The following is a 144,179-nucleotide window of genomic DNA, read 5'->3' as shown; positions in this document are numbered from 1 at the left end:
AAGATATAACGTTAGCCATTGAGAACTACAAAAGTTGCTGCTTTTTTCAACATTGACGCCCTGAACTTAGCATGCGCTATCAACAGACCAGTTGGAAAGTGATGGGCTACTTTCTGCACACGCCACGGTCAGTATGAACTGGATTGACTTGACAACGCTGGCCAAACAAGACAAACAAAATGGAGTTAAATGGTTCCAGTCTGCCGTAAAGCATTCGTCCATGTATACATACGGGTAAGGGTCTAGCTACATTTACAGATGAGTTCATATTTTTCAGAAAGTTGTTTTTGTTGCTAGTTAAAGCATACTGTTAGTTAGCTAGCAAACGTTAGCTTGTTTGCTCGCTAGCTAACGTTACAGGTATGATCTGTGTAGTAATATATGAATCAGAACTATTTGCATTGCTAGTTATAGCCTAATGTTAGCTAGCTAACATTAAATCTAGTTGGTTAGCTTTAGCTACCTGCAGATTCCTACTACTGGAATGACAATGTTTGTATTGGTAGTAGTATGACTTGGGATTATGCCGGTTCCTTGTCCAAAAATACATAAATAAAATTTTAAAAACTCAAGACTCCATTTCGGCCGGATATTTACATAACCTATAAAATTAGCCAGGTGTGTCTGCGGGTGATTACGGCCATCTATTGTGTGTACATGTCTCGACAACAGTGACCCATCCTCTTAGCTATATGTGGCTGGTTATAGCATTTCTTTCACATGACCCATCAATTTGGACAAGTGTGTCGGGTAAGCATCACCTAATAATGATAAAATATTTTTTCTGTACACTTGTTTTTGGTACCACTTCACTGTACCATTTACACGTTCTGTATCCTGTGCATGAGAAAATATCCTGTGTTTTATTAAGCTACCGTCAATTGTATTGTTCATACTATAAAATAAAGAATTAAGCCAATAGTCTGCTAAATGAACTAGTGTAGCCCACAGCCATGTGGCATATTTCTTCATATTATGTTTCTTTAGACTTATCTAAAACAAATCATGGATTTATTGTGATGGTGTATGCTATATTACATGGATTTAGACTTTTTAAAATGTCAAATGTTTGTTCCAAAAGGTCTGTATCAGTGACTTGTAGGCTATGCGTGGAAGCCAGGAGATGCTAAACGTGTTTATGCTAATTAACGCTCAATTACCCTGAGACCGGCAGTTATTTTCTTGACAATCACCGGCTGACAAAATGGACACCGCTCTAAAGAAGATGAGAGAAACATCTAAGCCATATGTCTGTTTAGCCCCGAGTTGATACTGCAGACATTCACTCACCAGTGAGAAAGAGAGAATCAATTATAGAAAGAAAACAAAATAACGAGAGCAGAGAATCTCTCACTGCTAGTCTCTGAAACTGAGTGCCGAGTCACTGGCCTGCAGGCTTCCAGCCACGTTTGTTTCTTCTGTCCACGAGAGACTACAGATGGACAAACACTGATTTAGTGTGGAAATGATATTTTCCAGCCCTGAAAAGGTATTTCCCAATAGAAAAGAGAGGACTGGATCCCTTGCCCCTTTCCTGTCTCAAACAGCACATAAATAATAGGAACATGTTCTGCCTTTAAGCAGTACAGGATTCTGCTGGAGGCAAGACTGAAATGACCAGGGATGGATGATTACCAGGCTGGAAACAGAATGAGAGAACAGCAGAGAAAGAGAAAAGCAAGAAAAGGAGTGTCGTGAGAGTGACCAAGGGAAAAATCTGTAAGGGAGCTGCAATCAGCAGAGCCACAACCAACAGCAGTTCGTCACTCTGGACTGATTGGTCCTGCAGCCTGCTCCTCCCTTCCCCTCATTTAAATCATGACCAGACCTCTTTACAGATAGAAAGAGCGAAAGGAAGAGGCTGTGTAATGGAAAGCGCGCAAGAGTGGGAGAAAGTACGAGGGTGTGTGTCTGAATGCATGCGAGAGAGAGAAAGACATGGGCCTAAACACTACAGCACAACACACTTCAAGGCCCCGGCCATACCTGATAAGACAAGTGTTCTCTTTGGGGAAAACAAACTAACGCTCTCCTCTTCTTCTCTGAGAGAGGGGGAACTAGGGAGTAACGTAGGACAAAAACACACACAGGAGTTCCCCTAGCCATTTTGGTACACAGTGAAAAGTCTCTCAAACTTCACACTACCAGTCACCTTCCACCCAAATCCGATTACAACATGGATAGGTTTTAATAGATATTACATGTACTGTACTCTGATTTTCACATTTGTGTATAGGGCTATAGTGTTTTCAGATCCCCTTTCAATCAATGAGTATCCACATCCAAAACTAGCCTTCACCATTCACAAATACTATGGCTTCAGATGGGACAGTGGAGAATTATGTTTATAATATCTCACAGTGACACCATACTAGGATTGTGGTGATCATGAAATTGTCAGCCGGTGATTGTCAAGCAAATAAACTGTTGGCCTGACAGTAATTGACCGTTAATGAACATGAACACATTTAGCATCTCCAGTCTTCCACACACAGCCTACAAGCCACTGATGCAGACGTTTGGAACACCTACATCTTAAAAGGTCTAATAACGCCATGTAATATAGCCTACAAATTCACAACAAATCCATTATTTTAGACAGGTCTAAAGAAGCATCATATGAAGAAAATGTAGTCTATTTCAGAAGAACAGAACAGCCTACTCTGCGTTGTTCTTATGCCGATGACAACAGTGGTAGGCCTGATCACCGACAATGACAAGACAGCCTATAGGGAGGAGGTCAGACCTGGCCGTGTGGTGTCAGGACAACCTCCTCTCCCTCAACGTGATGAAGACAAAAGGAGATGATTGTGGACTACAGGAAAAAGAAGACCCAGCACGCCCCGATTCACATCGACGAGACTGCAGTGGAGCAGGTTGAGAGCTTCAAGTTCCTTGGTGTCCACATCACCAACAAACTAACATTGTCCAAGCACACCAAGACCATCGTGAAGAGGGCACGACCAAACCTATTCCCCTCAGGAGACTGAAAAGATTTGGCATGGGTCCTCAAAAGGTTCTACAGCTGCACCATCGAGAGCATCCCGATTGGTTGCATCACTGCCTGGTATGGCAACTGCTCGGCCTCCGACCGCAAGGCACTAGAGGGTAGGGCTGGGCGATACGGCCAAATTCTCATATCCCAATATAGGTAATTTCATATCCCAATAGCGATACATATCACGAAATAGCACATTCTGTAAATTCAATTAATAAATCATTTATAAAAAGTGACCATATGTAAAGGCCTATTTCTTATTACATTGAATTATACTCAAATAAAAAAGATACTTAATCAAATATGAGTATTTCTCCTTTTATTTAGAACCTTTGTGCACATTTTCAATTAAGCAATGAATGTATAAAATAAAATAAAAGGTAAATAGAAAACACTTCAACTAGTTGCAAACAAAATAAATGTAGGCGTAAAATATAGATTTGTAGGGGCTTGCCCGTTTTGCATGTTATTTTGGCATTAATGCGTGTCACATATCTATTTGCATTTGTTACCTTGGGTCAAGTGTTAGCGCCAACTCACGAAACCCCCGTTTCTCGACTGTGTAAATTGGGGCCATGTCTTTGCAAATCTAAGTTGTAACAGCAGCTGTTCTCCTTCCGTCTTCGTGATTGTTTGCCATATGGTGTGCCGCGGGCAAAAGCCTCTTGCAACATTTGAGTCGGGGGTTTGTTTTGAGCACTGTACCTTTCTGGGTCTCATCCGTAGACTCTCTCCGTACTGTTTCACATGATTCTTGCGTAAGTGGTAAGAGGTTAGTGGTGTTTGAGCCGGTTGTCGGGACCGGCCTGCGGCATATTTAGCAGAGGACGGTTTCCTGGTCCGTGTCAGACTTTTCATACCCAAACCACGTCCATGCGACCGAAGTAGCACCTCTTTTAGGTACGACCTCCGTGTCTCCATGCTCTGCATCACATTAACTCTCCTCCATATTGGTTTGTGTTGCAAATGTTGTAAGAACGCAAGGCATCGACCAATTGACTAAATATATTGCCGTAAAGAGCGATTTGCGACAACGAAATAAACGATAGAAAACAGTCTATCGTCACACGACATATATCACCCAGCCCTACTAGAGGCTAGTGCGAACGGCCCAGTACGTCACTGGGGCCAAGCTTCCTGCCATCCAGGACCTCTATACCAGGCTGTGTCAGAGGAAGGCCCTAACAATTGTCAAAGACTCCAGTCACCCTAGTTATAGATTGTTCTCTCTGCTACCGCACGGAAAGCGGTACCGGAGTCTAGGTCCAAGAGGCTTCTAAACAGCTTCTACCCCCAAGCAATAAGACTCCTGAACATTTAATCAAATATGGCTACCCAGACTATTTTCAAATATGGCTACCCAGACTATTTTCAAATATGGCTACCCAGACTATTTTCAAATATGGCTACCCAGACTATTTTCAAATATGGCTACCCAGACTATTTTCAAATGGCTACCCAGACTATTTTTATTACTTTGTCAGCTAACAAGATGAGTAGGCCTAACAAACAGCAAAAGGACTAGCCTATGTCAATTTACTATCCCCCATAGTACAAAAGTTGACCTATTCTATTCTTTGCAAGAAATTAAGCAGAGAATCTCTCACTGCTAGTCTCTGAAACTGAGTGCCGAGTCACTGGCCTGCAGGCTTCCAGCCACGTTTGTTTCTTCTGTCCACGAGAGACTACAGATTGACAGACATTCTGGGACAGTTGTGGGATGCGATAGATCCCAAATTATTACCACCACTAGCATCAAAAAAACTTTTAGCTTAAAATGTTGATCAACTATTAGGCTATTTCTTCACATTATAAGCTCATAAATGAGCACATGGCAGTAGGCGCGAATGTTCCATTAGAGGAAAACACCATTATCAAAAGTCACCGCAAACGCAATTATAAAAATGTGCATTTGAATGGTGAAAATGATCTTCCCCAAACTTTAAACTCACGTGCTGCTTATGTACGCAGGTTAGGCTCTACACCAATTATAAAGCGGATTAATTTGTTTCATTTTACATATACATGTGAAATGAGTTGATTTAGAATGGACCATTATCATGCACCTGTCTCGAAACAGGGGCAGCGGGGGAACAAAATGTCATCTATGCACTTAAATAACGAAGACGCTTTTCCTGTGGTTCATTTTCATGCCAGCCAGGTAGACTATTCTCCTGTTGAAAAGATGAACAATGTGCTTAATATTAGGAAGGTTGAGAAATATAGTAGACCTAGCCTATTGACAACTGATGGGATCCTCTGTTTAGAGGCCTTCACTCTGTTCTCACGCAAAGGCATAGCCTATAGAAATGTTGCGCAACATGAGCTCTCATTAAGTGTTTGATTAGATTTGCATTGATGACAGAATGATTAGAGGGACAATAGTGTGCCGAGTACCAGGCAGTTAGCAAGTTTGGTAGGCTACTAATGACCATCAGCAGCATCAGAGCTTGGCGAAGCCTAATTATCGTGATTAAACAGTCACGTGGAAATTGAGTGCCTTTATGACCGCCGGTGTGGCGGTAATACAGTCACCACAACAGCCCTACAGACTGCACCAAGCAGGGGTCTCAGGAAGTCTTATGTTCTGTGTGGTTTCATATGGTGCCCATTCATTTAGTCTGTTCCTCAATGAAACATTGTGTGTCCTACAGGTCAACCAGTGAATTTGGAAATTAGAGTTGGTAATAAATAAATACAACTCCTGCAGGGACAGTGCCTCTGCATTTCTGGCCTGGGCATTCCGTGTATATCCTGACAGCCTATCATTTTCATCTGCCAAGGTAAGGTTTACCTCCTGTAGAGTAATGTACTTAGGGCAAGGAGTTTTTCCTGACCATGGGAAACTGGGCACGCACGCACGCACACACACAACCTCAAACATTTCCACTGCTTTACGGAGCAGAGCTGAAAACCTTGATAGGGGCCGAAGGAAGAAATACTTCCCATTTGTTTGTGTCTAAACCTCTTTAGGCCATTACCACAGCAGCCATTAACATATTTCATCTCTTCTTTCCTCCATCCCAACCCTCTCTTTAATACAATAGCTCTAAGGTAATAGAATCACGCCCACTAAGCTACAGCTCTCTCTCCTCCTTATCCATCATTGGTGCAGTAAGGGAAAGTCCTCCCTGTTATCTCCTGTGGTTAACATGGTATTATCCCTAAATCACATCAAAATATCATGTGTTGCTCCCAGCTTTGTACCGGTACCACGACAGCAAATATTAACACATTTTCCTAGATCGTATTGAATGTTTGATTATATGTCTGAGCTGGCACAGAGCTCAGATACTACTAATGACATAGATGGCCTCCGCTCTTAAGACAGGCTCTGGGGACTGGGGTCTAGGATCAGGTTTCGAAACAAACCAAGGTTCTCTACCAAAGCATCGTGAGACAGAACTTTACCCAGATCTGCTCCACGTGCCATATTTTCTCAATGTAATGAGGGCAACAACCATATGCGCACTATGCAGCTGTAACATTAACAATGGATATTAGAAATTATAAACTAGGTGGTCTGAGCCCTGAATGCCGATTGGCTCAAAGCTGTGGTATATCAGACCGTATACCACGGATATGACAACAAAAAACACACTTGTTACTGTTCTAATTACGTTGGTAACCAGTTTATAATAGCAATAAGGCACCTCAGGGGTTTGTGGATAATGGCAAATATACCACGGCTAAGGGCTGTATCCAGGCACTCTGCGTTGCGTCCTGCAAAAGAACAGCCCTTTGCCATGGTATAATGGCCATATACCACATCCTCCTCGAGCCTTATTGCTTAATTATATTGCGCATCTGCAGCATTTGAAATAAGTGCTACTTCAAGTGCGGCTTTTCTGCCTTATACATGTTAACCTGAGACTCAAGACAGATTCAGCAGCTGTCCCCATGCCCTTCTTATTGTCATGTAGTTAAATCACATTACAACAGGATAATGTGTTTGTAGAGGTTTTGTTGGATTTCTTTACTTTATTTAATGTTCTGCACCGGCAGTTCTGTTCATGGGCCATCTCTTTCATTCACAGAGAGGGTAACTGGCTGCTTCACAAACAAAAGCTGCATCAGCAGCACCCAGTTAAATACCCAGTCAAACAGGTCTTCCACCAACACAGCGTTTTGTAAGGATTCCGTTGGTACTAAAGTAAACAGCACACAGGGTGTAATGCTGGTGATAACAATGCTGAGAAGTGGACCCTGCCATCCAAGGCAATTGCTGAGACAGTCACACACACAAAAACCATGGGTCCCCTTACACTACCGTTACTATCAAATTACACACAGAAAGATACAGTACTTGAATGAGCACATTCAGTGCAGTGACTGGAAAAATACTATTCAGCAATTGTGACAGAATAGTCAGACAGGTTCTTTAATGAATGGAGGTATCTGGAGAAACTGCCATTTGGGGACAATCCTTCAGTTTAGCCAGGAAACACCAGGGTTAGAAGAGAGCAGACCAATCAGAGATCTTTATAGTTTTCCATTATGCCTAAATTGTCCCCTCAGTCAGATCAGATGAAGGTTTGCAAGGCCTCCCTCCTGACACTGTCCATGACACATGCAACTCTGTAGTTAACGTATGTGTGTGTCTCCCACGCTGATAGCAAATTGACTACACAGAGGTAAACAAAGAATTAACCCTTGAATCCAAGTGCTCCATGTCAGGCCATTAAAGTTGAGATATGATAAAATTATAGTTCTATTGCTGTGTTGCACTGTGTGGTGCTTATGGTCTGACCTTCTACAGTATGTCCACACTGACTGGGAGTAACCTTCCTGAACTCAAATGTATAGTTGTACTATAAAGACATGACCGTGTGTGTTTGGTCGGGTTTGAGGGATTTGACCTTCACGAGTTAGTGCCTTGCTATATTTATGGGAGAATAATACATAGCATGAATTATTTTTCATTAATTAGTCTGAATTAATTGACTTGCATGCAAAAGCCAATTAGGCCTAAATGTACCTTTACCTTAAATCTCTTTTTTCCTCTTACATTTCCTTAAAACAGATCGTTAACTTCAGCTGCCAAGTTGCGGTCTACTAAAAAAGACAGAAATGCCCATGAATCAAGAGGACACTCACTGATTTATACACCAAAATGACCTTACCCGAGCTCAACCTTTAAAATGAAAAACCCAAACAGTATTTTGGGAATCAGAACTGCTTAAGCAGTGGTTAGCAAGCAAACAGCAAGAGCAGGGAGATCATTTCAGAGTTATTCAAAATGGCTGACTTCACCCATCAACACGAGTTATCCCAGCACTGTGCTGCTCTGCAGACTGCTATTGGCTTCTGGGAAGTAGCATCTCCTCTTAAGAACTGATACAGTTCTGAGAACTGCTCTGGGAACAGCAGAGACACTGGACTTGTTTATAAGAACTTCAGAAAAAGCGTGAGAGAATAATTGTGAGATGATAGTATGGGTACTTGGAGAATACTGCAAGATGATATTGCGAGGTAATCTGGTAATTTAGGGGCACAAAAAGTCAGGAGCGGTGTGTGTGTGTGTGTTCGTTCAGGATCGTACTTTCTCAGGTGTTCATGCTCCTTCAGAAACAGTTCTGTTCTTCTGTTGTTCACTCCTGAGCCACTCTTGTATGTCCTGTTGGACAGAAAGAGAGAGAATGGGTTTAATTCATAGAATACTGTGCATATAAATTAGTCAGACAAACAACTCAAGATGACGTCACTGCTATGACCATCTGAAATATTTACTGACAAATTGATCCTGATTCATCTAAGGCAGGGGTGTCAAAGTCAAATGGACGGAGGGCCAAATAAAAAAATCAGCTACAAGACGAGGGCCGGACTGTTCGAATGTTCATTGAAAATTTTTTAAATGACGCATATAGTCTAGTGAACCTAATTGAACCTACTGAAAACCTAACAAATATATTACAATATGATCAGATAAATAAAGCAATATTTTCTTATGGCTCTGTCAGTAATCTTTAATTTTCAACAGACACAAAAGACAAATTTCCTTTATATAAATATCCCCATAACATGAACATTAAATGAAAGAAACCGGTATTCAAGGCACCATCAGTAGACTATATTTTCTATTTTAGCAAAAGTGGGCTAAATTTACTTCAAAGAAAAAACAATAATAGCAATTTTCTATCATCCACTCAACTGAAATATTTTTAAAATATAATTGGATTGAAATACAAAAAAATAAAGTGCAAAAATCTATTAATCAAAAACAACACTTTGTTTAAGGAGAAGTAACATGCAGTGAAAACAAATATTAAATTTTAACTTTTAAACTTGAACTGAGTAAAAACTCTAAATATGTGATTGCACAGTAATGTTCACTTGTTTGAGGTTGAGGGTGATACTTGGTGGTGTCCCATCTTTTCCACAAGTTCATCAATGTTCGGGGTAAGGCTCTGAGCTGAAGAAATCCTCAGAATTGAGTGGAGGTGTTCAGCAGTAAGTCGACTTCTGTGTGATGTTTTGTTCAGGTTCATCAAAGAAAACAGTTGTTCACACAGGTATGTGCTGCCAAACATAGACAATGTTTGAGCAGCCTGGATGCGCAGCTGGGGCATTGTGCCGGGGAGGAAACGGGCGAACTCCGCAGCACCCACTGCCGCATATTTTGCCCTCAGTGCATCATTGCATTGGAGGTCAATCAACTCCATTTGGAGGTTTGGTGGTGAGCTTTCCACGTCAACAGCAAATGGGTTACCGAGCAGTTCCAACCTGCTTTTTTGTGCTTCAAAGTCAGCAAATCGGCGTCGAAAGTCAGCGGCAAGCATACCTATTTTATCAGCCAACTGTGTGCTCGGGAACGCACTGGTAGAGAGCTTCTCTTTCATGGTCTGGCAGCTGGGAAAGTGGCTCAAATTTTCTTTCCGCATCTGCGTCTCCCACAGAGTCAGTTTGGTTTTAAATGCCTTCACTGTACTGTACATATCAGAGATGACACGATCCCGACCCTGCAGCTGCAAGTTTATTGCATTCAGATGACTCGTAATGTCACACAGAAAAGCCATTTCACACAGAAACATTTCGTCTCGGAGTTGTGTTGTGTCTTTCCCTTTGCTGTCCAAGAACAGACAAATCTCCTCACGAAGCTCGAAACATCTTTGAAGCACCTTTCCCTGGCTTAGCCATCGCACCTCTGTGTGATAAGGCAAATCACCATGCTCCGTTTCTAACTCCGTCAGAAATGCCTTGAACTGGCGGTGATTCAAACCTTTGGCTCTGATAAAGTTAACTGTGCGCGTGATGATGCTCATTACATGCTCCATTTTCAAGGCTTTACCGCACAACGCTTCCTGGTGTATGATACAATGATAAGCTGTCAGCTCACCTGTCGCGTTTTCCTCTTGCATCTTTTCCCGTATCTTCGCCACCAGTCCGCTCCTGTGTCCACACATCGCAGGTGCTCCGTCGGTTGTCAAACCCACGAGTTTTTCCCAAGGCAGCTCCATCTCATTTACACATCTTGACACCTCTTCATACAAATCATGCCCCGTAGTTGTGCCATGCATAGGACGTAAAGCCAAAAACTCCTCTGTCACGCTTAGGTTGGAGTCCACTCCGCGGATGAAAATTGACAACTGGGCAATGTCAGAAATGTCGGTGCTCTCATCCACAGCCAAGGAATATGCAATAAAATCTTTTCCCTTTTTCACAAGCTGCTCTTTTAGATTGATGGACAACTGGTCTACTCTCTCGGCAATGGTGTTTCTGCTCAGACTCACATTTAAAAAGAGTTGCCTTTTTCTGGGCAAACTTCGTCACAAACTTTAATCATGCAGTTTTTGATGAAATCCCCTCCGTAAATGGCCGGGCTGATTTAGCGATCTCTTCTGCCAAAATAAAACTGGCCTTGACAGCAGCCTGGCCTTGTGATTTGGCTTTTTTGAACAGAGCCTGTCGAGATTTGAGGCCTCGTTTTAATTCCTCTGCCTTTTGTAGCCTTTGTTCCATGTCCATATTCTTGTTTTTGTCCGCGTGTTTCGTTTCATAATGTCGTCTCAGATTATACTCTTTCAGTACCGCCACACTTTCTCCACACAGAAGACACACAGGTTTTCCAGCTACCTTCGTGAACATATACTCCGACTCCCACCTTGTTTGAAACCCCCGGTTCTCAGTATCCACCTTCCGTTTTGCCATTTTTGATGGGTATCTGAAAGTTAATTTTACTGTGATGCTGACGACTGCTGTGCCAATAAATATTGAAATGAAGCAGCCTACTGCTCGGTGCGTCACCTTTGCATTGTGGGAAATGTAGTATTGGTGCGTGTAAAAGATCTGCGGGCTGCCGGCTTGCTGCGGGCCGGTTCTAATAATAAATCAAGATCATCCCAGGGGCCGTAAAAAACCTTCTTGCGGGCCGGATGTGGCCCGCGGGCCTTGACTCTGACATATGTGATCTAAGGTATTAACCAAATTCAGCCACAATTGTATTAAACACTTCATCGATGGATTCATCATTGTGACCATTTGAAACAATCTGAATCAACCATCTGAATCAAGGTTAGTCTATGCAGACAGGCACAGTGTGGTAAAAAGGACTACTTCATGTATAATAGGAGTACAGCAATGCTGAGGTGGTTGTTTAAAGAGCCAGCCTGGCCTGAATGGAAAACACTGAGGGTTTCCCCTGTTGTCAACATCACCAATGGGTAGGGTCATGCAGCTTGCCCTCTCTCCCTACCACTACTGCTGGGGGGGGGGGGGGCAAAAGAGAGTAATTAGAGCGAAAAACAGCATGGGAGAAGTACAATGGAAATAGATGTGAAAAGATGGTAATGGAATGGTCCACATCTCAGAGGGATTGGCTCGTCATTGCTACAGTAACAACCTTAGTGGTCCTGCTGGTCATTACGCGAACACTTGCTAGCATTGGCTCGCGAAACTACCTCTAACTTCCTCCATACTAGACACAAATGCTTAAAATGAGATCCAAAAGTACAACTGACTCTTTGGAATTAGATACCATTGCCAAAACCCTGAAGTATCCCTTTAAGATGTCTGGAGCCATGTGTGCGTGTGTGGTATTGTTAACAGACAGAGAGCCCTCGTCTCCTGACCACTTAACCAGCCACATACACCCAGTCAGGTCTGCAAATGCAGATGGTCTACTGCCACCTAGTGGGTAACAGGGGAATGTGCGCTGTATTTCCATACGCTTACATAACAATGTTTATAGTTACAAGACAGACACCACTCAGCCCCACATGTCAGGTTTTCTAGAACCATTTCAATGATAGTTAATTAAGTTTGAGCTGAACGGTAAAACATCACAAAATATGCAAAGACGCTATCAAAATCCCATCAGTTTTACAGGATTGGCTTTCGCAAACCACACACTGCTATAAACTGGGTGGTTCGAGCCCTGAATGCTGATTGGCTGATAGCTGTGGTATAGCAGACAGTATACCATGGGTAAGACAACATTTTTTTACTGCTCTAATTACGTTGGCAACCAGTTTATAATAGCAATAAGACACCTTGGGGGTTTGTGGTATACGGCCAATATACCATGACTAAGGGCTGTATCCAGGCCCTCTGCATTGCGCATAAGAACAGCCCTTAGCCGTGGTATATTGGCCATATACCTCACCCCCTCGGGCCTTATTGCTTAAAAATAAACTAGGGGGTCTTAACACGGAATGCTGATAGGCTGAGTGCCCTATACCATAGGGTTGAAAAAAATACATTTTTACTGTTCTAATTATGTTGGTAACAAGTTTACGCTAGCAATAAGGCACCTCAGGGTTTTGTGGTATATGGCAATATATTACGGCTAATGCATTGTCATCACATAGCGTCATGCCTAAGAGCCCTTAGCCGTGATATACTGGAAATATACCACACCTCCTCGTGCCTTATTGCTTAAGTCTACACTGTTCGCCAAGTAGCCTATACAACGGCAGACTGTTGTTTAGGCCACTCACAGAGTGGATATGAGCACCCAGCAAACCATGCCGAAAGCTCCTTAAGCACTACTCTCAAATCCCACTGCAGTGGCTGCTATAGGAAATGGATGCTGGACTAGCTATAGGCTGTAAGCCCATAAGCACTTTAGTGATGCTCTCCTTCCTCTCCACTGACCTAGGGAAAGGAGAGGCAGCCATTGTTTCAATTCTTGATCCAGGAGGGGATGAATGCATAGAATTAGGAGTTAGAATAACAAATGTAATTTAAATAGATCAAATGTCTCTGCTGTAACCAAGAAGCTTGATCTTGACATCTAGCCACTTTTGCTAGCAAGTTAGCAAACCAAATGCATAGCTGGAGCCCTGAGCTGGATATAATTTAAATTTGACACATCTTATATGTCTTATTAGTTATAATTAACTTCTAGTTAAAAGCAGCGACGCATCCCCCATTTTTTTTTTTTATAGTATTGAAAATCCTACCGTTTGTATTTCAAAATATACTGTTTATACCATATATCGGGGTAACATCCATGGTGTATAATGTGTTATTAAACAATGGGTGGGTCTAATCCTGAATGCTGATTGGTTAAAAGCGCATTTCAGCCGGTGTCCATTCCACAAGTTACCACTGGCTAAATCTATGCCGTTAAAATGCCTATTTACTCTGTTCCATCTGACTGTGCAATCCACTGTCTCATCAGCCCAGGCAGGGAAGTAAACTTGATCACTTTAAAAAAAGCATTGAGACATGATCTCACATTTCTTTTAGACTAACATTTAGTTTAACAGTGGAGATTTGTATAAACCTTGCTGTCGGTCTCGCTGACATTTGCAACATAGAATTTGAGTATTGAAATAGAAACCATCTCCAACTGTCCCATAGTAATGAATGTGGCCGAAGTTGGGACAAGACAGACAAGCAGCATTTCTCAGCCTGCCAGTCAAAATCATGAATTTGCTGGCATAATTTTTATGGATATATACAAAGAAATATATATTTTTAAAGTCTAACAAAATGAAGTGCAACTAGTTTGCAGTGTTTCCAGCTTCAGTTTGAAGTTATTGTGTTAGCTGTGTTGTTGGCTAGCTCCTCTGAACAACAAGTGTCCTGACAAGTGAGCACATTATCCATGTCAGGCGAAATCATGGCTCATTAGCTCATTGTTATGGATGTATCCAAATAAATGTCACTAGAAAACAGCTTAAACAAATGCACCTACTGTTATTCTGTCTGCACCGTTTGACGTGACTAAGTTAGCCATAGTTGCCTAGCTAGCATTGTACAATAAATGGGTAGAAAGAACAAGAGAATACAACAGTTCTTTAACTAGAAGACATGCTGAATTCTCCTTTATAGCAAGGTCGGCAAAAGTAGCAGAGTGAAGACAAAATCACTATAAGTTTATTTCATACTATCGTATCATGTATAGCTGTATGAGAGAAACTGAACTTGTGGACCTTGACAAAATGGACAACTTAAAGAATAGTGGTGAAGCATCCCAGTGGTGCCCTAAAAGACTACCACCTCCCCCTGTCTCTCCATATCTGTCCCTCTTCCTTCCCTCACTGTCTCAATTCCCCCATCTCTCAGGGTTTCCTGGAAATGGAAGCTCAGAGTCTCCGTATCTGCATGACTGCCTGAATCTCTTCTCCAGTGGTGCTGTGTGGGACCATGACTGCAGCTAGAACCACGAGCTGTCAGCCCAGCCTAATGTCATCACTCCAGTCTAGTGCGCATGGCTCACTGCAGCGCTCTAGCCTCCAGACATCCATCCACCTCACTGCCCTCCCCACTCCCAGGAGGAGTTCCACTATGATGCCAACTCAATGCCTGATAGTATACAATACAATAGGGGATGTTGTTAGCCTAGTGTTGTAGTGATTATTAGCACTGCTGTTAGCGTCAGTAGCTTGGCTATTAGTGTGTGTTAGTTCAGCGTTCGCACGCCACAACACTCAAGCATGCGGGCTTTGAAAGAGTTACAACACCAGTCTAAATCCTTGAGGAACAGCATGTATGTATTTTGTCATTTCTCAATGTGTACATTAATGCTGACAGTACATCATACACCATGTAGGCTACATGGATCAGAATGCACACAATAATTAAAAACAAAATGGTCCTTTGGGGACTTTAGTTTTTTTGAAAACCATGACTCAGACAGGACTACCACTAAAATAAAGCTCACATTTCCCATCACATTGTGTGGGTGGGCAGTAATGTCATCTTCCCAAGCTGAACAATTATAAATTCAGTCCACAGCCAACAGAACAGTGAAAGGTTCATTCCCAGGAACTATGATGTATGGTTAATGTGGAGCACATGGAAAACAGACATGAGTGCATGGAACAGTGACCACTGATGAATAAGGCTATCTGCATATAAAAGGAGGGTAGTTTGCCGTGTGTGTGTTTGCTCAATAGGAATCCTGCAGTGGTCTCGAGGTGCGGCCTGCTGCATCTTAGATAGATCAATAAGCCATTAAAACACAGACAAGAGTCATAGTCTGGTTGCCCAGCCCTCATTTACTACCAAGCCAATCAGTGGAGCACCTTCTCTCGCTCTCATTACAGAGGCCAATGGAGGTAGGGCGGGGCAGTAAACCATAAAAACGATATCGGTATCAGTGGCGGTCAGTGCCATTTGTGATGACGGAAGACCTTATTTTTTAAAATCATGAGCATGGCCTTATTACTATTACAGCATGTTGGATGACTTTCACTCACATTCCATTCACCCAGTTCAATGTAACATAACTAATTTACCCTATACCCATCATGAGGTTGCTACAATCTAGCCTACGAATGAAAGTGTACAAAGTAGGTGCACACAGGTCGATAGAAACATTTGAGATGCTAGACAACAACACATTCAATACAGCCTTGCACACTCTTGCCTGCATCTAGCTTATCTAGGGTAGAATCATTAGTCCAACAGTTGCAAACGAGTTTCGCGTCACCATTTTTGAAAAAGATTTGTTGAAAACTGTTCAACTATTGTATCTCTTTGAGTCCACTACTCACCACATTTTATGCACTGCTAGCTAACTGTAGCTTATGCTTTCAGTACTAGATTCATTCTCTGATCCTTTGATTGGGTGGACGACGCTCGTCGGATGTGGCAGGGCTTGCAAACTATTAGACTACAAAGGGAAGCACAGCTGCGAGCTGCCCAGTGACACGAGCCTAACAGACGAGCTAAATTACCTCCATGCTCACGTCAGGGCAAGCAACTCTGAAGCATGCGTTAGAGCATCGGCTGTTCCGGACAACTGTGTGATCACGCTCTCCGCAGCCGATGTGAGTAAGATCTTTAAACAGGTCAACATCCACAAGGCCAGACGGATTACCAGGACGTGGACACCGAGCATGTGCTGGCCAACTGGCAAGTGTCTTCAATGACATTTTCAACCTGTTCCTGACTGAGTCTGTAATACAAACATGTTTCAAGCAGACCACCATAGTCCCTATGCCCAAGAACACTAAGGTAACCTGCCTAAATGACTATCGACCCATAGCACTCACATCTGTAGCCATGAAGTGCTTTGAAAGGCTGGCCATGGCTCACATCAACAACATTACCCCAGAAACCCTAGACCCACTCCAATTTGCACAACTCCCCAACATATCCACAGATGATGCAATCTCTACTGCACTCCAACCTGCCCTTTCTCACCTGGACAAAAGGAACACCTACGCGAGAACGCTATTCATTGACTACAGCTTATTCACTACAGCATTCAACACCATTGTGCCCTCAAAGCTGATCACTAAGCTGAGGACCCTGTGACTAAACACCTCCCTCTGCAACTGGATCCTGGACTTCCTGACGGGCCAGGGTAGGTAACAACACATCTGCCACGCTGATCCTCAACACGTGGGCCCCTTAGGGTTGCGTGCTCAGTCCCCTCCTGCACTCCCTGTTCAACCTCCCCCTCAGGAGACTGAAAAGATTTGGCATGGGTCGTCAGATCCTCAAAAGGTTCTACAGCATAGCAACTGCTCGGCCTCCCGACCGCAAGGCACTACAGAGGGTAGTGCATATGGCCCAGTACAACACTTGGCCCCAAGCTTCCTGCCATCCAGGACCTCTATACCAGGCAGTGTCAGAGGAAGGCCCTAAAAATGGTCAAAGACTCCAGTCACCCTAGTCATAGACCGTTCTCTCTGCTACCGCATGGTATGCTGTACCGGAGCGCCATGTCTAGGTCCAAAAGGCTTCTTAACAGCTTCTACCCCCAAGCCATAAGACTCCTGAACAGATGATCAAATGGCTACCCAGACTATTTGCATTGTACCCCCCCTCTTTTACACTGCTGCTACTCTTATCTATGCATAGTCACTAACTCTACCTATATATTACCTCAACTAACCTGTGCCCACGCACATTGACTCTGCACTGGTACCCCCTGTATATAGCCTCGCTACTGTTATTTTACTGCTGCTCTTTAATTATTTGCTATTTACATATTTTACTTAACACTTAATTTTCTTAAAAGTGCATTGTTGGTTAAGGGCTTGTATGTAAGCGTTTCACTGTAAGGTCTACACCTGTTGTATTCAGCGCATGTGACAAATACAATTTGATTTGCAGCAAGAGCTCTGATAGGTTGGAGGACGTTCTACAGACGTTGTCATAATTACTGTGTAAGTCTATGGAAGGGGGGTGAGAACCAAGAGCCTCTTAGGTTTTGTATGTAAGCCAACGTACCAAGAGGAGGACGGAAACTAGCTGCTCTCCGTCTACACCATGGTGCTACCCTACACAGTGCTGTTGAGGCTACTGTAGACATTCATTGCAAAACACAGTTTTAATCAATTATTTGGAATATATTTATTATAGTTTTCTGGGGAATTCACTGAGGATGGTCCACCGCTACCTCCTCTGAGGAGCCTCCACTGATTGGTATTCATTCACAAACCCGTATGGATTTTTACTTTACTATCAAAAAAAGGTATTTTAAGCATTTGATTTTTTAAATATTAAATAATGACTAAAAATGATAGCAATCACCAGTTTTTAATCGCCAGTAAGCATATTTAGAACTTGTATTATTCATAAATATCAAATACTGTAAAATAATTGAAAAACTACAGTGATATGATCATTTTGGCCATGTCGCCCAGTCCAACACGGAGGACATGATTCCTGAAGGTTTCACAGGTCTGAATAACATGGCTATATACAGGGAGTACCAGTACCGTGTCGACGTGCAGGGGTACGATGTAATTGAGGTAGCTATGTACATATAGGTTGGGGTAAAGTTACTAAGCAACAGCATAGATAATAGGCAGTAGCAGCAAATGTGGTGAGTATGAAAGTGCCTATAAAGAAAGGTTCAATGTATATATGCTTGTGTCATCCCACCCAAAGTGGGTGAAATGTCACTAAAACCTTTATTTTTTTAATTTTATATAAACTTCAGCATCTAAATAGTATACAGGACTGGTATTCTATTATTTTGTTTTTACTGACATCGATTTGGAATTTGAGACAAATGAGGGAGTGTTCTTACATACAGAACCATAATAAATCAATATAATCATATGCTTTATCAATCACCCTTTTCAGTTTAAATAAAATCAACAACCTGTTGTTTCAAGTCAGTAAAACATTTTATGGTAAGAAAGGATCTATGGATGGCTGGAGGGAGAGATACTCACTCAATGTCTTTGCGGACGGACCCCAGCAAATCTTCTCTCTCCCGGATGGCAAGGAAGTTGGCTTTGGTTTTGTGGAATTCGTGAGTGTAGTCCTTGGGTACAGCAACAAACAACAGGAGTTAAGGGGATGCAAAACTATTAACCCCATGGGAGTTAAGTGAACATGTAAATGATGCATGCAGATCTCAAGTTAAGACTAAGAGATGAGAGACAAGGGGAGAGAAACAAAGAAAGAGGGAGGGAGAGAGAGAAAAAGGTAGAAAGAGTAAGAGACAGGCACAGACTTGCAAGATGTCTCTGTGTCTCTGGAGCGTGTGCATCAGGGCTGCGTTAAGGGACGTCACCCCCGGGGTGCTGGTGTACTCAGCCATCTTGTCATTTACACCTGTGAGCTGAGAGACACAGCACCATCAGTACACATATACACAATGCAAGATTCAACCATGTTGACATGCCTATGATAGTGAAGCTGAATAAAATTATTTGGTGTTTAGTCTTACTTTGGCCAGAAGCTGTTCAATCTCCCCAGACATGGTCTCAAACATTCTGTCCTGCGTTGAGTTGTTGAGGAGGGGAGCAGTATCTGAGTTGCTATAGCACGGAGAGGAAGACAAGGAGGCCATTAGGACTCTCAACATGTGGGCTTGGTGGAGGTACTGTATCACCATATTTGTAACACCTATCAGTCCAATCAGATCCATGAACACCAAGAAAAAGAGAATCTCCATTGAAAGTGCTTTATAGTCCAGGAAAAGGCTTAATCTCTGTTTGGGAAACTGGCCCCGAAGGTGTAGGCTAGGATCTAGAGGAAGGGGCTAGAAACTTGAATGGGACTGGGCACTCGTCTAAATGGAACTGGTTTTAGTCTTACCTGTCTCCTCGACGGCCATCTCTGGAGCTGCTGTAGCTTGTACACAGTTTACTGAAAGACACCAGCTTCAGGTCCAACTCATTCTCCAGTTGCCTGGCCTGCTTTCGCAAATCTGGAATGTGCAACACACACACAGTTTGGAATTGAGAAACAGGGTTGGCATCAACAGTAATCTAAGCCTACAGAAAGACTAATCCACATAGCTAATGAGTCATATTAATAATATGTTGTCTTTTTCATATAAACGTTAGTTAAATATCCAACTTTTTCTGAACATAAGTACCTTATTCAATTAGCCATTATACAATAGTGGTAGGTAGTTAACGTCAGCTAAGTGGAGACAGCACTTCTCTAATCATCCTGCTGCTGTTGACAAAATAACTTGGCTGGCTAACCAACTAACGTTAGCACACAGACATCATTTGGCTGGCTAACCAACTAACGTTAGCACACAGACATCATTTGGCTGGCTAACCAACTAACGTTAGCACACAGACATCATTTGGCTGGCTAACCAACTAACGTTAGCACACAGACATCATTTGGCTGGCTAACCAACTAACGTTAGCACACAGACATCATTTGGCTAACGTTGGCTGCACATATTGATAACTAACTAGCTAGGTGAAATTGAAATCACAATTTAGCTACCTACATTTTTATTTCGTTAGCTAGCGAACTATACAACGAATCTAAAACAGCTAGCTAGCTACAAGATATTTGACGGTAACTCGCTAGGCTAATCAACATTAGCTAGCTGAGTTCGTGGACAGGCCACCCGACCCAACGGCGTGTAGATTTGCTCCAAATTTGACAACACTTTTGGCATGTAAACCCCGTTAAAATTTACCAAACATCGTTGCAAATGTATCAAATAGCTGTCTGATCGCACCCTAGTTGTGCCAGTTTGCCACCTCACCTTCCCAGTAGTTGCTGCTTCCTCCTGCCATTTTTGTTGTCCAACGTCATCAGCTGACGCACCGCCCACCTACAGGACATGGAACTTGAAAACTCCTACCACACTATAAATGCGCCTCCCGGTGCGGTTATCGAGTCATGTGCGGCATCCATTGACAAACTGGTCAGCATCTTGGGAACAAAAAACGGTGTATATATAGCCTCGTAGACAGTAATTGATAGCGGAATGATTGTGTGAGAAAGACAGCTACAGACCACACCTGCCAGTAGAAGATATGTTGCCTTGAATGCCTTCTTTCAGATAAACTGTGTCCACAGAAGCAATGAGGAATGCTGTGAAACTGGTCCGATTCTCTCAACATTCCACTTCCCCTTCCCATAAAAATAAAATGGCAAATGCTTAGTAGTCTGCACACAAACAACAGCATTTTGACATCTCAAAATCCAGTCTATTAAATTGGCTAAACCTAATCTGCAGTAACACATTTTTCACCTCACAGCAGCCACCATGCAAATTGTCTTCAAACAAAACATTAATTCATTGGTTGTCCCCTAGTGGCAATGGTGGGTCAATAGAAAATGCTACAATTCAGCTTTAACATTTTGCTGCCATGTTGCTGCTGAATGACATATACATTATAATCTGGTTGATAAAAGATGAGAGCAGTGTCAAAGCAACAAATTAGGACATAATTCATTTTCTTTCCATATTGTTTAATTCGTCAATGTCTTGAAGTGTTCATGTTAGCATGTCTGTCATATCACCACATACAACATAACAGGTTGGTTTGTTATGAAATGTGTGTTGTAGTCAGGGTTAACATGAATTGCACTTATTTTTCCTCATTCAAATAAATTTGGCAACAGTTCATTATCTACAATCAATTCAGTTTCATATAAAAAGAAACAAAAATAACCATTTACATCAAAACCCCAACATCCATTCAGATAACACTCTCCATCCCTCTCAAACACACAATGTAAAACAAATAGAAAAATAACTTACTTTCTCCCCCTAAGATTACCTGGCGTTGCTACAATATTGATGATGTGCAACTGAGATGATAGGAGTCAGACACCCCTGTAAACTAGTGGTCCTTCACCCTGGTCCTGGAAAACTACATAGCGTACAGGGTTTTGTTCCAGCCCAGCACTAACATAACTGATTCGACTAACCAGCTACTCAAAAAGACCTTGATGAGAGTAGAATTGGGAGGGTTAGTGTTGGACTGGAACAAAAGTCTGCACACCTTATACTCCTCATAACCAGGGTTGGTGACCACTATTGTAGAGGAAGATGCCCTCCTCTCTAAACACTCTCCCACAACTGCTGGATGGTTCTAGAGCAGACGTTCTGCACCTATTCAGTAATGTAGGGTTGACATCTAGCACAAGGATTTGATAGAATTATGATTTGTACAAATAAATCATGAATGCATGAAAAAAAAAATACATCTATATGTTGCGGCTGATGATTAAAGCTGATGATTAAAGCTGATGATTAAAGCTGATGATTAAAGCTGATGATTAAAGCTGATTATTAAAGCTGATTATTAAAGCTGATGATTAAAGCTGATGATTAAAGCTGATGATTAAAGCTGATGATTAAAGCTGATGATTAAAGCTGATGATTAAAGCTGATTATTAAAGCTGATTATTAAAGCTGATGATTAAAGCTGATGATTAAAGCTGATGATTAAAGCTGATGATTAAAGCTGATGATTAAAGCTGATTATTAAAGCTGATGATTAAAGCTGATGATTAAAGCTGATTATTAAAGCTGATGATTAAAGCTGATGATTAAAGCTGATGATTAAAGCTGATGATTAAAGCATGGCTAAGTCATTTGCCATCTTAAGGGTCATTTTGAGATATGAAACGTGTGTAGAAAGAAAAAGCATAGATTCTCTTTCAAATGGAAAAACATTAAGAAAACCATCCATTTGTGATTTACAGTATATGCATCCATTTCAAACTGCTTTCCCTGAACAATTAAATGGGGAATCTTGTATTTGTATTTAACATACAGTGCTTGTAGTAAAATGCAGAGGGCCTTGTGCTGTATGTCCAAGAGGGCACATGAATAAGCAGAGGGCAATAGAAGTGAAAACATATGCAGCCTGTGAACCCAGCCCATTGTAAGTCTTCTGCTCTGAAAGAGTGCATCTCTTAAAATACTCCAGACCCCTGGATGAATCCTGGAAGACTAATGTCTTCCATATCACCTGAGTATATGATGGATCACAGATCATAATCTGTACTAGACCATAATCTGGACAAGATTCTAGTATATCTAGTACCCACACCACCACGCTTCTGTACTGTAGCCCTAAAAGAGAGTGGCGTGTCTAACTCTACATCAGCCAAGGCACTGTGTTTGATGCTCCCTCTGAAAGACTGGCTAACTGGACTGTGACAACACGTACAAAAACCTTGAGAAACAGACATTTCTTTAATAATTTCAAATGACTGCAATTGGTATATTAATTGGTACTAGTTCCACGTTTAGGTATCAAATAAATATATGGACAGGTTGATGAGTGGCTAACTGCAAAAGTGTGCATGTGTGTGTTGCGTGCATGAAGAAATAAAAAGGTTGCCCAGCTCCACTAGACCTTTAGTGTGCATCTGTAAACAGAGCAAAGCAGGTGTTAATTTGGACGATTCGGCTTGGACACCAGCCATAGAGGACTGTTGTGGTCTCTGAAACAGCGCTCTCTGGTGGGCGGGAGGAGGACAGGCAAATGGAGAATCTTATAGGGACGGACAAGAACAAGCCCTCCCTGCTCCACCTCGTCCTCTCCAGTAGAGCATAGCCACAGAGCACAACAACGGCCAACTCAACAGTCACAGGGAGGGGCAGTAGTAGTAGCGCAATTCCACAGTAACAGGGTGAGACTCAGATTTTTCACTTTAAAATGTATTTCAAACAAAAACTATACAACTCTATGCACTCTAACTCTACTATAATTTCCACAGAACATAATAAAAAAATGGAAACAGAATGATGGCCCCAACAGCACAAACTGTAATTCTGCTACTAAACTTTGTATCTGCACTGCTCTTCAAGTAAATGTGTTATTGTAAAATGTTCTATGGAAATGGTTAAAAGTAGTCCTTGTGCATCGAGTTTTACAGTGTGTTCAACTTTGCAATCATTGGTTTTTGTTTTAAAGTGTTAAATCGGAGTCTCAGCATCACTCTGTTAATGTGGAATTGCCCAGTACTAACAACAGGGTCATATTCATTTGGGCACACTGTAGCAAAATGTTTTCGAACAACAAAGTAAAAACAAGCGTTTCTGTTTCCGTCTGTTTTAATCTGTTTGGTGCCTAATGAATAGGACCCAGGTTGGCCATGTATGTATGTCTATAGTATATATGTATGTGGGATATCAGAGTTTGTTGGCGTTGGCGTAGAGCGTGTCCTCATCGCTTTCGCTCTCATCCTGGAACTCGTTGGAGAGCAGGGACTTCTTGGAGCCCATGGAGGTAAGGCGAATCTCGTCCTCGTAATCGTCACGGTGCTGCCGCAGCCGGTGGAAACCATCCTTCTGCTGGTTGGATTTAGCAGAGCACACACACCAGATGATACAGGCTGTCACCACCAGGGCCGTCATGGAGGCCGCTGCAGGGAAGGAGATAAGAGAGACAAGCATATATAAACATGAGGCAGAGGCACAAAACAAACATATGTCCTAAAAACCTACAAAATGTAACTTATTCACCTTGTTTTACTCCCTACAATAATCCCCGGGCCGACTACATGAAAAATCTCTCGATATGCCCTTGAGCAAGACACTTAACCCTAATTGCTCTAGATAAGGGCATCTGCTAAATTTATATATATATATTTTTTTTAATATATATATTTTTTTACTTAAAAAATTCGATCTAGCAACCTTTTGATTACTGGCCAACGCTCTAAACTCTAGGCTACCTGCCGGATCCAATGACTAAAATGTAATAAAAAAAATAAAAAATAAAAAAACAATTCTCTGCAATCATCTGGCAACATTACACAAAAGGTAAAATCTCCAAAAAAAACAGCTCTCCTCATGCTTACCTGCAGTAGCCACAACAAACTCTCGAGGCAGACCAAAAATGCGGTTGTCCATGTCAAACTCTATGATGATGGAGCTGGCAGCTTCATATGACGACACAACCACCTCCTGCCGTTGTTGCTGGTAGCCATCAGCCACAGCCTCTATGTTGTGGTTTCCTGGTGCCAGAAGAGCATGGAAGTAGCCTCCCTCTGCAGTGAACACCCTCACACCTCCGTTCAACACTATCATGGCCCCCACGATGGGCTTCCCACTCTTATCCTTCACCATGCCACGCACACCTTTATGGACCTGAGGGAGAGACAGAAACACAGATTGAATGTAAAGTACACAGAACAAAAATTAAGTAGCCTTGTCCAAGCCAGAACGGCCAATAGGGCAGGAGCCTATATCCTGTTACTGTAGCGTAAGGCAGCTTGATGTACAGAACAAGTATACCCCCTAAACAGGATGCTAGTCTATCGCAGGAAGATAATGTAATATTGTAATAATGTAATAGACTAAGTAATATTATGTTAATTTCATCTTCTGTGGCAATACCTGCACATGTATGCCATAAATGCATTCAATAATGTATCAAACAAACGCGTTTGATTAGTAACCAATTGGAGCCCCGAAATGCATTAATTATTATTATCAAACACACTCAATAACTCATCAAAGCATTTGTAAACTTAATGAATGCATTTGTATTACATGACCCCAGGTCAGAGGTCAAGGGTATTACTGACCTCCACCAGCATGCTGAGCAGTGCCTTCCTATTCTCAGCCCACAGCGTGGCCAGCTGTTTGGCCGGGGGAAACAGACAGCAGCCTGTATACACCGTGATCTCTGGACAGTGGCCAAAGTCCACACTGAAGTCCTAAAAAGACAGGATAGGACAGGACAGACACAACAGAATAGCCATATTGACGACCAGTAAAGCTTAGTCCAGAATGGCTACTGTACTTTAAAATCAAACAATTGATCAGGCTCTTACACAGTTAGTTGAAGTTAAATACAGACTTAGCAGTGGAAGTCGTGTTGTTCCAGGACTCAACAAGCAGATTCCTCTTTGGGCCGGGTGACAGAACAACCTTTCTCTTGTGAGAGATATAGCATTAGGAAGTAGGGTATGAAACATACCTTCATACTGCCCATGTGACTTTGTCTCTCTGCTGCTCTGAGTACTCCATCTGGGATGTTACCCACTGGGGAGAGAGGAGAAGAGAAGGATGAAACATAGGAGTCAATAGATGTATATAAGCCATCTTTTCCAATTCACCACTTGGAATGCAGTCTATAGGTCACAGTGGTCTATTTGTGGTGCTGTTGGTACATACTCTGGCCATTGCTTGGACATCCCGTATCCCCCAGGTGCATCTTGGGATGGTTGCTGGCATACACATTGGCCAAGTACTTCAGCGTTTCCTCATTTTCAACTGAAAGAAAGTACACTATTAGTTAACTATTTATTTGATAGATTTCTAGTATTCTATATTTGGAGCCCCATGTTCCTACCTGGCTGTACAGGCTTGTCGTAGGGGTAAGTAGCCAACAGGGAGCCTCCATCCAGGGCTACAGAGAGTGTGAAGCCCCTCTCTAAGATCAGGTCCATCACTGCCCTGGTTTCTGGCTGAGCCTCCACCACCCGCTGGGAGGCATTACCTACAACAGCAGCACACACAGACAGGACACCATCAAACATGTAAGGGCATGTAAGTACACACACAACACAAACATCTCTGTCTATACACCAACCACAGCAGGTACTGACCAAAGAAGTCAGTGTCCAGATCTTTCCCGTGTGTGTTGGTCATGCCCACAGTAGAGGTGCACTGTTTCTCTCTGGCCAGCTCTCGTCCATCTGGGTTGATGGAGGGAAGGATGACGATCCGCGTCTCGTTAATCAACTGTGGAGAGAAGAGGGAGAAGGATAAAGAGGAATGAGGGGTAGAACAACAGGACATCAGTTATATTTAAAGGGAGCTTTTTTATTTTAGAACATTAAACTTTTTTGCAAGTTCTTTCCTTTTTAAAGTGTGGTCGATAAAAATATCAAAATTGTATGAATATTTAGTAATTTTAAGGCAACACAACTGTGCAAGGGTGTGAATAATTTCACTAGGCACTATAGTTATGACTGGTGTAGTAAAAACATCAGTAAATCATCTCACCCTGGTGATGGTGGGGTTCTTGTCGTAGTTGATGCAGAGGAAGGCAGCGAACTCCAGCAGGAGCTCTGTGCCAACGGGGGCATTGCCATGGATACCTCCCACCAAGCGTATCTTGGGCTTGGCCGTTTCAGGCTCGTCTGGTTTGTTGGAAATCTCCAAGGCCCAGATGGTCCTGTACTCCACACTCTGGCCCAAACTAGACAGAAGAATGCATGTTATTATCAATTCTACTGTAGATTATTACCTAGCAGACTCTTCTGCAATGACACGTAGACTGTAATTCCAACCATTTGGAGGAGAGGTTTTGAGGTTAGCCATTAGGGGTACAGGTGGGCAGGTAGCCTACCGGTTAGAGTGTTGGGCCAGTAACCGAAAGGTCGCTGGTTCGAATACCCATGCAGACAAGGTGAATCTGTCGATGTGCCCTTGAGCAAGGCACTTAACCCTAATTTGTTCCTTGGGCACCTTACAACCATGGCAGACCTTGTAAAGCAACACATTTCACTACACCTATCTGGTGTATGTGATAATACATATACACATATTTTTTTGCATGACAAGCTAAATTATTTTGATTAAGAGCAGTTACACTAGGGGTTAGAGGTCAGGGTTAACCTGGGCAGAGAGGTGACATTTGATGAGGAGGTCAGAGGTCATAACTCAGGCCAGCCTACCTTTGCAGGGAGGTCCTCTTAGGGAAATTAAGGTCTAGATGTTAGACATCAGGTTAGGGTTTAGAGGTCATAACTCAGGCCTACCTATGCAGGGAGGTGATCTTGGGGAAGTTGAGCGTCAAACCCCTCAGGAACTCTGACAGCTCTTTGTAGCGTCTGTATCTGAAGCTGCTCTCTGTGATGGTACTCTGAACCAGCTGCTCCAGCCCCTGGCCCAGAGACAGGTCCTTAATGAAGCTCTGGAACACCACCTCTGCAGGGTCCTGGGTGGCTCCAGGATCCTTGGGGGCCTGGCCATTGGGCTCCGAACGCACCCGCGTCAGCCGGAAGTCTACCAGCTCCAGCCCCTCCTCTGGCACTGTCGCGTAGATCTTTACTGAGTTGTACCTGAGAAGAAGGGGAGGGATGGTTAGGGCATAGAAGGTTGTTCATTCTAGTTCTGTTTCTATGGGTTAGGGTGGGGTTAACCCTCTAATTTATCTCAGTTACTTCTACGGTTCTGTCTCTCACCCCCGTGCAGAGGCGGTGAGGTGATACGTCCCAGGGACCAGAAGTCTCCAGTAGTCTCCAGCTAGGTTGGTTGTGATTGGATGATCGATCTCCTCCACCATGATGGTGGCATTAGGGATGCCTGTACCATCTTTAATATCTATCACCATGCCCTTTACTCCTCTGTGGACCTGCAGAGGGACACACACACACACAGAGGATGAATACCTCAAATTCAAGTTGGTGCATTTGAGAAAGTAAATGGGCAAAGGGAAAGAGAGAAATTATACGTTTACATTTCTTTTTTTTTGAGAGAGAGAGATGAATGAATGAGCGAATGATAGCATAGTGAAGGGCAGTATGTAAATATGCTGACCTGGTGGATGTACTGCAGTAAGGCTCTGTGGTTCTGGTCCCAGTACAAAGGCAGGTGTTGGGCCTTAGGGTACTTCACACAGCCCAACTCTATGGTCACCTCAAAACAGTTAGTGTTCAGGTAGTTCCAGTCCTGCATCCCACCTGGCGAGAGAACACAAAGAGAAGTCAGATACACACATTGTTCCTCTTAGTGTGTGTATTGGCATGGGAAGGCACGTACCGGCAACATTGTACCAGTTGGCGCCGTTGGTGATGCCGTCCTCAAAGAACTCCGAAGGGTAAAGGTCCTCACAAGGGTGCCCTTTGTGCATCAGAGCATTTTCCTACACACACACAAAAGGGAAAAGGTGACAACGCAATACAAACAGCAGAATTGAAACAGTAAACTTATCAAAAACTGTCCAATGTTTTTATTAACTTAATAAACAACTTCACAACTGCTTGAATATATTTAGTAAATGGGGTGATATAAGGACCCAAATTGTGTGTTGAAGTCCACTGACCTGAGAGTAGGATCTGGCCACCTGTTTAAAGACCTTGTCATCAGGACACTTGCTGTACTCCGTACGTCCCTGCTTGTCGTCATCATATGGGTAATTGACCACCAATGACCCTGTAGTGGGCAGAGAGGAATTACCCAATGAGAATACAATATAATTTTTTTTATAAACATTGAAAAATGGGGGAGCTTAGGGCTTACCTCCATGTAGGTTGGCTGAGAGTACAAAGGGATAACTCTTGAGCCAGTTCATCACAGCGATGGTCTCTGGCTGCCTGGGTTCAGTGATGGTAGTAAACTGGTCAGGGAAGTTACGGTTCAGGTCAAAGTTGTTACTGTTGTTGCGTCCCGTGTACCCTCTGACATCACCTGCGAGAGCAAAAGAACAAAATCTTAGCTAGCAAGCTAGACAAGCAGTCATCATCGTGAATCAAGTCGACAATCTACTGGCAAATTCTTTTCAATCCTTATGAAGAGAAATTATAGACTAAATATATCGGTGCTCAATTGAACATCAACATTACACGACAAGTTGGAAATCGCAAATTCAACAATGACTGGTTTGGAATGAATCAGTGGCTAACTGCAAGAGTTGCAAAGCAATCACTAGCCTGCTAGTCAGTGGCGTGGGTGTGTGGTCCAAGTCTGGGTTTAAGGGTATTTTTTCCAAGCTTAAAAGGATAAACATTCACATGCAACACCATGGGCCAGAAAAGGTTGAAAACATTGGCCATGCTGTCAATCCAGCATGACTTCTGCCGCGTTCAAGACAACTGGGAACTCTGGAAAAAAAAAACAAGCGCCGACTGCAAAAATACCTTTTGGTCATCCAACTCAGAATTCCAAGTTGTGAACTCGGGCCTCTTAATAATTAATAATTTGGTCCCTTTCCCCCTCGTAACTTAGCCTACTGTTCTGACTTGGTGGTGTACATGTAGTTTATAACCTGTGTTAGAGAAATGTAGTCATCGAATATTGTAAGAGCTTTCATTGTCTGCTTATATGCCCCCTTTATTTATCCTATGGTTCTGACTTGTTGTACAGGGAGAGCGCTGTAAGAATGGCCCATGTTCTAAATTCTGTCATTGTATATTTCAAAAGTGCTGAACAAATGGTTAGATTGACTATGTCCATCCTAGCTCACTCATTAATGTCATAATTGAAATTACAGATTGCCTCTTATCCACTCGTTGTCCCCTTATGTCATAGCTTGTACATATCAATTGTCAGTAGAAACAGCATTTGTTTAAGCAAGTCAGCCATAGGTTTTTTCAAAAGTCAGTAAATTAGGCTGAATGAACTGTTTTGCTGCCAGACAAGGCTCCGCTGTAGCAGTGGTAAGGATTCACTCCAAGGTGCTGAAAAGAAAGCTCTGCTGTTGGGACAGCTTTACGTCTGACACTTGTTTTTATTTACAGCCAGACAGTAACTTAGGCCAGGTGTTCCCAAACATTTTCACTCAGGCCCCCTTTCCAGCACTTGGGAACATCCTGCCTATACATTTTGCCTTGTCTAATGTGTATTCCTGTGATATTTGAGTGACTCAAGCATTACAACTGTTGGGTTCGACATTTTGAACATTGAGATATTAAATAAATGATCGAGAAAGAAGCATAGAATCAAAGGAGAAAGTGAAGGGTTCTCTGTGGAATGTGTTGGGGGATGGGAGCAGAGCACCGTGTTGGTATAGGGAAGACAAATGGATATCTGTGGATCAGGAGGTGAGGGGTGAGGTCAGTTCCCCTTAGGGGAGTAATCAGGGTTAGTATCTGGTTACCTTCTTTCTCTTGGGCATAAACTAAGGATTGGAGAGAAGGGGTGTCTTATGTAGGATGTATATAACCAATGGAGAGAAATGTTTTGCTGTCTGATTACAGCTGTACAGAACCTTTGGGAAGAATTAAACTTGGTTAAAGCTTCTCTAGTGTCCGTGGGTTTTTTACTCTGAAAAATAAAACCCTAACACAACAAATCTATGGGCTAAAAAAACCTAGCTAAAAAAACTGACATGGGCTAGTTGATCAACTGGACATTTCTTCCAAATGATAAATAGCTCTCTAAGGTATGCAATGACTGACATGAGAAGAGACAAACTGATGATGCACTTCCCAATTTCTAAATTGCTCCTTGTGCGGATACTATTACAACTTTCAAGAGTACGTTGAAAGCCGGACTGAGATCCTTCAAAAATAAAATAAAACAAATATATATATTATTTTTTTTTTTTTGGGGGGGCACTGACTTTATGCTACTGGTAATCATGTTTAATGTCTTAATTTAGGGGTACACTGTATTTTTATTGTGGACAGGCAACATCTTTCACAAATAGACCCCACACACACATTCCTCTCTTACCCTCCCTGGCGATCTCATAACCATCTGGGTTCATGGAAGGCATGATGTGTATCCGGGTCGTGTTGACCAGCTGGGTGACCTCAGGGTCGCTGCCATAGTTATGGCACAGGTACTCAATGAGGTTGAGGAGCAGCTCGCGTCCCACCACCTCGTTTCCATGCATGTTAGCTATATACTTGAACTCTGGTTCACCTAAAGGGGAGAAAATAGTGGGAAAATACATTTGTTAAAGTGTTAGTGCTATTAAAAGAGAAGTAGGGCAGAGTCGGCTGGGAGAGAATGAGGGCGGAAGTCTCCTGAACAAATTCACACTCAATTAAACTAAAGCACACTATTCATTTGAAAACCCTCCTTATCCTTGCACTGTAATTTCTAGGCCACCCACTATTGAAAAAATACATTGCTGTAATGGGCCTGCAGATAAGAGTGAGTACCCCCACATTCAAAAGGATATGAAGCTACGAGATCATTGAGCTGAAGCAATAATATCAGGATCTTTTACAGGAAAAACTGCTATTTGTTTTACACTATGAATTTCTGTGTATGAACACAATCCAGTTACTGTAAGAAGTTAGATCAACATAAACCACAGCCGTAGATTGAAGGCATTGCTTTAGAGTTAATAGTCTCTTCTGGAGCTCCAGTGTCACCAAAACACATCCATACCTGGCTCGTGGACGGTGGGGTTGTCTGATATCACCATGACGTAGAGCTCACGGTCCTCTGCTGACTTCCCAATGGAGTAGAGATGAGCGATGGAATGGAACCTGTTGCTGTACCTGTTGTGTTAAAAGAACAAGGCTTTTTCACATTTTATTAAAAGCTCTCACATCCTAACATTACTTGCTAGCATAACATTTGAAATGCTTAATTACAAAGGCAAGCCTATAAAGCAAACATAACAGTACATGCGCAGGAACAGCTCCATGTCATTGTAATGGTGGTGGCGGAAGTCCTGTGGTTGGATGGGCTGGTGTTCAGGCTGGGCTTGGGGCCAAGCCTCCTGGGGAGTGGAGCTCTCGTTGGCCCCAGAGGTCCCCATCTCAGAGGTGGTGCTGGAGGTTTCGATGGTGGTGGAGTCAGGGTCAGAGGTTGTGGTAGGGACAGAGGTTGTGGTAGAGACAGTGGTAGCGGTAAAGGGTACGGTTATGCCACCTGTGGGTTCATTTCCCAGGGGTGCCAGGGTGAAGTTGAGCTCAGTGGCCTTGCCCTCCACCACTTGAACCCCAACTACTGTCATGGGCATGTACCTATGAAGACAGAAATATTGAATATGTTAATTTTGTTGCAGTTAAAATAAAACATATTATAAATGCAAAAAAACGAAGTAAAAACCCTGTGCACAGCAGTGTGTCTAAATCCAGGTGATATCTTTTAAATGTATTTCACCAGGAAGTTTCAGGTATAATGGGAAAGTACCAGAACAGGGAAATATCTTAGAGGAAATGAAGCTCTAAGATGTGCATTTACTTCATGTAAGAAAACACCATGCACTAATCAGTTCAAAGGAAAACAGACAGGAACTAAAAATCAGGAGTAGAGTATGCTTCTTTTGTTAAAGACTTTATTTTCTGTACCCTGTGCCTGCAAGTTAGTATAGCGGCAGGAGAGGAGTTCATTCCTCCAGCAGTACTCACCCTGTGGCTATAGCTGAGACATTGTATGTCCCAGGAAGCAGCAGGCGGTAGAAGTCACCAAACTTGGCCGTGGTCAGGTTATGGTTGATGCCTGCCACCACGATGCTGACATCAGGCAGAGCTGTCCCATTGGTAGCCTCATTCACATAGCCTCGAACTCCAATGTGAACCTGGGAGATCAACAGGATAACGTCAGAAGAGATCTCAAACACTGTTTCTATTACCTCAGTAGCTGGGAACAAATGAAGCTCAAATAACTGAAGTGCTGCCTAGAAGTAAGTAACTACTGCAAATGGATGTCAAGATGGAACAATCTCTTCAATTCAAATAAATAAATAGATTGAGTACAGTAGTAAGAACCAGAGAGTAGTTAGGAAAACTACAGCTAGTCAAATGTGCAATGAAAGTGTGTGTGTGATAGTTTAAAAGTTTGAGTGTGACACTGTGTCTTGTGAAAGCCAACCTGCTCCAGGTAGGCAATGAGTGACTCCCTGTTATAGTCCCACTCTTTCTTTAACTCGGAGGCCGGTGGAAATTTACAGCAGCTCAGTTCCATGGTGATCTCCAGGCAGTTTCCATTCAGGTAGTTATAGTCCTGCATGCCTCCTGAACAGGGATGACAAATTGTACCTTATGTCAAAATGTTTTCCTGCAAACATTTCAAGATCTCTCTGCTTGAAAACCACTCACGAGGACATCAGTATTAATTTTAGAGGCACAACCTAAAGAAAGTGGACAAGCATACAAAATAAACTGTCAAAAGAAAGTGTGTTGACTTCTGCTGAGGTCATGAAAGCAACAGCATGAACACAGGCCTAATGCTTTGAGTCAGGAACATCCTTAAATCTACACCAAACCCAGGATGTAGGCTAAAGGTGTTATCAATGCAAAGTGCCTCTGGCAGAGCAGAGTAGGCTGTGGCCAGCACCAGCCTTTCCTCCAGTCCAGGGCTGCCTGGTGGAGGAATGTGTTTGCTGTGGCCTGGTGCCACCTGCCACTCAGGCAGCATTCCCAGGTTGTTTTCAGCACAAAGCCTGACAGCAGGCAGGCAGGCAGTAGGCCTCGAGAAGGTTGCCATGACTGGGTTTGATCGGCAGCATTTTAATTTATCAGACCCATATGCATTGGGCGCCTAATCTGACTAGGGCGTCCATCCATGGTGCTCAGAAAGACAGAAATCAACCAGTGTAATCCATGTTGAAAGAACATGCAAGACGAGGATGCAACGATGTGTGGTCCTTATTGAAATAGAATGTCCACTTTGAAGATGTTAGAATAAACTGTCCACATGTACTTTTCCTCTGCCAACAAGCCGAGCAAGGAACAGCTAGACACTAGCCTGTCAATATACCATAGTCCCCATAGAAGAAACGTTTACCCAGGCCTATTCTATTGGTCAGCTTGTCAATAAAAAAAATTGCCTATTCCAAACAGACTCTGGGACAATAGATGCCAAATTCATACAACCAGTAGGCATAAACAACAATTAACAATTAAAAAGTTAAAAAGTAATGAGTCTGATGCAACAGATCAGAACGTTTAGCTTAAAATATTGATAAACTATTATTTCTTCAGATTATAAACGCAGCAACGTGCACAAGACAGTAGGCTAAGTGTAAATATTTGTTCCATAACGCAATTAGCAGGAAAATTGTCAAAAGCACAGCGCACATGCGAGCAGTTTCATGTGACAGAGATTAAAATATTATTTAGAAATTTAGAAAGAGGGGAGATCTAATATGCCACAACTAGCATGGGTCGCTAATATGACTAGGATTGTGCATTTAACTACTGCACAATGAAAGAAAGTTGATATAAAATCATTTCCTTCAAGGATATGGTCAGATTTTGGCTAGGAGACTTTGAAGCAAGGTTAGACATGCCTCATAACACGTAGTAACACTTTCAGGTTACAAACATTTGAGTATGATTTCAAAATGCATACTGCTCATTGCAAAGTGGTGTGTGACGCGCTGTTTGAGACGCTGTAGTAGCAGCTAGTGCTGTCTGACAGATTTTACACTCAAAGGTTTTGTATCTCTCTATGCTTTACACGTGTGATAAAGGAGATGCATAACAAACGCACACGCCAATGTTATTCCACTAAATGATGCAAAGTAACCTATAGAGTATAGACCGATAAGCATGACCAATCAAATCTATTTCCATCAAATGGTACTTCAATCAACGAAAAGTCTAAAAAAGCATTATTTCTCAATTAGATGTTTTTCTTCTCCCGGACAATTGGCCTGCATCAATTTTATTTAATTGGCTTTTCTATTTTTGTAAATGTTATTAAAATCATCCAAAAGCTGGTTATTACCAGCTAACGGAAATCCTGAACCCAATAGAAGTAGGATACTCAACCCTCTTCCTCATTCACACAAACAAGGCCAACTCACTCTGTCATCCTTAAACAGACACAATCCAGGGTACAAATGCACGCACCCACACACTAATTCACAGGAGACAAACAGCACAAACAAGGCCAACTCACTCTGTCATCCTTAAACAGACACAATCCAGGGTACAAATGCACGCACCCACACACTAATTCACAGGAGACAAACAGCACAAACAAGGCCAACTCACTCTGTCATCCTTAAACAGACACAATCCAGGGTACAAATGCACGCACCCACACACTAATTCACAGGAGACAAACAGCACAAACAAGGCCAACTCACTCTGTCATCCTTAAACAGACACAATCCAGGGTACAAATGCACGCACCCACACACTAATTCACAGGAGACAAACAGCACAAACAAGGCCAGCTCTTTCATCTGAATGTGTGAGGCCTACCAGCCTCAGGTTAGAAATGCTGCTGTGTGCATATGATATTAGACAGCATGATGTGGGCAAGATACAACACAGCAGATTCAGCATTTACATAATCAAATGACACACACAACAGAGACAGCTAACGTGACTGCTTGTGATTTAGCCAACTACAGGATGTGGCCCAAATACAGGAATCTTCAGAAGGTATTTGACACAGAGAGGGAAAGGAAGGGAACAGGAGGAGGAGAAACAGAGGGGAGAGGAAGTGAGTGTCCATCCAGCCATCATTAGTTTGTGACTAATAATTTACCAGGGACCAGTTAATAAAAAAGTAATATCCAGAATGGCGGCTGTTTAATCCACACACATCAGGGTTGAATGTGTGTGTGTTAGGCAACTTCTCACTGAGAGAGGAAAGGTATCAGAAAGCACAGAGTAAGCCCTTACTAACACAATACTGAGTCAGCCCAGGACAAGCTAGAATACAAGCCAGAGTGGTACACAGAGTGGTACAGCTGTTGAACATCCTCTCAAATGGCTGCATCACTGTGACTGCCTGGCCTGCAGATTCATTCTGGGTACTGTGGTTTTGGTTGACTGGTAAAGACTGTTGTAAAATGGCACAGTAAGAAATGGCAGCAGTTTTACGGGCGCCCAACCAATTGTGCTATCCAGAGCTTCTGGATATCAGGACAGCGATCACTCACCTCGAATTAGACAAAGATGTTTTCTACAACAAGGATGACGCACAAGATATTCTCCAAACACCCCACAGGGCCGACATCCCCGTTATTTGCAAGAGGAAGCAACGCAGGTACAGAGGACAAAGAGCCGGATGCCTGGTCAGGACCCGGCGAGGGCGACTGGGAAAGCTGCCGTTACCGTCAATACTACTCGCCAACGTAGCGGGATATACGCTGCATATTTGTAAACATCAGCTGGTGCAGGAAATCTAAGGAAGTCTCTAGAATTTGCTCACCTGAAGTAGAGTATATTGTGATAAATTGCAGGTCACACTATTTGCCTAGAGAGTTTTCAGCCATACTTTTCGTGGCTGTTTATTTACCACCACAGACAGATACTGGCACTAAGACCACACTCAGTCAGCTGTATAAGGAAATAAGCAAACAGGAAACCACTCACCCAGAGGTGGCCTCTGTTTGCTTATTTCCTTATACAGCTGACCGAGTGCAGTCTTAGTGGAAGTATCGGTCTGTGGTGGTAAATAAACAGCCACAAAAAGTACGTCCCCACAGTGACTGTACGTACATACCCAAACCATAAGCCATGGATTACAGGCAAAATTTGCACTGAGCTAAAGGGTAGAGCTGCCGCTTTCAAGGTGCGGGACTCTAACCCGGAAGCTTACAAGAAATCCTGCGATGCCCTGCGACGAACCATCAAACAGGCAAAGCGTCAATACAGGGCTAAGATTGAATGATACTACACCGGCTCCGACGCTCGTCTTGTGTGGCTGGGCTTGCAAACTATTACAGACTGCAAAGGGAAGCACAGCCACGAGCTGCCCAGTGACACGAGCCTACCAGACGAGCTATATCACTTCTATGTTCGCTTCGAGGCAAGCAACACTGAGGCATGGGATGAGAGCATCAGCTGTTCCGGACGACTGTGTGATCACGCTCTCCGTAACCAACGTGAGTAAGACCTTTAAACAGGTCAACATACACAAGGCTGCGGGGCCAGACGGATTACCAGGACTTGTGCTCCGGGCATGTGCTGACCAACTGGCAGGTGTCTTCACTAACATTTTCAACATGTCCCTGATTGAGTATGTAATACCAACATGTCTCAAGCAGACCATCATAGTCCCTGTGCCCAAGAACACAAAGGCAACCTGCCTAAATGACTACAGACCTATAGATCTCACGTCTGTAGCCATGAAGTGCTTTGAAAGGTTGGTAATGGCTCACATCAACACCATTATCCCAGAAACCATAGACCCACTCCGATTTGCATACCGCTCAAACAGATCCACAGATGATGCAATCTCTATTGCACTCCACACTGCCCTTTCCCACCTGGACAAAAGGAACACTTATGTGAGAATGCTATTCATTGACTACAGCTCAGCATTCAACACCATAGTACCCTCAATGCTCATCACTAGGCTAAGGATCCTGGGACTAAACACCTCCCTCTACAACTGGATCCTGGACTTCCTGACGGGTCACCCCCAGGTGGTGAGGGTAGGTAGCAACACAAATAATCGGTTCCCTCTGCCACGCTGATCCTCAACACTGGAGCTCCACAGGGGTGCGTGCTCAGTCCCCTCCTGTACTCCCTGTTAACCCACAACTGCATGGCCAGGTATGACTCCAACACCATCATTATGTTTGCAGACGACACAGTAGTGGTAGGCTTGATCACCGACAATGACGAGACAGCCTATAGGGAGGAGGTCAGAGACCTGGCCGGGTGGTGCCAGAATAACAACCTATCCCTCAACGTAACCAAGACTAAGGAGATGATTGTGGACTACAGGAAGAGGAGGACTGAGCACACCCCCATTCTCATCAACGGGGCTGTAGTGGAGCAGGTTGAGAGCTTCAAGTTCCTTGCTGTCCACATCAACAACAAACTAGAATGGTCCAAACACACCAAGACAGTCGTGAAGAGGGCACGACAAAGCCTATTCCCCCTCAGGAAACTAAAAAGATTTGACATGGGTCCTGAGATCCTCAAAAGGTTATACAGCTGCAACATCGAAAGCATCCTGAGTGGTTGCATCACTGCCTGGTACAGCAATTACTCAGCCTCCGACCGACCACAAGGCACTACAGAGGGTAGTGCGTACGGCTCAGTACATCACTGGGGCTAAGCTGCCTGCCATCCATGACCTCTACACCAGGTGGTGTCTGAGGAAGGCCCTAAAAATTGTCAAAGACACCAGCCACCCCAGTCATAGACTGTTGTCTCTATACCGCATGGCAAGCGGTACCGGAGTGCCAAGTCTAGGACAAAAAGGCTTCTCAACAGTTTTTACTCCCAAGCCATAAGACTCCTGAACAGATAATCAAATGGCTACCTGGACTATTTGCATTGTGTGCCTCCCCCAACCCCTCTTTTTACGCTGCTGCTACTCTTTGTTTATCATATATGCATAGTAATTTTATTTATGTACATACTACCTCAATTGGGCCGACCAACCAGTGCCCCCGCACAGTGGCTAACTGGGCTATCTGCATTGTGTCCCGCCACCCACCAACCCCTCTTTTAAGCTACTGCTACTCTCTGTTCATCATATATGCATAGTCTCTTTAACCATAACTACATGTACATACTACCTCAATCAGCCTGACTAACCGGTGTCTGTATGTAGCCTCGCTACTTTTATTGCCTCGCTACTGTATATAGCCTGTCTTTTTACTGTTGTTTTATTTCTTTACTTACCCATTTTTGAACTATTGGTTAGAGCCTGTAAGTAAATATTTCACTTTAAGGTCCACACCTGTTGTATTCGGCGCACATGACAAATAAACTTTGATTTGATTTGAAGAGTTTAGATATAAAACCACAAGACAGTTGTTTGGTGGGTTATTATAAATCTATTTGATGCCAGGCCTTATGGCGGAGGCATAGCACAAAGTATTTTTCTACAGTTTTCATAATATTTCATGGTAGAGGAAACATTGCAACACTTGTTGGACTGCCTTGCATGACTGTTAAATGTCAGGGTGTGTGCAAGCCCCAGTCTAGTTATGCTAAGCCGACAGCTGTGGTGAAACAGATCAACAGGGCAGTGCCCCATGTGAGCCTGTTAGAGAGTACTTTAGAGATATTAGTTAGAATAGTTCCCAAGGGCTTAGTCCCCTATGGTGACACCAGCAGGGTGCAACAGGCCTAGGCTATGTCTCTGACAGTGCCTCTATGGACACTGGCTAATAACCTTAGCATGAAAAAGACTGTACAGTGTGCATTGCAACAATAATAATAATAGTAATCTTATAGTGACTTTTTCGTGTTTAACGATTTGCCTGGCGGAACCTGTAATGTGAGAATCATATGACACGTCATAGTAGACAATATCTGAGAGCAAACATCCTCCAGACATAGCCTAGAGGTCCTGTCATGAGCGCTATCAGCCCCAACCTCTACATCCTCCCACCCGGCAGGATACACCAATGACTGTATGTGGACACCCCTTCAAAATGTGTGGATTCGGCTATGTCAGCCAAAACAGTTGCTGACAGCTGTATACAGTCATGCAATCTACACAGACAAACATTGGCAGTCGAATGGCCTAACTGATGAGCTCAGTGACTTTCAGCGTGGCACCGTCATAGGATGCCACCTTTCCAACATGTCAGATCATCACATTTTTGCCCTGCTAGAGGGTCAACTGTAAGTGCTGTTATTTTGAAGTGGAAACGTCGAGGAGCAACAATGGCTCAACCTTGAAGTGGTTAGCCACACAATATTGTATTTACTTTGCCACCATGGCCTTTTTCTGCCTTTACCTCCCTTATCTCACCGCATTTGCTCACATCGTATATAGACTTGTTTATACTGTATGTTTGTTTTACTCCATGTGTAACTCTGTGTCGTTGTATGTGTCGAACTGCTTTGCTTTATCTTGGCCAGGTCGCAATTGTAAATGAGAACTTGTTCTCAACTTGCCTACCTGGTTAAATAAAGGTAAAATAAAATAAACAAGCTCCCAGAACGGGACCGCCGAAATGGTGGCGCGTAAAACTCTGTCCTCAGTTGCAACACTCACTACTGACTTCCAAACAGCCTCTGGAAGCAACATCGGCACAAGAGCACTAATGCTCTTGAGGCTGAAGGGAGGCAAGTCCCCGCAGCAATGTTCCAACATCTAGTGGAAAGCCTTCCCAGAAGAGAAGAGGTTGTTATAGCAGCAAAGGGAGAGACCAACTCCATATTAATGCTAATGATTTTTTGAATGAGATGTTCGACGAGCAGATGTCCACATACTTTTGGTCATGTACTGTATGAATGGACAAAGCCATCAATCATGTGACACCATTCATTCCTATATGAATACTCTATAGTACATTAAAGCCAAATGAAGTCGGTTAAGATGACGTCTCATGCTGTTTGAGCTACTCCAGGAAGTGACATTGCAGTCTGTCCCCTCCTCATTGAGTTGAAGGCCGACCGGGTATTTGTACTGTAGCAACTAAAAATTATCCTTATAATTTATTTGGTGTGCTATTTTAAAAATAATCGGTGCAATGACATACATCTGGTGTATTAGAAGCAATTATTGATGCCATGATTGTCTTAGATGTTTTTTCAATTTACATAAAGTTTGCCATTTTTCCATTCACTTGAATGGGGATCCTGTTTTCTGCTAACAATACCTGCAGTACCGTGGTCGGCCTTGAATTTCTGTGGCTTCAATGAGAGAGGGAAGTCATTCTCTCCTGGAATAGGCTAAACACACCCTCATCCAGTGTTTTCCCTAAGTACATGGAGAAGCCAGCCAAATAGGGAAAAAGTAGCCAGCCAGGGAGTTCCGGCTGGCTACTTTGCAGAACGAGCTCTATTTTGGTAGCCTCTGGTACATTCTAATGGCTTGACTCCATCCCAAATACACTGCACTAAATGATTTAATACTTTAAAGATTTTACTTCCCAGATTGATCAAAAGAGTTGTGGTCTTGAGTAAAAATGAATTCAGTGTGTTCTTCGGATATCGTCTAGAACTAGCCCTATATGATCAGGACAATTTAAGTAAGATAACCTTTTAACATTAAACCTGTCCTCTTGAGAATAAAGTCATATGTACAGACTGAGAAACAATATAGAATTGCAGGAAAATAGTTTTAAAAATGCAAACATTTTCAGTGGTAAGACCACCCGACATAGTGTAAATATATATATCGGATGCCCATGAATAGACCTACAGGTTTTGAAGAATGAAGCAGGTGTTAAAAATGGGCTTTGCTACACAGAAAGCAGCAGTTGACTACTACATGTTTGACACCTTAATGAAATCAGTAGGCCTATATCAATATCTTTAATAATTACCATAGAAGTATCATTATCTTTTATAACCTTCAATCGGTTATCATATTTTGGACCAGAATGAGGCTCTCTTAACACTACCTACTGTTCCTGCAGTGAGGATTCAACATCTTCATTGAATGTTTTCAAAATGTAGCCGCAGATAATCGCTAGTACCGGGTGAGACCCCACTTTGCCTCCCAAACAGCCTGAATTCTTTGGGGCATGGAAACGTTGCTCAATTGGTATCAAGGGACCCAACATGCAAGGAAAACATTCCCCATGCCATTACACCACTGCCACCAGCCTGTACCATTGACACCTGGCAGGATGAAGCCATGGACTCATGCTGCTTACTCCAAATCCTGACTGCCATCAGCATGACGCAACCGGGATTATTTTTCCTCTCCTCAATTGTCCAGTGTTGGTGATTGCGTGCCCACTGGAGTGGCCTGCTGCAATAGCCCATCCGTGACAAGGACTGACGAGTTGTACGTTCCGAGATGCCGTTCTGCACACCACTATTGTATGGAGCCATTATTAGTCTGTTTTTTTGCCCACCTGTTAGCTTGCACGATTCTTGCCATTTTACTTCAACCTCTCATCAACAAGCATTTTTTTTTTCGCCCACAGGACTGCCGCTGACTAGATGTTTTTGTTTGTCGCACCATTCTTGGTAAACCCTAGACACTGTCGTGCGTGAAAAGCCCAGGAGCTAGGCCATTTGAGATACTGGAACAGGCGCGCCCTGTACCGACGAGTATACCACGCTCAAAGTCACTAAGGTCACTCATTTTGCCCATTATAACGTTCATTCGAACAGTAACTGAATGCCTCGATGACCTGTTTTATTTATCAAGCCACAGTCACGTGACTCATTGGCTGTAGGAGCGAACCATTTGTGAACAGGGTGGTGTACCTAATAAACTGGCCAAAAACGTGTCCCAATGCGATACCATGGACATAACCATATTGTATGATTTAAAAATAGCGAAGGGATATAAGGAGATTTACTTTATTTAGTCAGTTCGACACCTTTTATAAACTAGTCAACATTTGCTGTTCGGTCGCCAATCAAAGGAAAGTAAATAGCCTATGTACCCGACTCCGTGGCTGGCTATATGAAAGTTGAAACACTCAACATAAAATAAATGAATGTGCCAAAAAACAGTAATTAAGTGGATTTCAACTCATTGTTACCATTTACATTAAATGGGACGTGTAAATTCACTCACAGTAGATGAAGAAGCATCATGCTCTCCCTCCTCTGAAATGAAATTTGACTGCAGCCAACCACAGATAACAAAAACAACACAGGTACCAAGCAGCGGGACAGACAGCCGACTGACAAACCAGCAGTGTTTCCAGTTCATCGCTCGCTTTGCACCTGTCGTATCAATAGATCACTAGAAGATGCATATCGTTCATTCTAGCGGGAGAAGGCTATACAGACTTTTCTGACTAGCAAACTTGAAACTTTTAAATGAGCAGAAGCCTGAAGTGAAGTGGAAGAAGTGAAGTGGAAAAAGTAGCCGGCCGACAATGAGTCTGTTATCGGCTGTTTAGACGGCGGCTGGCAATTAGGGAAAACACTGCTCATCATCTCACTGTGAGGTAACCATTGGGTCTATATCTATCACCTGACCCATGCCCTGGCCAAAGCCCCCAGCTTTCACAGATGACAACGATACATAATATAAGGAATGGCGTTGAAGAGGCTACGTGGGGTTACATGTAAATACACTAGGCCTGTTAGTTACTCCCTCTTTACTTTACTCTGAAGTGGTAAAGGACAAAGAGAAAGGTGAACAGGAATGAATGTAACATTACACTGTAAAACAAAAATCCTGTTGTTTTTTTGGTAACTTGCTGGCAGCCAGTTAGCTGTAAGTTACTGTAACAAAAAACAACAAGTATGGTATTTTACTGTAAATTGGTTTAACACTACATATTAATGTAAGCTCCCAGGAAGTTTTTGTTCAGGTAACTTCCATGTAAAAGAACCCATAAATACCAACATGTGAAGATCATAGGAGCATGTCAAAGCTAAGGGTCCATCTTTTTTTGAGGGGAATTATGGCGTATAGCCATTTTCAACCATTTCTTATTAAAACAATATTGGAATAAGCACAGGCTTTGGTTTCATGTCAAACAGACGGAAAAGGGGTCTTAGAAAAAGTATTACAAATGATTAGAAATAGAGTTTGGACACACGTACTCATTCTAGAGTTTGAAGACTCTAGAAGACATCAAAACTATGAAATAACACATATGGAATCATGTAGTAACCAAAAAAGTGTTAAAACAAATATATTTTATATTTGAGATTCTTCAAAGTAGTCACCCTTTGCCTTGATGACAGCTTTGGACACTTGGCATTCTCTCAACCAGCTTCATGAGGTAGTAACCTTGAATGCATTTCAATTAACAGATGTGCCTTGTTAAGTTAATTAGTGGAATTTCTTGTGTTTGAGCCAATCAGTTGTGTGTGACAAGGTAGGGGTGGTATACAGAAAATGGTCTTTTACCAAAATAAGGCTAAGTTTATATTATGGCAAGAACAGCTCAAATAAGCAAAGAGAAATGACAGTCCATCATTACTTTAAAACACGAAGGACAGTCAATCCAGAAAATGTATAGAACTGTCAAAGTTTCTTCAAGTGCAGTCGCAAAAACCCTCACGCACTATGATGACACTGGCTCTCATGAGTTCCGCCACAGGAAAGGAAGATCCAGAGTTACCTCTGCTGCAGAGGACAAGTTCATTAGAGTTAACTGTACCTCAGATTGCAGCCCAAATTAATGCTTCAGACTTCAAGTAACAGACACATCTCAACATCAACTGTTCAGAGGAGACTCTGTGAATCAGGCCTTCGTGGTCTAATTGCTGCAAAGAAACCACTACTAAAGGACATCAATGAGAAGAAGAGACTTGCTTGGGCCAAGAAACACGAGCAATGGACATTAGACCGGTGGAAATCTGTTTTTTGGTCTGATTTTAGATTTTTGGTTCCAACCGCCATGTCTTTGTGAGACGCCGAGTAGGTGAATGGATGATCTCCGCATGTGTGGTTCCCACAGTGAAGAATGGAAGAGGTGGTGTGATGGTGCTTTGCTGGTGACATGGTCTGTGATTTATTTAGAATTCAAGGCACACTTAACCAGCATGGCTACCACAGCATTCTGCAGCGATACCATCTGGTTTGCACTTAGTGGGACTATCATTTGTTTTTCAACAGTACAATGACCCAAAACACACCTCCAGGCTGTGTAAGGGCGATTTGACCAAGAAGGAGAGTGATGGAGTGCTGCATCAGATGACCTGGCCTCTACAATCACCCGACCTCAACCCAATTGAATGAAGGAGAAGCAGCCAAGTGCTCAGTATATGTGGGAACTCCTTCAAGACTGTTGGAAAAGCATTCCTCATGAAACTGGTTGAGAGAATGCCAAGTGTGTGCAAAGCTGTCATCAAGGCAAAGGATGGCTACTTTGAAGAACCTAAAATATATTTTGATTTGTTTAACACTTTTTTGGTTACTACATGATTCCATATGTGTTATTTCACATTTTTGATGTCTTCACTATTATTCTACAATGTAGAAAAAAAAAAATTTAAATAAAGAAAACCCCTTGAATGAGTAGGTGTGTCCAAACTTTTGACTGGCACTGTACATCAAAATAAAACATTGGCTTGTGTCTTGGAATTCCGTTACCAAAAATCCACATATCTTTACAATATGTTCTAAATGTTCTCCCATATAAGGAGGGAGGATAATTAAGAAGTAACAAGGTAGACCTATCAATTAGTTGATGTTTTTACTGATAATAATTCATAAAAATAATTGATAAGTGACTAAAACAGGAAATTATTTTACCAAATAAGTAACAGAAGTTCAGAAAAAAAAATTGTAACAGAATTTCTGCAGTCCTTCCCTTTACCAACCTCCCTCTCCCGGCTCTTACACCGACCAATGAGCCCCCTCTCTTTCCATTTACTGTAACCAGCATCCTCATCCACTGAGCACCGACCAACACGGAAGGCCATGGACATTGAAATGTAGTTGAAATTTAGTCAGTCCGCCCTGGCCTTGATTTCAACGTCCACAGACATCGTTTTTTGGTCTGGTCCGAACCAGCCTTGATTTAAAATGTCCACAGACATCGTTTTTTGGTCTGGTCCCAACCAGCCTTGATTTAAAATGTCCACAGACATCGTTTTTTGGTCTGGTCCCAACCAGCCTTGATTTAAAATGTCCACAGACATCGTTTTTTTGGTCTGGTCCCAACCAGCCTTGATTTCAACGTCCACAGAAATCGTTTTTTGGTCTGGTCCCAACCAGCCTAGATTTAAAATGTCCACAGACGTCTAGACCAGCCTTAATTTGGCCCAAACATATAATTCCATTTGGTCCGGACCAAATCTGAACTTATCATAGATGTCCATGTTTCACAAGTTTGGACGGAACAGTACAGTACAGTGGAGCACAGTACAGTAAAGAGCAGTCGAGTATAGTTCAGTACATTCCTGTACTGTACAGTAGAGGAGTACAGTACACAGTTGAGCACACTAGAGTTGAGTACACTATAATGTACTGAAGTATACTCTACTATACTGAACTCTACTGCACTGTGCTGTACTTTGATGTTTGTTTCACAGGTTTGGACATCTATGATTGATTCAGATGTGGTCCAGTCCGGACCAACCAAATTAGGTCTTGTTTGGTGGCGGAGCTCATTAAAATAATAAAATCAAATAAAAATATTATTTGTCACATGAATACAACAAGTGTAGACCTTACAGTGAAATGCTTACTTAATAGCCAGTGTATAGAATAATACCCAAATATGCAATCTACCAATGAATATGTTTTTCTAAAATGTTCTGTTTAAATTGTTAAGAGTAGTCCTTATGCATAGAGCTTGAAATCAATGCTTTTTGTTTGGCATCTCAGCACAATTCCATTAGAGTGGAATTGCCCTACATTAACCTCACATCCCAAGACAAGTAGATAATTGACTGACTTAGATAATCATAAGAGGACAGACCATTGACAAGACAAGTGGGAGTCTTATGGCAATTGACTTCTAAAAGAGAGATATTCCCCAGAACTAACTTTGTCATCACTACAAACACCATACGTCTGTTCTGTTTGCAGTGATGAATGTTTGTAGCATTAGGCTACCAACCCTGCAATACTGTTTGTATTGGCTTCCTACCCAAACCGCAGTGGCCTACTACCTTGCTCAACCAGCCCTGTTCTCAATCGCCAGTAAAGAAATGATTCATTCCAGAAACCAGACAAAAGCTACAGACACATAAAGCTGCAAAGCCTATGAATACAGGGTACCTAATCCAGCTAGTAGGGAAACAACCTTGTTTGAATAACATTCAGCGCAGAGCTGGAGCAAATCGGCTTTCAGTATTGTAACCGTAAATGAGGCCACATATGTTCTTCAATATAGTTCTCTACTACAGCATAAGGATTTGTCCCGATGGCTGTTAACAGGTTAGCTGTGATGTCAGTGAGCTAGAAAACAACAGCCCATCTATGAGACAACTATCAGTTATGAAAAACAAATAGCAGACCTATAGGGCCCCTGAGTGACACAGCGGTCTAAGGCACCGCATCTCAGTGCGAGAGGTGTGACTACAATTGGCCAAGCGTCACCCTGGTTAGGGTTTGGTCGTCATTGGCCAAGCGTCGCCCGGGTTAGGGTTTGGTCGTCATTGGCCAAGCGTCGCCCGGGTTAGGGTTTGGTCGTCATTGGCCAAGCGTCGCCCGGGTTAGGGTTTGGTCGTCATTGGCCAAGCGTCGCCCGGGTTAGGGTTTGGTCGTCATTGGCCAAGCGTCGCCCGGGTTAGGGTTTGGTCGTCATTGGCCAAGCGTCGCCCGGGTTAGGGTTTGGTCGTCATTGGCCAAGCGTCGCCCGGGTTAGGGTTTGGTCGTCATTGGCCAAGCGTCGCCCGGGTTAGGGTTTGGTCGTCATTGGCCAAGCGTCGCCCGGGTTAGGGTTAGGTCGTCATTGGCCAAGCGTCGCCCGGGTTAGGTCGTCATTGGCCAAGCGTCGCCCGGGTTAGGGTTAGGTCGTCATTGGCCAAGCGTCGCCCGGGTTAGGGTTTGGTCGTCATTGGCCAAGCGTCGCCCGGGTTAGGGTTAGGTCGTCATTGGCCAAGCGTCGCCCGGGTTAGGGTTTGGTCGTCATTGGCCAAGCGTCGCCCGAGTTAGGGTTTGGTCGTCATTGGCCAAGCGTCGCCCGGGTTAGGGTTTGGTCGTCATTGTAAATAAGAATTTGTTCTTAACTGACTTGCCTAGTTAAATAAAGGTTGAATAGTAGGTAGGGATGTGCATCTTTCAAGACAATTCGTACATATCATGGAACCGATACAATGCAGGAACAATACGCTCTATTTTGAAATGATTTGAAGCGATGTGGTATGATTAGGCAAACAAATCAATGAGATTCGGTTCAATGTATTAACATTTGGTGAATAAACATTAATTTACCATACTAAATTAAAATCTGCTTCTGATGGAGCTCATAAGCGTGATCTGTTTGAGCTGACGTCTGTCTGCCTGTGGTAGTGGGCATCTACCACCCCACTATTAGATTAGGGGGAGGCAATGAATGCTTTAAACCATCACCCACTTAAAAGTGAGCTAGTAATGTATCAATATGTATCTTTACAAATTAGCCATGACATAGCCAATGAATATATAGCACAATTTTGGATTTCACCCAGTCTCAAAATGAAATGGTTTTGACCGTTTGGAAGATTCTATGGAGTGAGCGCCTCCCGTTTCGACAATGCAGTGCCGCTTCCCTCGCAAAAGTGATGATGGCTGTCATTATTATGAAATGATCAACTTTACCCTGTATATCTAAAGATGACCATATACACTGATTGCATAAAGCAAAACTACCAAAACTATTACTGATGGTGAACCTGATTCAAATCAAATCTGATGTAAACCCTGTTCAGCATTTGGGCTACTGGCCAGATGAGTTGTGTCTCTGGTACCTTACTTATATTCCGGTAAAACACCACTTTCAACAGCGCATTTGATATCAATAACCTATCAAATCAATTGGCCGTCACTCAATAATAAAGCCTAATATTGCACAATCCATTTAACAAGCATTTGAATGCTGAAGGTGCCGCGCAGATGTGCAAGATCAGGAATAAAGCAGAGCACAGTGCGCAGTGTGACTAGGCTGCTGATATTGAGGTTGTCACAAAATATGAGTTATTTTTAGAAGGTAGAAAAAAAAAGTAATATGAGCAAAAACAAATTGGGAACCAACGATTCGTGACGTTTTTCTGACAGAGTATATAGATTTGGATCGGTTCCACGGACCGATGCATCTTAAAAGGTCCTTAACTGTTGTTCTGGGATTGATTTGCACTTTTCGCACCAAAGTACATTCATCTCTAGGAGACAGAACGCGTCTCCTTCCTGAGCGGTATGACCGCTGCGTGGTCCTATGGTGTTTATACTTGCATACTATTGTTTGTACAGATGAACGTGGTACCTTCAGGCATGTGGAAATTGCTCCCAAGGATGAACCAGACTTGTGGAGGTCTACAATTTGTTTTCTGAGGTCTTGGCTGATTTCTTTTGATTTTCCCATGATGTCAAGTAAAGAGGCACTGAGTTTGAAGGTAGGCCTTGAAATACATCCATAGGTACACCTCCAATTGACTCAAGTTATGTCAATTAGCCTATCAGAAGCGTCTAAAGCCATGACATAATTTTCTGGAATTTTCCAAGCTGTTTAAAGGCACATTCAACTTCTGATCCACTGGAATTGTGATAGAGTGAATTATAAGTGAAATAATCTGTCTGTAAACAATTGTAGGAGAAATGACTTGTCATGCAGAAAGTAGATGTCCTAACTGACTTGCCAAAACTATAGTTTGTTAACAAGAAATGTATGGAGTGGTTGAAAAACAAGTTACTGACTCCAACCGAAGTGTATGTAAACTTCAGACTTCAACTGTATATGTATGCAGCCTCCTCTGTCTTACAGAGACTGAACTCTGTTTATCATGCATCCTTGCACTTTATTTATTTTATTTTTTCAATTTTACCCCCTTTTTCTCCCCAATTTCGTGGTATCCAATTGTTAGTAGTTACTATCTTGTCTCATCGCTATGACTCCCGTACGGGCTCGGGAGAGACGAAGGACGAAAGCCATGCATCCTCCGAAACACAACCCAGCCAAGCCACACTGCTTGTTAAACCTCTTATGGCTGCAGGGGCAGTATTGAGTAGCTTGGATAAAAGGTGCCCAGAGTAGAGGTCGACCGATTATGATTTTTTTTTAACGCCGATAACGATACCGATTATTGGAGGACCAAAAACCTCGATACCGATTATTGGAGGACCAAAAAAGCCGATACCGATAAAATCGGACAATTTTAATTTTAATAATGACAATTACAACAATACTGAATGAACACTTATTTTAACTTAATATAACACATCAATAAAATCAATTTAGCCTCAAATAAATCATGTTCAATATGGTTTAAATAATGCTAAAACAAAGTGTTGGAAAAGAAAGTAAAAGCTAACGTTTGAGTTCCTTGCTCAGAACATGAGAACATATGAAAGCTGGTGGTTCCTTTTAACATGAGTCTTCAATATTCCCAGGTAAGAAGTTTTAGGTTGTAGTTATTATAGGAATTATAGGACTATTTCTCTCTATACCATTTGTATTTCATATACCTTTGACTATTGGATGTTCTTATAGGCACTTTAGTATTGCCAGTGTAACAGTATAGCTTCCGCCCCTCTCCTCGCCGCTACCTGGGCTCGAACCAGGAACACATCGACAACAGCCACCCTCGAAGCAGCGTTACCCATGCAGAGCAAGGGGAACAACTACTCCAAGTCTCAGAGCGAGTGACGTTTAAAACACTATTAGCGCACACCCCGCTAACTAGCTAGCCATTTCACATCGGTTACACCAGCCTAATCTCGGGAGTTGATAGGGTTGAAGTCATAAACAGCTTGAAGCACAGCGAAGAACTGTTGGCAAAACGCACGAATGTGCTGTTTGAATGAATGCTTACGAGCCTGCTGGTGCTTACCATCGCTCAGTCAGACTGCTCTATCAAATCATAGACTTAATTATAACAGAATAACACACAGAAATATGAGCCTTAGGTCATTAATATGGTCGAATACGGAAACTATCATTTCGAAAACAAAACCTTTATTCTTTCAGTGAAATACGGAACTGTTCTGTATTTAATCTAACGGATGGCATCCCTAAGTCTAACTAGGCAAGTCAGTTAAGAACACATTCTTATTTTCAATGACGGCCTAGGAACGGTGGGTTAACTGCCTTGTTCAGGGGCAGAACGACAGATTTTCACCTTGTCAGCTCGGGGGACACTATATAAAGGTAAAATAAATAATAATAATATGAACGTTCAGAAAGAGAGCAGTGGGTATTGCTGGTTAGTAAAAGGACTAGGCTACTTAAAATTATTTAGGCTATAGGCCCAAGTAGTTTATAAACTGTTCATTAATTAATATTGAGTTGAAAGGAAAAAGAAGGAGACGAGGCCAGGGTTTCCTAAACTCGGTCCTTAGGACCAATAGGGGTTCACGTTTTGGTATTTGCCCTAGCACTGCACAGCTGATTCAAATAATCAACTAATTATCAAGCTTTGATAATCGGAATCAGTTGTGTAGTGTTCGGGAAAAAACAAAAACATGCACCCTTGGGGTCCCGGGGACCGAGTTTGGGAGATGCTGCACTAGGCTCTCCATGGAATGAGTTTGACACCCTTGACATACAGGAAAGAGATAAACTAGCTATAAAATGGGTCTACAAAAAAAGCTTGTCAAAAGGTTATCGGACACCTATTGCAATTATCAAAGTCAACCTACACCGCCAAGTACCTAAACTTCCCTCCCTCCCTCCCTCTCTCTCTCTCTCTCTCTCTCTCCTTTTACTATTTCTCAACAGTCACCTCCCGGAAGGTCATAATGACAATTATCTAGATTCTAAACTCACATTGGTAATGCTCTAATAAGATCCTACGATATCATTGGATACATTTCAGTCCTGTCATTTCCTCATTGAGCATTGTGTAAGTCTATTCTCAAAATTCATCAGAGAATGGATTCATATTTCATTAGACAACACCATCCTGTATACATCTGGCCCTTCTTTGGACACTGTGCGTACACACCTCCAAACGAGCTTCAACGCCATACAACACTCCTTCCGTGGCCTCCAACTGCTTTTAAATGCTAGTAAAACTAAGTGAATGCTCTTCAAACGATTACAGCCCTGTCTGAGCAGCTTACTGATCACTGTACCTGTACACTGCCCATCTGTAAATAGCACACCCAACTACCTCATCCCCATATTATTACTCACCCTCTTGCTCTTTTGCACACCAGTATCTCTACTTGCACATCATCATCTGTACATCTATCACTCCAGTATTAATGCTAAATTGTAATTATTTTTGCCTCTATGGTCTATTTATTGCCTCCCCACATTTGCACACACTGTACATAGATTTTCTATTTTTCGTTTCCTTTGTGTTATTGACTGTACGTTTGTTTATGTGTAACTCTGTGTTGTTGTTTTTGTCGCATTGCTTTGCTTTATCTTGGCCAGGTCGCAGTTGTAAAATGAGAACTTGTTCGCAACTGGTTTACCTGGTTAAATAAAGATGAAATAAATCAAATAAATAGAAGCTTGTTAAAACACCTAATCCTTACACCTCCTAGTTCCAACTTTAAATGACCCCTCTGCTGTTCCTTTAACAGTGCTTATAGAAGACAGAGATCTATGCATCAGATTAAATATCTCCTGCAGTCTCCATTAACCACATAGGCAGTCAATTTAGATTCAGGTGAGTAATGATGATGAAGAAACCAGAATTAGTCTTCTGCCGAGTCATAATTTACAACTGAAGCAGAGGCAGTCTGTTAGAGCAGATTCAGGGATTATTGAAGAATGTCTGAGAATATACATGGAACTCACAACTCCCTATTGGACTCACACAGACACATGATAAACAGTCTCACTGTAAATACACACGCGCACACACACACACACAGTGATGACCGCACGTCTTTACAGGAAAAGCCATGAAGGTCACCTTACACCTTCAGACTCAGATTACAGTATCATCTCATCGTCCCTCGTCTGGCTCTCTTCCCAACCCCCTGACCTGACAGCAGCCACACAGAGACTGGGGGTCCGGTTACTGCCTGTGGACCACAGACACTGGTATTCCTGAACATGAAGGGGGGAAGTGGTGGGACAGCAAGCTGCATGGACAGGTCGTGTCTCTCTCACTCACACACACACACACACACACACACACACACACACACACACACACACACACACACACACACACACACACACACACACACACACACACACACACACACACCGTAAGACAGATAGGATAACCTGAGACCAGTCAGGCTTTCTGTGAGGAGAGAACAGAGAGCAGGTCTGTCCTGCAGGGGTGAATAAAACAATACTAGCTAGCTGGGTCTGTTGTCCTCTGCCACAGCTGCTCTGACTTTGTGAAGTCAGTGCAATGGAACACCTGTAATGAATAAATTCATGACATTATGAATTAAATCAATTTTATTTTGGTGTCAAATCGCCAGTTGGCAACCCATCCCTTATGGCATTAATTGACACAAACAAACATTACAATAAATCACTGTGAAAATTCAGTGCTAATTCTTCTGTAATGGTCAAAGCCATACTCTGATTAAATTGCCTAATTAGTGGGGTTTTAAATTAATACTAGACAGACAATCCCAGCTGTGGATCTGCTGGATTGGTTCTCAAATAGACCAAAAATGAGTGGGGGGGGATATTCTGTGAAAATTTGGCCATGGAAAATGACAGAGGAAACCATCACACCCCTTTTCATGGCAACACATAGCCTATACATCACACATCAGGCTTTGTCCCAATGACAAAAAGTAGGCCTGTACCATGGTAGTGAAAGCCCACACTATACATGTTATCAAATACCCTTTATTATCCTACTATAAGTCTACAGTACATGTCATTCGATATTCATTTCAAGGTGTCGCCATGAACTCATACAACACTGAGCTGAGTAAAACCTGATCTCCAACTGATTATGAACGCCTGAAAAGTAAAATTACCACATAATTTTGTCAGTCCCTGAGAAGAGACAAAGTCAAAAGACACCAATCTATGACTTAATCTATGACTTAATCTATGACTTAATCGTCATGGCAACCCAGCACTCAGCTCTCTGTCTCAACAATGTGCGATTATTCTGAGAGTGATGAGGGATAATGAGTTAAACAATAAAAAATAGCAACTGAAGAAGCTTTTCTCAAGAAATGGAAAGCCAAGGAAACAACTTACGAAGAAGAGAAGAAAATATATTAGAAATCAATAAAGGAAGATATTGGAGCTGGTCTAGGCTACTTTGTGTGTGAACCATCACCTCTTTTCAACAAATGAAGGAAAAAGAACATGACCTGCCTAAAAAGAGCATCATCAGTGGTCTGACAGTTAAGAAGGAAGAAGTCTTACCGGGTACATCGTACCACTTTGCCCCGTTGACGATGCCATCCTCAAAAGTTTCATCGGGGGTATCTGGGCACTTGGGTTCCCCGGTCCTCATGACGGGGTGGTTCTTGGCGTAGGTCAGCGCCAGGTGTTTAAACAGGTTGTCGTCCACAGAGCTGCTGTAGTAACCCTGCATCTTGTGGGAGGCCGAGTCATCAAAGGGGTAGCTGGCCACCACAGTGCCACCATGCAGGTTCCCTGACAGGACAAACCTGGAGGGACATAACAACAACACAATGTTATCAGGAGGTAGGGGATATATAGTAAGCCTGGTATCTACTGTCTGCAGTCTACATACTATTGTCAAGGCCAAGGGGGGAAACCTTTCACTATCCAAGGCTGATCTGAAGTACACATACGGGCACGCCCCCATTCACATCGATGGGGCTGTAGTGGAGCCGGTCGAGAGCTTCAAGTTCCTTGGTGTCCACATCACTAAGGACCTATCAAGGTCCAAACACACCAACACAGTCGTGAGGAGGGCACGACAACACCAATTCCCCCTCAGGAGGCTGAAAAGATCTGGCATGGGACCTCAGATGCTCAAAAAGTTCTACAGCTGCACCATCGAGAGCATGACTGGTTGCGTTACCGCTTGGTATGGCAACTGCTCAGCATCCGACCGCAAGGCGCTACAGAGGATAGTGCGTACGGCCCAGTAAATCACCAGGGTCGAGCTCCCTGCCATCCAGGACCTCTATACTAGGCGGTGTCAGAGAAAGGCCCTTGAAATTGGCAAAGACTCCAGCCAACATCATTAGATGTTTTTCAACAGCTGTTTGTTTAGTGACAGCTGGAAGGTATAGTGCTTGTTTTGACAGCTCTTTAGACAAAGGTGGCCGGCCTAAAGTTGTATGGCAGGCTACTTATGTTGGCCTATTGGAGTCTGTTGATCAAGGGCATTCCCAACAGTTAGCTGGCAACAGTGGGCCCTTAGGTAAATGGAGAGATCCTTCGTGGGGGAGGTGGTATTTGGGGTCCATGAGGAGGTGCGTAAGAACAATAGGAACAACGACAGATGCAGGCTGCCAGTAAATTCCTTGGGTGCAGCAGTTACCATTTGCAGTAAGCGATGTCTGTGGAGCCCAGGGTCCTGGAGTTCCGCAGTCACTTCATATTTTTTACTTAACCGACCTGGAAGAACAGGTGTGTGATGTGTTGAATTTAGGCAATCAATCACCTCAGTTTGTCAGGTGTGGTGCCTATGTCGGAACAAAACTCTGCTGTACCTGCGCCACTCCAGGAAAAGGGTTGCCTACCCTTGGTGTAGCCCATACATTTGAGCCATCTGAATTAGGTTATAAACAGTGTGAGCTAAACAAACACAAAGCATGTTGTATGTAGGTCTATGTAAATAGAGGAGAGAAATAAATAAATACATACTTTTTCTCCAGGATCCATTTAATGACAGCTGTAACCTCTGGAACATCGTCTTGCTGGACGTTGATTTTGTCAAACTGGTCAGGAAAACTTCTATTGAGGTCCATGTTCTTGGCGTTGGAACGACCCCCAGCGTCGCCACTACAGTCCCCCTCTCTGGACCTTTCGAACCCGTCTGGGTTCATACTGGGCATAATGTAAATATCCGTGCTCGTCAACAACTCCGTGATACGCGGATCCTCTCCATACCTCGTCAGTAGGTAATTCACAAGGTACACCAACACCTGCCTCGAGATAGTTTCGTCCCCGTGCATGTTCCCCACGTATTTACATTTGGGTTTCCCCGGTACGTCAGCGTTGGGGTCCTTTGTGATTCGCATAACCCACAACTCCCTGCCCTGCACCGACTGGCCTATACTGGACAGGTTGGAGATATAAGGGTATTTCATGGCCATGAACTTCAGTAGCCGGGTCATTTCGACATAATTGTAGTATTTTGTATAGTCTTCTACCTCCACTTCCGCGAAGGTGTTGCTTCTGACAAGCCTCGCCTCGCCGACGCTGAGAGCCGTGATGGGGCCAACAACAAAAAGGAGGAAGACGAAAAGTAAGACGCATAGTTTCGGCGCTGTATGTCGATGCTCAAGCAAATATGTTGCCATGTTTCCTACTCTCCTACCTCTTGAATATCCAGTCTTGAGAAATAAAAAGGTCAACGATTAGAACATTGCTATCTAGCTAACCTAGAGTATTGTCTCTCCGGTCAGCCTGCCTGTATGCATTCAACTTCCCGTTAAGCTTTCATAGGGGCGGGGCTTTGGTTTGATGTCACTCTTCTTTTATTTTTAAATAATATATGTATTACAATAAAAAATCAAATAAAAAAGACAGCAATACTAACGATGACATTCATTGTACTCTTGAATGGGATGGCCAATTTAGAGGACAAAACAAAACTTAACTCACACATACACAAAATAAAACAAAATCCTATTAGGTGGTACATGTATAAGAAGACAGCATATAGTCATTACAAGCAGTGTAGTTAAGCCAAAAATAAATATTGAGTGGAGTACAGCACAGAGTAGCAGCAGATCGTCAACCCAGTTATGAAGCGGGACTAGACCATTTATCCAGCATCGGCTGTCATATTTTGTAAAACATTGAACTTCTATTGGAGGTATTGTATCGAATATTTTCCATATGTATTACATTCCCTAAATTCCGTAACCACATTTCAAAGGTAGGTACAGTCTCCAGTTTCCAAAATTGCAATATGAGCCTTTTGGCTAATAGAGTACAGAGACAGCTTTCCCTTTGTGGTTATTCCCATCAACTGTACCAAACAGAGCGGTCAATGGGTCTGGGGCTAGAACTCTATCAAAGGCTCTAGATAAGTAATCAAAAATGAGAGCCCAGTAAGCATGTAACTTAGGACATGTCCAGAATAAGTGGGTCAACGTCCCCTCATCCTGCTTGCACCTCTCACACAGTGGTGAGGTGTCCGGGAATATTTTATGCAGTTTCACTTTTGAGTAATGCAACCTGTGTATCACCTTAAACTGTACAAGGTTGTGTCTGGCATTCACTGAACTGTGGTTTATATTCCTGAGAGCTTCTACCCAGTCCTCATCTGAGATTTCTGACCCAAGTTCTTGTTCACAAGCCCTTTTAATGGTGTCTGTGGATACCTCTATGTGGGCCTGTAGCACATCATACAGTCTAGAGACCGACCCTTTTGAATGGGGTTTGACAAGGATCAAGCTATCTAATGTAGGACTATTTGGCTTCATGCCATACTGTGGGATATGTGTCCTTACGAAATTCCTGATTTGGAGGTATCTGAAAAAATGTGTTGTTGGCATGTTGAACTTTCCCTGTAATTGTTGAAATGAAGCTAACTGACCATCTATGTATAGATTACCAATTGTTGTGAGCCCCTTCTCCCTCCACTGTGAAAACACCACATCATCCAATGCAGGGTGGAAAGCATGATTCAGGCAAATCGGGCTGTCAATGTATACAGTGGGTATGTTAAGAAAATACCTCATCTGTTTCCAGATCCTAAGTGTATGACAAATGACTGGGTTAGAGTCATAAGTGGATTTTTTCACATATGATGGGCTATTAACAAGTGCAGGAAGTGAGGAACGTTGACAGGAGGCCTGCTCAATCAAAAGCCATGCAGGCATATCCTTCTGTCTCATCGCAGGTAAGCTTTCCCTCCAGAAAGACACAATGTTCAGATTAGCAGCCCAATAATACAGTTTAAAGTGAGGAAGGCCAAAGCCCCCCTCTATCTTGTACTGGCATAAATGCTTCTTTGAAATTCTGGCTGCTTTGTTATCCCATAAAAATGGAGTTACTATTGAATCCAGTTTCTTAAAATAGCTTTGTGGTATGAAATTGGGTAGACATTGGAAGAGGTAAAGAAACCTGGGTAGGACAACCATTTTAATAGCGTTTATACGACCAACCAAGGAGATAGGCAGAGTTTTCCAAAAATCTATATTTTGTTTAAGCTGATATATTTTCATGTCCGAATTCGCTTTCAATAGCTGATCAAGGTCTCTTGTCACTACAATGCCAAGGCTTGTGAACTTGTCCATCACTGTTCTAAACGGGGTAGATTGCAGAAATTGTATATCCACAGGCCGTGATATTGGCATCAACTCACTTTTTTGCCAGTTTATCTTGTAGCCAGAGAAGGAGCCAAATGTGTTTATAAAGTTAAGTAAGGGTGGAATAGAAGTTTTAGGCTTGGACAAAAACAAAAGAACATCGTCTGCATATAGGGAAATGTTGTGCTGTGTGTCCTTTATTTTAACAGAAGCTATATTGGTACATGCCCGAATGCGAGTAGCAAGGGGTTCCATGGCTATAGCGAAGAGAGCAGGCGAAATAGGGCACCCCTTGAACAAGCGGAATGTCTGCGACATTTCTTGATTGGTTACCACGGACGCCATTGGGTGTGCATAAATAATTCTTATCCAATTAATAAATTCCTTTCCGAACCCGAAGTGCTCCAGAACCGACATCATATACTTCCACTCAATCCGGTCAAACGCCTTCTCTGCATCAAAAGCTGTTACCACTGCCCCAACCTTATGATCAGGATACATTACGTTGAAAAGGCGTCTCAAATTGTAGTATATATGTCGGCCCGGGATAAAAACCTGTCTGGTCAGGGTGCATGATGTCGGAAATATATGTTTTCAATCGGTTTGCCAATATCTTTGTCAACACCTTGTTTTCTATGGGGAGTAACGACACGGGGCGATGAGACAACATCTCCATGGAATCTCTATCTTTTTTCAAGATCAGTGCTATTGTAGCCTCATACAGTGTTTGCGGGAGTTTGGCATTTTCTTTGGATTGTTTAAACATTCGCAACATAAGTGGAGATAGAATTCTATAAGAAGTACTGCGCCAGTCTATTACATATCCATCGGGCCCAGGGGCCTTGCTGTTTGGAAATTGTGCTATCGCTGTGTTAATTTCCTCTAAAGTTATCCCTACATCGAGTGCAGAAGCTGCCCCCTGTCTAGTTTAGGAAGTTCACATTCAGCGAGAAAGCGTTCCATAGTTTGTGGATCAGTAGCATCGCATTTTGATTGGTATAGCTCTGAGTAAAACTGCGCAAAGCATTTATTAACATCCTGCGGATCTGTTACTATTTTACCCTTCTTGTCTTTTATTTTGTGAATAGCTCTAGATGCCTGTACATGCCTTAGCTGTCTTGCTAATAATTTATGTGGTTTGTCACCCAGTTTAAAATAACTTTGTTGCGTTCTAGCAAGTAAAGAGCCCACCCGTTTCGAAAGGATGGTATTGTATTCATATTTTAACTTTGTGATCTTCTCAAGGACTGTATACGAGGAATTCGTCCTAAAAACGTACTCCTGTTCCCCTAACTCTCTTTCAATTTCTCTCAGCCTAGTATTGGCGCGTGTCTTCCTCTCTGATGTATAAGAAATAATGTAACCTCTAATCACAGCCTTTAGTGATTCCCAAAGGGTGGAGTCGTCAACATCCCCCGTGTCGTTAGTTCCGAGGAAAAAGGCAATCTGCTCCTTCAAATACTGACAAAAAGCCTCATCTTTCAGCAGGTATGCGTCTAAGCGCCACGGTCGCCGACCTGTCGACATATTGTCGAGTTTCAGCACCATGGACACAGGAGAGTGGTCCGTAATTAGAATAGGGTGATAGGTAACGGACTCAGCTGCTGAAATTAGTTTGGAGTCCAACAAAAAATAGTCTATTCTGGAATATGATTTATGAACTGATGAAAAGAAAGAATAATCCCTGTCTGTTGGGTGCGTCAGTCTCCAAATATCGACAATGTTAAGGTTTGTCATCAATGTATTTAGACAGACACTGGCATTTGATTGTTGAAGTGACCTTGATAGCTGTTTATCTAAAAGAGGATCTAACGTACAGTTAAAGTCCCCTCCAACAATAACACTTGTATCCGAGATATTTGGTATGTCCTTAAATACCCTTTGAAAAAATAATGGATCATCGAAGTTGGGTCCATATAAATTGACCAAGGTTACTGGTTTCGAATTCAGTGTACCAGCCACAATAATATACCGACCATTAGGATCTGAAATCGAGGATGAGTAAACAAAAGGAATGTTTTTCCTTATCAGGATTGCTACCCCTCTCGCTTTTGCATCAGTTAGAGTGGTATATCTGACCGATCCAGCCGACTCGTAGTTTGGCCTAAGCGGAGCGTTTAATATGAGTTTCTTGAAGAAACACTATGTCAGCACCCAGTGATTTAATATGAAAAAAAAACCTTAGCTCGTTTCACCACATGCCCTAAGCCATTACAGTTCCAGCTGACTATCTTTATTCCACCTGGTCTACTCTGTGCTCTGTCACTATGTGGCATTTCTTATTTTAGAGCAAATTGTTGCTGTCATACAAAACTCAGAAGAAAAACCTCCCGCCGTGCGGGAGCTTGTCATGCCACCTGTACTAATAATAAACGCGAACATAAAACACAGACCCCATCCCCCCTCCCGTCCCTTTACTGAGTGACTTCCCCAAACGAAGCACTCCTTGGCTAACACACAAACCTTAGGGTGTCTAGACATACATCTTGAACTAACTCGTCGTCTATAGATGATCCGCATATACGCTAATATTAAATAACACTTAACACTTAACTCTCACGTTAGGGGGTGAGTGGCGCCAAAACATGATGTGCTAAACAATGCTATATTAGCCACAACATCTCACCTATCATAGAAGTCCCAATTTCTTATCTTCTAATCGAAAAGACATAGGCCGGAAATCCAAACACATTCCTGGCCTGTATTTGGTCATTTAGCCGGCTGACACAGCCGTTCTGTATCCTCAGCCAGGGATGTCACTCTTCTTGAGGAGGATCCTCTCTTTAAAGTGGCTTGCAGAATATATCATTTGAGACTACAGTACAGTACAGAGTGTATTTTAGTTCTGTAAAATGTATATCTGACAATATTAGTCAGTATTCTAATAACCCCCCCCCCAAAAAAAAAAAAACTGTGGTAGGTTGTAAATTGTCATTGTTTTTTCAATATTTATTTATTTATTTCACTTTTATTTAACCAGGTAGGCCAGTTGAGAACAAGTTCTCATTTACAACTGCGACCTGGCCAAGATAAAGCAAAGCAGTGCGACAAAAGCAACAACACTGAGTTACACATAAACAAACTTACAGGTAATAACACAACAGAAAAATCTATATACACAGGTGAAACAATTACAATTAACACTGGAGTGACAGATGTGCAGGTGATGATGTAAAAGTAGAGATACTGCGGTGAAAAAGAGCAAGAGGATAAGTAACAATATGGGGATGAGGTAGTTGGGTGTGCTATTTACAGATTAACTGTGTACAGGTACAGTGATCGGTAAACTGCTCTGACAGCTGATGCTTAAAGTTAGAGAGGGAGATATAACACTCCAGCTTCAGTGATTTTTGCAATTCGTTCCAGTCATTGGCAGCAGAGAACTGGAAGGAAAGGTGGCCAAAGGAAGTGTTGGCTTTGGGCATGACCAATGAAATACCTGTTGGAGCATGTGCTACGGGTGGATGTTGCTATGGTGACCAGTGAGCTGAGATAAGGCGGGGCTTTACCTAGCAAAGACTTATAGATGACCTGGAGCCAGTGGATTTGACAACGAATATATAGTGAGTGCCAGCCAACAAGAGGATACAGGTTGCAGTGGTGGGTAGTATATGGGGGTTTGGTGACAAAACAGATGGCACTGGGATAGACTACATCCAATTCGCTGAGTGTTGGAGGTTATTTTGTAAATGACATCGCTAAAGTCAAGGATCGGTAGGATAGTCAGTTTTACTAGGGTATGTTTGGCAGCATGAGTGAAGGAGGCTTTGTTGCGAAATAGGAAGCCGATTCTAGATTGAATTTTGGATTGGAGATGCTTAATGTGAGTCTGGAAGGAGAGTTTACAGTCTAACCAGACATCTAGGTATTTGTAGTTGTCCACATATTCTAGGTCAGAACCGTCCAGAGGGTGTGGACAGCAATCGGTTGAAGACCATGCACTTAGTTTTACTAGCATTTAAAAGCAGTTGGAGGCCACGGATGGACTGTTGTATGGCATTGAAGCTCATTTGGAGGTTTGTTAGCACACTGTCCAAAGAAGGGCCAGATGTATACAGAATGGTGTCGCCTGCGTAGAGGTGGATCAGAGAATCACCAGCAGCAAGAGCGACATCATCGATACATACAGAGAAAAGAGTTGGCCCGAGAATTGAACCCTGTGGCACCCCCGTAGAGACTGCCAGAGGTCCAGACAACAGGCCCTCCAATTTGACACACTGAACTCTATCTGAGAAGTAGTTGGTGAACCAGGCGAGGCAGTCATTTGAGAAGCCAAGGCTATTGAGTCTGCCGATAAGAATGCGGTGATTGACAGAGTCGAAAGCCTTAGCCAGGTCGATGAAGTACTGTCTTTTATCGATGGCGGCTATGATATAATTTAGGACCTTGAGCGTGGCTGAGGTGCACCCATGACCAGCTCGGAAACCAGATTCCATACTGGAGAAGGTACAGTGGGATTCGAAATGGTCGGTGATCTGTTTGTTAACTTGGCTTTCGAAGATTTTAGAAAGGCAGGGCAGGATGGATTTAGGTCTATAACAGTTTATGTCTAGAGTGTCTCCCCCTTTGAAGAGGGGGATGACCGCCGGAAGCTTTCCAATCTTTGGGGATCTCAGACAATACGAAAGAGAGGTTGAATAGGTTAGTGATGGGGTTGCAACAATTTCAGCGACTAATTTTCATTGTCTCAATATCCCAAACATAATCCTCATGCAGTATAGACTATTAGCTACCAAATTGCATTGGATAAGCCTGACAGATACCATGCATTTAGGCACGATTTGTCCTATGCTCAATATTTCAGATGGAGAAGTCATGTTCTGACCTTTATTTCCTTTGTTTTGTCTTTATTTAGTATGGTCAGGGCATGAGTTGGGGTGGGCAGTCTGTTTGTTTTTCTATGTTGGTTTTTGTGTTCAGCCTAGTATGGTTCTCAATCAGAGGCAGGTGTCGTTAGTTGTCTCTGATTGAGAATCATACTTAGGTAGCCTGGGTTTCACTGTTGGTTTGTGGGTGTTTGTTTCCGTGTGAGTGTTTGTCGCCACACGGTACTGTTTCGGTTTTTCGTTTTCATCACATCGCTTATTGTTTTGTATTTCATTGTTCAGTTTGTTTTTAATAAATCGTCATGAACACTTACCACGCTGCATCTTGGTCCAATCCTTACTCCTCTTCAGACGAAGAGGAAATCTGCCGTTACAGAAACACCCACCATAAAAGGACCAAGCGGCGTGGTAACGGGCAGCAGCAGCAGCAGCGAACACAAAACTCCTGAACTTGGGAGGAGATTATGGACGGTAAAGGACCCTGGGCACAGCCAGGGGAATATCGCCGTCCCAAGGCAGAGCTGGAGGCAGCGAAGGCAGAGAGGCGCTGGTATGAGAAGGCAGCACGGCAGCGCGGCTGGAAGCCCGAGAGGCAGACCCCAACATTTCTTGGGGGGCGGCACACGGGGAGTGTGGTAAAGCCAGGTAGGAAACCTGCGCCAACTTCCCATGCTTACCAGAGAGAGAGAGGGACCGGGCAGGCACCGTGTTAAGCGGTGGAGCGCACAGTCTCCCCAGTGCGTGTGCATAGCCCGGTACAGTACATTCCAGCTCCTCGTATCGGCCAGGCAAGAGTGGGCATCGAGCCAGGTGCCATGAAGCCGGCTTTACGCATCTGGTCTCCAGTGCGTCTCCAGCTAGAGTCTCCCGTCTGTGCTGAGCTGCTAGAGTCTCCCGTCTGTGCTGAGCTGCTAGAGCCGCCAGTCTGTCCTGAGCTGTCAGAGCTGCCAGTCTGTCCTGAGCCGTCAGAGCCGCCAGGAGCTGCCAGAGCCGTCAGTCAGCCAGGAGCTGCCAGAGCCGTCAGTCAGCCAGCCAGGAGCTGCCAGAGCCGTTAGTCAGCCAGGAGCTGCTAGAGCCGTCTGTCACGTCGGCTATGCCTGGAATCGCCCTTCACTTCGGAGCTGCCGGAGTCTCCCGCCTGTCCGGAGGCTCCCGCCTGTCCGGCGCTGCCGGAGTCTCCCGTCCTTTCGGGACCCGTGGCGTGGGTCTCCAGTCCAAGGTCGGCAGCGAGGGTCGCCGCTCTAAAGAGGCCACGGAGGCGGGCTAAGAGGCGCACTAAAACTATGGTGAAGTGGAGTCCACGTCCCGCGCCAGAGCCCCCACCGCGGACAGACGCCCACTCAGGCCCTCCCCTATAGGTTCAGGTTTTGCGGCCGGAGTCCGCACCTTTGGGGGGGGGTACTGTCACGTTCTGACCTTTATTTCCTTTGTTTTGTCTTGATTTAGTATGGTTAGGGTGTGAGTTGGGGTGGGCAGTCTGTTTGTTTTTCTATGTTGGTTTTTGTGTTCAGCCTAGTGTGGTTCTCAATCAGAGGCAGGTGTCGTTAGTTGTCTCTGATTGAGAATCATACTTAGGTAGCCTGGGTTTCACTGTTGGTTTGTGGGTGTTTGTTTCCGTGTGAGTGTTTGTCGCTTCATGGTACTGTTTCATTTTTTCGTTTTCATCACATCGTTTATTGTTTTGTATTTCATTGTTCAGTTCATTTTTAATAAATCGTCATGAACACTTACCACGTTGCATCTTGGTCCAATCCTTACTCCTCTTCAGACGAAGAGGAAATCTGCCGTTACAGGAGAATGGTACTGAATTGAGACAGATTGGGGTTTTTAGTGTTTGCTGAGAGGGGCAGTGTTGGATAAACACTTCATGACATCTCAATAGAGCTGGGTTAAATTGAAACATTTTACCTTACACAAAGTATTTCATTGGACTCATGATTGAAGCTTTGTATTTTCTTTTGCATTATGGCTAAAATGTTTTAGATTTCTGGGGTTTGTAATTGTGTGCTATAGGGTGTAATATAGTTTGATATTTATATTTCCTATATTTTTTATAACCAATGGTGGAAATGGTTTGTTCAAAGAGATGGGACTACTGAGAACTGCTGAAACATATACTAGTAGAGAGTAGAGAGAAACAACTGTTAAAACAAGTAAAGACAATTGACACCAGAGCAGGTTAATAGCACTCTTATAGCACTGTTTATTTTTGTTGCTCATTCTCTCTTTATTGATCACTGTTGCTATGAATTCCCCATGACAACACTGAAGAACAGCATCAAAGTCTGGTTTGTACCACCACACCACCCGAGACCCTCCTCTCCACTTGCTGTGGGGTGGTTCAGTCACTTTTATTTTCTTTCTTCTGCTCTTGTTCTCTCTTTTTTAATTTTTTCAACGATGGAACAAAACAAAAGTGCAGGTAAACATGTTTGTCGCTGTGGAGCACTAGAAGCGTCAGGAGACGTTGGTATTGGTCTGACAAGACTACTGGCCAAGCTTGGAATGATAGGGTGGAGGATAAGGGGAGGAGGCGAGGAGGATGAGGAGGCGGCTGTGGATGCGCTCACTGTTGGATGCGGCACAGAGACTGGACCTGGAAAGTCTGAGCGTGGGAGCCCCACTCCCTGTAGTTTTTGTACTATCCGCCATGACAGTCGCACTCCATGATGTACTGGTAGCTGCAGTAACCGGGGAACTGGTAACACACCCAGCTAAAAGAGGAGAGGGGAGAAAATATCCCAAAACAAGCCCCAGCCCTTAATCTAGGCACTTGTAGATCAGAAAGAGTTAGCCTCTACAGTGCATGTTAGTCCTCTGTATAATATCCAGGGACACCATATAATAGCTCATTGTTTCAAATGTTTCACCATAGTGTTCCTTTAACATATTTGACAGAGGGAGGTCAGTAAGGTCACAGGACACTCATTTAGATAGTTCATAATTTCAGGCCTGAAATTGTTTTTCGCTTAGTTCTATTATGATCAATGACAGAAAGGATTATCTTGTCCCAGTTTATCTAGTAGATCAGACTCACCACCCGGCCAGAACACTGTTGAAGGGGAAAGGACCGAAAAGTCATGAAGTTGCTTTATATACATTTCACAGACTTTATATAGACTTTGTAGCTTTACAATAGTGGCTTGTGTTATATTTTATATTTAACTATTCTGTGCTATTCTTACTGCATACTGCACTTTTTTGCAGTTTGTCCAAGTTTTGCGACCACTAGACTCAATTGATTCTTCTATTTCTGATTGTTATGAGCATAATCTTCTGTAGTGTGAAAAAGGAAGCCAGGACTTTTACTCATTTTACTCACTGTTCTGGACCTGCATGGATCCAATCTCGTTGTTGCCCCAGCCCATGGACTGCAAGATGGGTAGTCATCGTTCACTGTTTGCCAATTAAATTCTCCCTTTTCAACACCACAATATTGGACTCATAGTTCTGTGCAGTTCAGACAGAGGAGTGGTCAATTTCAGGGCACATTCAACCTGTTTCAGCCCTATTTACCATAGATATACTGTGTAGAATTATGATGGAATGTACGAGATCTTTATAATTATGTGTTTGCTTTCCATGATGTCCTACATCTTTAATTCATTTAGTCATTCAATGCTTTCAATAACGCTGGTAGAGGCTACCAAGGATAGCTACTTGTATCTGTTAAATGTAATGATGACAGTGTCAGTAACAGTGAGTAGAGCCAGACTCTGTCAGTGTCAGTCACAAGAGCCAAAGACATGGACTGAGGCCAGAACCTGGGCTTCTGTTCCACTATTGGGCCTCTGTTCCAATATCAGTACTAGCATACTATGTGAATGAAGAAATGTATTGGGTATTCTAAGTGGAATGCTAGACTGGCTATTGGAACGTAGCCCACATAGTGCCTGTCTGGCGGGAACAGGAAGTTGGCTTCAGGTAGTTATAGTCCTGCATGCCTCCCGAACAGAGATGACAAAAAATTGCCTATATCAAACATTTTACCTGTAAACACGTCATTGTCTCTGCTTCAAAACCACTCACTTTTGGAAGCACAAACCAAAGAAAGTGGGCAAGCATACAAAATAAACTTGACTGTCACAAGCAAGTGTGTTGTATCAATCTTTCTGTTTAGGTCATGAAAGCAACAGCATGGATACAGGCCTAACAGTTTGAATCAGAAACCTTAAATCCTCACATAACCCAGGATGTAGGCTACAAAGTGCTGATCAATGCAAAGTGTCTCTGGCAGAGCAGAGTAGGCTGTGGCCAGCACCAGGTAGGCTAGTTGAGAACAAGTTCTCATTTGCAACTGCGACCTGGCCAAGATAAAGCATAGCAGTGTGAACAGACAACACAGAGTTACACATGGAGTAAATAATGAACAAGTCAATAACACAGTTGAAAAAAAAGGGGAGTCTATATACATTGTGTGCAAAAGGCATGAGGAGGTAGGCGAATAATTACAATTTTGCAGATTAACACTGGAGTGATAAATTATCAGATGGTCATGTACAGGTAGAGATATTGGTGTGCAAAAGAGCAGAAAAGTAAATAAATAAAAACAGTATGGGGATGAGGTAGGTAAAAATGGGTGGGCTATTTACCGATAGACTATGTACAGCTGCAGCGATCGGTTAGCTGCTCATATAGCAGATGTTTGAAGTTGGTGAGGGAGATAAAGGTCTCCAACTTCAGCGATTTTTGCAATTCCTTCCAGTCACAGGCAGCAGAGAACTGGAACGAAAGACGGCCAAATGAGGTGTTGGCTTTAGGGATGATCAGTGATGACAGTGCATGACAGAGCAAAAACCAAGCAAAAACCAAACCACTACTAAAGGAAATAAAGGTGAAATAAAAATAAAAGAGGCTTAAGCAATTGTCCGTAAAGCTCCAAGACAGGATTGTGTCGAGGCACAGATCTGGGGAAGGGTACCAAAACATTTCTGCAGCATTGAATGTCCCCAAGAACACTGTGGACTTCATCATTCTTAAATGGAAGAAGTTTGGAACCACCTAGTGTTACTACTTCTAATGATAACACTCATACATCGATAACAGGAAACAAGCCCGCACAAATACCCAGCGGGCCTAGTGCCCTTAAATAGCCTATAAACAAAACCTAACTCAAAACAGGTGTACCCAATTAAACCCAATAAACAGAAACAAACAGAAAGGGAATCGATGGCAGCTAATAGGCCGGCGACGACGACCGCCGAGTGCCGCCCGAACAGGAGGAGGCACCATCTTCGGCGAGATTCGTGACACCTAGACTCTTCCTACAGTCGTGGCCAAACGTTTTGAGAATTACACAAATATTAATTTCCACAATGTTTGCTGCTTCAGTGTCTTTAGATATTTTTGTCCGATGTTACTATGGAATACTGAAGTATAATTACAAGCATTTCATAAGTCTCAACGGCTTTTATTGACAATTACATGAAGTTGATGCAAAAAGTCAATATTTGCAGTGTTGACCCTTCTTTTTCAAGACCTATGCAATCCACCCTGGCATGCTGTCAATTAACTTCTGGGCCACATCCTGACTGATGGCAGCCCATTCTTGCATAATCAATGCTTGGAGTTTGTCAGAATTCGTGGGTTTTTGTTTGTCCACCCGCCTCTTGAGGATTGACCACAAATTCTCAATGGGATTAAGGTCTGAGGAGTTTCCTGGCCATGGACCCAAAATATTGATGTTTTGTTCCCAGAGCCACTTAGTTATCACTTTTGCCTTATGGCAAGGTGCTCCGTCATGTTGGAAAAGGCATTGTTCATCACCAAACTGTTCCTGGATGGTTGGGAGAAGTTGCTCTCGGAGGATGTGTTGGTACCATTCTTCATTCATGGCTGTATTCTTAGGCAAAATTGTGAGTGAGCCCTTGGCTGAGAAGCAAACCCACACATGAATGGTCTCAGGATGGTTTACTATTGGCATGACACAGGACTGACAGGCTTTTTTTCTGGATGCCCCAAACAATCGGAAAGGGGATTCATCAGAGAAAATGACTTTACCCCAATCCTCAGCAGTCCAATGCCTGTACCTTTTGCAGAATATCAGTCTGTCCCTGAATTTTTTCCTGGAGAGAAATGGCTTCTTTGCTGCCCTTCTTGACACCAGGCCATCCACCAAAATTCTACGCCTCACTTTGCGTGCCGATGCAGTCACACCTGCCTGCTGCCAAGCTCTGTACTGGTGGTGCCCCAACCCCGCAGCCAAATCAACTTTAGGAAACGGTCCTGGCGCTTGCTGGACTTTCTTGGGCGCTCTGAAGCCTTCTTCACAACAATTGAACCTCTCTCCTTGAAGTTCTTGATGACCCGATAGATAAATGGTTGATTTAGGTGCAATCTTACTGGCAGCAATATCCTTGCCTGTGAAGCCCTTTTTGTGCAAAGCAATGATGACGGCACATGTTTCCTTGCAGGTAACCATGGTTGACAGAGGAAGAACAATGATTCCAAGCACCGCCCTCCTTTTGAAGCTTCCAGTCTGTTATTGAAACTCAATCAGCATATGACAGAGTGATCTCCAGTCTTGTCCTCAACAATCACACCTGTGTTAACGAGAGAATCCCTGACATGATGTCAGCTGGTCCTTTTGTGGCAGGGCTGAAATGCAGTGGAAATGTTTTTGGGGGGGATTCAGTTCATTTGCATGGCAAAGAGGGACTTTGCAATTAATTGCAATTCATTTGATCACTCTTCATAACATTCTGGAGTATATGCAAATTGCCATCATACAAACTAAGGCAGCAAACTTTGTGAAAATTTATATTTGTGTCATTCTCAAAACTTTTGGCCACAACTGTAGAGCTGGCCGCCTGGCCAAACTCAACAATCGGGGAAGAAGGGCCTTGGTCAGGGAGGTGACAAAGAACCGGATGGTCACTCTGACCGAGCTCCAAAGTTCCTCTGTGGAGATGGGAGAACCTTCCAGAAGGACAACCATCACCAATCAGGCCTTTATGGTAGAGTGGCCAGACGGAAGCCACTACTCAGTAAAAGTCACATGACAGCCTGCTTGTAGTTTGCCAAAAGGCACCTAAAGGTCTCTCAGACCATGAGAAACAAAATGCTCTGGTCTAATTAAACCATGATTGAACTCTTTGGCCTGAATGACTAGTGTCACATCTGGAGGAAAACTGGCACCATCCCTACGGTGAAGCATGGTGGTGGCAGCATCATGCTGTGGGGATGTTTTTCAGCGACAAGGACTGGGAGACTATTCAGGATTCAGGGCAAGATTAATTGAGCAAAGCACAGAGAGATAGATCCTTGATGAAAACCTGCTCCAGAGAACATTCCAACAGGATAACGCAGGAGTGGCTTTGGGACAAGACTCTGAATATCCTTGAATGGCCCAGCCAGAGCCCGGACTTGAACCTGAACTAACATCTCTGGAGAGTCCTGAAAATAGCTATGCAGCAATGCTCCCCATTCAACCTGACAGAGCTTGAGAGGAGCTGCAGAGAATAATGGGAGAAACTCCCCAAATACAGGTGTACCAAGCTTGTTGCGTCATACCCAAGAAGACTCAAGGCTGTAATAACTGCCAAAGGTGCTTCAACAAAGTATTGAGTAAAGGGTCTGAATACGTAGGAAAAACAGTTTTTGCTTTGTCATTATGGGGTATTGTATGTAGATTGATGAGGAAAAAAATACAATTTAATCAATTTTAGAATAAGGCTGTAACGTAACAAAATGTAGAAAAAGTAAAGGGGTTGAATACTTTCCGAATGCACTATAAAAGGGTTAAGTGCCTGGTAAGGGGCTTGAAGGCCTTGAAAAGACCCAACGGCAGGTAGCACATGAGATTCTGATGAAAGAACCCCTCCATTTTTTTGTGTGTAAATACCTGCTTGTTTCTCTGCAAATGTGGCGACAGGTGGTCATTCCAGTTGGGGTCAGGTGGAGAGGTCCCACAGTCCAAGCGGGAGAGGAGTTCTAGGTGGGAGAGGAGACAGAGACATCCTAAATATCAAAAATATAATACCAATAATACCATTCAAGGACTAAACTCAACCGCATGATGTACATTACATCCATGGAGTTGAGTGGAGACTAGAGTTTGTGGAGTTAACCTCCAACTACTTAGAGTCGCTGTGTGTCCTCTGTAGCTGCATGCCTTTCTGTTAGCTGAAATCCATACTTTTTAATAAAACGTTAATCAAATACAACCACTGATGCTGTTGCTCTAAATGGCAACTAAGTGTGAATGCGCATGTGCCAATTGAATCTCAACGAGCAAACAGTCGGTGGTTGTATTTGATTAACGATTCACTAAAAAGTATGGATTTCAGCAAAGAAAGAAACTCACTCAGCTACAGTGGACCAACATAGGTACACGGTAAGGGTTTAAGAACTTACCATTTTTATTATTTTTGTTTTTATTTCACCTTTATTTAACCAGGTAGGCTAGTTGAGAACAAGTTCTCATTTGCAACTGCGACCTGGCCAAGATAAAGCATAGCAGTGTGTGCAGACAACACAGAGTTACACATGGAGTAAACAATTAACATGTCAATAACACAATAGGAAAAAAAAAAAGGGGAGTCTATATACATTGTGTGCAAAAGGCATGAGGAGGTAGGCGAATAATTACAATTTTGCAGATTAACACTGGAGTGATAAATTATCAGATGGTCATGTACAGGTAGAGATATTGGTGTGCAAAAGAGCAGAAGAGTAAATAAATAAAAACAGTATGGGGATGAGGTAGGTAAAAATGGGTGGGCTATTTGCCGATAGACTTTAAAAAAAAAACTTCTCTCCTCATTTAAAAGTATCGATTGCACAGCGACTCGAAATAGTCAGATATTCACTTCACAAACTTTAGTCTCGACTCAACTCCGTGGATGTGATGCACATCAGCAAGAGATATAGGCCTACATTAGTAAATAGTGTGTACAGTATAAAGAAAAGAAAGAAAGAAAGGAAACAGTCAGAAGACTTAGGACAGGACGTTCGATCAATCATATTCTGTGACATCCAAATGTGGATCATTGCAGTGATAAACGTGCCAGCCCAACGGAGTCTCACGCTGAACATAGCATATCGCTGCTAAGTACAAATGTATTTCAAACAACTTACCCCGCTGTGTCGACTCCTGCTGGCAGGCTGTGTTGTCCGGGGAACCAGCAGCCCAAAAAGAGGCCAGAGTCACCGTGGAAACATCAACACGGTCTGCTAACGTTGGGGCGGGGTAAGGGCAGTCGTAGAGTTGGCCCCCTACGAAGCTCAGATCTTGGCAAGTCTGGGCAGTGCGCTGTAAACCAAATAGGCACGAGGGATAGCTCATCAATAAAGTCATAGCTTATCAATTGAAGGCCTTAAAGTAGATAGCCTAAAGTAGACCATATTTGTTCAGTCGAACTATCAAAAATGTCATATTGGAAGTATATCATTGCATATTATAACATGTTCATGATAATCAATTGTGACAATAATTGATCACCTAATGCAGATAGATGTAATGAATTGTGATCTGTCTGTCTCTCTTGTATGGAACTATCACAAATTGGCTTCAAGGAACCTTAGATGCAACATCCTTATTTGATGTGAATTCCAGTTAGATCGAATAAATTCAACTACCAGATGTGTTTAAAATATAACTAAATAAGTAGATTGCCTCAAGCTATCTGCAATTTCCCATGTCGTAATATGAAATGCGTAGAAGGTTCCTCGACAGTTGTAGCGATCAGCATCATCTACCTGTTTCGTCCGACTTATCCAAACTGTGCAAATTCCTGATCCCTTGGCACGTTCACAAAATCTCAGCACTTCAGTCAACAGTGTAGACCACGCTATGTTTTATAAAACTTTGAATCAAACTTAAATACAGTGCATTTGAAAAGTGTTCAGACTCCTTGACTTTTTCCACATTTTGTTATGTTACAGCCTTATTCTAAAATAGAATAAGATAAAATAGAATAGAATTCTCTCCTCATCAATCTACAGACAATACCCCATAATAACAACAAAGTAAAAACAGGTTTTTAGAAATGTGTGTGTGTGTGTGTATATAGGGTCCCACAGTTGACAGTGCATGTCAGAGCAAATATATATATTATATATACATTATATATACATAAGTATTCAGACCCTTTTCTCAGTACTTTGTTGAAGCACCTTCTGGCAGCAATTACAGCCTTGAGTCTTTTTAGGTATGACGCTACAAGTGTGGCACACCTGTATTTGGGGGGTCCCTCCCAATCTTCTCTGCAGATCCTATCAAAGTCTGTCAGGTCCAATGGGGAGCGTCGCTGCACAGCTATTTTCAGGTCTCACAAGAGATGTTTAATCGAGTTCAAGTCCGGGCTCTGGCTGGGCCACTTGATGATATTTAGAGACTTGTCCCAAAGCCACTGCTGCGTTGTCTTGACTGTGTGCTTAGGGTCGTTGTCCTGTTGGAAGGTGAACCTTCGCCCCAGTCTGAAGTCCTGAGCGCTCTGGAGCAGGTTTTCATCAAGGATCTCTCTGTGCTTTGCTCCGTTCATCTTTCCCTCGATCCTGACTGGTCCCCCAGTCCCTGCCGCTGAAAAACATCCCCACAGCATGATGCTGCCACCACCACAACTTCACCGTTGGGATGGTGCCAGATTTCCTCCAGACGTGATGCTTGGCATTCAGGCCAATCATGGTTTCATCAGACCAGAGAATCTTCTTTCTCATGGTCAGAAAGTCCTTTAGGTGCCTTTTGAAAAACTCCAAGCAGGCTGTGACGTGCCTTTTACTGAAGAGTGGCTTCCCTCTGGCAACCACCATGAATGCCTGATTGGTGGAGTACTGCAGAGATGGGTGTCCTTCTGGAAGGTTCTCCCATCTCCACAGAGGAACTCTGGAGCTCTGACAGAGTGACCATAGATTCCAAATTTCTTCCATTGAACAATGATGGAGGCCACTGTGTTCTTGGGGACCTTCAATGCTTCCATTTGGTACCCTTCTCCAGATTTGTCCCTCGACACAATCCTGTCTCAGAGCTCTACAGACAATTCCTTAGACCCCATGTCTTGATTTTTGCTCTGACATGCACTGTCAACTGTGGGACCCTATATAAAAAGGTGTGTCCCTTTCCAAATCATGTCGAATGAATTGAATTTACCACAGGTGGACTCCAATTGAGTTGTAGAAATGGAATGGAAACAGGATGCACCTGAGCTCAATTTTGAGTCATTGCAAAGGGTCTGAATACTTATGTAAATAAGGAATTTCAGTTTTTTATTTTAAATAAATGTGCAAACATTTCTAAAAACCTGTTTTCGCTTTGTCATTATGGGGTATTGTGTGTAGATTGTTGACGGAAAACATTCATTTAATCAATTTTAGAATAAGGCTGTAACGTAACAAAATCTGGAAAAGGGGAAGGGGTCTGAATATTTTCCGAATGCACAGTGCATCTTTTTTAAAATAAAACTAGTCACATGCAAGTCTGCAATAGCACTAAATGACCAGGGAACACAATCACAATGTGCTGATGAACATTAAAGGCCCAGTGCAGTCAAACATGTGACATGTGTGTTTTATATACAGTACCAGTCAAAAGTTTGGACACACCTACTCATTCAAGGGTTTTCTTTAAATTGTACTGTTTTCTATATTGTAGAATAATAGTGAAGACATCAAAACCATGAAATGACACATATGCCTGGAGTGTACAAAGCTGTGATCACTGCAAAAGGTGGCTACTTTGAAGAATTGCAAATATAAAACATATTTTGATTTGTTTAAAACTTTTTTTGGTTAGTACATGATTCCATATTTGTTATTGCATAGTGTTGATGTCTTCACTATTATTCTACAATGTAGAAATGAGTACAAATAAAGAAAAACCCTGGAATGAGTAGGTGTGTCCAAACTTTTGACTGGTACTGTATACTTCCACAGAATAATACTGTGAAATTGTGAAAACAATGGCAATGCACTTTTGAAAAAAGACTTGTTTGAAAAGACTGCCTGAAATTTCAGCCTGTTTTTGTGGGATGACATCACCAGGCAGTAAATTGGTTAATAGACCAATAAGAAAGAGAGTTCCAAACCTCTCTGCCGATAACAGCTAGTTTTCAGTTTTCCCCTCTCCACCCAGACCACTCCCAGACAGTCCTAGCAAAAATCATCCTTGAGAAATTGGTCTTTGCCAAGAAGCCATTTTTGTTTCTTTTTGATAATTTTAATTGAAAAATAATCGCTGTAAGGTACTTCATTTTCACCCAGATATGATTTGACATTGAGATAAATACAGCTGTATTGGACCTTTAACTCAAGAAAAAGTTGATTGTATTAGGAAAATGGACAACAAGACATTCATAAATGTTTAAGTGTCAAATTATGTGCCCAGGACACTCACCATGGATCTGGTAGGGTTATACGGACGGAGTAGATTGTGAGGGGATGCTCCGGCAATGCTCCGAACCTGTAAAGAGAGCTGCTGCGTGGGTTGGGGGTCGGTGAGTATGTAGGCTACAACTAATCTTAATTGTGTAGTAGCAGTGACGCCTGAGCCCTATATCCCCTCCAAGCAATCTAATTTGATGATCTAAAGCTGTTAAACTTGTGACGTGTTATATTGGACCGTTGGAGTCATTGTGCCGCCTGTTTCATTAAATCAGAATAAATCAAGTTAAGTTATGCACGTCACTTAATGCAGTAGCATACACCAATACTTATTCTATTTCGCAAGGTGTGTGAGTATATAGCCGCATCATCAAGTAATTCTGCGAAGGAGGAGATATGATGGTGAGATAAAAATCCTCAGAGCGCACCTGTGCGCAGGACTCGGTCTATTGGATGGCACAGAGTTAATGTTTAAACCAAGAAGAGATAGTTAAGAGACATGAGGAATTAATTTAACCAAATGTGTGTCATGGGTAGACATGCATATACCCACACTTCCACTTAACAGCTTGCAGTTAAATGAAAGGTACCTTTGAGTGACTCATTAACATGGTCTTGTATGAGAGATGAGGTGAGCGTGAGAGAGGGGGGGAGAGGGTAGGGGTGTACTGTATTAATTGTAATTATGCTGGTGGTATATTTTCTGAATGATTTCTAGCTAAATATGTGCACTCGATCAATGGAACAGTATAAAGTTCGCTACATAATTGTTTATAGTTTTTTCACCCCTCAAATGAAGGAAGGTCATGCGCCCTTTGGGGGGCTCGACCAGGGGTTTAATTGGTCCAGGTCCCACCTATGATCCAAATGAGAGCCAGGTGGAGCTGACACCCGGTACCTTTGGTTAGTTGAATTATCAAATAAAAAATAGTTGTCCACATGCAATTTTCCACAGCCAACAACACAAGTACGCAACAGCAAAGTCAGACAATCCCACAGTAGAACGAATGGTATACCTATTCAATTGTTCAGTCTGTCGCATTCTATGCGAGAAAACAACATTCCTCTCAAGGCTCATTGAAATTGCAAGTGCCGCACACGGGGAGAAATGTACATGCCCAGTCATTGTACAATGTTCTTAATGTAGTCGTGGGAAAACACGCCTTTGAAAGCAGTTTTTATGCCCACTGTTAAAAGAGGAAGAACACAGAGCTTTATTGTGTTAATAGGCTACACTTATTTCTCAAATCCAAGAAATTAATAAAATACACAATTTTAGAACCTGCATGGTCATGTTTTGTGGGTGTTAGCGCTCACCAATGCCGTTGAATGCGTAGGGAAGACGGGCTAAATCTAACCAGGGTCAGGTGTAACAGGTAGGCCTACATTATAATCACAGTACATGATATTTAGTTGGCTGAGTGCCAGTGGAATGTTTTTTGTGGGGGACATTCAACTCATCAATATGTTGCTAACTATATGTAGCAACACAATTCATGGTCTAGCTAATAGTTAATCCAATTGGGTAAATGCAGATGGGCAACCCCTTAGCCTATTTATTTATAGACACTATGCTGCATCAGGTGATGATGCTTATTGCTAAATAGCACACCTGCCTAATAATAATGACCAATATGTTATTAGAGGGGGAAATTATATTTTAGAAGAATATCCTTGTAAAAAGTCACCATCACTGACCTTCTCACAGTCATTCTCAACCCCCAAAAGTTGTTGGTCTCTCCGCGACCTGTAGTGTGCTGGAATATGTGCTTTTGTCAGTATATCTTGTTTAGGCTAGTATATTATATCAATTATTTCACAGTTAGCGCACCCAAATCAAATCGTCAACTAATCACCAAGCCCTTGACTAGGTGAGTTAGTTCAGGGCTACAGCAGAACTGTGAAACGGTTGGGGTTCCCCGAGGAGAGGTTAGAGAACCACTGGCCTAGCGGTTAGCGCGTTGGTCGCTGGTTCCAATAACCGAGCCGATAAGAAAAACATTTGCTCTGGGAGCATCATCCTACTATGGCTGACCCTGTAAAACAACACATTTCACAGCACCTATCCAGTCTATGTAACAATAAAAACATGACATAATAAAATAGGTCTGCTGTGCAGTGCGTGACTGACTGTTATGCTCCTAATAATAGTCACCTTGGCTAATAACTAATTTATGAGACAAAATGTACTTACTATGATTGTGATATGTGGTTGTCTCACCTAGGTAAGATGAATGTACTAACTGTAAGTTGCTCTGGATAAGAGTGTCTGCTAAATGACTCAAATGTACATGTAGTCTGAAGTTCTTGTTTAACCCTTCACCCAGCAGCTACAGTATGTGATGTGCTTATGACAACCTGTCATATTAGATCATATCAAAAAGCAAACCTCCTCCAAACAAAGGCTCGAGGTCCAGTCCGAACTCAACCCGGCAGGATATACCGTGCCGGGGAAAAGTATTTTCCCCCTTCCTTATATTAAGGCAAGTCGTCCAGGTCCTGAGGCAGCAAAACATCTCCAAACCATCACACTGCCACCACTTGACCGTTGGTATGAGGTTCTTACTGTGGAATGCAGTGTTTGGTTTTTGCCAGGCATAATGTTACCCATGTCATCCAAAAAGTTATACTTTTGAATCATGTTCTTGCCATAGAGAATTCTTCCAAGAGTCTTGTTGATCATCCAGGTGCTTTTTTTGGCAAACTTGAGTCAACTTTTTGGATGACTTGGGTCACATTATGCCTTGCGAAAGAGCCTCATACCAATGGTCAAGCATGATGGTAGTGTGATGGTTTGGAGATGCTTTGCTGCCTCAGGACCGGGACGACTTGCCTTAATTGAAGTAACCATGATTTCTGCTCTGTATCAGAGAATTCTACAGGAGAATGTCAGGCCATCGAGGTTAGCGAAGAACAGAGGAGGGTGTGTCACTATCACGCTGTGTGTGTACAGTGCTGTAAAAAGGTTTGACCCCTTTCCAAAATTCCTCCACAGAGATGTAATCGACCGATCAAAAACTACAAGAAGCATTTGGTTGCAGTCATTGCAGCTAAAGGTGGAACAACCAGCTATTAAGTTTAAGGGGGCAACCACTATTTCCACATGGGAATTGGGTGTTGCATAACTTAAATAAATAAGTATCCATTTTTTTGTTATTTGTAAACTCAGGTTCCCTTTATCTAATATTAGGTTTTGGTTGAAGATCTGATAACATGCAGTATTAAAAATATGAAAAAGTAGAGAAAATTAGAAAGGGGTCAAACCTTTGTACAGCACTGTACACACACAGCGTGATAGTGACACACCCTCCTCTGTTCTTCGGTAACCTCGGGGCCCATAACCTGACCTGAACCAAGCCCCGGGCAAAGCCCCCAGCTTTCACAGGTAATAATATAAGAAGGGAAGGAGATAGAGGTGGTCTGGGGTTACATGCAAATACACTAGGCCTGTTAGGCCTACTTCTTTTAACTTACAACCACAGGCTTTGAAGTGGTAGTGGACAGAGAGGTAGGAGAACAGGAATTCATGTAACACTACTGTTATAAGCCCTTGTAGTGGTTTGTAGGTTTTTGGACATTCTGATTCCGAAACGTGTGAGTGTAAACCAGTTCTGGGTTCTTTCAAACACTTTCTGGGTTCTTTCAAACACTCAACTTGATTTAGCTTCAATTGATACATTTTCCAATGCTGGTAAAAATATAGCCATAATGCATAACAAAACACAGTTAGGCCTATTGTCCAATAGCCTCCCAGGGAGATTTTGTACATTAACTTCATAGCCCGGGTAGATAATTGACTAATTTTGATAATCATAAGAGGGCTCCGGCTTTCTACCAAACCCACTACAAGACTCACAACACAAATGGGAACGGATTATCCGAACAAAATAATAAACATAGAAATTCCACAGAATTGGCCTCATCATACTACCAGCCCATATGTAGTTCTCTGTCTGTTTGTATGAATGTCTGTAGCATTAAACCTACTTAGACCTATTGCGTTGCTCAACCAGCCCTGTTCTCATTCGCCAGTAAAGAAATGATTCATTCCAGAATCCAGACAAAAGCTACAAACACAAAGCTGCTAGGCCTGTGAATACAGGGTACCTTATCTGGCTTTTAGGAAAACAACCCTACTTCGAATAACACCTCATGTAGAGCTGGAGCAACCAGGGCTTCAGAAATGTCCGTACGTGAGGCCACATATAGTGGGTATCATAAGTATTCACCCCTTTGGATTTTTTTCCACATTGTGTTGCGTTACAAAGTGGTTTTGAAATGGATTTAATTGTGATTTTTTTTGTCATTGAGCTACACAAAATACTCAATGTCAAAGTGAAAACAAATTTATACAAATTAATAAAAGTGAAATAAAACAATTGCTGTTTCATAACTATTCACTCCCTTTCTTTAGGCAACCCTAAATTAGTTCAGAAGTAAAATGTGGCTTACAAATCACATAATAAGCTCCATGGACTCACTCCGTGTGAAACAATAGGGGTTGACATTTTTTTTTTTAGGACTAACCTCTGTTCTGTCCCCCATACATACAACATCTGTAAGGTTGTCAGGGTTTTCCTGTGGTGAAGTAGAGGCGGACCAAAACGCAGCGTGGTTATATTGATTCATGTTTAATAAAAAAAGATAAACATGAACACTACAAAACAATAAACGTGGAAAACCAAAAACAGCCCTATCTGGTGCAAAACACAGAGACAGGAACAATCACCCACAAACACACAGTGAAACCCAGGCTACCTAAGTATGATTCTCAATCAGAGACAACTAATGACACCTGCCTCTGATTGAGAACCATACTAGGCCGAAACATAGAAAAACAAACATAGACTGCCCACCCAACTCACGCCCTGACCATACTAAATAAATACAAAACAAAGGAAATAAAGGTCAGAACGTGACAAAGGTCCCTCAGTCAAGTATTACATTTATAGCACAGATCCAACAACAAAGCCCAGTGAGCTTTTCAAAATCCTAATAAAGAAGGTAGAAATTGGTAGATGGGTAACAATAACATTGTAGTAACTCCACAATGAGTTTGAGTTTATTTTCATTTTTAAATTACATTAATCAACATTTTAGTAAAAGTGTCGGTTTTAGCAGTCCGACTAATTTTCAACCTCAGTCCCTGGGCATGTTATTAAAAACAATTACAACAACAATACAGACAAACAATAAGCAGTGAGCACATGCAGAGCAACGTAGGACAAGCAACACGTAGCACGCAGACAGAGAAATAGCACAAAAAGCAACAAAACTAAATACATAAAGGCAACAAAGTGTTTCCACACCTCACAAGCTACAGACAACAGATAACATGGAAAGTGACAATACACAGCTAGGGATTATGTTCACAAGTCTGATTGTCCTTTAGCCATGTCTTTATATTTTATGTGAAGGTGTGATAGGTGGTGCAAGACATGGGAAGCACTCACAGAGAGCATACTTGCATACAGTTTTTCTCACATTGAGATGCAAACATGAGTCACTGAGCCACTTTGTAAAATGGACCATTACAGTAGTGAGTTTTTGTACAGCTTGTCTGCTCTTTGCATGCACATACAGTGCATTCGGAAAGTATTCAGACCCCTTGACCTTTTCCACATTTTGTTACATTACAGCCTTATTCTAAAATGGATTAAATACATTTTTTCCCTCATCAATCTACACACAATACCCCATAACTACAAAGGGAAAACAGGTTCCGAATTTTTTGTAAATGTATTACAAATAAAAACATATCTCTTATTTACATAAGTATTCAGACCCTTTGCTATGAGACTGAAATTGAAATTGAGCTCAGGTGCATCCTGTTTTCATTAATCATCCTTGAGATGTTTCTACAACTTGATTGGAGTCCACCTGTGGTAAATTAAATTGATTGGACATGATTTGGAAAGGCACACATCTATATATATATATATAAGGTCTCACAGTTGACAGTGCATGTCAGAGCAGAACCCAAGCCATGAGGTCTAAGGAATTGTCCGTAGAGCTCAGAGACCGGATTGTGTCGAGGCACAGATCTGGGGAAGGGTAGCAAAACATTTCAGCAGCATTGAAGGTCCCCAAGAACACAGTGGCCTCCATCATTCTTAATTGGAAGAAGTTTGTAACCACCAATACTCCTCCAAGACCTGGCCGCCAGGCCAAACTGAGCAATCGGGGGAGAAGGGCCTTGCTCAGGGAGGTGACCAAGAACCCGATGGTCACTCTGACAGAACTCCAGAGTTCCTCTGTGGAGATGGGAGAACTTTCCAGAAGGACAACCATCTCTGCAGCACTCCACCAATCAGGCCTTTATGGTAGAGTGGCCAGTCGGAAGCCACTCCTCAGTAAAAGGCACATGACAGAAACAAGATTCTCTGGTCTGATGAAACCAAGATTCAACTATTTGGCCTGAATGACAAGTGTTACGTCTGGAGGAAACCTGGCACCATCCCTACGGTGAAGCATGGTAGTGGCAACATCATGCTGTGGGGATGTTTTTCAGTAGCAGGGACTGGGAGACAAGTCAGGATTGAGGGATAGATGAATGGAGCTAAACAGAGAGATCCTTGATGAAAACCTGCTCCAGAGCGCTCAGGACCTCAGACTGGGGTGAAGGTTCACCTTCCAACAATGACTCTAAGCATACAGCCAAGACGACGCAGGACTGGCTCCGGGACAAGTCTCTGAATGTCCTTGAGTGGCCCAGCCAGAGCCCGGACTTGAACCCGATCGAACATCTCTGGAGAGACCTGAAAATAGCTGTGCAGCAACGCTCCCCATCCAACCTGACAGAGCTCGAGAGGATCTGCAGAGAAGAATGGGAGAAACTCCCCAAATACAGGTGTGCCAAACTTGTAGCGTCAAACCCATGAAGACTTGAGGCTGTAATCGCTGCCAAAGGTGTTTCAACAAAATACTAAGTAGAGGGTCTGAATATTTACGTAAATGTGTTTTTAAATTTTTTTTTTATACATTTGCAAAAAAAATCTGAACCTGTTTTTGCTTTGTTATTATGGGGTATTGTGTGTAGATTGATGAATAAAAATAACTACTTAATCCTTTTTATAATATGAACGTAACGTAACAAAATGTGGAAAAAGTCAAGGGATCTTAAAACTTCCCAAATGCACTGTAACAGCATCTGGAGGAGAAGCAGCACCTGCCACACCACCCTCCTTTCGGTCTGCCATTGTGATGATTATTAATAATGACTTAAATGACAGAGTGAAAAGAAGAATACAAATATACAGGATAAAACTATTCCAAAACATGCATCCTGTATATGCAAAAATATAATATACTTTTTGATCTAAATGCAAAGCCTTATGTTTGTGTCAAATCCAACACAGCACATGTGAGTAACTGACAACTTATTTTCAAGCATGGCGGTGGCTGCATCATGGTGTGGGTATGCTTGTTAATGGCAAAGACTTGGGAGTTTTTCAGGGTAAAAAGAAATGGGATGGCGCTAAGCCTGCTTCTGATGCTTTACACCAGACACTGGGAGAGAGGAATTCACCTTTCAGCAGGACAATAACTTACAACACAAGGCCAAACCTACACTGGAGTTGCTTACCATGAAGACAGTGAATATTCCTGAGTGGCCAATACAGTTTCGATTTAAATTTCGTCACATGCTTAAATGCTTACGGGCCCTTCCCAATGCAGAGAGAAAGAAAATAGAGATATAATCAATAAGTAAAAACAGGTAATAATAAATACACAATGAGTAAAGATATCTTTCCATGTTATTGTGGGTGTAGTGAAATGCTTGTGTTTCTAGCCCCGAAAGTGCAGTAATATCTGACAGGTAATATCTAACAATTTCACAACATATACCCAATACACGCACATCTATGTAGTCAAATCGAAGACTAAGATACAGTAGAATAGTATAGAATACAGTGTATAAATATGAGCTGAGTAATGCAAGATATGTAAACATTATTAAAATGACTGGTGTTCCCAGTTGTTTTGGAAGTGGAACATGAAACGCAGAAATGTCCGACTTGCTAACTAGTGATAGTTATTCATGTGCCGAGTTCAAACAGTTAACAAGTTGGAAATGTCTGTTTCCTAGTTTCAACTAGCACTTGACCGTGGCATTATGCCAGGTTAAAAACAAATAGGAACTGATGTCACGTTCAAAACAACTGGCAACTTGGAAATCTCTGAATTACGATTTCAGTCTGTTCAAGACAACTGGGCACTCTGGAAAAAAACAAGCTCAGACTGGGAAAAAAACAGTTTTGAACAGTCATCCAACTCGGAATTCCAAGTCGGAAACTCTGGCATTTTTATATGGCTCTGACTTTCAGACCTGGAGATCACTGACCTCATGATTTAACCTCGTTTTTTTTCAGAGATCCCAGTTGTCTTGAAAGCACCATTAGTGTTGGTTCTGACAAGCCTCACCGATGCTCAGATCTGTTATCCCAATGGCCGTAATCAGAACAAAAAAAGGAGGAAGCCGAAAAGTGAGCCACATACTGTACCAGTCAAAAGTTTGCACACACCTACTCATTCAAAGGTCACAAGCAGCAGGACTGATGGACAGCCTATCACACTCTCAAAAGCTTTATTTTCTCCAATCAGAATTCCTCCGTTGCTTGTCATTCCCTCAATTGCATTCCCCTACTCCAGTCTCTTGCAATGACCTCTCAACTTTCTGTGTCTGATAGAGAGTGTTATAGATGTGTACACAGTCTAGCATACATAAACACACACAGACCTTCGCTATGGAACACGTCTGGTTAGCGGGACAGAAGAATTCACACACTTATGAAGAGAACATCCCTGGTCATCCCTACTGCCTCTGATCTAGCGGACTCACTAAACACATGCTTCATTTGTAAATTATGTCTGAGTGTTGGAGCGTGCCCCTGGCTATCTGTGAATTTAAAAACAAGAAAATTATGCCACCTGGTTTGCTTTAAATAAGGAATTTGAAAACATATATACTTTTACTTTTACCTTTGATACTTAAGAATATTTTAGCAATTATGTTTACTTTTGATACTTAAGTATATTTAAAACCAAATACTTTTAGACTTTTACTTAATGCTAAGCATTCAAAATGTAACGAGTACTTTTGGGTGTCAGGGAAAATGTATGGAGTAGAAAGTACATTATTTTCTTTAGGAATGTAGTGGAGTAAACGTAAAAGTTGTAAGAAATATAAATAGTAAAGTACAGATACCCAAAAAAACGACGTATGTAGTACTTTAAAGTATTTTTTCTTAAGTACTTTACACCACTGCCAATTTGACCCCAGTTTATAGTGACCGGAAAACCTGATGCTGAACGTGAACCAGTAGATTATAGCCCTTTTATATGGTAGGCAGGTGCATATTGACATAATCAACTCTTCTAACCTCTATTACAGATAGTGAAGCCTTCATTACAAAGTAGTAGCCTACAGAGGAAAAGGCTGAGACTGCGAAGAAAAGATGCAAGTGGAGAGTAGAGACAAAAGACAGTGAAAAGAGTAAAGACACTTGAGCAGGTTAATAACACTCTTGTATCGCTGTTTATTTTTGTTGCTCATTCTCTCTTTATTGATCACTGTGGCTATGAATTCCCTGTGACAACACTGAAGAACAGCATCAAAGCCTGAGTCGTACCACCACACCACCCGAGACCCTTCTCTCCGCTTGCTCCGCTTGCTGTGGGGCGTATCTTCTTCTCTTGTTTTTATTCTTTAAGTGATGGAAAAAAACAAAAGTGCTGTAAACATGTTTGTCGCTGTGGAGCACCAGAAGCGTCAGGAAGCGTTGGTCTTGGAGGTCTGACAGGACTGTGGAAGCTCTCACTGCTGGATGCGACGCAGAGACTGGACCTGGAAGGTCTGAGCGTGGGAGCCCCACTCCCTGTAGTGTTTGTACTCTCCGCCATGACGGTCGCACTCCATGATGTACTGGTAGCCACGGTAACCGGGGAACTGGTAGCATACCCAGCTAATGGGGGAGAGGGAGAGAGGAAGAGGGTGAAGTGATAAAATACCAAGAAACAAGCCCGAGCCCTTACTCTGTAGAGCAAGGGTGGGCAAATGGCGGCCACTTTTGTACGGCCGCAGATCAAGTTCCACAAAAAAATCTAAGAAATACTGAAGGTGTAATTTCAAAACTTGGTGCAATTTCAGCAGTTTTTCTCTTGTTATGTCAGTCACTGACAGTCACTCAATTAGCACCTGTCAGCTAACATGATCTTAGATAGGTAAGTTATTCTAGCTGCCAGCTATATAAAGTTGCAGTAATCATGGTCGAATTACCGACCGGTGGTCTCCCTTTGATCATCAGATATCATATTAAAAACGGCAAATTTTTCTCTCAGCCAATTGCCAATGGCAAAATTAGTAGAATTGCAGGAAATTAACTGAAAAACGTTTGTCTTCGCTGTCAAGAGGAGGCTGCTAAAAATGTTTTGCTCGCAAGCTGGGGGGGGGCAACAAAATTTCGCTAAGGGCCAGGTCTGACTAAAAGTGTGGGTATGGATGTGGGTATGCAAAACCCCCTGCCACTATAGTCCCTCATGATGGTGTTCCGATTTTGTTTGTGGCCCCCACCCCCATCAAAGTTGTCCATCCCTGCTCTAGAGTCTAGACACTTGTAGATCAGAAAGAGTTTTAGCCTCTACAGTGCATGTTAGTCCTCTGTATAATATCCAGGGACACCATATAATAGCTATTTCTTTCTAAATGTTCACCATAGTGTTCCTTTAACACATTTGGCAGAGGTCAGTAAGGTCACTGGAACTAATTTAGATAATTCATCATTTCAGGCCTGAAATTGTTTTTCGCTTAGTTCTATTATGATCAATGACAGAAAGGATTATCCTCTCAAAGTTGATCTAGTTATTAAAATAGATTTTAATTATATAGTTATTACAATGAATTTTGTTCTTACTGCACATTACACGTTTTTAGCAGTTTGTCTCCTGACCACTAGACACAACTGATTCCTCTATTTCTGATTGTTATGAGCGTAGTCTTCTGTAGTGTGAAAAAGGAAGTCAGGGTTTCTACTCCTGCTACTTACGCTCCACTCTGGACCTGCATGGATCCGATCTCGTTGTTGCCCCAGCCCATGGCCTGCAGGGAGGGGTAGTCATCGTTCATCTCCCACTGCTTGCCAATGAAGTTCTCCCTTTCAAACACCACAATCTTGGACTCCTTATGGTTCTATGCAGTTCAGAGAGAGGAGTGGGAAATTTCATGTTACATTTAACCTGTTTCTCTCAGAACTATTTACAAAATATATACTGTGTAGAATTATGAGGGAAAGTAGGAAATCTTTATAAAACAGTGGTTTATTCACTTTGTTATTTGGTGCTTTCAATAACGCTGGTAGAGGCTACCAAGGATAGCTACTTGTATCTGTTAAATGTAATAATGACAGTGTCAGTAACAGTGAGTAGAGCCAGACTCTGTCAGTGTCAGTAACAAGAGCCAGAGACATGGACAGAGACCAGAACCCTGGCTTCTGTGCCAATATCAGGCCTGTTTTCCATTATCTGTACTAGCATATTATGTGAATTAATCAATGTATTGGGCATTCTAAGCGGAATTCTTCAATTAATATTGGAACGTAGCCCACAGAAGAGAGTGTCTGTCTGTCTGGCCTGGTCCGGCAGGAACAGGAAGTAGGCTTGACTAGTACACTCACGGCAGAGCAGACTGGGCGGAAGGACATCAACCTCTCAATGTGGTAGGCGTTGCTGCCGCTCCAGGACTCCCAGCGAGGGTACTCTCCACGCTCCAACACAAACTGCTGCCCAGAGAAGCTGGAGTGCTCGTACCCAACCCAGCTACACATACAGAGAGAGATAGATAGATAGATAGATAGATAGATAGATAGATAGATAGATAGATAGAGAGACAAAGAGTGACAGAGAGACATAGAGAGGATAGAGAGACAAATGGTACAGACAGACAGACAGACAGATGTTCATGTGGATAGATGCAAGGGTGGGGCAAGACTTTGTCATGTTTTCTTATTAAATTGTGTTTGTCCATGATACAGTATATGTCTATCAGTATCCCTTAGAAATGGTTGCCTGAGCAATAGTCCCCTGGCCCCTGAAGGATAACGTGTAACCTGTCAGGGAGATAAATATCCTTCAGTATGTAGATGTCTTTTGTATTTTGGGGGGCTGGCTGACTTACGCTCCACACTCGACCTTCAGTGAGCGAATGTTGTCCGCGCCACACTCCATGATGTTCTGGCAGGAAGCAGTGAACTCCATACGCTTTCCCTGGAAGTTCTCCTGGTCGTAGACTGTGATCTAGAACAGAGGATATAGTGCATATTTGCGATTTTCCAAACCATTATTGATGTTTTTTCAAATGTGTTTTTAACACAACCAGTGTGTCTCTGCTAGAGAACGCACTGCTGTGTGCAAAGATGTCCTTTTTCCTCCTCTTAAGACTTTTTATGAAAATGTGAAAGGTTGCGGAACGTAGTTCAATTGCTGTGGAAACATGGTATACACAACATTGACTCACCTTCCATGGTCCCATTGGGTTAGGAGTAGTCAGCGCCATGTTTGATATCTCAGTAAAAATGGACCTGCAGTGCAGAAAGCACACAGTCATGCAGAGTCACATTTCTGTTTGGTCTTACAGGGAGACCAGGGCTGACATGACTAAACCACCATGAGCCTCATCTCCAGTCAGCTCGAGCTCTTGCATCAGTCTGTGCCCAGCAGCTAATGCCCAAATATATTAATGTTATGGTTATGCTCATGTGGTAGGGACTATAGACTATGCTAGAGACAAACCCAAACAAAGCACTGCCCTGTGCTTTTGCTGATGATAATACAATGCACATAAGGGTGAGGGAGGAGAGGCACACCACAAAAACAGCTAGCTAAAGCCAGAGCGTTGATAGAAAGCAGGACACAGATACCAATCGAGAAGTGCAAATACCATAGTATAATACTGAAACTCCTCTTCAATACATAGGTCTGGTATCTAGCGTTGGTATGTAATACCACAAACAAAGTAGTACAATGCAAAGCATCCATCCACATTTCTGAATGACATGTGATAATGATGTTGTGCTTTATTAGTTGCTATAAATTCTACATGGTGAACCATTGTATCATGTGCCTGTAAGTCATGCAATTGTTACACTCTGAGTGTGTAATGTAAACTATGCTGTTGATGGCGTCACAGCATACATACAGTAGCATTCTAGTGTGATGCATGATGTTGACAGTGATGACGATTGGTGTGTCCATTTAGAGTATGTATGTGTTTCCTATGTGTTTGTGAGCATATGACCCTTTCTATACATTCCCAAGACTCAGCAGAAAACAGTAAAGGAAACAACAGGACAATGGACAATGTAAATGGACAACAATGCTGGCAAAAGGCTATAGGCTGAACGGTCTAAAGATGGAGGGCTTACCTGACCTACCCCAAAAAATAGCTGTGTAGTGCTCACGGGGGGCTCCACAAAACGATGTCCTGACCCCTGAGTAAACGGGCCTATTTATACACAGTGGTGGTGAATGGAGCCCAGGCCTGCAGGACGGGCTAGGAGTCAGCACATTACTGGGCCCTCCATTGTTCCATACTGAGCCACAGGGCTTTAGGCTCTCTAAAGCCACGGTGTGTTGGTGTACTGGTCTGGACGCAGGGCACCGTGCCCAGTGCCGATTAGCACAAGCCCCTGGACAACTGTCCGGACCCCATGATTATACAGACATAGACTACACCCAGTCCTGGCCCAGCCCTGCCCTGGTCATAGCCCAGCCCCTAACCCACGACATGCTTGCAGTAGTTCATGTATATGATGTTGAGGAAAAAGATAGGGAGACAGAAGGAGGATGTACCAAAAATCTAACCATTTAAAAATGTGTTTTGGTCAATATTGAACATACTGTTATTGTAATGCTGTGAACATAACCATCAGATTAAAATCATCCATCAATAAAAACACATGAAAAAATGTCAGCTATATATCAGATGTTCTGAGGCACCTATGACTTACACTTACACTCTCATGATGAGTGATATTAAGATTTAGAATTAAAGAAAACAAGTGTGCTCAACAAACTAACAAGATCTCCAGTGAACCAAGAATTTCATACTCACTGACAGCGCTCTTCAGAAGCCCTTCCCAAATAAAAAAAAGACTATAGTATACTATGGTATAAATACTACAGTATTCACTTCAGTGTTTTTGCTGACTTTCCTGCAGTATTTTTTTTACCAGGTAAGTTGACTTTGAACACATCCTCATCTACAGAAACAACCTGGGGAAAATAAGTTACAGGGGAGAGGAGGGGGGATGAATGAGCCAATTGGAAGCTGGGGATGATTAGGTGGCCATGATGGTTTGAGGGCCAGATTGAGAATTTAACCAGAACACCAGGGTTAACACCCCTACTCTTACAATAAGTGCCATGGGATCTTTAGTGACCACAGAGAGTCAGAACATCCATTTAACGTCCCATTCGAAAGAAAGCACTCTACACAGGGCAATGTCCCCAATCACTGCCCTGGGGCATTGGAATTTTTATTTTATTTTTTGACCAGAAGAAAGACTGTCTCCTACTCGCCCTCCAACATCTCTTCCAGCAACATCTGGTCACCCATCCAGGATCAACGCTGTTTTGCTTGAGAGGCAAGCCAAAAGTCGGATGCAGGATGGTATGCTTCTGGCTCCATTCACTGTTGTGAGGACAGACGCTGGGAGATGAGAAGCAAGTACAGGGAGTGAACATTCAATGAATATCGGATATGAAACGAAACAAGGACAGCATCTGGACAAGGGAAACATAACAAAAATAATGCTGACACGGGGATGAAACTGAGGAACAGACAGACATAGGGAAGGCAATCAAAACCATGTGCCAGAGAGGGGGAGTGGGAGCAGGCGTGACAGTACCCCCCCCCAGGGGCCCCCACCTGGGCGAGCCTGACAGGCCGGCCGTGGCGTGGGAGCCGAACGAACCGGCTGAGGCATGGAAGCCCGTCGAGCCGGATAAGGCGTGGGAGCCCGACGAGCCGGCTGAGGCATGGAAGTCTGACGAGCCAGCTGATGCATCCCTGGTTCCTTTGGCCGCGGGACCCAGACCCGACGTCGCCAAACAAAACAAAAAAAAACCCTGATGCTTCCAATATGGTGTCAGCATTCTGTGAGGACAGACGCTGGAAGATGAGAAGCAAGTACAGGTTGTGAACATGTAATGAATAGCGGACATGAAACGAATCAAGGACAGCGTTTGGACAAGGGAAACATAACGACAATAATGCTGACACGGGGATGAAACTGAGGAACAGACAGATATAGGGGAGGCAATCAAAACCGTGATGGAGTACATGTGAGTCCAATGTAGCGCTAATGCGCATAACGATGGTGACAGGTGTGTGTAATGAAGGGCAACCTGGCGCCCTCGAGCGCCAGAGAGGGGGAGCGGGAGCAGGTGTGACAACTGTAGTGTTTTTGCTAACAAAACAGTAGAGTGAATACTGTAGTAAAAAAAAAATGAATGTAGTGTTTTTGAAGATTGTAGTATACTGTAGTATTTACTGTAGTGTTTTTGATGACTGTAATATACTATGGTATTTACTGTAGTATTTTTGCAGACATTACTGTAGTATTTACTGTAGTGTTTTTGTTTTATTATCTTTAACATGGAAGTGCAGGCTTTCTCCTTGAGGAAACCTACTGGAGAAATACTAAAAGAGAAAATGTTCCTTAAAGGGTAACTCTCAACCACAATTTCATCCTTTGCCAAACACCTTCAAATTAAATCAAAATGCATTCAGGTGAGAAGTTGTGGGTGGGGGGATTTGTTCATAAATTCTCCTAACCCTAAACGTAACCCTTTAACCTAACTCCTAAACTTAATCCTAACCTTAACCCTAACCCCTAGCCTAGCTAACGTTAGCAGCTAGCTAATGTTAGCCACCTAGCTAGAATTCTTAACATATCACACGTTTTGCGAATTCGTAACATATTGTATGCTTTGCATATTCATCACATATAATATGAATTGTAATTCGTAACATATCATATGAAATGGGTGATGGACGTCCACAAATTAATACATACCATACGAAATATAACTAAATACTAAATGGAATGTCTTGGATTTACGTACAGAATAATACAAAATGCTCTGAGACCAGGTTGCTTACCAAGACGTTGCCAAATAAGGCACGCTGTCATCTGCTTTTATAGTAAGCCTTGAGGTGGTACAACCCAGCACATCTAGAAGGGAGAGTATTTCATACTGAACAGCTCACTTTTGGTGACATAGAGGCACCATCACGATTTCAATGGTAGAGTTGAACCGTATGGGCTTCATCTCAATCCAGCGCATCCACATCTGCGGTGGAAGGTGGTCGACCTACAGCCGTGTTTGTCAGACCATGAGACATCCCGAAAATCGAACCGTTTGGGCTAGAAACTAATATGACGTCTGAAGGTAACCCATACAAATGAATGGAAGTACAGAGGTAGTTTTGTTCCAAAAAAAACAAATATATATATATATATATATAAAATAAAAGTTATATATATATATATATATATATATATATATTATGTCTCCTAGATATAGGACGGACACTTCAAAACCTTATCCTATGATAAATGTTTTACTGTCTTTATTCCGATTTATGAATGTGTTATTCAATGCGTCCCCGCCCCCCAACGGCTTAGACTCTTAGAGTATATTAAGCATCATTATCAATGAACTGTTTGTGTGTTTGTGTTTGTGTGTGTGTGTGTGTGTGTGTGTGTGTGTGTGTGCATGCGTGCCTGCCTCCCTGCATGCCGGTTCTACACACAATAGGTCAGCACATTGCTTGCTCAGAGAGAGAGAGAGAGAGAGAGAGAGAGAGAGAGAGAGAGAGAGAGAGAGAGAAAGAGAGAGAGAGAGAGAGAGAAAGAGAGAGAGAGAGAGAGAGAGAGAGAGAGAGAGAGAGAGAGAGAGAGAAAGTAAGTAGTTGGGTACATTCTGCTGATGATGGTGGCTGTGTGTCCAGGACCCCACAGTAGCGCAGGACAACAAAGCGAGCAGCCGACTCAGCACGGCTCAGTGGAGATCAGCATACATGACCCCTGACCCGCCCTCCGCACCTAAAGAGAACCCCACTCATCCAATGACGAGGTGGGATCCCGGCCCAATAGTCGGCGTGGGGATGTAAATGTATATATATCCCTACTCTGGGGGCCTGATTCTAACTCTTAGGCTTATCCATCTGGATGTCCATTCCTCCCTTGTACCTGACAAGCAGCCACTTGGTGAGATTCACGCTCAGGGAAGGGGGTTGTGAGTGAGAGAGATGGGGGGGCAAAGGTGGGGTCTCTTCATCCCTTGACCTAAATAAGGAACTGTCAAAAAGTGTTTTACTTCAATTAACTCTGGGATACACTCTATCTTATATCAAGAGAGCGATGTTTTGCAATACTTTGACATTCTGTCTGTTCTGTGGTTCATTTAATGGGGAAATGGCAGTCAGTGAGATGCGAGGCCATGTTTGATTGTGATCTCCTTTCAGCTCAGTAATACGACATGACAAGCCTCCCTGCATCTGACAGATGAAAGTGTGCTCAGTGCCACTGAATTTAGTAATTGTAAGAAAAGTATGCTTGAACAAGTTGTTTAAAAAGGATCTTTGGAGATTTTGTATTTTGTATTTTGTATTTTTTCACAGAGCAATTGCTATTTACGGAATAGATATAATATTTAGTGGGGGTAAATTGTGCAGGCAAGTCTCTTAGAACAGGCTTTAACATCAAAATGTGTTTTGGAGTAGAGATAATGAGAGACAAAAATCCTCTAAACCAGTATAGATTAAATACTTGAGTGACAAGATAAAAGTAGATTATGTTCGTATTAACAGTTTGGGTGGAGAAGTGCGTTTTAATATGGATTTTTGTCAAAAGACAAATATTGAAATTTGGTTGGTATTTTTTTCTCTTGTAGGAAACATTCTTCTTTGCAATCTCTCATTGATATCTATTCAGCTGTACAGATATATGACGCTAGGGGGCCGGGGGCCTGTTGAATAGATACACAGCTGGGGGTGGGTTGCAAGTAGCTTAGTGTTTAAGGGCATTGTGCCATTAACTGAATGTTTGCTGGTTTGAATCTCTGAGCCAACTATGTGAAAAATCTGTTGATGTTCCCTTGAGCAAAGCACTTAACACTAATTGCTCATGTAAGTTTCTCTGGATAAGGGTGTCTGCCAAATGACCAAAATGAGTGTCACAATATGGATGTCAAATGAAGTTGTTTTTCCAAGAGGCTTGGCTTTAACCTCTCTCCCTCTTTATTTCTCTCAATCTCTTCCTGTTCGGCCACAGATTCGACCATGTCCCACTCTGGAGCCCAGGGCAGCATTGGGAGCCACCCAGCCATGGGACTGCGTGCCCACAAAGTAGGTCTTCACATTTTCTTTTACAAACTACTCTAATAATGCAATCTCTAGCCAAGATACTGATAACCATATCAAATAATTAACAGTGTTATATTATAACTTATTACAGTAAATATCCATGCTGTGATATTGTCTATCTTTTCAGATGTACCTGTTTGAGTTTGAGAACTTCCAGGGTCGTATGATGGAGTGCATCACTGAGTGCCGTAACCTGTGTGAGAAGGGCTTCGAGAAGATCGGCTCCATCAGGGTGGAGTGTGGACCGTACGTCATGCCTAACTGCATCTGTTTACATAGAAGATAGAAATTATTCTGTGGGATTCATACACTATATATACAAAAGTATTTGGACACCACTTCAAATTAGTGTATTTGACTATTTCAGCCACACCCGTTGCTGACAGGTATATAAAATCGAGGACACCGCCATGCAATCTCCATAAACAAACATTGGCAGTAGAATGGCCTTACTGAAGAGCTCAGTGACATTCAACATGGCACCGTCATAGGATGCCACCTTTCCAACAAGTCTGTTCATCAAATTTCTGCCCTGCTAAAGCTGCCCCGGTCAACTGTAAGTGCTGTTATTTTGAAGGGGAAACATCTAGGAGCAATAACAACTCCGCCGCGAAGTGGTAGGCCACACAATCTCAAAGCTGTGTGGCCTACCACACAAAATGAAGTGCGTTGCGATTAAAAATGGACTGTCCTCGGTTGCAACACTCACTACCGAGTTCCAAACTGCCTCGGGAAGCAACATCAGCACAATAACTTTTTGTTGGGAGATTCAAGAAATGGGTTTCCATGGCCGAGGAACCGCACAAGCATAAGATCACCATGTGCAATGCCAAGCATCAGCTGGAGTGGTGTAAAGCTCGCCACCATTTGACTGGAGCAGTGGAAATGTGTTTTCTGGAGTGATTAATCACTCTTCACCATCTGACAGTCCAACGGACAAATCTGGGTTTGGTGGATGCCAGGAGAACACTACCTGCCCGAATGCATTGTGCCAACTGTAAAGTTTGGTGGAGAAGGAATAATGGTCTGGGGCTGTTTTTCATATTTCAAGCTAAGCCCCTTAGTTCCAGTGAAAGGAAATCTTAATGCTACGGCATACAATGACATTCTAGACGATTCTGTGCTTCCAACTGTGTGCCAACAGTTTGGGGAAGGCCCTTTCCTGTTTCAGTAACCTCACTAATGCTCTTGTGGCTGAATGGAAGCAAGTCCCCACAGCAATGTTCCAACATCTAATGGAAAGCCTTCCCAGAAGAGTGGAGGCTGTTATACCAGCAAAGGGGGGACCAACTCCATGTTAATGCCCATTATTTTGGAATGAGATTTTCAGTGAGCAGGTGTCCATATACTTTTGGTCATGTAGTGTATTATTTGAGAACTTAGAGTAAAGTTGTTAGCTGGAGCGTGTCCAGAAGAAAGCTTGCATTTTTAGCGGGTTGTACACCAGCTACCTCCAAACCCTCAGAATCATTCTTAGCGGGTTGCACACCAGCTACCTCGAAACCCTCAGAATCATATCCTTGGACAGAAGATGGGAGCTGATCTGCCGGACATTTGCTAAATCCCTGCAGAATTCCCAGTTTGCAGACCTTGTCCCCCCTACCAGATAGCAGATTACTGGATGGGCAACCCGCAACAGCCACAAACTGAACACTCCCATGACACGCACAGGCCACTATCAGGACTCTCCCATTCAATACTTCACTAAACTGATCAATGCACACACCATATAGCCCAGGGGCCTTAGAAATGCCTTCCAAAGAACTCTAAAGATGCCTTTTGTAAAGCTGCCAACTGAACCTTGTTGTTGTAGTATTGTTGTTTTGTATACAGTATATTGCACATTTTAAGATTTTAATATATTAAGTGTTTTGCAAGTTTAGGATTTTACTATTTGATAATTATATGTGATTGATGTTATGATTGTAAATTGGTTGACAATTCAGTCTATGACTGTGAGAAACCAATAAAACCTACAACTACTATTAAAGTTATCTTAGTCCAATGAAACACCTGAAACATTGTTAATTTACAACATGCGATCTCCAGTGAATCATGACTTTTGCAATGAACATGTGACATCTAACATGATGTCGCCTAAGAACCTTGAAATCACTTAGCTATCCCTAGCCTTAAGGCTTCTAATCACTTAGCTGTACCTAGCCTTAAGGCTTCTGATCACTTAGCTGTACCTAGCCTTAAGGCTTCTAATCACTTAGCTGTACCTAGCCTTAAGGCTTCTAATCACTTAGCTGTACCTAGCCTTAAGGCTTCTGATCACTTAGCTGTACCTAGCCTCAAGGCTTCTGATCACTTAGCTATCCCTAGCCTTAAGGCTTCTAATCACTTAGCTATCCCTAGCCTTAAGGCTTCTAATCACTTAGCTATCCCTAGCCTTAAGGCTTCTGATCACTTAGCTATCCCTAGCCTTAAGGCTTCTAATCACTTAGCTATCCCTAGCCTTAAGGCTTCTGATCACTTAGCTGTACCTAGCCTTAAGGCTTCTAATCACTTAGCTATCCCTAGCCTTAAGGCTTCTGATCACTTAGCTATCCCTAGCCTTAAGGCTTCTAATCACTTAGCTGTACCTAGCCTTAAGGCTTCTGATCACTTAGCTATCCCTAGCCTTAAGGCTTCTGATCACTTAGCTATCCCTAGCCTTAAGGCTTCTGATCACTTAGCTATCCCTAGCCTTAAGGCTTCTGATCACTTAGCTATCCCTAGCCTTAAGGCTTCTAATCACTTAGCTGTACCTAGCCTTAAGGCTTCTGATCACTTAGCTGTACCTAGCCTCAAGGCTTCTGATCACTTAGCTATCCCTAGCCTTAAGGCTTCTAATCACTTAGCTATCCCTAGCCTTAAGGCTTCTGATCACTTAGCTATCCCTAGCCTTAAGGCTTCTAATCACTTAGCTATCCCTAGCCTTAAGGCTTCTAATCACTTAGCTATCCCTAGCCTTAAGGCTTCTGATCACTTAGCTATCCCTAGCCTTAAGGCCTTAAGGCTTCTGATCATGTTTATGAGAGAGTTGTGTTAATTCAGTATAAGTGTGTTATAGTTGTGCTGTAACACTTTTATAATGTCCCCATACAGCTGGGTGGGCTATGAGCAGCAGAACCTGAGCGGAGAAATGTTCATGCTGGAGAAGGGAGAGTACCCCCGCTGGGATACCTGGAGCAACAGCTATAGGTGTGACCGCTTCATGTCCGTCAGGCCTGTTCGCATGGTGAGTCTATCCATTCATTAATCCATCCATCCATCCATCCATCCATCACTACATCACTACATCAATAATCTAGTCTATGTGGCTTCCCCTCCTCATCTGGGGGCTGTGGCTGAATAAGTGGGTAAACTCTATTGCTGACATCACTCTCTCTGTCCCTCTATACCTACAGGACACCCAGGATCACAAGATATGCCTATTTGAGTGTAATAACTTTGAGGGCCGTAAGATGGAAGTTTGTGATGAGGATATCCCGAGTCTGTGGTCCTATGGCTTCCAGGACCGTGTGGCCAGCATCCAGGTCACTGGTGGAACGTGAGTTGACACGTTAACTTATCAATCAATCTACCCATCCATTTGATTTAAGGCGTTGTTAACTTCCATTAACTCGCTCTCATTTTCTCCATCCATCTCCCTGGGTGACAGTTGGGTTGGCTATCAGTACCCCGGTTACCGTGGCTACCAGTACGTGTTCGAGTGCGGCGTCTTCAAGCATTGGAACGAGTGGGGCGCCCACCATCCTCGGATCCAGTCCATCCGTAGAGTGAGGGACATGCAGACACATCGCAGAGGCTGCTTTGAGTGGACCGTCTAGATGGGGCCAGGCAGGCGACGGGTTGTGGGCCAGCAAGACAGATGGGAAGGGGTCTGGCTAGCCCTGGAGCTAACCATTCCAGAGTCTGGAGTTCCATCTTGGATCTCCACATAGCCAACATAAGCTAACAGCTAATGACATAACATCACTGGCTCCACCTCAATCACTTACTAGTTGTAACATTCAGGGTGTGTGTACTGTATTGCACAATCGCTGAATGAAGACATTGCCACCTACTGGGAAAAGGTTGTTACTGCAGTTCACCTGCAGCTGACTTCCACAATGCCTGAATATAATAATACTGGTGAAACTGATAGCTGTACTCTCTGTTCCAAGACCTGATAGAATTATAGCATGAGAAGATTTATGATGGGGATTTTAATGGGGGAAAGGGAATTAGTTAACAAAGATTTTAAGAAGTTATATAGCTTCATTAGTTTGTGTTCACTAATTTGTTTCCATATCTGCAAACCCATTGATTTTATACATATTACTTACTTGTTTCTTAGCTATATACCAAATGATGCCGAATAAGCCTGTTCATTACAATGCTCCACCCTCCTGCAATCTGTGAATGATTTTAGAGAGTAGAGATACTAGGGACTCCACTCAAGCCAGTCCCTAAACTACCATGGACAGCTGCCAGCTCTGCGCTCTGTCCGTGCCCTACAGTGAGCTCAATCATCCACAGGGAGACACTGTTTACCAATGTACTCTCCCCATGGCCACCATCTAGTCTAGGGATTCCACCTCAACCATAATGTCCCTAATGACATTCTACCTTCAAGGCTTCAAAGCTATGCCCATGACCCACTCGGTCGAGGGCAGTGAAGCTTTCCAATGACCCACTCTATCCAGGGCAGTGACGCTATGCTCACGACCCACTCAGTCTAGGGTAACAGACTCAGTTTAAAGCAGTGAGGCTGTCTGAAGGAGGAAGTGAGCTAGGGGGTATGATTGGGAGACAGGCTGCTGTAGACTACCTGGTAGTGTTTTTCTAGACATGCCAACCTTTTGGGAGACCCCTCCCCCTCTTAATGATGGGGTTGCAGAGGAGTGTTGTTATATACACTATATATTTCTCAGGGATGCTGGCATCTGGAAATAAACTTTCCAATAAAAAAAACAAAGTGAAATTGATAAAGCTTCCTAACCTCAGTGCTGGACATGCAGTCAGTGGCTCATGTCAAGTTGCTTGTTTGACTTTTTGTTCTCTTGTGTGTTTTATGATCGTCTGTGGTGTTTGTCCCACATTTTAATCTAAACTATGCTGAACATTCAAACAATTATTGTACTCAATATAGATATCCTCACAAAGGCAATCCTACATCAACTTCAACAGCGACAAATTGTAACCATGTCATGTTCATGCAATCAGACAAATAGTCCATGAGTTTTCCCATTGGGAATTTACCATATGACGAACAATGTAAGTATACAACAAGTTATTTCTCGCTTATACCCTTTAATCATATATAATTGGAATGCTTATTCACAGTTATCCATCAGACACATTTTCAGAAAGTTCAGGTCAACAGAAATTTGACCCCTGACCTCTAGGGTACATATCAGAATGAATTACCTGTATAAATGGCTTTAAAACAGGAACCCTGATACATTTCAAACTTTGTTTGACAAGTGGTTCTGAAAGGCCATGAAATTACCATTCAAATTATATATAATATAACCAACTTTGAAAGAATCAGCTGCAACTATTGTTTAAATATTGCCTATATTGTGCCATTGACATTAGAATCTTGGAAGCTTCGCCATAGAATTCCATGAAATGGGGCAGCTACACTACAGGTCAAAAGTTTAGAACACCTACTCATTCAAGGGTTCTTCTTTATTTTTACTGTTTTCTACATGGTAGAATAATAATGAAGACATCAAAACTATGAAATAACACATATGGAATCATGTAGTAACCAAAACAGTGTTAAACAAATCAAAATATATTTTATATTTCAGATTCTTCAAAGTAGCCACCATTTTCCTTGATGACAGCTTTGCACACTGTAAGCATTCTCTCAACCAGCTTCACCTGGAATGCTTTTCCAACAGTCTTGAAGGAGATAGCACATATGCTGAGCACTTGTTGGCTGATTTTCCTTCACTCTGCGGTCTGACTCATCCCAAACCATCTCAATTTGGTTGAGGTCGGGGGATTGTGAAGGCCAGGTCATCTGATGCAGCACTCCATCACTCTCCTTCTTGGTAAAATAACCATTACACAGTCTGAAGGTGTGTTGTGTCATTGTCCTGTTGAAAAACAAATGATAGTCTCACTAAGCCCAAACCAGATGGGAGGGCGTATTGCTGCAGAATGCTGTGGAGTGCAGTGTCACCAGCAAAGCACCCCAACACCATAGCACCTCCTCCTCCATGCTTCTCGGTGGGGAATACACATGCGGAGATCATCTGTTCACCCACACCACGTCTCACAAAGACACGGTCGGTTGGAACCAAAAATCTCCAATTTGGACTCATCAGACCAAAGGACACATTTCCACTGATTTAATGTCCATTGCTTGTGTTTCCTAGCCCAAGCAAGTCTCTTCTTGTTATTGGTGTTCTTTAGTAGTGGTTTCTTTGCAGCAATTAAACCATGAAGGAGTGATTCACACAGTCTCCTCTGAACAGTTGATGTTGAGATGTGTCTATTACTTGAACTCTGTGAAGCATTTATTTGGGCTGCAATTTCTGAGGCTGGTAACGCTAATGAACTCATCCTCTGCAGCAGAGGTAACTCTGGGTCTTCCTTTCTTGTGGCAGTCCTCGTGAGAGCCAGTTTCATCATAGCGCTTGATGGTTTTTGCGACTGCACTTGAAGAAACTTTCAAAGTTCTTGAAATGTTCCGTATTGACTGACCTTCATGTCTTAAAGTAATGATGGACTGTCGTTTCTCTTTGCTTATTTGAGCTGTTCTTACCATAATATGGACTTGGTCTTTTACCAAATTGGGTTATCTTCTGTATACCACGCCTTCCTTGTCACAACACAACTCTGATTGGCTCAAACGCATTTAAGAAGGAAATAAATTCCACAAATGAACTTTTAACATGACACACCTGTTAATTGAAATGCATTCCGGGTGACTAACTCATGAAGCTGGTTGAGAGAATGTCAAGAGTGTGCAAAGCTATCATCAAGGCAAAGGGTTGCTATTTGAAGAATATAAAATATCAAATATATTTTGATTTGTTTAACACTTTTTTTGGTTACTACATGATTCCATATGTGTTATTTCATAGTCTTGATGTCTTCACTATTATTCTACAATGTAGAAAATAATTTTAAAAAATAAATAAAAGCCCTTGAATCAGTAGGTGTTGTAAAACTTTTCTCCGGTAGTGTGTGTTTTAGGATTGTAACTTTGGTGATAGAGGCACCAACTTGCACACATACAGCTAGAACAGGGTTTTACAAAGATTTGTACATATATGGCCATCACAGAATTCCCTCACTAACCCCACAGAAGCCCTTTTCCAATATGGCTACAAAAACAACTTAATGGCTTCTTACTGGACAATTCATGGTGATGTAGAATACACAACCACATGAGCCTGATATATAAGGATGTTACATTATTCACATTATTCATTATGGTAAGAATGTGCCCAAAAAGCTGTCTGAATAGTTGATTTCTGTAGATATTATAAATAACTGCAATAGTTCACCTTCAAACATGTAAAATGGATATGCACATGTGGATAGTAATGGATGTGATCCAATGAAAAAGGGACAAACTGCTTGACAACCTACACTGGCTAAGTGACCGTTTTTACAGTTTCTGGGAATCGTGTAATGATCATGTCATAAATCGATTGGAAGTTACAGTAACAAATATATTAGTCATAGGCTGTTCAATGCGGGAGCGCATGTCCATGTGCTGGTTGGCCACAGCAGACATGCATGCAGGGTGAAAGCATTCAGCTTGTGAGAATATCTTGCTCTCAATTGAGTTGATATGTATTTGCATGAACGGCTTATGATGCTTTCGTATGAGCGCTGACGACCCACCGCATCCTCCCCTTCCTCTCTCGTTCTGCATTATGTAAACCGTCATCACCACCGCACGCGCGCTCCAATCGCAAGGGCTATTCAGCCGCCGCACACAAACAGTCACGGACCGACGGGTTTAAAGAACTGAGGATTTAAATTAAATACCGAGTGTGAGAGACGTTGAGCCTTGGGTGAGGGAGGGAAAGAGACTGATTTGTATCTTCCCCAGATCGGGAGGGGGAGGAGGCACGGAGAATGAGCTATTATTGTACCAGCACAGAGGCTGTGTGTAATAGCCAGGACGCACCTAACGCCAGTGCGAGGAAAGCAGCTACTAATAATACGAACCGTGGCAGCGAAGGTCTCGAGAGCAGCAGCAGCACTAGTTCACGGCAGTCGCAACCCCAACCGCTCGTGGCCATGAAAGTGAAGAAAGGCTGCAACTCGACAGATGCTGGGGTCCCGGTTACAAGTGAAGACGAGTTGCTAAGAAACCCCGTAATATCCCCTGAGGATGTACTTGGGTTACAAAAGATCACCGAAAGTAAGTAGGCTACTAATTGGTCTGAAGGGTAGCTTCACAGCTACCTGAACCGAAAGTAAGTAGGCTACTAATTGGTATTACGGGTAGCTTCACAGCTACCTGAACGGTTCTGGGCGCAGCGCACCTGCTGCTCTGTTGCCTGGCATGAAGCATCGGGTCAACAGCGACAACGTTACATTGTTAACGGGCAGCCATCCATCCATTTATCCATCCGCGTAGTAACATATTAGTTGCCCTAGTGCCATGTTTGTTATTTTTCAAGGGTATACTTCCAGTGCATTGGACAACGACATAGCGGGACATTAGGCTACAGTAGGATATTTGTGGGGGTGGAAATACAGATTATATAGGCTAGTGGAATTATATTCTAACGACATGTATACTTGAATGTTTCTGTGTGGGCAATCTGGGCATAATAGATAATGATATAAGACAGGAGAGTAGGTTATCAGCCTCTAGCTCAGACAGGTTTAGTAGTCGGTACATAGGTATGCACACAACCCTGTGTGTGTGTGTGTGTGAGAGAGAGGGGGGGAGCTACAAAGAGGGATAAAGAGAGAGAAGGTTGCAGGAAGCAAAAGAGAGAGAGAGAGTGTGTAAATATTCATTTTAAACCAGACAGGCAGGTATTAATGTGATTGTTCTTTCTAATGCCCCCTGTTGTCCATCTTGATGAAAAAATTAAAATCGGACTTTTCCTAAATCCTTTCCCGAACCTGAAGAAACTGTTTCCTCTTAGGTAACAGGTGATCAGTGCTCTGTGCCTGCCGATTGAGACGGTCAGAACCTGTTTAAAGATCTGCATTAGTTTGTTACAGCACATAACAACACAGCTACAGTCACGCAATAGAGACATCTCAAATGGCACCCTATTATCTTAATAATGCAAAACAATGTACCAGAACACTACGGCCCTGGTCAAAGTAATGCACTATAAAGGGAACAGGGTGCCATTTGGGTTGCAAAATATATATGTTTTGTTGTTGTTGTATAAAACACATCCTCTCTCTGTTCCTTCTGCATTCACACTAGGCTACTGGTGACTGGTGAGCTGTAAAATACATTTAATGTGGCCATCTTCATGTCAACCACCTGAGTGCATCCTGGTTCTATCAAGTGTCTTTTGTCCTGTCTGCTCCTCAGGTTAAAAGCAGTTGCGTCCGCCTCACAAAGTGTATAGCCAGGTGGCTGTTATATTGCTTTCATCAATACGCCTTTCACATCAGTAGAGGATATACAGTACAATAGAAGGAAGGCCAGGTATACTACGGTACTACTCTGTATGCACTTGACGTCTAGGCCACTTTGGAGAATTGGGATGCATCCATATTGACACTCTAGTTCTATTTTATATCACAAACTAATATCCTGTGGCGGTTGGTTAGCTAGATGGTAATAAAGCCTTTATCCTTAGCCTCCATGTACGATGAGTCATTACAATATACATACAGGCTTGTGTCTGAATGATTTGGTTACTATCCAGAGTCTCTGCTATAAGCAAAGGGCATTTCTCATCATCCGGAGCAGTTCTCATCCCAAAAGGCACACTAGCCCGCCGACATCATCCCTTTAATCCACGTCCCTGTCCGATAGTGTTAGCTGTTTGGTTCTGTAACCCCCGGAGGAAGAGCAGAAGAGCAGCGTCGGGCTGCAGTGGCGATATAATACAGAAATCACTGATGAAGGCTGCATAGTGGTAATCTGCTCTCCACTGACATCTAATCTGGATTATGTCAGAAAGGAAGGGAATGTGGCACTTCAATGACCTGCTAGACTCTAGTTAATTAATGCTTCAGAGTCAAGCAGCATGCAACAAAACACTCAATGAAGAACGCAAGGTATATCATTTCTGATTAGAAGGCAGGTTTAGCTGATACTGTATGTGTTACATTTGCTGTGTTCACGGTCTCTGACATTGTGTTTTGGTCTCTAGCCACCATAGCTGCAGTGTAGGATACATTCAGGAAACCATAGATCAAATGGCATTAATGGCATTTCTCTCACAAATGCTTTATGATAGCCACCTGCTATGGCATGATACTTGTTTGATTTATGATCATTGTATAGAATATCATTGTCCTCTTTTTCACCCCCGTCCTTTATGACATGCAGTCGTGTTGAATTTGGTCCTATGGTTTTCCTACTCCTTTTATATCAGAATTAATGAACCAAAATTTTTTATTTTGTAAATGTTTTGCTGAACTGCCAGTATATGGAGGAGAAATAACCAGTGAAAGACTGAAGGAGAAAATGACAAGGCTTGCTGTGTAAATGACTTTCATGGCAGTGCTTTGGGAGGTAACTGCATCCATTTTGGGGTTGCAGGGAGACACAGTGGCTCAGAGCTGGTAAGAGAGGGAGACACACTGTTTCTCTGAGACAGGCATGATGAGGAAAATAAATGTCATCTAGCCCATGGAGAGAGAGTGTTTTGTGAAATGAGAAATGGTTTCTTATCAGTGTACTGTATGTATGCTGCATGGGGCTCATGATATAAGGAAATGAACAGGGATCATAGGGGGCTATGTAGAAGGCACATCATGCAGTAGTTTACATACACTTAGGTTGGAGTCATTAAAACTTGTTTTTCAACCACTCCACAAATTTCTTGTAAACAAACTATAGTTTTGGCAAGTCGGTTAGGACATCTACTTTGTGTATGACACAAGTAATTTTTCCAACAATTGTTTACAGATAGATTATTTCACTTATAATTCACTGTATCACAATTCCAGTGGGTCAGAAGTTTACATACACTAAGTTGACTTGGAAAATTGCAGAAAATTACCTCATGGCTTTAGAAGCTTCTGATGGTCTAATTGACATAATTTGAGTCAATTGGAGGTGTACCTGTGGATGTATTTCAAGTCCTATCTTCAAACTCAATGCCTCTTTGCTTGACATCATGGGAAAAACAAAAGAAATCAGCCAAGACCTCAGAAAAAAAAGTCTGGTTCATCCTTGGCAGCAATTTCATAACGCCTGGAGGTACCACGTTCATCTGTACAAACAATAGTACACAAGTATAAACACCATTGGACCACGCAGCCGTCATACCGCACAGGAAGGAGACGTGTTCTGTCTCCTAGAGATGAACATACTTGGGTGCGAAAAGTGCAAATCAATCCCAGAACAATAGCAAAGGACCTTGTGAAGATACTGGAGGAAACAGGTACAAAAGTATCTATATCCACAGTAAAACAAGTCCTATATCGACATAACCTGAAAGGCCGCTCAGCAAAGAAGAAGCCACTGCTCCAAAACCGCCATAAAAAAGCCAGACTACGGTTTGCAACTGCACATGGGAACAAAGATTGTACTTTTTGAAGAAATGTCCTCTGGTCTGATGAAACCAAAATAGAACTGTTTGACCATAATGACTATCGTTATGTTTGGAGGGAAAAGGGGGATGCTTGCAAGCCGAAGAACACCCTCCCAACTGTGAAGCACGGGGGTGGCAGCATCATGTTGTGTGGGTGCTTTGCTGCAGGAGGGACTGATGCACTTCACAAAATAGATGGCATCATGATGTAGGAAAATTATGTGGATATATTGAAGCAACATCTCAAGACATCAGTCAGGAAGTTAAAGCTTGGTCGCAAATGGGTCTTCCAAATGGACAATGACCCCAAGCATACTTCCAAAGTTGTGACAAAATGGCTTAAGGACAACAAAGTCAAGGTATTGGAGTGGCCATCACAAAGCCATGACCTCAATCCTATAGAACATTTTTGGGCAGAACTGAAAAATCGTGTGTGAGCAAGGAGGCCTACAAACCTGACTCAGTTACACCAGCTCTGTCAGTAGGAATGGGCCAAAATTCACCCAACTTATTGTGGGAAGCTTGTGGAAGGCTACCCAAAACGTTTAACCCAAGTTAAACAATTTAAAGGCAATGCTACCAAATACTAATTGTGTGTATGTACATTTCTGACCCACTGGGAATGTGATGAAAGAAATAAAAGCTGAAATAAATAATTCTCTCTACTATTATTCTGACATTTCACATTCTTAAAATAAAGTAGTGATCCTAACTGATCTAAGACAGGGAATTTTTACAAGGATTAAATGTCAGGAATTGTGAAAATTTTAGTTTAAATGTATTTGGCTAAGGTGTATGTAAACTTCCGACTTCAACTGTAAGTATTCAGACCCTTTACTCAGTACTTTGTTGAAGCACCTTTCAGCGATTACAGCCTCAAGTCTTCTTGGGTATGACGCTACAAGCTTGGCACACCTATATTTGGGGATTTTCTCCCATTCGTCTCTACAGATCCACTCAAGCTCTGTCAGGTTGAATGGGGAGAGTCGCTGCATAGTTATTTTCAAGTCTCTCCAGAAATGTTCCATCGGGTTCAAGTTCGGGCTCTAGCTGAGCCACTCAAGGACATTCAGAGACTTGTCCCAAAGCCACTCCTGCATTGTCTTGGCTGTGTTCTTAGGGTTTTTGTCCTGTTGGAAGGTGATCCTTCGCCCCTGTCTGAGGTCCTGAGCGCTCTGGAGCAGTATTTCATCAAGGATCTCTCTGTACTTTGCTCCGTTCATCTTTCCCTCGATCCTGTCTAGTCTCCCAGTCCCTGCCACTGAAAAACATCCCCACAGCATGATCCTGCCACCACCATGCTTCACCATAGGGACGGTGCCATATTTCCTCCAGACGTGACGCTTGGCATTCAGGCCAAAGAGTTCAATCTTGGTGTCATCAGATCAGAGAATCTTGTTTCTCATGGTCTGAGAGTCCTTTAGGTGCCTTTTGGCAAACTCCAAGCGGGCTGTCATGTGCCTTTTATGTGAGGAGTGGATTCCGTGTGGCAACTCTACCATAAAGGCCTGATTGGTGATGTGCTTCAGAGATGGTTGTCTACTGGAAGGTTCTCCCATCTCCACAGAGGAACTTCTGAGCTCTGTCAGAGTGACCCTCAGGTTCTTGGTCACTTCCCTGGCTAAGGCCCTTCTCCCCCGATTGCTCAGTTTGGCCGGGCAGCCAGCTCTAAAAAGAGTCTTGGTGGTTCCAATCTTCTTCCATTGAACAATGATGGAGGCTACTGTGTTCTTGGGGACTTTCAATGCTGCAGAAATGTTTTGGTACCCTTCCCTGTCTCAGAGCACTACAGATAATTAATTCGACCTCATGGCTTGGTTTTGCTCTGACTTGCACTGTCACCTTTGGGACCTTATATAGACAGGTGTGTGCCTTTCCAAATCATGTCCAATCAATTGACTTTACCACAGGTGGACTCCAATCAAGTTGTCTCAAGTCCTTGTCTCAAGGATGATCAATGGAAACAGGATGCACCTGAGCTCAATTTCGAGTCTCATAGCAAAGGGTCTGAATACTTATGTAAATAAAGTATTTCTGTTTTTTAATTTTTTTAAATAAATGTGCAAACATTTCTAAATACCTGTTTTCGCTTTGCCGCTATGGGATATTGTGTGTAGATTGATGAGGATTTAAAAAAAAAAATTATTCATTTTAGAATAAGGCTGAAACGTAACAAAATGTGTAAAAAAGGGAAGGGGTCTAAAACATTCCCGAATGCCCTGTATATCTGCCTCACTGTCAGAGAAAGAAGTAGTACTGCTAGGTTTTACACAGTCAATTGAATAAATAACTGCATTTTTATTAAATGAATGTACAAATGATACTGTACATTTATGAAATCGATATTAAAATGTAAAAACATTCAATACAGTAATATGAGATCTGTATGTAAAACATTTACATTTGATACTTATCCTGAACAACAAGTAAGTGCATTGATGTTAAGATCGCTAGGTTAGAAAACCACGTCACAGTCAAATATACAGGATACGAGCATTCCATTCCAGCTAAACAACTGACATATACAATGGCAAGAAAAAGTAGGTGAACCTTTTGGAATTACATGGATTTCTGCATAAATTAGTCATACATTTTGATCTGATCTTCATCTTAGTCACAACAATAGACAAACACAGTGTGTTTAAAACTTCTTTTTGATAGGGGGCAGTATTTTCACGTCCAGATGAAAAGCGTGCCCAAAGTAAACTGCCTGTTACGCAGGCCCAGAAGCTAGGATATGCATATGCATGGTAGTATTGGATAGAAAACACTAATGTTTCTAAAACTGTTAAAATAATGTCTGTGAGTATAACAGAACTGATTTGGCAGGTGAAAACTCGAGCACAATCTCTCCAGGGAAATTTATTTTTGAGGTCATTGTGTTTCCTAATGTTTTTCTATGGGAAACCCGATTTATTAGGGCCCAGATTGCAGTTCCTATGTCTATGCCAAGAGTGTGCAAAGCTGTCATCAAGGCAAATGGTGGCTACTTTGAAGAATCTCAAATATAACATATATTTTGATTTGTTTAATACTTTTTTGGTGTTTCCATATGTGTTATTTCATAATTTTGATGTCTTCACTATTATTCTACAATGTAGAGTACATGTGAGTAGATTCTACACATGAGTAGATGTGTCTAAACTTTTGATTGGCACTGTATATTTCATACTGTTATGAGTAACAATCTCTAAAGGAAACTGGAGACAGATTCACATTATCTCTTTGGCACATGCACACATCGAACAGATACATTTTTTACATTTGATGTGGCTAGTTCACACAATCTTGGATGTCATCCTATTACTCAAATGTAGTCAGGTGGCCGACTTTGTTGTGATAGTATTAGTCATAATTGCTTCGGATTGTTCACCAGGGAGAATCCGTCCTCAGGAATAGCTCATTCCACTCTAGTCAGCCAATACTAACCCAACTGGCTTTTGGCACGCAGGAAGTGTCTCACCACACAAGCAATTGCTTGAATATAGACCGCCACTCTTGAAAGGTCATCCTAGGTAGCTAAACAATAGAACAACAGGCTTTTGGCAGGCGGACTGGGCTGCTCTTTGTGTGTGGGGTGAAGTGGGGAACCAGCCTGTATACTGGCATGTCTCTGTCTCACCACATCAGATTCAGACAGACTGAATACAGGCCATTTCAATCAGTTGTCCTTAGGTGACATAATGAGATGCTAAATATAGAATTATAGCATTTTTTCTCACACTTATTGACTTCTTTCTGTAGTTGTCGAGCCACATCAAAAAGGAACAGTACTATGCTCTATATTAGATATTGCTTGTTATTTATTACACCTACTCACCTTGTTGTCCAGTCCTCACCTCGTTGTCCAGTCCTCATCACTCATTGTGAGTGTTTATTTGTCTGCAGTGTAATGTAATTGTCTTTTCTTCAAATGAGCATATGAAAGACATTACTGTAAGTATATTACTGTAAGTATATTACTGTAAGTATATTAATGCAAGTATATTAACTCTCCAGTAATGAATCACTTATTCAGTAAGTCCAACCCACTTCATGTCCAGCTCCTATACAGTCTCTCGGTGTCTCCATCTATCACAGAGACATTGAATTAAAGCCAGGGAAACACTGCATCACTGCCTATCTGATAAACAACAACCTTTCTCTCTAACTGTATTTTCCCCTTGACTGTATTTACAGTCTCTGGATTTGACTGTCACCACAATTGCTGGAGCTTTAATTAACATTGATCTGTGTGGCCTAATTTAAATCTGCTCTTTGCATCTGTCACAAGGTAAGCTACTGTTCTATGGGGGCCATTCATCTGATGTCAATGGGCAGGAGAGTCCTCTTTTATTCTCCTCTCCTCCCCTGTCCTCTCTTCTCCTGTCCCGTGCTTTTCTCTCTTCTCCTCTCTTCTAGTTTTTGGAGGTAGATAGATGACTTGTGGTGAGGATATTGTTCCTCACTTGGGTCAAAGCAACTCCAATCTGATTAAATAAGTGTTATCTATAGTATAACAAAGCAGTTGCCTGTTGATTTGAAGGTTAACAATTAACGCAAGTCATTGACTGTCAATGTTTTTCATTTGCTGTGAAACTCGTCAATGGATAGGCCTAAGTGATACAAAATGTATTATCTATTGAGTGGCACATTGGGGTATTGAGAATGCACCATTCCTTGTTGAAAGCAGCAAGCCATTGACTCATTGTCATCTGATGTGTGTGTGCACGTGCGGGCTGGACTCCTTTGGTCAGGGACACACAACCCTCGGCCCTATGGCTGTATCCAGCCCACCATGACATTTCCAAGTGGCCCTCAACATTATGTATTACAAAAGCAAAACCCCCCAAAATAATTCATAATTAAAATAATGATTAATCTGCCTAATAGAAGATACAGTGGTAAAAACATGTATTACAAAGCCTTTATTGTCAGACAGACTGTTGTTATACCAGTCTGATGATATGTGTTACTATGATGCAGGTCTGAAAAAAGGTTGACATGATATTTGAATGTATCTATGCCTTAAGTGCTGGGGTAGGGAAATCTGTTTCCAGACAGACCGGTAAACTCAGTATGCCACATAGTGGAAAGAGAGCCTGGAGGAATATATGAGCTTAGTCATACCGCTATGAGTGTGAGTGTGAGTGTGTGTGTGTGTGTGTGTGTGTGTGTGTGTGTGTGTGTGTGTGTGTGTGTGTGTGTTCACCCTCTGAATGGGATGACGTGAACTGAGACGATTCGCATTCAAGCTAATACAGCCCTACGGTACAATAACACATAACAGACAGTCTTTCTATATTACCCAGCCATGTTCATTTAATTTGCCTCCATTCTTTGTGACGTTTGGCACAGAATCCTATCAACATAGAGCAGAGTTTAAAATGGCCGCCTGCCTTTTCTTTCTCAACTGGTAGCAGTGTGACCCTGGGGGCCAGTGAAGTACTGTAGTGGTAGATGGTAGATATCAGAGCAAAGCTGTCAGAGAGATGTGCTACTGCAGTGTAACTGGAGCTTCCTGGGCTTTGTTTATTTTGCCTATGGCCCTAAAACATGGCTCCAACTAGGTCTACATGGCCAAGCTGCAAAGTCAAACTTGGCTATAATGTGACAGTTGTTTTGCTCTACAATATGCTTATTGTAAGCTTAAGGGTAGGGTCAGAGCCTTTCCTTTGATCCTCCACTTCCTAGTATGTGTTTGTGCTTGCTCCTGGTTGGCTGAAGCAGTGTATGAACCTGTAGCAGCCTATACTGTGGCCTCTAAAGCTCCGCCTCTGATCAAATGGATTTCATTCTCAAAGTTCTAAAGCAGATGAATAAAGGAGGATGTAACTTATTTCTAAATGTTTCACCCCCTTCCTCAGCTTGTTCTGGGGGTGAGGGATTGACTGCTAAATACAAACCGATGTAGGTCCTCAAATTATGACCAGTAAACAAACTGCTTTCATCAAAACACCATAGGAAGGTTTGTTAGAATCAAAACAAAATGATAGACATTTTCTTATCACTTAGTAGGTCTACCTTGTGTGTGTTTAAAATAGGCCTATTTTTATAGTCAACATCTTACCGTCACATATTGTTATAGGCTACTGTAGACACACAGTTGGTCCACTTCCTCTATCTTTTTTGAAGTGGAACACAGTTAACTGTCTGTTGAAGATGCATCTGTGTGTGTGTGTGTGTGTGTGTGTGTGTGTGTGTGTGTGTGTGTGTGTGTGTGTGTGTGTGTGTGTGTGTGTGTGTGTGTGTGTGTGTGTGTGTGTGTGTGTGTGTGTGTGAGTGAGTGAGTGAGTGTGTGGTGGTGGGGGTGTGTGTGTGTGTGTGTGTGCGTGAGATAGTGTAGGTGTGTTTGTGTTGGGGTCCATTTGGAATGCATTTTTCTTTATAGATGTGGCAATCGATTGGTTACCCTAGTGTGTGTGGTTAGCATGATGTAGCGCCTAGGACAACAGAACATTGTGTTCACTCACAGGGCTTGTGAACAGAGCTAGTGTGTTCTGCACCGCAACCACACAGCAACACTTCTCTCACAGCCAATTGCAGCTCAAATTCAGACATGAATGCCTCGATCACACCGACAGCTTCATTGCGTTTTAGTACACCAGAAGTACATTCATTTCCAATGGAATGCTGCGTTTGACTTACAGCATTGCGTTGCAGAGGCAGTTGCAGTGCGTTCTGTGTGGTGCAAACGTTGGATTTATCAAACATATGAGTCAAACTGTATGTGTAGACGGCTTGACAGAAATGGTAGCAGAAGGTGAATGTTGACCTTTTGTTGCACACATATTCAGATGATGCTGCGTACCATTTTGCGCAATGACACTATCAGGGTGATTAACGCGTAAACCCTCCTGATACCTCTCCCCCAGACCATTATGCACACAAACAGACACAAGCTCTCTCACTCATGCCCTTTAAAAAATCAAGCTGCTTTTTCACTCTGACCGAACGGCAGACCGAGCGGGGGCTGAGGAGGAAGATAAGAGGAGGGAGGAAATCTAATCTGCATTCAGCTGTTAAATAAAAACACAACCTTTCAATAAACCTCACAGCCAGCCAGCCAATCAACTCACAGTCAGCCAGGCTGCAAGCCAGTAGCCTACAGGCAGCATATTTAAGACATGTTGTGTGAAGAAGCATGATAAAAAGCCTATTACTATCAACCTGAAATGAACAGCCATTTAAAAATGTAGATTTGTTCCTGTGGGAGACTGTCAAATGTTTTCGACATGTCCTGTGAACAGATGTCCTTGGGTATTTTATGGGCCATATTTTATTTATTCTATTTAATAGCCTAATAACATGACTTAATTATCCACATTGATTGACAGCTCGATTCAAATCAAAATAAAGAAAAAGGTAGATGTGAACAAAGCTTGTGGCTGAAAAGTCTTCTAACTCCTCCTGGCTAATCTGGGGGATTAGGAGCTATAAATGGCTGCCAGTCGCTTGCTGATGATGAATGCCATAAACAGACATCTTGTGTTAAAACAGGTCCATTTCCATAAGAACTATATATGGCCATCGCTTGCTGTTGATGAATGCCACGAACGACCATCTTGTGTCAAAACAGGTCCGTTCTGTAAGAACAGCATGACTCAAGACTGAGTCTAATTTTACTCCTCTGCAATACTTCAGTGAGCTTTGAAGCACTAGAGGCAAGAAATGCAGATCACTGTCAGCCCATGCTGTTGTGTGTCCAGTTTTGGAATAACCTGAGGCTCTATCATATCCTGTAGCCTTGTCGTCTACTGTGTATGAATATAAGGACTGTACATAAAGCATAGAACCTGCATAAAACCCACATTCCCATTATGTGGAGTTCATGTCAATGTGCCATGTTGTATGTTGACACATCTGTTCCAAGACATATCTGAAGGTGTTGTGCATCACTCTGTAATGTATTACAGGCAGAAAGAAGCCTTTTGAGTCATTTTGTCAGACACTCTTATCCAGAGCGACTTACAGGAGCAATTAGGGTTAAGTGCCTTGCTCAAGGGCACAGACCGATTTTATCAGCTCAGGGATTCAAACCAGCAGCCTTTTGGTTACTGGCCCAACACTCTTAACCACTAGACTACCTCCCGTTAAGTACCAGACAAAGAAAGACACACGGCCACGCAGAGACACACGCGTCCGTACACACACACTCACAGCAGGAGGCCCAGTGGTCTGACACCACTTTATCAGATCACTGTAATGTAGCATTTCATCATCCCATTTCACCATCCCAGATCTGTTTGTTTTTTCATGACAACGACCATATCTATACAGCATTAACAGATCTGAGGCCAGCTGATAGCGTTTCATTACCATTTGAATGAACCCTAACATGAGTCGTTCTGCTCTGCTTTGTTTCGTTTCGTGTTTTGTTGTATTTTGTTCATGCACAGTGGGCAGGTGGAGGGGAGGAAAGGTAGAGCAGGAGGAGAGGTGGGGGGTGGGGGTGGGATGAATGGAGGGAGGGTGGGATGAATGGAGGGAGGGGTGGGGGGAGGGATGGAGGGATGGGTGGGGGTTGGGATGAATGGAGGGAGGGGTGGGGGGTGGGATGAATGGAGGGAGGGGTTGGGGGAGGGGTGGGGGTGGGTTGAATGGAGGGAGGGGTGGGGGGTGGGATGAATGGAGGGAGGGGTGGGGGGAGGGAGGGAGGGTGGGGGGGGTGGATGAGGGGTGGGGGGACGGATGGATGGAGGTGGAGCAGAAAGCAAAATGTCCTGGCACAGCATCAGAACGAGCGTTGCTAGGTGATGATGTTAAAGGAAAAGGAAGTGAAGAGGTGTGCTCCTCTCAGGGAGAGTGAGGGAGAGAAAAAGAGGGTTAGCGAAAGAGGGAGGGAGAGAGAGGGAACCTGGGTGACGCTGACACTTCAGAGCCTTCCGGCAACTCTCTGCCACCGAGTTGCCGACACACAAACGAGCAAGCACACAGACACACACAGTCGCGCAGGAACACACACACGCATACACACACAGCGCATGGCCACATATTAGTCATAAACATTCAAACACTCATAGAGCAGGGTCCCTTACACTCACACATGCACAGACAGAACCACACATAGGCATCACAACTAGATCCCCTTCAGCATATGGAGCAGCAGCAGCCCATAGAACACAGACTGAGAGGACAGTCACACCCTACTGAACATACACATACACCCTCCATAGATGCGTAGATCACCTGGACCACCTTGCTCAATGACATCAATAGGCTGTCTCTACTCAGACGGTTATGTATTGTAACATGCAGTTCATTGTAGAAATGTATTTTTAATGGTTTTCTCTGTAAATGAAGCCATAGCTTGATTAGCCTAGTTACTCCAGGGAATACTGGTAAATGTCATCATGGACCAGGTTGTTGCTGTGATGCGGTTAATGAACAAAACTGTTTTAACATTCAATTACAATGTATAATCTTCCTCTTCTCTCCTCTCCTCCCACCTCTCCACTCATTCTCTCCTTCCTCTCCTCTCATCCTCCTCTTCAAGGATAACCATTCAGCTGAATAGAAAGTGGAACCTCTTCATGTTAAATCCGATGATTCATGACATATTTGTCATCTTTCTGTCCCTCTCTCAATGTTTTAGGCGTAAATCACAATCTTGTGTTGTCGTTCCCTGTGATGAAATATACACAATGATCATTTAAATCACCCCAAAAGTACAGCGGATGAGGTCTGTTAGGATTTTAACAGCGGCTATGACGTATGTCCATCTATTATCTACGTGCAGGCCTTACCCAGTGAGGAGAAAGAATGGAGAGACATTTAGGAGCTGTGATTACAGGGCTTTTTGGTGACTTGTTGGGTGTGAAATTTGTTTCGTAGAGTACATTTATTTCTATGAAACTTTTCACACCGTCTGGGTACAGATAATGTAGTGGTATTATCATTGTCATCTTTTGTGGTGAGCAATGGAGTGTTGGTCACTTTGGGTGTGTCTCAATAGTCTCTCCTCCTCTCCCACAGTTGTTTTTTATTTGTATTTATTCCACCTTTATTTAACCAGGTAGGCCAGTTGAGAACACCTTTATTTAACCAGGTAGGCCAGTTGAGAACACCTTTATTTAACCAGGTAGGCCGGTTGAGAACACCTTTATTTAACCAGGTAGGCCAGTTGAGAACACCTTTATTTAACCAGGTAGGCTAGTTGAGAACACCTTTATTTAACCAGGTAGGCCAGTTGAGAACACCTTTATTTAACCAGGTAGGCCAGTTGAGAACACCTTTATTTAACCAGGTAGGCCAGTTGAGAACACCTTTATTTAACCAGGTAGGCTAGTTGAGAACACCTTTATTTAACCAGGTAGGCCAGTTGAGAACACCTTTATTTAACCAGGTAGGCCAGTTGAGAACACCTTTATTTAACCAGGTAGGCTAGTTGAGAACACCTTTATTTAACCAGGTAGGCCAGTTGAGAACACCTTTATTTAACCAGGTAGGCCAGTTGAGAACACCTTTATTTAACCAGGTAGGCCAGTTGAGAACACCTTTATTTAACCAGGTAGGCTAGTTGAGAACACCTTTATTTAACCAGGTAGGCCAGTTGAGAACACCTTTATTTAACCAGGTAGGCCAGTTGAGAACACCTTTATTTAACCAGGTAGGCCAGTTGAGAACACCTTTATTTAACCAGGTAGGCCAGTTGAGAACACCTTTATTTAACCAGGTAGGCCAGTTGAGAACACCTTTATTTAACCAGGGAGGCCAGTTGAGAATAAGTTCTCATTTACAACTGCGACCTGGCCAAGATAAAGCAAAGCAATGCCACAAAAACAACAGCACAGAGTTGCACATAAACAAACACAATAGAAAAATCTATGTACAGTGTGAGCAAATGTAGAAGAGTAGGGAGGTAAAGGCAATAAATAGGCCATAGAGGTGAAATAATTGTAATTTATCATTAACACTGGAGTGATAGATGTGCAGATGATGATGTGCAAGTAGAGATACTGGGGAGCAAAAAGAGCTAGATGTTAAGTAACAATATAGGGATGAGGTAGTTGGCTGTGCTATTTACAGATTGGCTGTGTACAGGTACAGTGATCGTTAAGCTGCTCTAACAGCTGATGCTTAAAGTTAGTGAGGGAGATATAAGACTCCAGCTTCAGTGATTTTTGCAATTCGTTCCAGTCATTGGCAGCAGAGAACTGTAAGGAAAGGTGCCAAAGAGGTGTTGGCTTTGGGGGGGACCAGTGAAATATACCTACTGGAGCACGTGCTATGGGTGGGTGTTACTATGGTGACCGGTGAGCTGAGATAAGGCGGGGCTTTACCTAGCATAGACGTATAGATGACCTGGAGCCAGTGGGGTGCGGGCAGCAATCGGTTGAAGAGCATGCACTTAGTTTTACTAGCATTTAAAAACAGCTGGAGGCCACGGAACGACTGTTGTATGGCATTGAAGCTCATTTGGAGGTTTCTTAGCACAGTGTCCAAAGAAGGGCCAGATGTATACAGAATGGTGTTGTCTGCATATAGGTGGATCAGAGAATCACCAGCAGCAAGAGCGACATCATTGATACATACAGAGAAAAGAGTCGGCCCGAGAATTGAACCCTGTGGCACCCCCGTAGAGTCTGCCAGAGGTCCACATAACAGGCCATCCGATTTGACACACTGAACTCTATCTGAGAAGTAGTTGGTGAACCACTCGAGGCAGTCATTTGAGAAACCAAGGCTATTGAGTCTGCCGATAAGAATGTGGTGATTGACAGAGTCGAAAGCCTTGGCCAGGTCGATGAAGACGGCTACACAGTACTGTCTTTTATCAATGACGGTTATGATATATTTTAGGACCTTGAGCGTGGCTGAGGTGCACCCATGACCAGCTCAGAAACCAGATTGCATAGTGGAGAAGAAAATCTACACTGACATGAATGAACTGAACAGGTGAAAGCAATTTCCTGGTTCAGTTGGTATCCTCCATAATTTATTTTGCATGTGTGTTCAGATCAGTAAAGGGGAGGAAGCCACTTTAGATTATTGAGATGCGGCCTTCTTTGTACTATGGGTTGTGGGGACGACTATTGAGATGCAGCCTTTGCACTGCAGTAAGTGTAGTGGGGCACATACAATTTGCTCCTGAGCTCCTGTTTAGCTAGCTGATCTGTAGCCGTCTCATGTTCTGAGAACATCACTCTTATCAGACATCACAGTCACAGTAAAGAAGGCAAGGCTACCGTGTGCCAAGAACATAGTGCCAGTGTTGCCAGGGTAACAACAGCTTCCTTTCCAACATACTGTGGTTGTGGTTGTCATGGCTGTAAAAATGTGGGTGGAGCCTTTGGGATTGACTGACAGATTGGAAAAGGGACGTCTTAGTATAGAAATAGAATGGTCACAATAACATAATTTCTTACAATTTTGCGGACGGCGCGGCATAATTTTTTCTACCAGAGATTGAATTTGGACTTTTCCAACACTGTATTTAAATGGCGCTGCGTTGCAGCATGGTTGTACTGTATGTTGATGAGGATCTAATGGCCGCACTAACCTGCTCTACCACTTGTTAGCTGATGCCTGGACACAGCTTTGGTCTCTGATGTAACGTGTTAGGTAGTTAGATGACATCGACTATACCATATGGCATCAGAGTGCACATTAAGGTCATTCAGTCACTACACTCATAACTGACCTACAATAATGTTATAGAGCAGTAATTGTCTGTAGTGTTTTGTTATGAATATCTACATTCTAACACTGTATGTCTGTTCTATACTTCTTTGTTTATTATTGAGGGGACAGAAACTTTTGAATTTGAATAGTATTATTTTATACTGATTTGAACCTGAATGACCTGTGCTGACAAATGAGCAAAAGGTTAGCCTAAGTGCTTTAAGTTAGTGTTTGAACTCAATGGTCATTGACAATTATTTAAGATATACTGTACTGTACAACCCTCAATATTGCTACCGTTTGTTTATCTACCACATTTACCACTAAATCACTGTGTTATTCACATACAGGTGCACTATATATACAAAAGTATGTGGACACCCCTTCAAATTAGTGGATTCGGCTATTTCAGCCACACCAGTTGCTGACAGGTGTATAAAATCGAACACACAGCCATGCAATCTCCATAGATAAACATTGACATTAGAATGTCCTCATTGAAGAGCTCAGTGACTTTCAACGTGGCACCATCATAGGATGCTACCTTTCCAACGAGCCAGTTGTTCTGCCCTGCTAGAGTCAAATTTCTGGCCTGCTAGAGCTGCCCCGGTCAACTGTAAGTGCTGATATTGTGAAGTGGTAACATCTAGGAGCACCAACGGCTCAGCCGCTAAGTGGTAGGCCACACAAACTCACAGAACGGGACCGCCGAGTGCTGAAGCGCAGAGTGTGTCCTTTGCAGCAAAACTCACTACTGAGTTCTAAACTACCTATGGAAGCAGCTTCAGCACAAGAACTGTCCTTCGGGAGCTTCATGAAATGGGTTTCCATGGCCGAGCAGCCGCACAAACATAAGATCACCATGCACAATGCCAAGCGTCGGCTGGGTGGTGTAAAGCTTGCCGCCATTGAACTCTGGAGCAGTTCTCTGGAGTGATGAACCACGCTTCAACATCTGGCAGTCCAACGAACAAATCTGGGTTTGGCGGATGCCAAGAGAACACTACCTGCCCAAATGCATACTGCCAACTGTAAAGTTTGGTGGAGGAGGAATAATGGTCTGGGGATGTTTTTCATGGTTTGGGCTAGGCCCCTTAGTTCCAGTGAAGGGAAATCTTAATGCTACAACATACAATGACATTCCAGACGATTCCGTGCTTTGGGGAAGGCCCTTACCTGTTTCAGCATGACAATGCCCCCATGCACAAAGCAGGTCCATACAGAAATGGTTTGTTGAGATTAGTTTTGAAGAACTTGACTGGTCTGCACAGAGCCCTGGCCTCAACGCCTCCGAAAGCCTTTGGAATGAATTGGAATGCCAACTGTGAGCCTGGCCTAATCGCCCAACATCAGTGCCCAATCTCACTAATGCTCTTGTGGCTGAATGGAAGCAAGTCCCCGCAGCAATGTTCCAACATCTATTGGAAAGCCTTCCCAAAAGGGTGGAGGCTGTTATAGCAGCAAAGGGGGGACCAACTCCATATTAATGCCCATGAATTTGGAATGAGATGTTCAACGAGTAGGTGTCCACATACTTTTGGTAATGCAGTGTATCTACCTCAATACTCCAGTATCCCTGCACATTGTGAATTTGGTATTGACACTGACCCTGAATATAGCTGACATTCGTCTGTGTTTGTCTTATTTTTTGTGTTTTGTAGTTTTTTTAAAAGTTTTTTTTTTATACTAGTTTGATATTGAGTACAGCACTGTTGGATTGGGATTTCAAGTAAAGCATGTCACTGTACTTGTGCATTTGTTAAATAAAACCTGAAACTTGCCATAGTTCAGTAGTACAGATGAGCCTCACATCAATTGGAGTTATTTTGTAACCCTCAGAGCTTACAGTATGTTGGCCTCAGAAGTAAAAATGACAGTTTGTGGTTGCTGGTTTAAGTTGGAGAGCTGCTTACATGTACAGTACATCTGTTGACTGGCCTGTTATTCCAGCAGGCATGTGATGTGGTGGGGCTGGACTGACTTCCGGTTATGTCCCAGTGCTAAGTGCTTTCCCATCAACTGTACTCTCACCTGAGATAACCTTTCTGGCCTTAGACATAGACCCCTGGCCTTACCTATTAAAAATGTCCATTGCCCCACCAGTAGAGAATACACACGCCCGCACACACACACATGCAGTATACACCGTTTTTACCTATCTGAAGGTGTAGTAGTTCTGTGGTGTGGATTATAATGATAGGTGGGTAGTAGGTGAGATGGAAAGTAGCCAGGAGACCCAGTCACAACTCACAAGGGAATTACTGCCATCTGCACAGCACACACACACACACACACACACACACACACACACACACACACACACACACACACACACACACACAGAAGAGTCCAAAGCCTGCTGCCAATTATATTAATGACCCTAACAACACCAGGGCAAGGAACAGGGGGCGTCGCCTTAAGACCTCAGCAGATTTGTGTGAAGGCCCTTTGAGTCCATCACTCCCTCCTCCTCCACTCTCTCTCTCTCTCACACACACACACACACACACACACACACACACACACACACACACACACACACACACACACACGTATGCACACACACACACACACACACAAAACCATGCATACTCACATACACATTCAGACTCCTCCCCTCTCTCCATGTAGCACAGCTAGGTAAAAGGAAGGCTAAAAATATCTCCTGGCCATTGGCTAGCCAGTTTGGTCCATCTGGTTCCTGGTTCCTTAGGTAAGTAGAGAGGGGGGGAGAGAGTGTTTGTGTGCGTGCATACGTGTGTCTGTGCACACAGTGTATGTTTTGTGTGTGTGTGTGTGTGTGCGTGTGCGTGTGTGTGTGTGAGGGCTCACTAAAATCTTACTAGAATGTGCTCTTACTATTCTACCTCAGTACAGTTTTGACATGAAACTATATCAAAGGCTTAGAGGCAGGTGCCCACCTGTAGTTTTTAATAGGATGCAGGTAGGGAGGGGTGTATGAAAGGTGTGCAGTGGTCAATTTGTGGGGTGGTGTCGGAGGAATGGGGGTTATAATACAGCAAAAGCTATAGTTTCCCCAAATCCCCTTAGCGTCTTCCAATCTGTCCATGTGACGGTGAAACAATGTAAGCCTCTTAGTCCTAATCCACAGCCTGTGGGGAGGTGAGTGTATGCCACAGGGCTGTAGATGCTGTCCCTTGGGCACAGATCTGCAAAAAGGGTGCTATCTAGAACCTAAAAAGGTTCTTAGCGTTTCCCCATAGGAGAACCCATTGAAGAACCCTTTTGGTTCCAGGTAGAACTCTTTTGGTTTTCATGTGTTACCATTTCCACAGAGAGGGTTCTACATGGAACCAAAAAGGGTTCTACCTGGAACCAAAAGGGGTTATTTTATGGGGACAGACGAAGAACCCTTTTGGAGTGTGGGATCAGCGTACAGTACCCTCGACCCGAACCTTAGGTTAAGTTGGCTGGCACCCTGGTGTTGCCCTGGTTTTGCCGACACCATGCTCCAACCAACTGAGCCGTATTGGAACCAGACGTGTTGGTTAGTGTTCGATTTCTGTCCTAATTGTTTTGCCTGTCCACATATTCCAAACTGTCAGTTCTGTGAGAGGGCCTTATAGAAGTGTCTCAGATTCCAAACTGTCAGTTCTGTGAGAGGGCCTTATAGAAGTGTCTCAGATTCCAAACTGTCAGTTCTGTGAGAGGGCCTTATAGAAGTGTCTCAGATTCCAAACTGTCAGTTCTGTGAGAGGGCCTTATAGAAGTGTCTCAGATTCCAAACTGTCAGTTCTGTGAGAGGGCCTTATAGAAGTGTCTCAGATTCCAAACGGTCAGTTCTGTGAGAGGGCCTTATAGAAGTGTCTCAGATTCCAAACGGTCAGTTCTGTTAGTGTGACACAAAACACTGTGGGCCTGCATGTTATCACAGAGAAGTTCTCCAGTGACTATAAGACTGTGGTTATTGTCAGTGTCACATCTTGGCAGATGCAAAGATTAGAGGAGTAAAAATAGCTCTTTCTGTCTCTCTGTTAGGTGAGGATCTGACAGGCTGGCCAAGTGGCTGGATGGGGCAGGGTCAGAGTGCTTAGTGAAGGGACATGTTTTGGAAGAGCCTAATCATTGTGCACAAGGCTGTAACAGCTGCATAATTGTCTTATAACATAGAGATCATTACTTGTAGTCCAGATGTACAATTGTACCAAGTTTCATGCTTTTATATTCCTTTACTTGATAAAAGTGAACTTTTACACTAATATCTTAAATATTTCTGGTCTATTTGTATGTAAGAGGTTGACAATTCAAGAATGTTCATGAATGTAAACAAACGTATGGTGAAAGTATACATAGTCTTTCTACTGTTCATTCCTTTGACTAAAATGTGTTCTGTAGAGTATGTAGCCCTCCTGTATTCAGACTGAAAGGTGTTCTGTAGCCCTCCTGTAGCCCTCCTGTATTCAGACTGAAATGTGTTCTGTAGAGTATGTAGCCCTCCTGTATTCAGACTGAAATGTGTTCTGTAGAGTATGTAGCCCTCCTGTATTCAGACTGAAATGTGTTCTGTAGCCCTCCTGTATCCCTCCTGTATTCAGACTGAAATGTGTTCTGTAGCCCTCCTGTAGCCCTCCTGTATTCAGACTGAAATGTGTTCTGTAGAGTATGTAGCCCTCCTGTATTCAGACTGAAAGGTGTTCTGTAGAGTATGTAGCCCTCCTGTATTCAGACTGAAAGGTGTTCTGTAGAGTATGTAGCCCTCCTGTATTCAGACTGAAATGTGTTCTGTAGAATATGTAGCCCTCCTGTATTCAGACTAAAATGTTTTCTGTAGAGTATGTAGCCCTCCTGTAGCCCTCCTGTATTCAGACTGAAATGTGTTCTGTAGCCCTCCTGTATTCAGACTAAAATGTTTTCTGTAGAGTATGTAGCCCTCCTGTATTCAGACTAAAATGTGTTCTGTAGAGTATGTAGCCCTCCTGTATTCAGACTGAAATGTGTTCTGTAGCCCTCCTGTAGCCCTCCTGTATTCAGACTAAAATGTTTTCTGTAGAGTATGTAGCCCTCATGTATTCAGACTAAAATGTGTTCTGTAGAGTATGTAGCCCTCCTGTAGCCCTCCTATATTCAGACTAAAAGTCGTTCTGTAGAGTATGTAGCCCTCGTGTATTCAGACTAAAATGTGTTCTGTAGAGTATGTAGCCCTCCTGCAGCCCTCCTGTATTCAGACTGAAATGTGTTCTGTAGAGTATGTAGCCCTCCTGTATTCAGACTGAAAGGTGTTCTGTAGAGTATGTAGCCCTCCTGTATTCAGACTGAAATGTGTTCTGTAGCCCTCCTGTAGCCCTCCTGTATTCAGACTGAAATGTGTTCTGTAGAATATGTAGCCCTCCTGTATTCAGACTAAAATGTTTTCTGTAGAGTATGTAGCCCTCCTGTAGCCCTCCTGTATTCAGACTGAAATGTGTTCTGTAGCCCTCCTGTAGCCCTCCTGTATTCAGACTAAAATGTTTTCTGTAGAGTATGTAGCCCTCCTGTATTCAGACTAAAATGTGTTCTGCCCTCCTGTAGACCTCCTGTATTCAGACTAAAATGTTTTCTGTAGAGTATGTAGCCCTCCTGTATTCAGACTAAAATGTTTTCAATAGAGTATGTAGCCCTCCTGTATTCAGACTGAAAGGTGTTCTGTAGCCCTCCTATATTCAGACTGAAATGTGTTCTGTAGCCCTCCTGTATTCAGACTGAAATGTGTTCAATAGAGTATGTAGCCCTCCTGTATTCAGACTAAAAGGTGTTCTGTAGAGTATGTAGCCCTCCTGTATTCAGACTGAAATGTGTTCTGTAGAGTATGTAGCCCTCCTGTAGCCCTCCTGTATTCAGACTAAAATGTTTTCTGTAGAGTATGTAGCCCTCATGAATTCAGACTAAAATGTGTTCTGTAGAGTATGTAGCCCTCCTGTAGCCCTCCTGTATTCAGACTAAAAGTCGTTCTGTAGAGTATGTAGCCCTCGTGTATTCAGACTAAAATGTGTTCTGTAGAGTATGTAGCCCTCCTGCAGCCCTCCTGTATTCAGACTGAAATGTGTTCTGTAGAGTATGTAGCCCTCCTGTATTCAGACTGAAAGGTGTTCTGTAGAGTATGTAGCCCTCCTGTATTCAGACTGAAATGTGTTCTGTAGAGTATGTAGCCCTCCTGTATTCAGACTGAAATGTGTTCTGTAGAGTATGTAGCCCTCCTGTATTCAGACTGAAAGGTGTTCTGTAGAGTATGTAGCCCTCCTGTAGCCCTCCTGTATTCAGACTGAAATGTGTTCTGTAGAGTATGTAGCCCACCTGTATTCAGACTGAAAGGTGTTCTGTAGAGTATGTAGCCCTCCTGTATTCAGACTGAAAGGTGTTCTGTAGAGTATGTAGCCCTCCTGTATTCAGACTAAAATGTGCTCTGTCCCCTTTCTGTTTCAGACTACCTATGTTCCCCAGAGGAGAACGTTCACATGATCGACTTCACACGGTTCAAGATCCGAGACATGGAGACAGGGACGGTGCTGTTTGAGATCACTAAACCCCCTGTACCTGGTATGGGCTACGTCGAAACTACCATATTAAACAGCACATATATTAGATGCATGTACTGTGTATGAGCTATATGTTGGTAATATATTTAATCAAGACATGGAGACAGGGACGGTGAGATCACCAAACCAACAGCACCAGCTCAGTAATAGGCCTGTTCTGTGCTAAATATAACCATTAGTATTTGTGTTCCCTAACATATTCATATTCTTATATAAATGTTAACAATTTTCTCTCTTATTAGAGCCTAGGATATATGACTTGTGGCACTAAACTACAGGTCATAGCCTCTGATAACGAAGAGGTTTTAAGACCTACTGTATGTGTGAGCAGCATATACCTCTGGGTTAACTAGGCCCAGGCAGTAATATGCATGATTCATGAACAAATTACTCCTATTAGCTTGGTCTCTACTAAGAAGGTGTTATTTCACTGTGTGAATTGATCATCTAAGGCCCTGAAACAGTGTCTATTCAGAGAGGTACACAGCAGAGAGACTGTGCTTCAAAACAGCAGGCTTGTTAACGCGGTATCTTTTGTGACACTATGGCAGCAGGCGAAAAGAAGGATTTTGACCCCAACGGAGGCCGCTTCGTCCGTTACCAGTTCACCCCTGCCTTCCTGCAGCTGCGCCAGGTCGGCGCCACGTAAGTCACAGCTAAGATGGCCGCCTGTGTGGGTGTGTAAGGATGGTGGAGCGGTGGCCACTCAGTGCCCTGCTGTTCTCTTCTGAGAGGAGACAGATGGGGAGGGCTATTCTCAGAGAGTGAGAGGTGGTGTGTGTGTGTGCGTGCCTACGTGCTTGCGTGCATGTTTGTGTGTGACAGATACCAAGGAGGCAGGAAGGCTACACAGTAGGGGGAGAAAGAGAGAGGGAGAGAGAGAAAAAAGGAGGCAGGGTGAGGGAGAAAGAAAGAGAGATGAGAAAAAGGACAGTCAGGCCAGTTGTTATTAATGAACGTTTCACTGCAGTGGGCTAAATCAGGGTCTCACAGAGTGTTTATTGGTAGTCTTAAACACATCTACATTGGAACCAACGAATACACCTCACACACATGGCTATGGGCTTAAAAAAAGAAGACACCTGTACCATGTCAGATATAGAGTTGAAATGTATTACATTTTTACATTTGGAGTTTTCATCCCAATATTACACTTTATATACATCACAGAAGACTGAAACACAGCAAAACAGTTTGGCATCGAAACACCAGATTTTCTGCTGTTTATTTAAATTAATGTTTATTATGAAATTATGAAAAATATGAATGACATTCCACACAAGGCCACTAGTCATTTGAATGCAAGAAAGGGCTACTGTAGAGGGGGGAAATGAGGAAACATGGAATTACACTTTGGTTCTGCAACAAACTATAACAAACAAATGATGTGTAAGTGTGTTTCCAATAGTTTATCAGATCGCTCTGTCCCCCTGTCCTCTCTCACACAGTGTGGAGTTCACTGTGGGAGACATGCCCATCAACAACTTCAGGATGATTGAGAGGCACTACTTCAGAGAGCAGCTCCTCAAAAGCTTTGATTTTGAGTTTGGTTTCTGTATGCCCAGCAGCAAGAACACCTGCGAACACATCTACGAGTTCCCCCCTCTGTCAGAGGACATCAGTGAGTATAGACACACGTAGAAACAGAGACACAGGCATAGCACGCGTGCATACATGCACTTCCTGTACCCATATGACACACACACTCACTCAAACACACACACTGATGTGTCCTTCCTCTTTTTCCTCAGTGCGCGAGATGATCCTGCACCCATACAAAACGCAGTCCGACAGCTTCTACTTTGTGGACAACAAGCTGGTGATGCACAACAAGGCAGACTACTCCTACAGTGGGAGTCCGTAGGAGCACAGGACTTCCCTAGACACCTAGACCCAATCCAACTCTAACCCACCCCACCATAGGACCATGGACAGACAGACAGACAGACAGACAGACAGACAGACAGACAGACAGACAGACAGACAGACAGACAGACAGACAGACAGACAGACAGACAGACAAACAGACGTATGGACGGACTGACAGGTCACAAGCAGCAGGACTGATGGACAGCCTCGCACTCTCAGCAGCTTTATTTTCTCCAATCAGAATTCCTCCATTGCTTGTTATCCCCTCAATTGCATTCCCCTACTCCAGTCTCTTTCAATGACCTCTCAACTTTCTGTGTCTGATAGAGAGTGTTATAGATGTGTACACAGTCTAGCATACATAAACACACACAGACCTTCGCTATGGGACACGTCTGATGTGGCCTGATCTAGACAAAATAAAAGCACAACCAGTAGAGTATATAAGGGCCTGTAACAATGAGTGAGATTGAATGTCTAGTCAGTGAGTTCTCAGTCAGTCAGCTAAAGAAAAAAAGAGAAAGGGAGAGAGAGATAAGAAGAGACAGAAAAATGAAGAGAGCGAGAAAGAGAGATAGAGTGTCTGCTTTTCTGCACATCATCTCATTGACATTTACAGTACCAGTCAAAAGTTTGGACACACCTACTCATTCAAGGGTTTTACGTGACTATTTTCTACATTGTAGAATAATAGTGAAGACATCAAAACTATGAAATAACACATATGGAATCATGTAGTAACCAAAAAAGTGTTTAAAAAAGTTGCCACCCTTTTCCAGTATGACAGGTTTGCACATTCTTGGCATTCTCTCAACCAGCTTCATGAGGTAGTCACCTGGAATGCATTTCAATAACAGGTGTGCCTTGTTAAAAGTTCATTTCTGGAATCTCTTGCCTTCTTAATGCGTTTGAGCCAATCAGTTGTGTTGTGACAGGTTAGGGGTGGTATACAGAAGGTAGCACTATTTGGTAAAAGACCAAGTCCATATTATGGCAAGAACAGCTCAAATAAGCAAAGAGAAATTACATTCCATCTTTACTTTAAGACACGAAGGTCAGTCAATGCAGAACATTTCAAGAACTAAAAGTTTCTTCAAGTGCAGTCGCAAATACCATCAAGTACTATGATGAAACTGGCTCTCATGAGGACCGCCACAGGAAAGGAAGGCCCAGAATTACCTCTGCTGCAGAGGATGAGTTCTTTAGAGTTACCAGCCTCAGAAATTGCAGCACAAATAAATGCTTCACAGAGTTCAAGTAACGGACACATCTCAACATCAACTGTTTAGAGGAGACTGCGTGAATCAGGCCTTCATTGTCAAATTGCTGCAAAGAAACCACTACTAAAGGACACCAATAATAAGAAGAGACTTGCTTGGGCCAAGAAACATGAGCAATGGACATTAGATCGGTGGAAATTTGTCCTTTGGTCTGATTAGTCCAGATTTGAGATTTTTGGTTCCAATCGCCGTGTCTTTATGAGACGCAGAGTAGGTGAATGGATGATCTCCGCATTTGTGGTTCCCACCATGAAGCATGGAGGAGGAGGTGTGATGGTGTGGGCGTGCTTTGCTGTTATACTGTCAGTGATTTATTTAGAATTCAAGGCACACTTAACCAGCATGGCTACCACAGCATTCTGCAGTGATACACCATCCCATCTGGTTTGCGCTTAGTGGGACTATCATTTGTTTTTCAACAGGACAATGACCCAAAACATACCTCCAGGCCGTGTAAGGGTTATTTGAACAAGAAGGAGAGTGATGGAGAGCTGCATCAGATGACCTGGCCTCCACAATCACCTGACCTCAACCCAATTGAGATAGTTTGGGATGAGTTGGACCGCAGAGTGAAGGAAAAGCAGCCAACAAGTGCTCAGAATATGTGGGAAGTCCTTCAAGACTGTTGGAAAAGTATTCCAGGTGAAGCGTGTTGAGAGAATGCCAAGACTGTGCAAATCTGTCATCAAGGCAAAGGGTGGCTACTTTGAAGAATCTAAAATATATCATATATTTTGGTTACTACATGATTCCATATGTGTTATTTCATAGTTTTGATGTCTTCACTATTATTCTACAATGTAGAACATAGTAAAACATAAAGAAAAACCCTTGAAGGAGTAGGTGTGTCCCAACTTTTGACTGGTACTGTAGCTATTTAAACAACAGAGACAGACAGACAGACAGACCAGCTGTCTGTCGCATTACCAAGTGACACAGACACACAATTCTCTGACATCATCAAAACATGTATTCTAGTCGAGCAAGCAGAACCTATATATTTCTACTAGGGTTCTGCTACTTTTTTTTACTCTTAAAGAAAGTCAAAAAAAGTTTCTTGAATTTCTAATAAATAGCTATTAGCTCTGAATGATTTGTTGTCCCTGAAAGGAACAGTCCTGCCGTTTGATGAGGTTCTTTGTTGATCACCATACCAGTAGAAACCAGTTGAATTGCATTAGCATACAGTACATCGTAGAATGGGACAGGTACTCTTTTAATGTGAATGTGTCGTATTAGGGCTGGAAAATTCCAACTTTTCCAAAATTCCCTGGTTTTCCAGAAGTCCCTTTTGGAGGATTCCTAGATTTCTTATTCCAGCCTGATTCCAGGAATTTTCCAACATGGATTTTTGGAAAAACTGGGAATTTTAGGAAAGTTACTGGAATTTTGCAACCCTAGTCGTGTTTATTTACGTATACTCATAGTTTTATCTTCTAAAGTATTTTTTTAAGTAGCCACTTTGACGAGTTAAAAGTAGGCGAAGGATAGTCATATATGAACTCACAACCAGATATTCATTTTGATATCCAGCTCATATTTAGTCTCAAGAGATCTGCAGATGTATTTATAAGAAATGTGGTTATTGTAAATTTAAATGATGTAAAGTTTGGACAGTTGAAATGCCACTCAGAGAAATAAATATATGTGATTTTTTTGGGAAGTCTTGAAATGCGACTTGTGGTCTTTTTTCACTTGATACCCAAGATGGTAAAACAATGACACCAGCTACAATATGTGGGAACAGCCAATTATATCAAAGGTTGTTTTACAATGTCTGGATAGATGTGTGATGGACAGAAATTAGATAGATGCAGAACAAATTGCCTAGACTAGAATATCAAATCATGAATCAGTTCAAGAGCTATAAATCAAAGACAGTTTACTATATACTCAGTTATTCCATACAATAAAAAGGGCCTTTTCACACATGCTATGACTAAAACACACTCTCAAAACTTGTTCCACTTTCATATTTATGGAAGCTAAATTATTAGATGGGACTTACAGGAACTAGAGGGAGGTCTGAAAACAATTGTCTGGCTCTGCCTTGAGATTGACTTCCATCCTCAATGGTAATTTAGCTAGAAAGCTTTGAAAACTATTTCTAGAAAGAAAATTAATTGAGTTAACAGTGAGTATGTTCCCTGTTTCTTATCAGAAATTATGCTAAGACAAATTTTGTAATTACAATCATTAGCTTTGAGCTAAAAACCAGATGGCTTGAATCATCTCTTGTCACCATAAACTGAATAAAATGCCAATTAAAAAGCGGGAACATATCACACCAGGGGGCTTATTCAGGAGAAAGATACTTCACAAAATGTTCAACATAGAAATATGTTGTGTAGAACAGAGCCGTATTTCTATCAACAACTCTAAAGTTCCATTAAATAAGTAACTAAAGCTCTCTGCTGCCATCTTGTGTGAAGTTAGGTGGTACTGCACTCTACTCCTTTTCACTGAACAGTGTCATGAGCTTTTGGATCCATTCATTCTCATGAATGTCAAGTTTTGAATTTGACCCAGCCACAGTCAATGACATGAATAAAAACATATTGTTAACGCAATTGTGATAAAACCTGAACCCCTACTCGCTCACAGATTTGATTCAGGCTAATTGTAGACTAATTGAACCAACAAGCTCTGCAGGTTCAAAGCAAAGCAAAATATGATGTTTGGTTGTGATCAAACTGTGCACAATATTGTCACTGTTTCATTGCTACATTGTGATAAGTCTTGACCTTCACAACCCCAGTCTATTCCTGGGCTTCAAAGCAAAGGTATGGGGGTGTTCCCCATGGAAGTGAGGTAACCAGCTAAACTCTCCACACCTGTGTAGGCTGTGTGGTACTGTCCATTAATATGTAGGTCTGATGGACCTCCACATCCTCCGTCCATCTCCTCCTCATCTTCTTCCTCCTCCTTCCCCAGCCCGACAGAGATCAACTCTGATGTCTGGTTGACAGGACAGGTGCTCCTCAGACTTGACCCCAGGAGGAAGTGTGTTGGCTGGGAAGATGAGGGGGACGAGGAGGGACTGATTGCTACCAGCGAATCAGGAGCCAGGCTGTCCTCTCTCAGCTCCTCCCACAAGTAACCTGAGAAGAGAGTGAACAGGGTTGCTAATCTTGTTGAAGATTGTATAAAAATAATTCCTGAATATGGTTCTCTCTCTCTCTCTCTCTCTCTCTCTCTCTCTCTCTCTCTCTCACTCTCTCTCACTCTCTCTCACTCTTTCTCTCACTCTCTCTCACTCTCTCTCTCTCACTCTCTCACTCTCTCTCACTCACTCACCGTGGAGCTGCAGGTCAGTCAAGCTGGGGTTGAGCGTGTCGATATCGTTACTAGCATCTCCCTCTAGCTGTAGCTCCTGCATGCTCCTGGGCCCAAATTTATACTCTGCCTGTATGGTGGCGCTACAGTTGGAGGGTGTCTGCCCCGCCAAAGGTGAACCCAAGGTACCCACATTGGGAGGGATACCTGATGGAGGCTGCTGTCCGCAGGGGAGTAGAAGGAGAAGGGGTGGGGGTGGTGGGGGACATGTAGCGGGGGTGCTGGTTGACTGTCAGGGTGGAAGGGGGACGTGGGGGTAGAGGGGACGTTGGAGAGGACGACAGGGCTCTGGAGGCTGGGATGAAGTGAAGGAGGAAGGGGTAGGGTTGTAGTTTGTGGTGGATCTTGCCAGTGGGGTCTGGTGGTAAAAAGGTAAAGATTTCAGATTCCCTGGTCTTTCCCCCAACAGGCGATCCAGGTCCTCTGAGAAAACAGAGAGAGAGAGAGAGAGAGAGTGCGAGAGAGAGAGAGAATGCGAGAGAGAGAGAGAGAGAGAGAGAGAGAGATGGGTAAATTGAGAGGACCTTACATTTATCTCCGGTAACAGCTGCCAAAAAGGCTGAGTGGATAGAATCACCAGAACACTGGTGTTGCTCAGTCTCCAAGGTAACATGCCCTGTCTGTAACAACACAAGCTGTACTTGAATCGTTCTGAGTAACATAGAACCATCTTATTTAGGGTGTCATTTATGCCATGGCGGACCTGAGGATTGCCAAGCTTACAGTCCATTAAAACACTGGCATCTGAACTTTGAGGAAGTGCAAATAAAACATGAGCCAGGTCTAAGAGGAGTCCTGGTCTGTGATGAATAGACCACCTACCTGGCCTGGCCATGCTCTTGCGGACAGTGAGGGGGTCTTTGCGGCGCCACTTGTGTAGCTCCTCCTGCATCTTCTCTATCTTGGCTGGGTTGAGGGCCCACAGGCAGCCCTTACGGGAAGAGTTGCCAATCTTATTCTCCACCTTCTCAAAGCACTTATTCAGAGACAGATTGTGGCGGACCGAGTTCTTCCATCCATCTGGAGCCGTCTGAGAGACAGAAAGGAGAGGGGAAATGTACAGTAACAGTATTTTAATTTTCCATGGGATACTTTTTTCCCCTCCAATTTTTAATTGTTCAATGTTTATAGCCACAAACTATACAGTAGTATATGTAAATAATCAAGGTATTGCATTGAAGTATATTTAACATATTTATGAATTTCTTAAAGGGGCTATCTGCGATTGATGCATCCATTTCTTGACATTCCAATTAATGATATTTACCCATTCATCCTTGAAGAATATAGCTTAGAAGTTAGTTCAGAACCCAACATATACGCTTGTTTTACTCCACTGTTTGTAAACATTCAATGCAAATAAACAACATACAGCGTAAAAATATAATGTGATGTCATGAATGGTCAGTCTCTGCATCCATAGCTCTGTCCAGCCCCAACCCTCAGCTTTTTACCGAAATAGGGGTTAAAAGTAATTAAAAATCAAGTCAAAAGTCAAGAGGAACCAAAGCAGGGGTAGGGCCACATTGCACACACACACACACACGCACACACGTACACAAACACACACACACAAACCCCCCAGAGGCAGTCTCTCAGTCATAGGTTCTACAGTATGTTCGGCTGAAGAGGAGCCAAAGCTGCTGCAGTGCCACGTTGTACATTCCTCCTCTTCCTATGCCAGACAGACAGCCAGACATACAGAGAGCCAGCCAGACAGCCAGCCAGCCTGCCAGCCAACCAGCCAGACAGCCAGACAGCCAGCCAGACAGACAGACAGACAGACAGACAGACAGACAGACAGACAGACAGACAGACAGACAGACAGACATACAGCAGGCCAGATAGCCCGCCAGACTGACTGACAGACAGACAGACAGACAGACAGACAGACAGACAGACAGACAGACAGACAGACAGACAGACAGACAGACAGACAGACAGACAGACAGACAGCAGGCCAGATAGCCAGCCAGACTGACAGCCAACAAACAGCCAACCACTTCATGGGTCTATAAGCATCTTGATGGATGGGAAGACATGGATGATCAAGCCCTAACGGGTATCAGCCGGGGTGGCCCACGGCTAGCCTCGATAAACACAGTCTGAGTCCCAAATAGCACCCTGTTCCCTAGTGCACTATTTTTCACTAGGTCCTCGAGGCCACGCCTGAATTCTCTATAGAATAGGTAGGGGTCGATGATGCCTAACAAATGGCTGGGGACGAGGCTAGTCTACGGCAAAGGCTGCTTCTGCTTTGGCACACAGTTGGATCTATATACACTATTATAGTATCATTCATCATTAATCTATGGAGCCTCTAAAGAAAACATATGGTTTCTCTCTCTCTCCCTCTCCATGTCCTCCTATAAAGGGCTTATCGCCAGATATGAGAGGATTGAAGATCAGCAGGCGTTGATCTCTCAGTGATTGAGTCTTTCAAACCACATGTAAATACAAGGAATTTACTTTACAAGTGTGGTTAAGCCCAATGCATGTCACGTGTGTATCCTTGTATTCATTCCTTTTGGAATGTTAGGTGATACAAAGTTCATACAAGGATGTATAGCAATGGTTATAACAACTCTGCCTGTGACATTTCACAGATAAAATACATAGGATGAAAATAATGAAAGAGTTATGAAGACACAGAGATGACTGTTGTGTCAGCGAGAAGCCAAAATGTCCTCCTGCTGTACCTTGAAGTAGGGGAAGTGTTCAGTCATGAACCTGTAGATCTCACTAACCGGGAGACTCCCTGTCTTACTGTTCCTCAGAGCCATGAAGATCAGAATGCTACGGATTGAAGACAAACATTGTAGTCAGTGTAGTCAATCAGTTGTAGTCAATATTATATTATTATTGCATATGATAACATATATTATATTATTTAACATCACAGTGTTGTTTATTCAGTAGGGTTCCAAAAGGGTTCATCGACTGTACCCATAGGAGAACCCTTTTTGGTTCCAGGTAAAACCCTTTTTGATTCCAGATAGAGCCCTTTTGGGTTCCATGTAGAACCGTCTGTAGAAAGAGTTCTACCTGGAACCAAAAAGGCTTTTACCTGTGTGTACACACATCTCATACCTCACACACCCCTTATCCACCTCACACCTCACACCGCACCCCCCCCCCATCCAACTCACACCTCACACCCCTCCATCCACCTCACACCTCACACCTCACGCCGCACACCTCACACCTCACACACACCCAATCCACCTCACATCTTATACACACACCCCATCCACCTCACACCTCACACCTCACACCTCACACCGCACACCCCCATCCAATTTACACCTCACACCCCTCCATCCAACTCACACCTCACACCCCTCCATCCACCGCACACCTCACACACACCCCATCTATCTCACACCGCACACCCCACCCATCCACCTCACATCTCACACCTCACACACCTCATCCAACTCACACACACACCATCCACCTCACATCTCACACACACATCTCATCAACCTCACATCTCACACAGCCCCCATCCACCTCACACCTCACACAGCCCCATCCACCTCACACCTCACACAGCCCCCATCCACCTCACACCTCACACCCCTACATCCACCTCACACCTCCCATTCACCCAATCCACCTCACACCTCACACAGCCCCCATCCACCTCACACCTCACACAGCCCCCATCCACCTCACACCTCACACCCCCCCCATCCACCTCACACCTCACCCCCCCATCCAACTCACACCTCACACCCCTACATCCACCTCACACCTCCCATTCACCCAATCCACCTCACACCTCACACAGCCCCCATCCACCTCACACCTCACACCTCACACCGCACACCCCCCATCCACCTCACACCTCACACAGCCCCCATCCACCTCACGCCTCACACTGCACCCCCATCCACCGCACACCTTACGCCGCACACGCTGCACATCTCACCCCCATCCACCTCACACCTCACACAGCCTCTATCCACCTCACACACACTCCATCCATCTCACACCTCACACCTCACACCTCACACAGCCTCCATCCACCTCACACACACTCCATCCATCTCACACCTCACACCTCACACCTCACACAGCCTCCATCCACCTCACACACACTCCATCCATCTCACACCTCACACACACTTCTCATCCACCTTACACCTCACACACACCCAATCCACCTCACACACACCTCATACCTGACACACCCCTCATCCACCTTACACCTCACACAACCCCCATCCACCTCACACCGCACACCCCCATCCAAATCACGCTCACACCCCTACATCCACCTCACACCTCATGCCGCACACCTCACACCTCCCATTCACCTCACACCTTACACCCCCTCCATCCACCTCACACCTCACACCTTACACCCCCTCCATCCACCTCACACCTCACACCTCACACCTTACACCCCTCCATCCACCTCACACCTCACACCTTACACCCCCTCCATCCACCTCACACCTCCCATTCACCTCACACCTCACACCTTACACCCCTCCATCCACCTCACACCTTACACCCCCTCCATCCACCTCACACCTCACACCTTACACCCCCTCCATCCACCTCACACCTCACACCTCACACCTTACACCCCTCCATCCACCTCACACCTCACACCTCACACCTTACACCCCCTGCATCCACCTCACACCTTACACCCCCTCCATCTACCTCACACCTTACACCCCTCCATCCACCTCACACCTTACACCCCTCCATCCCACTCACACCTCCCATTCACCCAATCCACCTCACACCTCACACAGCCCCCATCCACCTCACACCTCATACCTCACACCGCACACCCCCATCCACCTCACACCTCACACAGCCCCCATCCACCTCACGCCTCACACTGCACCCTCCATCCACCTCACACCTTACACCCCCTCCATCTACCTCACACCTTACACCCCCTCCATCCACCTCACACCTTACACCCCTCCATCTACCTCACACCTTACACCCCCTCCATCCACCTCACACCTTACACCCCTCCATCCCACTCACACCTCACACCCTCCATCCACCTCACACCTCCCATTCACCCAATCCACTTCACACTTCACACAGCCCCCATCCACCTCACACCTCACACCTCACACCGCACACCCCCATCCACCTCACACCTCACACAGCCCCCATCCACCTCACGCCTCACACTGCACCCTCCCATCCACCGCACACCTCACGCCGCACACGCTGCACATCTCACCCCACCCCCATCCACCTCACACCTCACACAGCCTCTATCCACCTCACACCTTACACCCCCTCCATCCACCTCACACCTTACACCCCTCCATCTACCTCACACCTTACACCCCCTCCATCCACCTCACACCTTACACCCCCTCCATCCACCTCACACCTTACACCCCTCCATCTACCTCACACCTTACACCCCCTCCATCCACCTCACACCTTACACCCCCTCCATCCCACTCACACCTCACACCCCCTCCATCCACCTCACACCTTACACCCCCTCCATCCACCTCACACCTTACACCCCTCCATCCACCTCACACCTTACACCCCCTCCATCCACCTCACACCTCACACCTTACACCCCCTCCATACACCAAATATACAGTATATACTTTGGTTCCCTTTCAATCTAAACTGGTAAACTGCTTTTAGGGGTTATTAAAGAACTGACATGCTTACAGTTCAAATGATTTTTGTTTCGCCCTTTAAACATGACTTCAAACAGGCAGAGAAAGAAGAGTAATCAATATTGAGAAATGGGTTTGATTGAATAAGGTCTTGATTAAATAAGGTCTTGATTGAATAAGGCCTTGATTAAATAAGGTCTTGATTGATTAAGGTCTTGATTAAATAAGGTCTTGATTGAATAAGGTCTTGATTAAATAAGGTCTTGATTAAATATGGTCATGATTAAATGAGGTCTTGATTGAATAAGGTCTTGATTAAATATGGTCATGATTAAATAAGGTCTTGATTGAATAAGGTCTTGATTAAATATGGTCATGATTAAATAAGGTCTTGATTAAATAAGGTCTTGATTGAATAAGGTCTTGATTAAATAAGGTCTTGATTAAATATGGTCATGATTAAATACGGTCTTGATTGAATAAGGTCTTGATTAAATAAGGTCTTGATTGAATAAGGTCTTGATTGAATAAGGTCTTGATTAAATGTGGTCTTGATTAAATAAGGTCTTGATTGAATACAGTCTTGATTGAATACAGTCTTGATTAACTAAGGTCTTGATTAAATAAGGTCTTGATTGAATACAGTCTTGATTGAATACAGTATTGATTGAATAAGGTATTGATTGAATAAGGTCATGATTGAATAAGGTCTTGATTGAATACGGTCTTGATTAAATAAGGTCTTTAATATATAATTAATGTTACACCAAATTCCAAAACCTGATTGTACGGATTGGTAATAGATTGTGATTATGCACATGTATGGAGTATCGAAGTAGCGTGTTCACCTGTATGAGTAGATGGGCTTGGGGAAGAGGGACTGCATGCTACTGTCCTGATGGGTTGGAGTGGAGAGGCACTGGAGAGAGTACTGAGAACTTTTGGATTTTCCACTGGTAGAATACACACCTGGTGAGAACTAGAGAGAACACAAACACATACATACACACATTGTTACAGCAGAACTTGTATTACTTTAGTCACAAAGTGAGTACACAGTGAGGTCTTTCCAAACCGCACAGCTGTGTTCTGCCAACCCTATACTGTTACAAGTTCACGGTATGATATAACCAAGCCCTGTTGGCAAAGTGTTATTTTCCTTGGCAAGGTGTTTGACAAGTTATCTTTTCAAGGGCACTAACTCTTGAAAAGATATGCAGTACCCTAGGTAGTTTCTGTGCCAACCAACCTATACAGCACCAACATTCCACCCAAACCAACAGTTTGTAGACCTAAAAAATATAAATGAGTTTTGTTCTTTGAGAGAATATTAGTCAGTTAACCGGACATTTATGAATTATGAAGCCTTTAAGTGCTTTGTGTGCTTGTTTTGATACACCTCACACCTTACACCCCCTCCAACACATAAATGCATCAAAATTCAATATTTTTAACGTTAGCAGATTAAGATTATCTCATAGAACAAAACATATACCATAAGATCTCCTAAACCCGTGTTACAATAGACCTTATTTTCTGTGTTTATCAAAAAACCCTACAAAATGCCCTCCCTTAGTGCCTACAAAAGACATTACTATTGCGCTCTATAGCCCACCTAAACCACCCTATTGAGTTAAGCTCCTCTAAGAACCTCCCCCTTAAATTAACCCCTCCCCCTGTACTTTGGTCCTGCCCACTCACCTGCTGCAGTGGAGCTAGGGGGCTGTAGGAGGCATGGCCTTGGGACAGGAAGCAGGAAGGTTCCTTGGGTGCAGCCAGTGGTTCTGGGTAAGAGTGCTGGGAGCCCTGCTGTGTTGGATGAAGGGAATGAATGAATATAAATGCATTATACAAGTAATGAAATCTGAGGAAACTCATTGGCAGCATTGTGATCAAATCAAACTAATTTTATTTGTCACATACACATGGTTAGCAGATGTTAATGCGAGTGTAGCGAAATGCTTGTGCTTCTAGTTCCGACACTGGAGTAATAACCAACAAGTAATCTAGCTAACAATTCCAAAACTACTACCTTATACACACAAGTGTAAAGGGATAAAGAATATGTACATAAAGATATATGAATGAGTGATGGTACAGAGCGGCATAGGCAAGATGCAGTAGATGGTATCAAGTACAGTATATACATATGAGATGAGTATGTAAACAAAGTGGCATAGTTTAAAGTGGCTAGTGATACATGTATTACATAAAGATGCAGTAGATGATATAGAGTACAGTATATACGTATACATATGAGATAAATAATGTAGGGTATGTAAACATTATATTAAGTAGCATTGTTTAAAGTGGCTAGTGATATATTTTACATCAATTCCCATTATTAAAGTGGCTGGAGTTGAGTCAGTGTCAGTGTCAGTGTGTTGGCAGCAGCCACTCAATGTTAGTGGTGGCTGTTTAACAGTCTGATGGCCTTGAGATAGAAGCTGTTTTTCAGTCTCTCGGTCCCAGCTTTGATGCACCTGTACTGACCTCGCCTTCTGGATGATAGCGGGGTGAACAGGCAGTGGCTCGGGTGGTTGTTGTCCTTGATGATCTTTATGGCCTTCCTGTGACGTGTGCGTGCGCGTGTGCATGTGTGCGTGTGTGCATGTGTGTGCGTGTGTGTGCGTGTGTGTGTGTGTGTGTTCAGCTGTTAGCGTGTACCATGAATGAATAGCCATTTAGAGTATGAATATCACTGTATCATACCCTCAGTCTGGAAGCCTGGAAACTCCCGTTGTATGTATCCCAGCATGTCTGTTCCTCACTGGTTGATGTGTCTGTGAAGCCATCTGGAGACTCCACCTCTCCGAGACTGATGAAGGGATGAGACCCCGGGGGACCAGGGGGACCAGGGGGACCAGGGGCCAGCCAACCCGTGGCAACCCCACCGTTGCTGAACTGACGACGGTAGGGGTGGAAGCGGTCATCAGACACTGACCCTAAGTTTGACCTTTGACTCTGTGTTACCATGGCTCCATCAATGCTGTGCCTCCTGCAGGTCTCTGCAGCGGCATTTCTGTGTCTGTAGGTGGCGCTTTCTTTCTCACGCTGGGCAGTGGTAAATGACACAGAACTGCTATCACACTGAGGAGAGATTAATATACAAATTGTTAGCTGGTTATTTAGCAACATCCAGAATCTACTGGCTGGCATCTGCAATCATGAAACAATGCAAGGAAATAGCCAAGAAACACATACATTTTATCTCCTGGCTTTTCTGTATCCCAAATTACATCCTATAGGGAGCTATTTGGGACGCAGACATAATTTGGGTTTAAACACATCATGCCTGTTTTGGCGGGGGGGGGGGTATTTACATCTCCTTATAGATAGAGATCTCCCGTATTTACTGGCACATTGCTGCCCCAGGGGTGGGTAATTCATTAGTCCAAAGGAAGAGGAACGTGATTAATGTCAGGATAAAACTTAACACATTTCCTCCAGGGCATCTTGTCCTTGAAAAGGTCTTGTGTGTGTGATAAGTAGATAGTTGACTTAAGCAATAAGGCCCGAGGATGTATGGTATATGGCCAATATACCACGGCTAAGGACTGTTCTTAGGCACAATGCAACGTGGAGTGCATGGATGCAGCCCTTAGCCTGTGGTATATTGTCCATATATCATAAATCCCCGAGGTGTCTTACTGCTATTATAAACTGGTTACCAATGAAACCAGTGGTATACGGTCTGATATACCACGGCTGTCAGCCAATCAGCATTCAGGGCTCAAACCACCCAGTTTATAAATCATTTTAGATTCACTTAAAAACAACCATGTTGCTTTTTTTCAAATACTTTATCTGCCACAATGAAAATTACCAATGAAAAGCAACCAATGGAACCAAAAAATACTACTTGAACCGAGGTCTGGTTATTCAAACAGCTATGGGCTTATGCACTAAGATCACAATGTGGATTCTGGAATTACCTCTGGAGGAACAGCAGCCTAATGCAGGTGCAGGAAAGTAGATGAGATGGGTAAAGCATGCATGGCTTTGGGCTGAATCAAAATGGAGGGAGTGTATTTCTAGGTGAAACTGTAAAATAAACCGTTTTCAGTGGATTCTGGTACCTGTGAGTGCACCATCTGCTGGAGGGAGGACCCTGGAGGCTCACATGTGCGTAGGGAGGAGATCTGAGGGGCTGGTGTCGTTGTCAGGGACTTGTTGGCACTGTGAGTACACGTGGAGCTGGGAGATTCTGTAGACATGATGATATGCCTATGAGGAAATCTGCACCTGGGAAGAATAGAAACATGTTTGAGTTTGGGGCGTGGTATACACTGAGGTTATAAAATATCAGGAACACCTTCCTAATATTGAGTTGCACCCCCTTTTGCCCTCAGACAGCCTCAATTTGTCAGGGCATGGACTCTACAAGGTGTCGAAAGCGATCCACAGGAATGCTGGACCATGTTGACTCCAATGCTTCCCACAGCTGTGTCATGTTGGCTGGATGTCCTTTGGATGGTGGAACATTCTTGATAAACATGTGAAACTGTTGAGCATGAAAAACCCAGCAGCGTTGCAGTTCTTGACACACTCAAACTGCTGCACCTGGCACCTACGGTTCAAAGGCACTTAAATATTTTGTCTTGCACATCCATGTCTCAATTGTCCCGAGGCTTAAAAATCCTTCTTTAACCATCTACACTGATTGAAGTGGATTTAACAGGTGACATCAAAAGGGGATCATAGCTTCACCTGGATTCACCTGGTCATGGAAACAGCAACATACCATGTTGCTCTTGTCCATGTTTTGTACACTCAGTGTAGTTGAATGTGTGTTATGAGTCACAATCGCATTTCCTGTGTTTTTTTAATCTATGTTATTTGGAATTGTAAATGTGTCATGCCTAGCTTTCACAGGTTCATGACATGTACTGTATGCACAGTGGCTTGCATGATTCATCTGTGTGTGGTTGATGCTTGCCAGTGCCATCCATGCGTTACATCATATCCTTATTGTATCTTTCAGTCTGGGTCATTCATAGTATGAATATACCTTTCAGGTAGGCTACAGCATTTAACCCCAATGTAACATCTCAGCGGTCTTCTGGGCATCTCTGAGTTATCATTGTTAACAGACTAGGGCCTATACAATATGTCATCTTTTAGTGTACAGTTATGGGGACTGCAGGCTCGATGAAAAAGTATCCCAGACACAGATTAAGCCTAATCTTTGACTAAGAAGCACTTTAAATGGAGAAACATTTAGTCTAGGACTAGGTTTAAGGGATACTGTAAAATTCTGGCAATTAAGCCATTTTTCTACTTAGCTAGTTAGCATTGGCTCGCAAAACTACTGTTGAAGTCGGAAGTTTACATACACATAGGTTGGAGTCAATTAAACTCGTTTTTCAACCACTCCAACAAACTATAGTTTTGGCAAGTCGGTTAGGACATCTACTTTGTGCATGACACAAGTAATGTTTCCAACAACTGTTTACAGACACAAATACATTTAAACTCAGTTTTTCACAATTCCTGACATTTAATCCTAGTAAAAATTTCCTGTCTTAGGTCAGTTATGATCACCACTTTATTTTAAGAATGTGAAATGTCAGAATAATTAGTAGAGAGAATGATTTATTTCAGGTTTTATTTATTTCATCACATTCCCAGTGGGTCAGAAGTTTACATACACTCAATTAGTATTTGGTAGCGTTGCCTTTAAATTGTTTATCTTGGGTCAAACGTTTCAGGTAGCCTTCCACAAGCTTCACACAATAAATTGGGTGATTTTTGGCCCATTCCTCCTGACAGAGCTGGTGTAACTGAGTCAGGTTTGCAGGCCTCCTTGCTCACACCCGCTTTTCAGTTCTGCCCACAATTTTTCTATAGGATTGAGTTCAGGGCTTTGTGATGGCCACTCCAATACCTTGACTTTGTTATCCTCAAGCCATTTTGCCACAACTTTGGAAGTATGCTTGGGGATATTTGCGACCAAGCTTTAACTTCCTGACTGATGTCTTGAGATGTTGCTTCAATATATCCACATCATTATCCTGCCTCATGATGCCATCTATTTTGTGAAGTGCACCGGTCCCTCCTGCAGCAAAGAACCTCCACAACATGATGCTGCCACGCCCGTGCTTCATGGTTGGGATGGTGTTCTTTGGCTTGCAAGCCTCCCCCTTTTTCCTCCAAACATAACGATGGTCATTATGGCCAAACAGTCCTATGTTGGTTTCATCAGACCAGAGGATATTTCTCCAAAAAGTATGATCTTTGTCCCCATGTGCAGTTGCAAACCATAGTCTGTATTTTTTATGGTGGTTTTGGAGCAGTGGCTTCTTCCTTGCTGAGTGGCCTTTCAGGTTATGTCGATATAGGACTCGTTTTACTATGGATATAGATACTTCTGTACCTGTTTCCTCCAGCATCTTCACAAGGACCTTTGCTGTTGTTCTGGGATTGATTGGTACTTTTCGCACCAAAGTACGTTAATCTCTCCTTCCTGAGCGGTATGACAGCTGCGTGGTCCCATGGTGGTTATACTTATTTACTATTGTTTGCACAGATGAACGTGGTACCTTCCGGCATTTGGAAATTGCTCCCAAGGATGAACCAGACTTGTGGAGGTCTACAATTTTCTTCTGAGGTGTTGGCTGATTTCTTTTGATTTTCCCATGATGTCAAGCAAGGAGGCACTGAGTTTGAAGGTAGGCCTTGAAATACATCCACAGGTACACCTCCAATTGACTCAAATGATGTCAATTAGCCTATCAGAAGCTTCTAAAGCCATGACATCATGTTCTGGTATTTTCCAAGCTGTTTAAAGGCACAGTCAACTATGTAAACTTCTGACCCACTGGAATTGTGATACAGTGAATTATAAGTGAAATAATCTGTCTGTAAACAATTGTTGGAAAAATGACTTGTGTCATGCACAAAGTAGATGTCCTAACCGACTTGCCAAAACTATAGTTTCTTAACAAGAAATTTGTGGAGTGGTTGAAAACAAGTTTTAATGACTCCAACCAAAGTGTATGTAAACTTCCGACTTTAACTGTAAATTGGCTCTATGGCACTGGCAAGGTGCTTTTCCATCTTCATCAGTTTACAGTTCTGTTATCAGATCCCAGCAGAGGTGTGAGACATGTGGCAGAGGTTCCAGGAAGCGTGACCTCATACACACACACTTATACACATCAATGCACGCACAGACGCACACACACACACACACACACACCTCAAAGCTCATTAAAATGGGCAACAAACCGTGAAGATTAGATCACTCACAACCAGCTATTGCTGAGTTGGGTTGAAGGGTGAAATCAAGACCCGTGTGTGTGTGTGTGTGTGTGTGTGTGTGTGTGTGTGTGTGTGTGTGTGTGTGTGTGTGTGTGTGTGTGTGTGTGTGTGTGTGTGTGTTTTGCATATCCCAACTCCCCCTGAGACACCCTCGGAGAGTGGGGTCAGGTCCGGGGTCACGGCCAGGGTCAGCCATTATTGACCTGTTTTAGAGAAGTAGAGCGCGAGAGAGAGAGAGATTCAATACAAAAGTAAAAAGGAAGTGAAATGTCAGAGTTGAGACAGCCTTTGTTCTGTTGCAGCAACTGCTCCTTTGCCCTGCTTGACACAAACCTCTGATTGGCCGTTTGGAGTTGCACTGGCGAGGAAGAATGGTTGATCAAGAGAAAAAAACACTGTG

At 43.0% G+C, this 144,179-nt stretch overlaps 6 protein-coding genes and 1 non-coding gene across 10 annotated transcripts in view; 2 read left to right on the top strand and 5 right to left on the bottom strand.

Moving 5' to 3' along the window:
* The window catches only part of LOC115141768 (Golgi SNAP receptor complex member 1-like), a 51,816-nt gene extending 31,325 nt beyond the window's left edge, over window positions 1-20,491 (bottom strand). The window contains exons 1-6 of one of the 3 annotated variants that reach the window (XM_065000323.1): window positions 20,373-20,491; window positions 19,454-19,565; window positions 19,083-19,173; window positions 18,867-18,974; window positions 18,583-18,674; window positions 8,541-8,615 (exon numbers count right to left, since the gene is read on the bottom strand). In XM_065000323.1, the coding sequence (XP_064856395.1) occupies window positions 8,541-8,615; window positions 18,583-18,674; window positions 18,867-18,974; window positions 19,083-19,173; window positions 19,454-19,565; window positions 20,373-20,403 (509 nt within the window). In that variant the 5' untranslated portion in view covers window positions 20,404-20,491. Of the gene's footprint in view, window positions 1-8,540; window positions 8,616-18,582; window positions 18,675-18,866; window positions 18,975-19,082; window positions 19,174-19,453; window positions 19,566-20,303 lie in introns of all 3 variants that reach the window. The other 2 variants (XM_029680947.2, XM_029680949.2) reach the window with 2 other exon arrangements.
* Window positions 20,492-21,068: 577 nt separating this feature from the next.
* LOC115141767 (carboxypeptidase D-like) lies at window positions 21,069-56,203 on the bottom strand. Its single transcript, XM_029680946.2, has 21 exons — window positions 55,393-56,203; window positions 53,974-54,221; window positions 33,087-33,229; window positions 32,624-32,793; window positions 31,895-32,236; window positions 31,653-31,765; window positions 30,987-31,178; window positions 28,833-29,000; window positions 28,636-28,745; window positions 28,353-28,455; window positions 28,131-28,273; window positions 27,776-27,945; window positions 27,350-27,652; window positions 26,592-26,787; window positions 26,192-26,327; window positions 25,936-26,082; window positions 25,758-25,856; window positions 25,561-25,625; window positions 25,166-25,297; window positions 24,437-24,725; window positions 21,069-23,998 (listed from the first exon to the last, which is right to left on the bottom strand). Exons 1-21 carry the CDS (start codon window positions 56,049-56,051, stop codon window positions 23,766-23,768), a joined length of 4,161 nt encoding a protein of 1,386 aa, XP_029536806.1. The 5' UTR covers window positions 56,052-56,203; the 3' UTR covers window positions 21,069-23,765.
* A 28,470-nt stretch (window positions 56,204-84,673) lies between these two features.
* On the bottom strand, window positions 84,674-88,672 carry LOC115141766 (beta-crystallin A1-2-like). Of its 2 annotated transcripts, none has more exons than XM_029680944.2 (6): window positions 88,573-88,672; window positions 87,666-87,729; window positions 87,327-87,445; window positions 86,827-86,968; window positions 86,200-86,342; window positions 84,674-85,119 (listed from the first exon to the last, which is right to left on the bottom strand). In XM_029680944.2, exons 2-6 carry the CDS (start codon window positions 87,702-87,704, stop codon window positions 84,972-84,974), a joined length of 591 nt encoding a protein of 196 aa, XP_029536804.1. In that variant the 5' UTR covers window positions 87,705-87,729; window positions 88,573-88,672; the 3' UTR covers window positions 84,674-84,971. The 2 variants fall into 2 exon arrangements, with proteins under 2 accessions (XP_029536804.1, XP_029536805.1); XM_029680945.2 differs by having other exon boundaries at window positions 88,582-88,660.
* A 2,142-nt stretch (window positions 88,673-90,814) lies between these two features.
* LOC115142289 (U7 small nuclear RNA) lies at window positions 90,815-90,869 on the bottom strand. The gene has a single exon (XR_003865495.1). It is a non-coding gene; the product is annotated as a U7 small nuclear RNA (small nuclear RNA).
* Window positions 90,870-92,312: 1,443 nt separating this feature from the next.
* Window positions 92,313-97,966, top strand: LOC115141765 (beta-crystallin B3-like). The gene is made up of 6 exons (XM_029680943.2): window positions 92,313-92,424; window positions 93,490-93,563; window positions 93,709-93,827; window positions 96,675-96,807; window positions 96,977-97,119; window positions 97,231-97,966. The coding sequence occupies exons 1-6, from the start codon at window positions 92,328-92,330 to the stop codon at window positions 97,397-97,399; spliced, it is 735 nt and encodes a 244-aa protein (XP_029536803.1). The 5' UTR covers window positions 92,313-92,327; the 3' UTR covers window positions 97,400-97,966.
* A 3,510-nt stretch (window positions 97,967-101,476) lies between these two features.
* Window positions 101,477-129,228, top strand: LOC115141764 (protein unc-119 homolog A-like). Its single transcript, XM_029680942.2, has 5 exons — window positions 101,477-101,949; window positions 124,295-124,408; window positions 124,959-125,052; window positions 125,856-126,028; window positions 126,159-129,228. Exons 1-5 carry the CDS (start codon window positions 101,661-101,663, stop codon window positions 126,269-126,271), a joined length of 783 nt encoding a protein of 260 aa, XP_029536802.1. The 5' UTR covers window positions 101,477-101,660; the 3' UTR covers window positions 126,272-129,228.
* Window positions 129,229-130,328: 1,100 nt separating this feature from the next.
* foxn1 (forkhead box N1) lies at window positions 130,329-140,733 on the bottom strand. The gene is made up of 9 exons (XM_065027219.1): window positions 140,596-140,733; window positions 139,229-139,606; window positions 138,199-138,325; window positions 137,365-137,485; window positions 133,592-133,688; window positions 131,715-131,922; window positions 131,242-131,315; window positions 130,854-131,121; window positions 130,329-130,657 (listed from the first exon to the last, which is right to left on the bottom strand). Exons 1-9 carry the CDS (start codon window positions 140,731-140,733, stop codon window positions 130,329-130,331), a joined length of 1,740 nt encoding a protein of 579 aa, XP_064883291.1.
* Window positions 140,734-144,179: the final 3,446 nt, after the last annotated feature.

Source organism: Oncorhynchus nerka, linkage group LG14, assembly GCF_034236695.1.
Source record: "Oncorhynchus nerka isolate Pitt River linkage group LG14, Oner_Uvic_2.0, whole genome shotgun sequence".
NCBI classification, from domain to species: Eukaryota; Metazoa; Chordata; class Actinopteri; order Salmoniformes; family Salmonidae; genus Oncorhynchus; species Oncorhynchus nerka.
Note: the sequence above shows the minus strand (reverse complement) of the source record. Positions and strands in the feature narration are given on the sequence as shown.

Bases quoted from the DNA above. Each gene is read 5' to 3' on its own strand.
- LOC115141764 (XM_029680942.2), top strand. From the start codon at position 101,661: ATGAGCTATTATTGTACCAGCACAGAGGCTGTGTGTAATAGCCAGGAC. The intron at 101,950-124,294 runs GTAAGTAGGCTA...TTTCTGTTTCAG, and splicing joins GTTACAAAAGATCACCGAAA to ACTACCTATGTTCCCCAGAG. The intron at 125,053-125,855 runs GTAAGTCACAGC...TCTCTCACACAG, and splicing joins CTGCGCCAGGTCGGCGCCAC to TGTGGAGTTCACTGTGGGAG.
- LOC115141765 (XM_029680943.2), top strand. From the start codon at position 92,328: ATGTATATATATCCCTACTCTGGGGGCCTGATTCTAACTCTTAGGCTT. The intron at 96,808-96,976 runs GTGAGTCTATCC...CTATACCTACAG, and splicing joins CCGTCAGGCCTGTTCGCATG to GACACCCAGGATCACAAGAT. The intron at 97,120-97,230 runs GTGAGTTGACAC...CCTGGGTGACAG, and splicing joins ATCCAGGTCACTGGTGGAAC to TTGGGTTGGCTATCAGTACC.
- LOC115141767 (XM_029680946.2), bottom strand. From the start codon at position 56,051: ATGGCAACATATTTGCTTGAGCATCGACATACAGCGCCGAAACTATGC. The intron at 29,001-30,986 runs GTAAGAGAGGAA...TTGCTCTCGCAG, and splicing joins TTATGAGATCGCCAGGGAGG to GTGATGTCAGAGGGTACACG. The intron at 26,328-26,591 runs GTGAGATGATTT...TTCTCTCCACAG, and splicing joins AGAACCCCACCATCACCAGG to TTGATTAACGAGACGCGGAT.
- foxn1 (XM_065027219.1), bottom strand. From the start codon at position 140,733: ATGTCTACAGAATCTCCCAGCTCCACGTGTACTCACAGTGCCAACAAG. The intron at 139,607-140,595 runs GTACCAGAATCC...ATCTCTCCTCAG, and splicing joins AGCAGATGGTGCACTCACAG to TGTGATAGCAGTTCTGTGTC. The intron at 130,658-130,853 runs GTGAGTGAGTGA...CTCTCTTCTCAG, and splicing joins GACTGACCTGCAGCTCCACG to GTTACTTGTGGGAGGAGCTG.
- LOC115141766 (XM_029680944.2), bottom strand. From the start codon at position 87,704: ATGGCGCTGACTACTCCTAACCCAATGGGACCATGGAAG. The intron at 86,969-87,326 runs GTAAGTCAGCCA...CTGTATGTGTAG, and splicing joins CTGAAGGTCGAGTGTGGAGC to CTGGGTTGGGTACGAGCACT. The intron at 85,120-86,199 runs GTAAGTAGCAGG...CTCCCCCATTAG, and splicing joins ATGCAGGTCCAGAGTGGAGC to CTGGGTATGCTACCAGTTCC.